Source organism: Emydura macquarii, unplaced genomic scaffold (genome assembly GCF_026122565.2).
Source record: "Emydura macquarii macquarii isolate MOO-44397 ecotype Brisbane River unplaced genomic scaffold, CSIRO-AGI_Emac_v2 contig_318, whole genome shotgun sequence".
Taxonomy (NCBI): domain Eukaryota; kingdom Metazoa; phylum Chordata; order Testudines; family Chelidae; genus Emydura; species Emydura macquarii.
The window spans coordinates 7609695-7720614 of NW_027130455.1; the positions used below are offsets into that span (position 1 = coordinate 7609695).

Consider the following 110920-nt stretch of genomic DNA (forward strand, 5'->3'; position numbering starts at 1 on the left):
TACTGCAAAATGTTCTAACAAAGTCAAACACAAAAGTGTTGTCTTTATCCTGGCATGCTTCAACTTGTAGACAAGTGCATAGTTGGAACTGCATTTAAACATTATTCCTTAACTCATTTTGAAGGAGAGTGTAAATAGGACCCTTAATGACAGTCATCTCCATATAAAAGTACCAATAAAACGGGAACTGCTTTAACACCATAGGAATAATATCTTGGTTAATGAACAGACAACTGCAGTGATTATTAGGCTTTTAACAAAGATCCACAACACAACAATATTTAGTGTTAAGTATTTTATTTTAATATTTTGAATGTCTCCTGTTTAAGTTAGTTACATTCAGTTGGTGTTTTCATGCACTTTTTAAAGAGTTAAAACAAGTGTCTCATAAACAAAATTTAAAACAAACACTGACTACCAATTTGTGCATAACCTGTTAGAATTTTTCACATAACAGTTAATGTTCCAGCTTTCTCCTTGACTTGATATTAATGTTTGGGACTTTAAAAACAGTAGGTTCTTGCTAATTTGCACTAATTAAGTGGAGACCCATTGCAAATTACTAAATTCACCAAAAGCTTTATCCTGCAGAATACTAAACACCTTAAGTCCCACTGAATAAAAGTGATAATATGTCAAAGTCTGATGGCCATTTATTTTGCAAAAATAATGAAATCTGAGTCGTGAGACCTCCCTCTACAATATCTCCCATTAAATCTTTCTTGAGAAGTGGCTAGAAACCACCAATTTTGGGTGCAAGTATAAAGTATGCCATGTTACAAAGAGGAAGTAAGTGAAATGCACATTCAAATGTTTAAATAATTAGAATTTTTAAGGATCTGGCACAGAATTTGTGCAATTTTCTACAATTTCAAAAAGGTAGTGATATATGTCAGTCCTTCTAGCAATATCAAATGCAGTTTCATCCAAGTTATTTTTTAGGTTAGGTTTCAGGTAACGATTCATCAGCAGAAGTTCAAGAGTTTCCTTACTCCCTCTGTTTCCTGCAGCAAGATGCAATGGTGTCAGCAATCCATTTGTTTGAGCGTTGATGTCTGCACCATGCTGAAGTAAAAATGAAGCCACCTTTGTATTGTTCCACTTACATGCACTATGTAGAGGTGTCCAACCATCCACTGTCAGTGCCTGGACATCTGCACCTTGGGCAATCAATTCACGCACAACATCTAAATGTCCACTGTAGGCAGCTCGATGGAGGGGAGTATACTGATCTTCGTCTCGGATGTTAACGGGAGCAAGTTTTTGAGAAAGGAGCCTCTGCACTGTGCTAAGCTACGTAAGAAAGACAGACAGTTTAATATAACCCACACCCAATGAGATGCACTGCTTTTATTCCTACAATCTAGAGACAGCTTGATATGCAGTCAAAGGAAGTTTATAATATTGGTCTCAGGAAGAAGCTTATATACAAACAATTTTAAAGGATACCAATTATTTTACTGTTGCCATTTCTTTTGGAGACCAGACATGAACACACTGGTACATAAATACACACACAGACACTGTACTTTCACAATTAGCAGCTTATGTAATTAAATAAGGTAAATAAGTGTAATTAAATAAGGTCAATTTATAGTCTGATAGTTGATTTTAGTGCATATAGGATAAACTACCACTTAACAGGAATATTTTTGTGAAGAATAATTATCTTCCCCTTCAGTCACAACACAATTAATCTTCCATATAGCATAGTTTTGATGAAAATGGACCATGTTTGAGATAAGAATTTTTTTGTTTCTTTTTAATCTTAAGGATAAACAGGAATTGCCCCCACTGAATCAGACCAGTAGTCTACTTAGCACAGCATCCTGTTTCTGGCCCCAGTTCAAGCAAGCATGTGCTTAAAGGTATTTGCTTCAGTCCCACTGACTTCAAGCAACCCTGTTTCCAATTATGGAACAACTTGCCCCAAATTATTCCCAACTCCCTTCATTTAGTGCTTAGTTTATGCCTTAAAGCATAAGAGGTTATATTCCTTTTTTTAAAAAGTTATCCTCTACAATAGAATTGTTGATGGTCTTATTCATATAACTGGATCCAAACCAATCTTTCATTGAATCTCACTAAACTCTTGACCACAATCAAAATCTGTAGAACTCTGCCACAAGATAACTTTGTATAAATAGTTATGTCTGGCAATATTTAACCAACTTTACAGCTGGTAGAATACTGTTTGTTAATGCACACATAGCACAAATAACAAAATCCTTCAAAAAATTATTCTCCATGTAGCAGTATTCTTGGAAGTAGTTAACCAGCTTTAGTTGACACAGTGCCAACAGATCATTGGCAAGAGATGACCTCATTTCACCATTCAAAATTGTTTTAATATGACAGGCATTAAAGCAATACAATATAATAGGATTAAGAATGTATCTGTTGGGCTCATAATTTGCATTAAAATACCTAGAATGCTCTTTCCAGTTCACAGTAATTTCAGAACAGTGTTAGTATTTGAGCTCTTGGTACAAATCAAGGCCTTGATCCTACAAGCTGAGCTGCATGGAGAGACACCTGAACTTACATGGAGCCCTGGTGCCTTGAAAGTGGGCCACCTCTGGATTACCTTGCAGGATAATCCTGGGCCCAAATGTTCTCGGTCCAGGTGATTGGGCTCCTAATATGCTTTGCAAAAAGATAATTACAGCTAGATTTTTGTTTTTAAGCAGAATCTGTGTAGATACCAATTTAAGGCAAAACAGTCAAAAATATGTATATAAAGTGGATAAACTCCTCCTTACCCGATTCTTTTCAGCTGCCCAAAGCAGCAGTTTTTCTGGATTGTTCTCCATTTTCTTTTCTTGCATTTGGTACCACTCCTCATTTTTTTCCTCCTCCTCCTCCTCCTCTGATTCTCCTGACCAAAGACTCTGAGTTCCAATAGGAATGAGATGTTTGTGTGTTTCCAACAATTCAAGTTGATTAAAGTTCTCAGTAAATTCCAATAACTCTTCTCTGTCATCTTCTCTATTGTCAGTATTTTTCTCATCTGATTTTCCGCTTTCATTCATTTTTAGTTAGCATCTGTAAGTGCCAAATGTACAAAATTAATTTTTTTCCATCTGTGGTCTTGCTTCTTTTCTGAGTCATTCATTACTAGCTCCTGCCAAAAACACAAACATACGCCATCAACAAAAGCTAAACCAAAGGCTGAACCAGCAGCAGCAATACAGTGAAACAATTTTCAAGAACCAATTTTAATAATGCCAGTTGTAAGTACATTTTACCAAACTGGCTATGTGAACATGAACTGTATTAACTGCAAGATAACACCTTTGCTATTAAAAACCACCAGAAAAGAGTGCTTGTACTGAGTAATTATATCTGCAAAAGTATACGGAGCAGCACAGAATGTGCATTTTGCATAATGTGCTTGGAATGCTATGCAGCAGCCAAATGGCTAACATTTTAAAAGGCACAACAATACCATTTCTTTGGGGGAACACAGTGTTTAGACATTAGTTATAATGTCTATTTCCAGCATTAGTTTTTGCTTCTGTTTTACCTTTGAGTTGTAACAATAATGACTTATCTATATGCTTCACCCAGAAGAATTCTGTGCCTGGGGTGGCTACAGGGTGCAGATGAGGTGAGAAAGAGGGAGAACACAGGGCATTTCCTCTGTAAAGCACTATAGCTAGGAGAGAAACCCATGACTGGGGCAGAAAGGAAGCTTCAGACCACCTCTGCAGAGAGGCAGCCTTGTGTTGAACAGGACAGGATTTTCTCTGTGAAACTGCAGGAGATGTCAGACACACAATCCTCAGAAGCATGCATTCAGTTTAATCCTTCAGCCCTCCTTCTCCCATTTAAGAATGAGTTTACTGTAGCTCACAGGGTTAGCCTGCTTGCTGGCTTATATGTCTTTTCTTATGTGATTGATTTGTTGTGTTATTATAATAGGTTTATAGATTTGTATTACAGTATTTTTGGCCATAACACAAGGAACCTACAGGCCAGTTGAGCTAAGGCAAGTTAGCATACATGTGTTTCTAGAGGGCATGAACTCAGGTAGCCCCCTACCTTTACCAACTTGCTTTAATGCATCCTCACTTATCTAGGCAAAAGGTCACAAACACAAGTATACTAACTTGTCTGAGCTCAACATTACCCTTCTTTAAAATTCAAAGAAAAGGGATGGAAGCCAAGGTCTGCCTCCTGCCCACCACTGCTGCCAGCGGCCTTTTGTTCCTGTCCTCTGCTGATTCCCTGAGCCACCTGTTCCTTCTGGCTCCTGCTCCCAAGATGCAGCTAGTGCACAGCAGAAGATGGGCTAGTGAGCACTGTACTCAGCAGGATAGCTGGCTTGATTCCACTTCCCCCAAACAACTCACTCCCATTCCTTGTTTTGATAATGCAAAGCATGTCTCAGGTGACTGCTGAGCTGAGCTGGACTCCAGCCAGGTCACTGTGGTAATCCCACAGCTGGCATTCACAGCGCCTTAAGTTTTGTAATGAGCAAGAGTGGCCAGGAGGGCAGGTTCACATCCCACCCCACAGCCAGCACTTCCCGAGGGCCCTTAACACTCCCCCGGGGCAGCAGGGTCCATACTGATTCCAGGAAACAAGGGTCACTTACTAAACCATCTGTGCCGCTTCTGGCAGCGCCAGGGGCTCCTGCCAAGACAAGGCAAGGCACCCATCCGGGCACCAACCCACCCGGACCCTGCTTAGCTTCCGCGCTGTGACTGGGTCCCGCCTTGAGCTGCTACGGGGACAAAAACATACCTGCCCAGGCTCATGCCCACCGCGTTCTCCAGGGGCGGGGCCGCTCGGCGACAGACAGAGGCACGCACCTCAGCGGCGCCTCCCCGCCACGTGAAAACCCAGCCAGCCAGCTCAGAGACGGGGGGAGGGAGGGGAGGAGTCAGCACACCACTTCCGGTCCGCCGCTCCTCCCGGAAGTGGCCGCGGCACTGCCTGGGATTGGTTCCAGTCTGACCAACTGCGTCCCGGCCTAGAGAAGGGACGGGTCAGGCCAGGCGGGATTTGGCGGGCAGTTATCGCGAGAGGGGGGCACGTCCTCTAGCCCCGCCCCTTCAGCGCTATGGAAACCGAAAGCGCAGCAAGTCCTGGTCACGGCGGGCGGCTGTTGCGCTAGGCCTGCAACGGCCGGGTGAGGAGCGCGCGCTCTGCTCTGCTCTGCTCTGCTCTGCTCGTCCCTGCCCGGGTCAGCCGGGGCCGAGGGGGCAGGGCGGCGGCGGCGGCGGCATCAGCATCAGTTTCCCGCTGGTGCAGGGGCTGAGGGGAGACGGGCCGGGCCCCCCGCAGTGCCCTGGGCCGCCCTGCACAGCGGGGGGCTGCTTGGCATTGCTGCCCCCCCTGCGCCATGCTCCGGTGCCCGGCGCGGTCTTTAGATGGCACGTGTGGTGCCACGTTGTTTGGGTGCAAGCTTTGGCCGAGCGGGCACGGTGTGGCGGCCCACGGCAGCCGGGATCGGCCGGGGAAAAGGCCGAGCGAAAAGCGGGAGGCGGTGTAGCGGCTAAAGAGCCGCGGCTATGTAGCTGGGGCTGCCTGGTCTCCTTCTCCGGTCTCCTTTGAGCACATATCTGCCAGTGCCACCGAGATCAGGCAGGAGACAGCATGGGCTGTGCTTCTGTCTGCGCCGTGCGTGGTTGTCGCAGGCAGCTTGCCCGCCTGGCCGCCTAGTCCGGGAAAGGTTGGATGCCTGCTGGTTTAGGGAGTCCTATCTCATCGCTGGTCAGGTGCAGCATCGTTACTTAAATTGGGAAGGGTAGCTCGTCCAAACCCTATTTCTGGGACAGCTTCTGTGCTATATACCAGTGTTTCTCAACCTTTTGATAGGGACCAGTTTCCTGTACTGTGTCAGGGAGATCTCAGGGACCAGACACTGAGAAACCCGCTAGATACCTTTGGAATGCCAATATTCCAAAGTGGTGTGCATGGGGCAGAAATAGAGGTTCATTTTGCCCTTTATACTTGATTACATTAAGCAGTAATGAAATCGATAAACAAAAAAAAGTCATTTTCTTAAATATAACTGGCTTTTTGTATTTCTTTAAAAAGGAGCAGTACAACTGTCACAGTGCAGAATGGGGTAGGTGGCATGAACTCAGTTTATTATACGTTTAATTGTAATCCGTTTGTATTCTTGTCTTTTAGACACTGTTCTGTATATTTGAAGCTAGACCAGAATTTCCTGCTCTGCATGACCTGTCAAGCTCTGTCCAGAACTGCTCAGTGAGGAGTCCTAGCCACCTGGAGCCATTCTGAGCGCAGAGATGAGTCCCATCAATTCCCAGTAAGCTCCTGCTTTTTTTTCAGGCCCCTAAACTCCCTATGCAAGCATTGCACATGTTTCTGTTGCATTTGAAAGGAAATAGTCAACCAGAAAGCTATTTGTTTAAAAAAAAATGAATTAAATATAGTTTCAGGTACTTGATCCGCCTGTTTTTCTCAGCCAATATTTTGTGGTTTTATGATCACATTTCATGTTTCTTAGAATGTTTTTCTCTCCAATGTTACTGTGTGGAAGGACCCACATAAACATAAGGGGTAATGTTCAAAGCAAACAAAAGAAAAAAATAGTCTTTTCTTTAGAGTTGGATCCTTCAAAGGGATCGACGGGTGCAGCCCTGCACCTGCTTGGATCCATTTGCAGGATCTAGCCCATAACCTCTTTCATTTACAGAAGTTTTAGGTGTTTGAAACAAAAGTAGGTTAAACATTCTGCGACAGACTTGATTTTTAAGTTGATGGTGTCCTGTTAACTCTACAAAATACAATGTTTTCTGTGGCATTTGATGATTTTTGGCAAAACAGTTTATTGTATTAAAGACTGTTGAAATAGCTAAATTCATAGTACAGTTTTAATATTTTAATTTTTTTAATTCAATTTAGGGATGAAGAAGATACCTTCAAAATCCTGGTTGCTACTGACATTCATCTTGGGTACTTGGAGAAGGATCCTGTGCGTGGGAATGATACGTTTGTAACTTTTGATGAAATTTTGAGACATGCTCAAGAAAAAGAGGTAAGCAACCTTGCATCTTTTGGCAAATGAGGCACTGCCACTGGACTTTGGATGCTTTCCAGAAAATATTAGGAAGTTGGCTCCAAGCATGTACCTGTATCTTATGGAGCCCCTTGAAGACTGCAAGATTGGGCCCCTTGTTCTGAGTAATCAGAAGGTTGTTCAATCTAAAGAAGGATTTTAGCAAGAACAGAAATGTTGCTGATGTTCAGTTCTTAGCAGCTAATATGATACCTTAAATGTAGTAATGGAAATACTGGACAGTTTTCTTTTCAGGGATTCTGATGGGAATAAACCATTTATTTTTGAAAACCGAGTTCCTGATGCTGCAATGAGCTCCATGAAGGCAGACCCACATTGGTTTCAGTGGAGATTGTTTGTTTGCAAGGGAGCTCATTGAAGTATTAAAAGTCAATGGAATTTAAACTCCTAAGTGAATTCAGGCACCTCTGAAAATGGGAGTTAGGTTTCCAAATCACTTAGGCCCTTTTCAAAACGTTACCCTCTATTCTTACGAGTGTAATATTTCCCAGACAGATCCAAATGTATATTTGTAATCCTGATGGAGCTGTTTTGTTGAATGCCCATTCCTTTACATGTAGTCAGAAATTCAGTTTGGTTGGGTATCCTTATCAAATTAATGCAAAGTCAATTAATAATGATTTCCTAGGGCTAGAGACAATACATTTCTGGCCTATCCCTTGTGAAATACTTAAATTTACTGTAGTAAATTCAGTTTTAAAAAATTGGGTCTGGAACACCTGTAAATATTGTTGGCATCTTCTTTGTCATTGATCTTAAGAATTTTTGTGGTGCTGCTTTGCAAAGTGTTGTATGTTTTGTGTTGTGTTTTTTGTTTTTGTTTTTTGTAAATTGAATTCACGCCTTTTAGTTTTTTGAAATAATTGTTAGATTGCAAAATATTAAGATTAGATTAATCTAACCACAAATATTTTAGGTTTTACTTGTTTTACAATCTACAAATATGATATTAACATGGACCTGGAAAAAATTCCATACACTTCAACATAAAATTAATGTTTTACAAGAGCATGTAGGGAATTGTTTTGAAGGTAATACAGAATACCATTTGATTATAACAAAGCTTTTTTATTTGTACAGGTGGATTTTATTTTATTAGGTGGGGATCTTTTTCATGAAAATAAACCCTCCAGAAAAACATTACACACCTGCATTGAATTATTAAGAAAATACTGCATGGGTGATCGTCCTGTACAATTTGAAATTTTGAGTGATCAGTCAGTCAATTTTGGTTTTAGCAAGTAAGTATATTTACTATGATGAAATAACTATGTTGTCCAATTTGCTGGTTAGGTACAGTAAGTTGCTACTGCAGTAGAGTTAAGACTCTGATTCTGTAAATTGCTTATGTACAGACCCTTGCAAGTCAGTGGATTTTTGTGCGCTCTCAGTAGTCCACTATATGGAGCAGCTTGCAGGATCAACTCCTCAGTCTATTTTCTGAGAAAATTTCAAACTCGTTTAACTTTGACACCATCTTTGGATGACTTTTCTAGGTGTATTGCATATCATATACATTCTGATATATGTAGGCCCAGTACTGGAAACATGATGTGAGTCTGTTTACTTATTTGAATACAAGAGCACTGCTTTTATGAGTAAAATCACTCCTCTCTAAATATTTGTAGTATTGGGCCTACATAAAATCCTGGCTGGGCTTTTGAGCTTTTAGTCCTGAAAGGTTCTGATATCATACATTAAACTGGTGCCTTCAGGTTTCTCAAACTTTTGAAAACAAGTCACCTTTGGACTGAGACCAGTCTGAATGTTGAAAAGGAGATTTATTTTTTTTAATGGAGAGTGTATGAAACAATTTTTTAACCTTAAGTATAATAATGCGTACCAAGTGAACACAGTGATTGCAAACTCCCATCTGTATCCAGACTTGTTTATTGAAATTTATGTAATGCCTTTCCTCTCCCACATGCCTGCTCATTGTCTGTCTGTCTTAGCGACATCTACGGCCTCCACCTGCAGAATCTGAGCAGTTAATATATTTATCCTCACAACACTTGTGATGTAAAGCAGTGCTATTATCCCCATTTCACGGGTGTGAAACTGGCACAGAGGCCCAGATCCTCAAAGACATTTAGGCTCCATGATTTCAATGGAAGTTAGGGGCCTAAATACCTTTTAAGGATCTGGGCTTAAGTGACTTGCTCAGGTCATTCAGGAAGTCTGTGATGGGGAGTTGAACTAAGGTCTCCCAAGTCCTAAACTGGTGCCTTAACGACTGCCCTTCCTCTCTTAGTCACATTTAATTTTGATAAAGTGAAACCTCATTTAATAATCACCTGCTTCAGAGTTTTGTTGAATGCTTCTTTATTAATGTTCATAAAAGGCTTTACTATACAATGAAAGTTTCTGTATAAGTTAAAATTGTTGTTTTCATAAGAAAAATTGTATGATGAATTTTGCATATGCAACTAGCTTGTAAACAAATTTAAACTTTTTTCCTATTCAGATTTCCATGGGTGAACTACCAGGATGGGAATCTCAACATTTCTATTCCAGTTTTTAGTATTCATGGCAATCATGATGATCCCACAGGGGTAATTATAGCGATGACAAAAATTATAGCATTGCACATACAGTTCTTTTTTCCTTTGGGAACAGGTTACTAATATCAGTCAGCCCATTTCACTTTTAAGTTTTCTTTTTAACTAACTGGTTGCATTTTCCAGAGTCCTTTGTTTAGATCATGTCAGACTCAAACTGACATGTTTTAGGCTCTGAATTCAATTATTAGGAGGGGTGAGAAAGAGGATACAGGACTGTATGATCTGCCTTTTTAACTAATACCTTATTTTAGGGATTTGTAGAGCTAGAGTTCGGATAAAGGCATTTTTCGGGGCAATAAGTAACAGACATTGAAAAGGTTTTCAAAACATTAGGTGGAGAAAAGTTCAACATTCTTTTATGTAAGAAAATGGCTTTAATATCTTCAGTTTTAATTTCAGTCCTTTTCCATGCTCTGATTATTTGCTAGCTGTATCTTTTAAATGGATTTACAGCTTTATATAATTCTTCTAATCTGTATGAAGGAAGCTGTCATAATGTTGGTCAAAAAATTTTTGTTGCTTAAAATTTAAAAAAACAGTTTAAAAGTTAAAGTTTAAAAAGTGCCTAAGGCAAATGTTCTCAAACTACTGTTGATAAAGGTTTTCATTATGCATTTGACATGGTGGATCTGTAATATAGAATTTTTACTATTATTCACAACCTACTACAAAAATGAATTATTTAATAACGGCAAAAATATAACTTGGTAGTTCATACTGAACAATCAATTTAGCCAAGACAGGTCTCATTCAGATTTCCTTTTATAACACTTAATAAACTATTACTGTTTGTGTCTTGCATTGTTGAACAAATTAAAAGTTGAGTTTAAGTACAAACTCATTATATTTCTGTTCCTTAATATTTTCAATAGACAGATGCATTGTGTGCATTGGATATTTTAAACAGTGCAGGACTGCTGAATCATTTTGGACGCTCATCATCTGTAGAGAAGATAGACATTAGTCCCATTTTACTCCACAAGGGAAGCACAAAAATTGCTCTATATGGATTAGGTAAGCTTCCTTTCTGTTCAGCTAGATATTTCCAAGTCACCCTCTTTATATCACAGGGCTCTACTTCCTTTCTTATTGAGGTTTATATTCTTACTTAATATAGCGATAGTTAGCCAAGTAAAGAATCTTAGAATCAGTATTTTTGGGGAACGATGTTAGACATAGCTTAAAAGCATGTGTGCGCATGCTTCATCTTTTATCCTCTGATAAGCTTGCAAAAGCATTATGTGATCTCCTGACCATGAGGTTCCATTTTTTTGAAATTTCCTTTTATCAGGGTTTATCAATGGCCTGCAGCTTGTTCACAGTACAGCATGTTTACTCACTGAGTGGAGCAGCCATGATCACTTGATCTCACCCTACATTCTTTTCACAGACTGCTTGTAAAGAGGCAAATTTGATTTTTAGTTGATCTTGGTTTATAAAACCCTTAATGATGTATAGTCCGTCTATATTTTTATGACCTCTGAGTCCTATTCAGATCAGTATCTGTGCTCTTGGCAGCAGCCATCTTCTAGGGATTCCACTATTGTGTCCCGGGTCAACAAGTTTGATATGATGGCACGTAGGATATACTTGTTTATTACAATGGAATTTCATGCTGTTGTATGAAACCCATTCCTCCACATTTTTACCCTGACAGAAATGTCATACCCTGACAACACAACATTGTTTGGGTTTTTTTTTATTAGAACTTGTTTGTTTGTCTAAAGTAGTGTAAACCCTTTTGGCACGAGGCCTGTCTTGTCTTGTCCACCTAAGGTGCTGCATAAATAACATCTGTCTCAGTCAATTCCTCACAACTTTTGAGAAACACCTGAAAGATTTTCTCTTTCAGCAGTGTTTTATGATAAATTTCAGCCTCAATATTTTGTGTCCTTTCCTTTTTTCCTTTCTCTTGTGTAGCGTTCTCCCTTTATTTTCTGGGTTTTTTGATTTTTGTTTAGATGGTAGTTTTTCTTCACATGTAAAAAAAAAAAATTATTACACTATGAGCCATTATGTAGCACCCATAACACATTGGTATAAGGCTCTTTATGTGCCTCTTGTTTAATATTATAAGAGTTAATTTTTTCAAGTTACGATAGTGGAAAATGGAAATTTGATTATAAAAGTTGCTGGCAAAATAAAGTTCTAATTGTAAGCAGATTTCACGGCAGAATCAGATGCTGTTTAAAATTTAGTGAAATTTAATGTTTAATATCTCACACAACTATAAAGGTGAACAAAAAAATTGTAACTTTTAGGTAGATATATTTGCCAACAGTGTTGTTGTACAGCAATAATCTTTTTCTTATGTGCAAGTTAAAAAAACAACAACCTTTTTTCCTTGATGAAGAAGTACTTGTGTTTCTCAAATAAATTATTATTACTTTTAAGGATTTTATTGCAGTGCCTTTCTTGGTTTTTGTCAAGGAAGTTTAGATGCAAAAATTTTAATTATTTTGTGCTTTTTCCCCCCGAAAAGTGCATGCATGTCTCTTACAAATTTTTTGAAAATGTGCTATGCCAAGCAGCCCTCAGGTACTCTCTGTGGAGTTATTGTTTCAGTGATGTAAGGCATGATCTTTAAAATACACACATCAAATAAAAAATAGAAAAGCTTTACCAAAATAAATTATTTTAGGACTTGATTCTGCAAGGTACTGAGTGCCTCCAACAGTTATTCAAGTCAATCGGAGTTGAGGTTACTTACCACTGGTTACAGTTGGCATTGAGACGACTACACTTTTCAGAATCAAACCCATGAAGAAAATGGGTTGGTTTCACAGATAGCCATTGTTTGTAAACAGAGCAATACTTTGAGTCTATTTCACTGCTTCCCCCATGTAATCAATTTTTGTTTATGCCTTTCACACACAACCAAAAGGGGGAGAGAAGCACTTAAAATATATATTTAAGGACTAGATTTCAGGTTGATGTGTCTTTCAGTTTTAGAGAGATAGTATATTAAATAATAAAATCATCTTGAACAAATCCATGCTAGTGCCTCAAGGTTCTTTAACAATCAAAAGATAAGTTGCCACACAACTTCATTTTCCAGGCTTTTGCTGATAAAACGTAATTTATCATACAGTAACATTAATTAACATTTTGCCATGCGCATTCCAGGATCTATACCAGATGAGAGGTTATATCGAATGTTTGTCAATAAACAGGTAACCATGCTGAGACCAAAGGAACATGAGGATAATTGGTTTAATTTGTTCGTAATTCATCAGAACAGGTAACAATACTGATTGAATTGTGAATTTTTTTTTTCTAAGTAGATGTACAGTTTTGTGCAACAAAAATATTCAAAGTGCTATACAGGAAAAACAGGTTCATGACCTGACGCCTGCTACCTAAGGTTGTTGGATATTAGATGCATTGAGAAAGTGGCATGTGTCAATTTTTGGTGTGACAACCCTGTCCAGCTGATCTGATTACAGAAAAGACATACAGGAAGAAGGGTGGAGTAAAGGAGCTCATACTTAGCCGAGAGGGTGACCTCTGAAGAAGGAGGTTGAAAACAGCGTAGCCACAGCAATTGTTTGTCACAGAACAACTGTGAATTGTCTACTCTGTACTACTTCAGTGTGTGTGAGGAGAAATACAAGTCTATAAATTTGTGTGTTCTATCTGGAATAACAACTCAGTCCCTGATTGATTATAGTCCAGAAAAGCACAGGAACTATAGTAAAGTTGGGTTTGGAAGTCCCACATTTTCCTTTGAACTTTTCTACATTTTAAAAATCTACCTTGGCAAGAGTATTATACATACCTGTATGGTTCCTGTATCCAGTATTTTCTCAGAAATGTTAGCAGCAAAAGACTGAAAATCACACCGTTTTCATCAGTTTCACGAAAAGATGCAGAGCTAAAGGGTATGTGCAGGTGTCACGGATACTGGGAAAAAGAATGGGAGGCAAAAGTCTGGGAATATTGTAGAGATAGCAATATCCGATACTGATCCCATTCAGCTGGCTGAAGGAGCAGCAAGAACTGGATAGAAGGGTTCAGTTGTGGGCCTTCTATTAGAGAAAAAAGTAAAGGGGAGAGGGAATTAGGATCAATCCAAAAAAAAAAGAGAAGTGAAGGAATTTTTTCTTTAAAGAGAGGCTGTAACAAAAAGGTTTGAGAGATGGGAAACAGGTTCATGTGGAGGAAGAGTGAAGAGCACGCAATCCAAGTGAAAGGAAAGAGGAAACGGGGAAGTGAGCCCAAATCAAAGCCAGGGGTAGAGTGAGGGAGAAAACAGAAGTAAATAAGGTTAATGTTACAACAGAAATGATATTTGAATTTTTCAGCTACCTTCTTACTTTTGAGGAAAAATAACCTCCATTAAAAACCAAGAGAAATAGTATTTATCTTAACTCAGCATTTGAATAATAATTTTTACCTGTGCAAGGAATAAAAAGGATAAATATTTATTTTCCATGTGAATGTGAAATATAGGCATTGCCAAATATTGTAAAAGTGCAAACCAAATGTAACTAATATCTTTTATTATTTAAATTAGTGTTTTACAACTGTTTCACCTCTCCCAGCCTCCTTCCCCAACTGCTCCAACTGTACTTATTCTAATTCTCTTCCTTTTCTTTGAAACAGGAGTAAACATGGAGCCACCAATTACATTCCAGAGCAGTTTTTAGATGACTTTATTGACCTTGTTATTTGGGGTCACGAACATGAATGTAAAATAGCTCCAACCCGAAATGAACAGCAACTTTTCTATGTATCTCAGCCTGGAAGTTCAGTGATTACTTCTCTGTCACCAGGGGAAGCTATAAAAAAGTGTGTGTTCTTGAGTTTTGTTCTAATATTTTTTTTGCATGCTGTGTTGAGCAGGACATCTCCTACACAGAAGAAGAATTTATTGAAATATGAGGGAATGGATTGGGGTGTAGTGTAGCTCTGTCTAGCTACTTTACTACAATATAATCAGCCAAAGGGTTAAAATCAGTATTTTATGGTAACTTAGCATTGCCGTCTTTAGACTAAATTCAACCCTGTAAGCAGGTACAACTCAGTTCACTTAGGTGGAGATAGCTTGGGAAAATGAAGGGGCTCCTTGCACCTTGTCTACTTCCATACGTGCACGTGCTCTCATGTAAGGATCAAGCACAATCTGACCCTTACAGTTGTGACATCACAAGGACGGGACCTGAGGTAGAGCTCTAAGCACATTGTTACTGCTTTAAGGATTTTCGGTGAGACTGATGATTCTCAAAGAATGAAGGAGACATTTAACAGAAGTTTTTATCTGAATTCTGTGATGATCCCCCCCCCCGGGGTCCTAATTTGCAAAATTATTTATCTTATTCCAGGCACATTGGTTTGCTGCACATTAAAGGCAAAAAAATGAATATGGAGAAGATTCCTCTTGAAACAGTACGATGTTTCTACATAGAGGACATTGTTCTTGCTGATCATCCAGACATTTTTAATCCAGACAATCCAAAAGTAACACAAGCAGTACAAGCATTCTGTATGGAAAAGGTAAACTCCCTGGTTCTTGAACTGTAAGAAGGAAATGTGGTCTTATGGCTAGTATAGGACTGGAAGTTGGAACACCTTTGTTTTCTCCCCATGTATGCCACTGACGTGCTGAGTGCCTGGGGAAAGTTTCTTCATTACTCTTTCTCTCAATTAAGGGCTTTACTAGCCATTCCCTGTCTTCCTTAGAATTGCCAGTCAAGTGAAGGATCACAATTGTATCTAATACTGAAGTATTCACATAGTATAGAACTTTAGATAGTTCAGTGTCATATCAAATGTTATAATGAAAACTGAGAAGGCTTGTTAGCTACTAGCGGGAAACTTAATTCTAATACCAGTCTTTTCTGTTGAGATTGAGTTTTTGTGCTTCACACATTTTGCCCTCTCTTATGCATGTGTGTACATAAGAGGACAGACTTTAGCTCTTTATTACTTAAATAGGCACTTCTCTCCCCCTAACCTATTTTGTTTTAAACAGTGGCTGGGAAGGTCCAAGTAGCTACAAACAGAGAATGTAAGAGGTGCTGAAGAGTAACTTTTATATCTACCCCATTACTGTTTGTGCTTCTCAGGTTGAAACAGTGCTGGACAATGCAGAAAGAGCGCGTCTGGGAAATCCACGCCAGCCAGAAAAACCTCTCGTAAGACTAAGAGTAAGACTTAGTTGCTTTATTCTAAAACTCTTGTTGACTTGATTGGTTTATTTATATGTTCTTTACAAGTTTATATTTAATAATTTATCTGCTCCTGCACAATTTAAATGTTGTTGTTTTGTTTTAAATCCCACCCTCACTCTATATATACCTTAAGCCTTTGTGGCATGGCCAATACTTTCTAGCACAGGATTGGATGCATTCCCTTCTGTGCATGTCACTGTTCCTCCTTTATTGATTGGTGGGATCAAAAGTATTATTAGTTATTAAGGAATGTGATGTTTTTCTTTCCAGAGGTGTATATGCCACCTCTGCAGCACTCCCAGACCTAGGAGTAAGAGACTGGATTGATAATCAAGTATATGGTATTAACATTTGCACTTGACTGGCTCATTGTTCAAACTTTTATTTAAAAAAAAAAAAAGAGAGAGACTGATATATCTTAAACTATTTGAATTGCTTGGTTTCCCTGCCTCCATTCCAAATTTCATATTTTAACATTCTCATTTTAGGTTGATTACAGTGGAGGCTTTGAACCATTCAGTATTCATCGTTTCAGTCAGAAGTTCATGGACAGGACAGCTAACCCAAAGGACATTATACACTTTTTCAGGCATCGTGAACAAAAAGAGAAAAATGGTAAACAAAATTTGTCAGTTAAAAGTAACGTGGGAATTTTATTTGGTTTTAAAGTTAACAATATTTATAAGGGTTCACTATCTGTGTGAAATGCTTAATTAACAGAGACTGTATTATTATTTGCTTTACTATAGCACAGTGGTTCCCAACCTTTTTGAAGGGCCATCAGACTATCAACTCATAAATTGATGTATTGATGTATACAATGTATATACACCATTAAGGACTACAGATCACTATATATCGAAAGTAAACATTTATTTAGTGCAGAGCAAATTTAAAAAAAAATTAAACTGTTAAAAACAGTTAAAAAGTTATAACGTATATCCATTTCACACAACTCTAATCCAGTGCAACTTCTGTGACTCAAGACTAGAAGTTAACTTGTCAATGTCTGGCTTCAGGTTAGTGGTCACCAGTAACATCAGACCACTGAAATTTTTGTCTGTAAGGCAGGCATGATTTTGGTTTATAATCAGTTTCATTGCAGAAAATGCTTGCTTGCACAGGTATGTACTCCCAAAGCAGCAAACATAATGCTGAGCAAAAGAACGCAGATGTCCAAATTCAGTCACTGGAAGCATTCGCCAAAATGAAATTATATCTGCTGCAGTGGAAAGGGCTGGAAGTGCAGTAAGTCGGCCCTTCAGGGCAGTGTTGCACTTCAGATTTATAATTTCCAGGTGCAGCTTCTCTTGTAGTGAACCAAGCTTGTCATTGGGAAATGTAAATGGATTTGTAAAGATAGCCACATTGTTCTTCTCTGCTTCAGACTGACTGAATCAGGACTGAAAGATGTCCAACAGTGCTTCAGCTTTACTCTTATACTTGTCAGTGTCAATTCCATTGTCCACTGATCTCTCTCTCAGATGCGCAGAATTGTAAAGCTTTCTGTAAGCTTAGCTGACCAATAAACAACTGCAGCCCCATTTTAAAGGAAGCAACATCATTACATATATTTGTGAAGTGTTTGTTGCTTCCCTGAAGCTTCAGATTCAAAGTATTGAGGTGAGCAGTAATATCGACTAAGAATGCCAAGTCATTCAGCCAGTCACTGTCTGCAAGACATGCACGTTTCATATAAATTGATGAGTTGCCTATCGGAAACTGAAGCATGCTGTTCTTCAGTTGCCAAAGGCGAGAAAGAACTTTACCTTTTGACAACCATCGGACCTCAGTGCAGCAGCAGTTCACCATACTCTTCTTTCATGTCAAGAAGAAACTGTCTGAATTGTTGCCAATTTAAAGCCCTGGCGTGAATTTTGTTCACACATTTCAGCACTACATCCATCACAGGCTTGAGATTCAATTTTTTCCCTCACAATGCCTCTTGATTGATGCAATGATATTTTAACAGTGGTCATTCAAGAAACTGCTCCAACAGAGACTCCCACCATGTCTGCCTGTCAGCACAGGTGAACCAAATGTGTAGGTGCTATCCACGTTATTTATTTCCACATGTCTTTAGGGCAGCAAAGAAATCTGTTCCTTTTATGGTGCCATGCATTGACTGAAGCCCAGGCACCTCTTCAATGAACTCAAAAGTTTCACTGACAGCTCAAATAAAAATTATAACCTGTGCTGTGTCAGAGATATCATTAGATTCATCCATAGCCAGTGAAAAGAACTTGCACTTTGAGGCATGAAAATCCACTTGATCCTTAACATTCTCAGAAAGCTGTTCCACACGTCTTGTCATAGTGTTATTTGACTGAGGTATGTCTTTAAATTTGGTCTCAGCGTGCTTGTCACCCAACATTCTGGCTGCTATTTTTAGGGCAGTCTTCACAATTTCCTCTCCATCTGTAAAAAACTGCTTTTTTTGGGCCAACAATAGAGCTACCTCATAGGAAACAACAATTGCACTTCTGCTTTGCTCATATTTTATTCACAAATAATGACTGTTGACTGCTTAGTGCACTTTCTTTCCTGGCAACATACTCCCGCTGTACATCAGAACTGATTGGATATTTCGCATCAAGGTCTGTGTGATTAGTGTTATAGTGCCATTCAAGTTGTATTTTTTTCAACACAGAAACACAAAATCAACAAACCAAACAGACTGGTTTTCTGCCACCTCCCATCGTAAACATGTATTTTTCTTTCCACTCACCGTAAACATGTATTTTTCTCTCCACTCACTATTAAACTCACGGCAAGATACTTTTCCAACTGCACTGTCCTCTGACTTTTCCTTTTTTTGATTCTTTTGATGCTACTGTGCTCATTTTTACATTGACTATTTTATATCTACATTATGCACAATATGTCACACACAGAAAGCACCAAAGTAGATGAGTGACTGTCACTGCAGAAGTACAGGGCCTTGCAGCTAAGTCACAGTGGGTGGTCTGCTAAGTGCAGGCCAAACCGGAAGGCACTTATTTCTAGAGTCCGCCCCTCTTTCAGGCATGGTGGGACCTGGCTGCTCCATCAGCAGCCGCCACATCCCAGTTAGAAGGAAGGAGTTCAGCAAGGAGGGAGCCTTCTCGCTGATCTCCCGCCCACTGGCTCCAGCAAGGAGCTTGCACCATCTTTTAGCCCTGCAGCAACACACACCCTGGGTCCTTGGGCAACGGCTCCCTTCTGCAGCCGGGGAGATAGTTCAGTGCTTCCCTCCCTCTGGCTCCAGCAGGGACCCCATTACCAAGTGGAGCGCCAGAGCCGTCCTTAGGGTACAGCAAATCAGGGCGACTGCCCCAGCCCTGCGCTTTTGGGGGCCTCCTGTTTCGTGCCAGGACCAGCCAGGAGGCAGGCAGCTGCAGCCTGCCTCTGGATTATGTGCTGGAACCTGGTGGGAGGTGGGCAGCTGCCTCCAGGGTCCTGGTATCATGCTGGGACTGGCTGGGAGGCAGGCGGCTCAGTCTGTCTCCTGGCAATGCGCCGGCACCAGGCAGGAGGTGGGCGGCTGCAGCCCACCTCCCCGCCAGTGGGAGAGGAGCGCAGGCCATTTTGAAAGCCCTCGCGTGCCATTATTGGCCTGCGGGCAAGTGGTTGGGAACCACTGCTATAGCACCTAGGTACCCTAGTCAAGGACCAAGACTCCAACAATAGAAATCTGCTAGGACCCTTCCAAATCCATAACATATTTGCAGGAGAACATGTGTTTTTTGTTGGTTTTTTTTAAATCTTGATGTTCAGAGGAGTACCCTCCAGCTGCAGTGTATGGAGTGTGACATTATGGTCTCGGAGAACCTTTCTGAGCTGTGTATTTTATGCTGTGCATGAAACTGCAGCAAAGTTGGGTTCTCAAAAAGCAAACAAATTTAGAGGTAGAGTAGCAGTTCTGATGCTATGATTTAAAAGCATCCATAGGGACTGTGAAAACTTTGAAGAATTGGGTTTTTCAGAGTGATTTCTTTCCTTGACACATGTCCACACGTTTACCCATTTGACAAGGGTTTGTTCTGACTTAAGAATATCTGAGCACCACTAGGGGTAGGAAATATCCTTCTTATCACCTACAAACTTCCCTGCCTTTTATATGCCAGTGCCACCTGGATGATATCAGAGGTTTTTCTCTTCCCTTCCTGGTAGCATCCATTTGCTTAGTATATTCACGGTTAGGACATGTTCATCTAAAAGTTGTAGGAAAAATTTGCTAAGGTATATTTGACTTCTCTGAAAAACCAATAGCTAAATCTTTGCCTAAAATCCCAATCTGAAATGGGTGCCATGCTTTGGTTTTGGTTTTTTGGATTTTCTAAGAATTAGAGTCGTAGATGTGGAATAGTGTGTTCTATTTGCCTTGATCCATTACCAGAATATCCTATTCTAGGTGTCTTATATCAGAGTGCTTCTGAAGTTAAAATAACAGCCATTTGTCACAGTGAAAATCCTACTATGCCTAGAATTTTTAATAACTGGTTTTATCGTTGTTGACAATTTTGTCCTAATAATGAATCCTTAATGGTCACTAATGTAGATGTGGTTTGCATAAGAACATACTGTGCTGATCTAAGGAGCTATTAATGTAGTACCTTAGTAAAGTAGTACATTAAAGCTTTATAAGTAATTTAATTCCATTGACAGGTTTGTTTACAGTGGCACTTGAATGAAGTTGAAAACATTATGCTTCATGATTAGTAAACACACTTAAAAAGCTCTTAACTAATTTTGAATTAGATTGCTGTTCTTCTGGATGGGGTTGTTTGATTTAACTGAGCACATTATTTATTTAGAAATCTTTACCTTATTAGTCCTTTGAAACTACAAAATAACTACTGTAATCGTGATCATTTTTGGTCATAGAATTTTCACTAGTCTGCTTAATATGCAGCTCTACTTTGAAAAGTGAATGCAAAAATGGCGTTGTAGGATTCTGTGTTTGTGTCTCAGTAGCTTCTTTGCTTAATGCCTTTTAATACAAGGTTGATAACTAGTAGAACTAATAGAGTCCGTGACTCAGTACAGAATGAGGCTCTTGACTTTCTATGTATAACAGAGATCTGATTGGAAGTCACTGAAGGTTCACTGTTGCCTCCAGCTGGATATATGGTTCAGCAGGAGGTGAAGGGATACAGATGTAGTTTCCCCAAATGTAATTTCCCATTACCTTGGATGAGTGTATTCACATTGTGTGTGAGTGCCAGAATGGGGATAGGATTGGACTAGTGTTACTGTAGTGTTTTCTAATTGAAAAAACCTGTTTGGGCTGATCAGTTTACTCAGCTGTTGTGGTGCGGGAGTAGTTAGGTTGATTAGTGCTTGGCGTCTGTAGATATTGATTCTTTTAAATCAGCTCAGATTTTTAGAGTTGCTAGAAAAACCTGTGAGGCTGGCCCATTGTTTTTTTTTTAAAATTTTTTTATGAGGTTAGATTATAACCTCTGTGGGATGTGGGTGTAGCTGACTATATTTTTGCACAGAGCCTGGCACAATGAGGATCTCAACAGCAGAGGGGTTGTAATTTAATTTTTGGGTGTTACTGCAGTAATAAGATCTTAGTTGGTTCCACCAGTAAAACTGAGCACACTCTTGTGTTTGGCTTGGGGAATTGGAAGTTGGAAAGGTGGATATTACAGCTTTGTTGTTGAGTGACTGTTGTCCTTTTGGTTTGAAGTCCTATCCCTCAGGGACCTGTTTTGAAGGTCCTCCCCAAGTCTGATGGAACCAGTGAGCTTCCAGGCAGCTTTGACAGAGAATATTGTTTAGCCAACTGGTTGATTAGTCAGTCAGTGCTTTGGTGGGACTTCATAATGTTTGTTGTTCCACTATTGATGCTGTGACCCCAAATGCCCTCTTTAAGGAGGAAGGCAACACAGGTCACCATGGTTTACAGGTAATGTCTTCTGTAAAATTTTCATATTATTTTGTGGATGAAATTGCTAGCTGGTGAAGGCCAGCAGAGAGATGCTGGCTCTGCTGTTTGTGGAATTTGCCAATATTTCTCTATGGAGGAGTGTACCCTCTGCTCAAGAAACCAAGTCTTGAGTTAGGGCTTGCATGGTTGCCACTTGATCTGGTTGCCACTTGATCTGGATAAGATGGAGATAATATAGAAGGCTTGTGGGAAGTAGTCCTTTGCAAACTCTTTGAAGAGTTTGACACCTTTCACTTAAGGAGTGTGACACCCATTTGTAATACAGGTGCACATCTAAATAGATTACTAGATCCTGGACTTCTGGATGCTCAGAGAGTGATTGTGGTCAAGATGACTTTTTCCTTTTATGACTGGTGGGAAGTGTGTGATCTTTTCTCTTTTATATGGATCTTGCCAATTATCCTAACTTCTATATTTTCATTGGATTACTGTAATGTGTCATAGCCCTCAGAAACTCAAGCTAATGAAGAATGTGGTGACCCATTTATTATGCAGAGCTTCACATTGGGAGCATGTTACACCAGCGCTCTGTTGTCTGACTGGCTGTCAGTAAGTTCCTAAGTGGAGTACAAGGCATAATTTTTAACCTGTAGGGTGTTACATGAAAGCTTAGGACCTGCGTATTTGACACCCCATCTGTCTCTCTCCATGTCCTCCTGCTGCATTTGAAATCTGCAAAGGCATTTGAGCTGGGGCTCCTTTAATATAAAAGAGAGGGAGCTGCGGACATGGTGTTCTCCACGAGGGGCCTTTGATTTTGGAATTTGCTCTCTTTCATCTGCCAGAGCCCAGTTTTTGTTGCTGAGTCCCTCTCTTCTTCCAGGCATTTAGGAGTTTGGAGGGATTTTATTATTATGCCTACTAGGGATGAAAATCTATTTAGGCATATTTGTATATTTATTATTGGAGTGGAATAAGCAATCAGGATTTTTGATTGTGAAAATTTAAATTATAGAAGAACTCCTAGACTGGTGGCCAGTGCTGATGTAGGAGACTTATTTTCAACAGTGTTTCCATTTTTATAATCTTTTGTATTATAGAATCATAGAAGGAACCTTGAAAGGTTATCTAGTCCAGTCCCCTGCACTCATGGTAGGACTAAATATTATCTAGAGCATCCCTGACAGGTGTTTTGGAGATTTTTTTAAGAGCAGGTTAGACAATGATGGAGATTACACAACCTTCCTAGCAATTTATTTCAGTGCTTAACCACCCTGACAGTTAAGACATTTTTCCTAATGTCCAAACTAAACCATCTTGTGTCGTTCTCCTGGTGTAATCTGGCCTGGTGAATTGCTGTTTCACCCCAGTCCCCCACTCTTGGAGCCTGTCTCACTCTGCTCTGCTGTGAGAACCCCCACTCCTGGGCTGGTCACGCACTACCTCCAGCATGTAGGCAGCTCACAACTAAGTGCATCTAGCTAGCCACTCTTCGGATTATACCACAGAATGACACTATGAAATACAACCCTAGGAACCTGTCTTACAATGTTCAGTTATACCCACTGAACAATGTAAGCTCATATAAGTTCATCAATTTAACAATTGAGGTTAATATATAAAATATATATGTCCTTCCTGAGCAAGCTGTACCCTTCTATACCAATAGTCCAGTCACGTGTATTATCCCACCTCTGTGATGCCAACTGTCACAGTTGTATTTATTAACTAGTATTTCAAGTTCAGCTTGCTAATTCCCCATTCTTCTCATATTAGTATACAGACATCTAAGATTCTGATTTAGTATCATTAGTGCCCATGTAGATGAGTAGCATGGGTAGTAGTCAGAGGACCAGATAATCCTCGACAGTTCCTCCATAACATCTCATATACGGGCCCCTGGCAGGCAGCATGCCTCCTGGGATACCATTTCAGGCCAACAGATGGATGCCTCCATCCCCCCCAGAAGAGAGTCACCAGCCACCACTACCCTACATTTCCTCCTGGGAATGGTGGCGCTGATCCTCCCAGCCTTGGGGGTACATGGCGGCTTCTCCTCCGCCTTTGGGAGTGATTCCTTTTTGCTTGTTGTAAGAGCAGCATAATGGGTCTTCATAACTGTGGTGGGTGGTAGGGAGCAGGGCTGCAGCACTACTTGTTGCCAGAAGTAACCAGCAGCCAGTGTCCTCCCTGTGACAGAGCTGTATCCTCCTCCCCCGGTGGCATAACAGCCATCCTCTCTAGCTGGATAGCTTCCTCAGCCTTGGATGTCTCCATATGAATACTCTTAATGAATTCTTTGTGGGTACAGATGCTCCTCAGCCTAGCCATCTCCTGTAGCTCTCCCACCTGCTCCCTGAGAGATTCCAACAGCAGACACCTTTCACTCTGGACGGTCCCCCCAGCCTGGCTTTCTGAGAGTGGGAAATGCAGGCCACAGTCTCTGCAAATTCACACTAGGATCTGTGTAGAGTCATCCATGGTCAGGTTCTCTGTCTGGGTGCAGGTAGAAGAGACAAGGAGCAGTGCCATACGACCCTTCCTAACCATAGCAATTGTATTATGACTCCCTCTCAAACTCCCCTGTTCCTGTGGGGAGTGATGTTAGTAGCTTTTAACATCTAAACTCATGTGTGAAGACAAAAATGGATTCTTATTTTAATATATATCTCTTTTCCAGAAGACGAGATTAATTTTGAAAAGCTCGTTCGCAGACCTGCTTCGGAGGGGACGACCCTGAGAGTGGAAGACCTTGTGAAGCAGTATTTTCAGACAGCAGAGAAGGTAACTTAATTGTTGTGTTTTAAAGTCATAGATGCTGCCGGGGGGCTGCTATGCCCTGGCATGGGTGTCAGGTCACATATGCGGGGGAAGAGGGGAAAAGGCTGTGGGTTTATGCTTCTTCTTTCTGATCCTCTTCCAGGCTGACAGCACAGCAGTTCAAGTTAGCAGGGTGGCCCTGTAATCAGGGTCACGTGGCCTAATAGCTGGAGTCAGTAATGTGACTTCCTCGTCAGGCAGCATGACCTAATGGGCAGAGTCAGTGGCACAGTCTCCCTGCATCAGGGTGGTGCGGCCTAATGGCCAGAGTCAGTGGCCTGGCCTCCCCATGTCAAGGCGGCATGGCCTAACGGCCAGAGTCAACAGAGGGGCCCCCTGTGTCGGAGCTGCATGGCCTAATGGCCCATTGGGGTAGTGGGGCGCTGCCTGTGGGGATGTGGCGCCCAAGGTAGCCCAGGGCCCTGTAGATGGCAGGGGTGTTGGTCACCACATCAGCGGGGCTCCACCTGAAACATGCTGACGGTGACTCTGTTGCTCCCCCTCTTACAGCCCTTGGGCCCCCTACAGCTCTTTTACTTCCTACCCTGGCGACAGCAGCATTCCTCGGTCCTCCAGGGTCTGTGGGGTCCCCCATCCATGTGGCCCCCGACAGCTTGGTCCCTTTTTGGGACCTGCCTGGCAGCCTGGACTCCGGTTGGGGCCTGGTGGTGTCTGGCTCTGTTCCTGGTGTCGGCAGTGGTCTCCTAGAGAGAGCCGGCAGAGTGCTTCCTTCTTGGTCAGCTATCTGCTGCCCCAACTAAGTCGGGTGACTGGCTTTTATACCCCCTACCTAGCTGAGCATGCCCAGCAAAGGCAAAGGGGGCATGGCTTATTTAGCCTACAATGAATCTTTAATTCTTGCTGTCTCAATGCGTGACTGATACGCCCCGTCACAGATGCATTTATGAAATCTCATGTTTAATTGCTATGCTGATAAGGCTTTTTTTGCCTATGGAGGTTCCACGTGGCTCTGTCCTTGGTCCCCATTTTTGTCTCCATCTACATCTTATCTCTGGGTAATCTCCTCTACAGACACAAATTCAGTTACTCTCTCTGTGCTGGCAACTCACTTGTTTCCTTCTGTCCAAACTGAAATCTCTGCTGTCTCTCTGACATCTCGTCCTCATAAATGTCTGGCCATCAGCTCAAGGTCACTATAGCTTAAACAGAGCTCCTAAACTCTCCTCCTTCCCCCACCTCCCCAAGCCACCCCTGCTGCTTTCTTTCTTGATCACTGTGGACAGTGCCAGCATCCTGCCTGGGTGATCTGTTCGACTCAGATCTCGCTCTCTACGATCAAACATAGCCTGTATGTGAGCATCTTGCACATTCTTTCTGCATAGCATCTCTAAGATATAAGCTTTTGAATCCATCCACACAGTTAGAATTCTTGTCCAGGCTCCATCATCAGTATCTTTCTCTTTGGTATTGACAAATGCAGTCTTGTCCTGCTCATAAGCATTCAGAATGATGCTACTGAGACATTTTCCCATCCTGTTGCTTTGACCATGTCTCTCCTCTTTTTGCATCTCTCCACTGGTTTTCCCCCAGGTTGCATCAAGTATAAGCTGCTTGTCGTCTTTTTCAAGGCCTTTTATAGTTTGTCCCCATCCTACCTATTATTTCTTATTGGCTATTGAGATGTTGACTCTTGCGCTTCTGATCAGCCCACGGTTCCAGCCTCCATCTCCCACCTCATGCATTCTCTCGTGCTGCCTCTCATGCTTGGGAGGAGCTCCACATAAACATCCATAAAACTAATGACTTACCCTCCTTCAAAACACTCCTCAAAATTCTCCATCATGATGCCTACAAAAAACTTGACAACAGTTCGACCCTGTGCTGAGCTTATTACACTGACCAATATTGGTTCATTGTTTCCTTGTACTCTGCTGTGTGTCTATATCTGTTTCTAGTCTTATACTTAGATTGTAAGCTCTTTGGGGCAGGGTCTCTCTTTGTTTGTTTGTTTGATTGATAGTAGCACATTCTCTCTCTCTCTCTCTCTCAGCCTAAACCATTTGAAATTAATATAAATAGTAATATCCACTTTGTAGTGAACATTTATAGAACTAACTAAATATTGATCATGTACTCTAAATGAAGCATAGTCAAGCTAATCACTTTACCAGATTTTGAAGAAAAATAACTTGGTTAATAAAGCAGCTTTTATTCCCCTCATTCAAGTCCAAACTATAAGTTGCACTAGGTCAGAGACTCTTACTAAGATGCTAAGGCTTTACACTTTCTATTTCCAGATGACATTCATGTGTCTAAAAGTTTTATGAAAATAGTTCCACTGAAGTGAATGAGGAAAGGTGTGCAGGATTAGGCCCATAAATCCTAATTCTACAAAATGCTGAGCAGTTCGCAGGACGTAGGTCTTTGGAGACTGCCAGTGGTGTTAATGCAAGTAGCCACAGGGTACTCTCACAGAACTTTGAGATGAAAGGGAGAGAAAAAGGATTCAATATTCTGCATTTATCAGTGTTGGAAGTTTTTAATGTCCTGTTATAACAGCTTGTTATTGAATTAGTTTTCTTTAATTACAGTAATAGCTTTTCCATTTTGTGACAGAATTCTTGTTAACACATTTATATAAGAATTTACTGAATGTCAAAAATAATACTTCCTTAAAAACAAAAAAAAACCAGTTTTAATTGTAATTCTGATGCATTTGCTTCATGAGGAAAAAAGCTAACAATTTATTTTAATAGCTAAATAGTTTTGGGGAGGGAGGGTTCTGTTTTTGTTTTTGTTTAGTGCATTTAACTGTTTCTCAGTAAAAAAGGCTCCACTGCTTCTGACCTAACTGTTTAAAAAAAGAAAACCTCATTAAGGGACAGATGGAAGATTTGAAAATAAATTAAGTGTACATAATGTTCCTGAATAAGAGCTTTAGTGTTGCATCATCACGGACTAAAGTGAGCACACTACTCAAATGTCAGGATAGGTGTCTTGCTTGAAAGCTGGCTACTCTGAAAAAAGAATATTGCAAAACAACATCAGTAATTTCTACATTTTGGGTTAATCAACAGCTATAGCAATATCCTGGCATGACATATCTAATAGAAATTATTATTGTTTACAAAAATTACGAACTTCCACTGTTAGGCACTACTGATCAAAATATTACCTGTCCTGTAATCTTACTGCTTTCTAGATATTAAAGTTATTTCATAATTCTAAATACAATAGAGTCTGCTTTATAGCAATCCTGAGAATAACAACTTCCGGTTAATGGAAACCTATTGCCAGGAGCCAATTCATCCCACTAACATCCATGTTAATGGGATTCAGATATTAGCAACAGGTATGCCGTCTAGTAGTCTCTCTTCAAAAAAAAAAAAAAGAGGTCCATCCTATAATAAATTTCCAGTCTCTGAGCGTGTGCAACTGAATGCTTCTGCTGTGTGCTATGGCTTCCAAAGGCATGGACCTATCTCTCCCCAATAAAATTTGAGTCCTGGAGGCCCTGCATGATCACTGTGCTAAGCAAGTAAGAGCGTCTGAAAGGTTTGATATCTCCGAAGTCTGTTGTTTCATGCATTCAGAACAGCCATAACATTTTACAGGAGCACAGGGACAGCATATACTGAGGCTGCAAGATGGAACGGAGACAGATGTTGGTGAAGGCCCTGTGATTCTGGTTTTAGCATAAGAGTGGACAAGATGCTTGACTCTGCGGGTTGTTGATGAAACAGAAAGTGAGTCAATTGGCGGCAGAGAAGAGTTCAAGCCTTTAGACGGGTCAGTTGGTGGAAAGCCCAGCATGACGTGGTTCAGTGTAAGGAGCATGGCAAGAAACAATATGCTTATTTTCTAGCAGCTACTGAATTGAGGACTGATATCTTACCCACCATTCTCGAGCAGTTCCAGCTGTATGACATCTTCAGTGCTGATGGGTCTGCTTTCTTTTACCAGAGTATTCCTGACAAAGGCCTTGGCATTCTGAAAGAAGGGTTTGCAGAGAGAAAATAAGCTATGGACAACCTCATATTTCTGCATTGTGCAAACATGAATGGGACAGAGAAAAGACATCTTATGGTGGTCAAAAGGAGTAAGTGTCCCCCATGGTTTCCCTAAAGACCACTCAAAGTTGCCTGTGAACTACAGAAACTCAGTCAGTGCATGGATGGATGACAAGTTCACTCTTTGAAGAGTGGCTTAAGAACTGGAACGGAGCTATGGCTACAAGACCAACACCTGAGGCTCTTGATTGACAATTGCCCGACTCATTCAGCTCATATAGAGCTATCGCACTTCATGTTAAAATTCTTCCTCTGAATACAGCTTCAGTCATGCAGCCAATGGACACAGGTGTCATTAAAAACTTCAAAGGTCACTACTGCGCTCATCTTAGTGTGTGCATCATTGCATCTCTGATATTGACTCACACCTATGAGGGTAGATGATGATGTCAAAAAAAAACCCTACTCTGATTAATGTACTTCATCTTGCTAAGGAGTCATGGGTTGCTGTTCTCCCACAGACTGTTCTAAAGTGCTCCAGAAAGGGAGAGTTTGCATCAACAACAGAAAATGATGGCCTGTGTACATCGATATGCTGGCCATGGTTTCTGTTCCTGAAAATCTAACCATAGAGGAGTTTGAGGCCATTGTTGACTTTAACTGCTGTTTGGAGATGGAAGGTGAGCTTTCTGATGCTGAACTTCTGGAAGCTATAGAGGTTGTAAAGCACCAACAGACTGATAAGGCACAAGAGAATAGGGCATCATATGGGGAAACTGAAGAGCCTTCCCTCACAGAGCAACAAGATGCAGTGGATTTTTTTTTCTTTTCTTTTTACAGGATCTGCCAAAGTTGTGGAGTTAAGGCTGAGTGCAAAATTGAGAAAAATTTACAGATGGAGATGGCAACTTTAGAAAGCAGATAATATTGGCCATCTTTTGTTCTTAAAACCTTTTTATTTATTTTTTTGGTAAAAATCTTGTGCTGCTTTAATTTGTGATACATTAAAGAGTACTCACTGTAAGAGCAGTCCTGTTCAGCATACAGAGACATTTTAGTAAGTGTTGTATAAATTTTCTTTGTTTTTTTTTTAAATTCTTTTTCTTTATAATTACGATTTCCTAAGTTTTCTGTATTTGTTATTGGTACACTTTACAGTGTATCCATTACTGTGTATCAGTGTTTGGTTTTCTTTTTTTGGTACTAAAAGTTAATAAACAATTTCACAACTGCTATTCCGGACAATTTATCATTGTTCTGTGCTCATTTTTCTGTGTATTCCCCTTGAAAACAGTGTCTTCCACATATTGGCAACTTCTGGATAATAGGAACTTTTTGCTGGGAACCAAGAGGTGCTGTGAAGTGAAATCTACTGTACCTATAATATACAAAATAAATCAGTTTCTTTCTGATTTTCCAGCATCATAGTCTAATGTTTCAGTGGTTACATTTTTTCTTTTCAAATTATATAGACACAAGAATGCAACTAAAATATTTTGGTAATAGACACAACCTACTTCACATTTGCGGTACAAGAACAAATGTAAATTTAGTTCACTTCATTTTGGTCCTGACAGAAATGCAGTAAGACTAGCATTATTACTTCCTCCATTTTAACTGATTCACTTGTGAGATGCATTTTACTCTCTTCTTCCATCGCTAATCATGGTTTTTAGCTTCATTGTTCCTTAATTTGTTTTACACAACACATTCATCCTTTAATGCTAGAGGTTTTTGAGTAAAAAGCATCACCTCTTAGTTTTTCCTGTTATCCAATTCTTTAACTAATATCTTAATGTTTTTGTATATTTCTGTTTTCTAAAGAATAATATCACTGTAATACTCTGATTTGGTGTAAATATTGCTGTTTGAGGGAAGTTTTTTGTTTTTTTTTTTACCTACACAATCTCTCCTCCCCTTTGCCCCTTCTACCTCTTAAAGAAGGTGCAGCTTTCACTTTTGACTGAAAGAGGAATGGGAGAAGCAGTGCAGGAGTTCGTGGACAAAGAAGAGAAAGATGCTATAGAAGAGTTGGTGAAGTTTCAATTAGAAAAAACACAGAGGTTTCTTAAGGAACGTCGCACTGATGCAGAAGAGGCAAAAATAGATGAGGAGGTTAGTACTGAATTACTCTGTCCTTCTGCTTAGGAGCAGCCTAGCTTGTAGCTCAAGACTGAGGTACATTGACAGCTTTCTTGGTGTTTGAAGTTTGCACAACACCTGTCTCTAGCCAGTCCCCTCAATCCTTCACGTTCATGAACACACACAAAAAAGTTTAAGAAGCTGTATATCTGTTTTTAAAATTGTATTTTGTAGTTTGATATATTGCTTTCTACTCCAGTCTTAGTGAAATATTTCACTAATTTGTTCATAATAGGATCTTATACATGCACATAAATCTGTCAGTTTTTAAGTGCATGTGGCCAGCACCTTAAACTCTGTACAAACTCTGATGAGATAACATACAGACTGGCAAGTATTGGTAGATATAAATGTTTAGTTTGCCTTTAAGACTTGGGGCCAAATTGGTGTTTATCAATGGTAAGTCTTTGGAGTGGCATCTGCCTATGCCATTAGTGAATTTGGTTAAAACAGCAGCATCTTGATGCCTCGTTTGAATTTAAGCTGTTTACGGTAACCAGAATGGTTGATCTAGATGCATATTCTTCATATGCAGATGCATAGTCTGTGATGCCAGTTTTCTCTTTCCATTTTTCCTTTCTCTCTTTCATCTCCTACTTACTTTCACTTTTATTTTTTCCTCTTTATTCTTCACCTGTACTCATGCTTTCTCTGGGGTCTACTGAACTTCTTCCTATCCCATTACCTCTCATTGCTCAATTACCCATTCTCTGTCACTTTTATATCTTACACCTGTTGTGACAGTTCGGCTTACAGATTTACCTGCATTGTGAACTCCACTGTAAGAAGTATGTAAAAGTTCATAATATATTACCATAACCTATAATAACAAATGTTGATAGGAAAGGAGGAAAGAAAGACAGAATAACTGAATTAGTCTAAACAAAAAGGTTAAATTGATATAATTAAAGACTCTGTTAAAATTATGCTTGTTAATAACAGATGTGGAATCAGAAGTTAATGAGCCAAAACTGTATGTCAGATATTAGCCTAAATTAGTAGATAAAATAATGAGGGGATTCTACCCATCACTCCCTTTGGATCCTTAAACAAAAGATTTTTGTGGGGAGTGGAATAAAAAGAACAGGTGGGAAAAACAAACAGAAGCTACTGCCATGAGCTTCACCTGCCACCCTTCTGTTTCCTGGGACCCCAGGTCTTCATTCTGATGATCCTGAGAGTTTTTCTGACCAAAACAGGACAAAGAAAGAGGGATGCAGATGATGATATCACCTGTACCAGTTCCAGCTGAATCCCAAACACCATGTGGGATGACATTTATTGCATCTTTAATGCCATTTAAAAGACTGTCAAACAATGGGGCTTTTCCTTCTAAAAATTGTTTACAGCTAAAGGGAAAAAGAACAAGAGATGTTGTTAAAATGAAAGCCTTATTTAATACTTTACATTTCAGAAGCTTTAACTGTTTTTCTTTTTCTCTGTCCTTAATAAAAAATGTAAAGGATTTTTAATAGTATGTTTGCCATGGTGCTAAACAAGTTGAGGTCTGTATACTAAACTCCACACCTTGTTTAACACTGTCTTTTTAGATGGTGACTATGTTATGCTAATGCCTTTTGCCCCTATATTCTATCTACATTAATACAACACATCTCCTTTCCTTTCTATTCCATATCAAGCATGTTTTCAGCCAATGTTGAGCTTTACTGCAGCTGCTCATATCCCATGAAATGTGATACTCATGGACAGCAGTATAGGCCTCCCTTCCTTCTATGGCCTTTGAACAAATTGTGAGATATCCTTTATTCTCATGCTAGTTTAGATGTGGGGCATGTCCACACTGGGTGGCTCCCTCAACACAGCAGCCATTGATGCAGCATCATCAATTGAGTGGGTCTGGTGAAGACACACTCAATCGATTGCTGAGCATGTCTCCCGTCAACATAGTGTAGTGAAGACAGTGCAGCTACTCAGTGCATGGTACGTTGACATCAGTTACGTTACTTATGTTACATAACTTGTGTACCTTGCATCCATGGAGCAGCACAGTGTAGACCAGGCCACACTGTGAGAATATTGCCAGTCCCAGGATTTTTTCTGAAGATGGACATTGCTGGTATGCTGTAATGGTGCCAGTAAGCAGCAGTGGTGCTGCAGACCTTCTTTAAGCCCTGAATCTCTGGAGATGATGTCTTTTTATCCAGGGCAGACTAGATCAAACTATTCTACATTACTTGATGAATTTTTACTTTGCTTCTAAAAAAGAAGCTCTCTCTATAACTGTTGTGTATTCTGGACTCATCCTTATTACAAAGATATCTCAGATGTATTGCTTTGTACTTGGTAATGAAATCGCTGCTCTTTACAGTCAGCAAAGCCTTCCTGGTAAAGTGTTGAACAGTGATAATGCCATTCTATTCCAGTTCAAAATAAATCCAGTAAAAGAACAGACATTCAGTCTATATCTCTCAAAATCTGAGTTCACCTCCAAGCTATTAAAACAGGAACAATTTTCTTGCAATTTTTGTGTCTTCAGATATTGTACAGACCGAACTATTAATTTGATCTTATGTTTTATATTACTGTGATCTAGGTGCGAAAATTTAGGGAGACCAGAAAAGAGAATGTTGAAGAGGAGGATGAGGAAGTTCGTGAGGTAATTCCCCAAAACACAAATGTAGGATATAGAATATGTATCTGTGTTGATGTTGCATATGAGTGGAGTACTGTCATCTTCTATTGGTGCATAAGCATGGTCCGTGACATTCTGGATCACCCAGGCCTAATTGTTCAACAAGGAGGAGAGAATTTTATGATGACAAGTTTTAGTGATTTCTGTGGGAGAAAGAAAGAGATCCCACAAGGTCTTGTATTGTATGCAGAATTGCAAATCACCTGTAAATACCCTTGTGTATGATATGCCCTCAAAGTCACAGCATGCTTCTGGTTTAAAAATCAAACAAAAACTTATTCTGAATCTCGATGTCTGGTTTACAGTTCTCTTGAGATAACAAATTTTGTTGTTTTTCTCTACATTTTAAATAAACTGTGATGGCTTTATAAAAGTGAAAAAGGTCAAAATCCCAGGTTACATCACTATTCATCTGGGTCAAAACAAACAATTCTCTTATGACACAAATGTGTCAGTAAACTGCATAGTAACTAATTAACCATCAATAGTTATACAAATCATAAAGACATTCAAACAGAAATATCCATTTTGCTATGTATAATTTGCTTACGTAGACTCTCTTCCTGGTACATAATTGTGGGACATAATCCCATGTATAAAACCTATATTAACATTCCTAGTTAGTGAAATCCCAGAATCTATTAAATTGACCATTATGTACATGGTTTTGCAATTACTGAGGGTTTTTTTTTGTTTGACAAAAGGATACCCGGTTTCTGTTCTGTCTTTTGGCTGCAGCCTAATACTGTATATCAAAGCACAGAATTTATCCAAAAGTCCCAGAGTGAAGTATATATTAGTCCATTTGTGCAGGGCCTGTTTATAAGACACACAGAGCAGGAAAGAAATGACCTAACTGGAGCCACTGCCCAGTCATCCATATGATTAGTATCATTTGGGAGACAGCTCCACAAAAAAACAACAACCCCAGATCTTTAAGATTTAGTCAAGCAATTGCGAATCTCCAACCCAAAGTTAGCAGTGTCAGAGCAGTCCCTGAAGTAGTGAATTAATTTCCCTATTGATGAACTACATTTCAGGCAGGCTTCAGAATCTAATATTCACGATGTTGTAGCCAACATCATATGCCAGATCTCAGCATATGAATAATTTTTAGAAACGAACAGAACGTAGATTTCCTGATTTATTTATTTATTTATTTATTTTCAGTGTGTGGGAGCGTGAGGGGTTTGGATTGTGGGGTTTTTTGAGGTGGTCCATTCTGAAGTATGTGAGGTAAAGGAGATAGTTCCTCCATTTTTCTGCAGTCCTGCAGAGCTGTTCAGAATCTAATGTCCATTTATCTATAAGAAGGAAAATAACCTCTTCTTGAGTGCATAGAATTAGATGTGATTGGCAACCTCTGGGCTTCTCAAAATGAATACTTAGTTTCCAGCAAGCTGGGTGTAAATCTACTCCACAGTAGGCTGTCGCGTGCTAAAAGTCTTTGAATGGGAGTAAAAGACTTCTCTGAATGGGAGTGAAATATTTTACAAACCATCTTGACTTAGTGTACAAATTGGGACTGCATCTTTTTAAGAAAGGAAAAAGAAAGAAATGTTAACAATCCACTCATTCATAGACCCCATTCATCTTATTCCAGATTGCAGTTGCCTTCTTTGTGTCTTTACCTCACTTCTCCTCCAAACTTTTTTCTCATTCCTGTTTCTTAAATCACAATCAAAATGACCAGAAAAGAGACATATATTGACCACAAAAGAGACATATATTTTCTGACGGATGTATATCGCCATTGAATTTGAATTTTATTAAAAAATTTAATGTTCTGTATCACTTCTTTCAGGCTATGACTAGGGCTAGAGCACAAAGATCTCAGGAGGCTGCTCTTGTCTCTGGCTCTAGTGATGATGATCTTATGGATATGGGAATATCAGAACGAAAAACCAATGATGATTCAGATGATGGCACCTCTGCAACATCCAGCAGAGGAAAAGGTCGAGGAAGGGGTCGGGCAAGAGGTGGAAGAGGGCAAAACTCAACATCAAGAGGGGCTTCTCGGAGAGGAATAGGTTAGTAGTTTTACATTCCTTGTATTGCAATTATTAGCAGTTTTCCCTTGTTTAATAAAAAAGACCCTTTCTGTAATGCTCCCATGAAATGCTCTATTGGCTTCTTGTTTAATCAGATTCCCAATGTAATAAATTTTTTACTACCAGCATTTTTGGCACCAATCGCTGCAGTATCTTGTCACCTTACAAAGATTAAGTTGAAATACTGAGGTTTTGAAAAGATGAAAAAATACCGTATTCCTATGCTTGCAGTAGTTTTCGCAATCTCTTGGGGAAGCCCTGTGCAGAGAGGTGTACGTCTATTCTTTTGCATTCATAACATTAGGCAATGCCTCGGTTGGTTGATGTCTGTATTATGATAGCTTTCATCATGTGCTAATCTCTTCCCCCAAGGGCTTGTGAAACCAGTAGTCCATTCTAGGGCTTAGAAAACTAGTCTTAATCTGGGAAGTGGGGAGGGCTTTTGGTTGATTAATTAATAAATAAATACGTAAAATCAAGCCACCTCCTGGATTGGTTGTAACTGATTGTGCACTTTAATGAGTTACATTCCTTGTTTTTTTTTTTTTAAAGAAGGTCCTAACAACAAGTCTCCAATTCTGCAGATGGATCAGCTAGCCAAGACTCCCATACACCTCAGTGGGCACAGCATGTTTGTAGGGGGACAAGCAGATCTGACAGAATCAGGGCCTATGAATTGAAATTAAGACTGGGCACTTCAAAAATAAATTATATCTGGAAACCACTAATGGGAAAATGTGCCCAATGCTCTGTCATGAAAGGGGATAAGAATTTTTGGCTTTGGGGTAGACACTATGTCAAAAGCTAAACCATGCTCCCATTTGTATCCCCTTTCTAGTCTGAAGAGTATATTTTGCGATAAAGATGAGTTTGTTTGTTTGTTTTTTAAAATTTCTTCCTTAACCCTCAAATGTTCTTGTTGATTATTGGTATCAATCTGTGGAATGTGTTATAAATTATACATGTTCTGTAGCCTCTTTCTTGTAAACCATTAAAGGAGAAACTAAAATGGGCTGTAAATATTACTGAATTGTTACATCACTGAAAAAAGCAATGTAGCTGTGGGGGTAGCATTGGAGTGGCTCAGGCTAGCTGCCAGAGTATGTACACAGGGTGTCCAGGGGGTTTGTGCTCAGGCACCTAAACTGAGCCGCCACCAGTGCTACCCCTGCAGTACAAACCTGCATAACGTACATACTCAGGTGGCTAGCCTGAGCCGTCACCTGTGCTACCCCCAGCTACACTGCTATTTTCTGCTCCTTTAGTTCATGCAGAGCTAAAGCGTGTCTGTCTACCTGAGCTGGGAAGCATATTTCCAGCTACGGTGTAGATGTCCCCTTAGTTGTAGACCTTTTGGAGCTTATTTCTTTAGAATTTCATAATTAACAGAAAAAAATGCAGAGGGCTAAATATTGATTGATTTGTGTATTATCCCTACAGGAAACACTAGACAACAACAGTCTAATAGCAGTAGAACTTACAAGCCTGTGTCTGCACCTATGAAGAACATGTCTATCGTAGATGGTATGTTGAGAATCTATATTATTTTCACATGCCCTCTAAAATTGCTATCCCTTTGCAGAATGCCATAATGAAATTACCAAGTTTTATGATGCAACCTTCATTTCCAATAGACAAAATTCAGCCATCACATGGAACTTCATTTGGCTGTTAAGTAGGGAGATGAACTGTTAGCGAGGTTTAGTTCAGCTGACTTCTTTTCCTACACCCATCTCTTACTTATTGTTTTAAGAATATTAATTCATCATGTTAAGGGTCTGTCTCTCTCTATTTTACCAGCTGATGAGTTCAGGTTGTATCTGAAGGGGAAGCTTTTGAAACAAAATGCATCCAGAAGAGGCTTGGTAGAAGTCTCACAAGCTGTGACTTAAACAGATTGGCTAGTTCTGGATTTGTGATGAAGTCTTCTCTTAGAGAAGGGGAAGAGGCTGGCATGGAGTGGGAGGTGTCTATTCGGGTCATGGTGAGTGAAACAAAAGACTGAGAGAACGTGACCATGGCGCAAGTAATTTTGGAATCCAAGCGATGCAATTGCCAGTAGTACCAGTGAGTGCAAATAAATAGCACAGTTAAGCACTAAAAGTGAGCAGCAACTTCACATAACTTTTTGTAGAGATCATGACAGATAAAATGCTATGTTTAAAGACCTGGGGCCAGATTCTGCTCTCTTACCTCAGTATAAATCTGGAGTGACTTGATACAGAAAATAGTATAGTGTCGTTCAGACAATAATTGGCACACTCAGAAATGAAGTGCTCTAAAACACATTTTGCAGTTTTTAAAATTGTGTGTCTCAGGGGATCTCTGAAATAAGTACACTGGTTTGTAAGCTTCAAAATTTCTCCATTAAAAGGTCTTTTCAGAGGTACCAATCTGTTTAAAATTACTGACGGGCTGGCTTCTTTAGATGTTAGTTTTTAAAGTCATCTTTTAAAATACATTAGCGCCTGTTCTTCAACTTGTTGCATGGCCTCTGCGTTTTGGAAGTATATTGGATTTGTTTTTATTAATATATGTAAAAAATACAGTACATCATTTTCAGTTTTCTCTTATTCCTTCCCCTCCTGTGCTCACTTTATTGTAAGTGTTCAATTGGAATGTATATGTGGAACAGAAAAATTAATACAAGACATTCTGAACTATATTACTACCTTCATGTGCATGAATGCAAATGAGCCACTTCAGTCTCCAAAATTATCACTCTCCTAGTCTCATTTCACTCAAGAATGTTTAACTTGATGATGTCTGAAGATTAGCTGTGAAAAGAAGTGGCTGATAATTCATCAAAATATCAGAGTAACCTTTGTCTCTTCTGCATCACTGCCCAAATAAAGGCTAGTTTCATTGTTTGAGACTCACTCAGAAATTAACTGGATTTTATAGGATCATTTTAGCACAAAGTGAATCTATTCATTTTATGTGAAATTACTACTGATTTCTGTTTTTAATTTAAAACAGGACCACAGCACAAGTGTTCTTTCATCATAAATTATGAAGTCCTTTAGAATAGGCACAATCTTCAATATTGTATTACATTATGTTTAAAACCAACTGTGCCCCCAACCCTGCAAACTGAACCATAGGGCTGGCCCTATGGAACCCTAACAAAGTCAATGGGGCTCCCCATTATCATGGGCTCACACAGGTGCATCACACTGTAGGATCCAGGCCTGTATTTCTTCTAAATGGCTGTCACAGCTTGTGCGTGTTTGAGTAAGTGAGTCTAAAATTAATATTTTTTTTCAAGAAGTGGTTTTTTAAAACTCTTGCTTTGAAGACACACTAGACTATTTTCCATTGGCCAAGCAGTGTGTGCTGAAAATCTTTTTTAATAAACATTTAAATTCTTGTGAAAGTTATACATACTTTAGGAAAAAAAACATGTTGATTTATGTCAAAAATGGAAAATTTTAATTCTTCCCAGATTTGAACTGATCTGTGCAATCCTACAAAATCCTTTTAATATTTATAAAACTATTTTAAAGGCTGTTTTTCTATTGTGATTTTAATGCAGACTTTAAATTAGTGAATTAATGCTTATTGGCTCCTCATCAGAATCAGTGCTGAAAATGTAATCTCTCTTGAACAAACTGTACAACAGTGATAGAATACTCCTACTTTTTAGTAACAAGACATTTTTATGTCTGTCTGTTTTTTATTTTAGGTATTTGGAACACAGGTCTGGCTCTGAGGAGGTCAAATTAAATTGTTAAATTAGAAATACAGTAGGAAAACCAGCTGACAATAAAATGTCCTCTGAAAAGAAGGCTTGCATGCATTGCTTAAATACAGGCCATTTTAATTCTGGTGTATGTCACTGTGGCAAATGGTTTTCAGGAAGCCACTGGAATATCAGTTCTTACTGGAGATTCAGTTTATCAACATAGAAATTAGTAGGACTGTTTGACATTGCACAGAAATTAAGAAATTTGCTTTGCCACAGAGCCAGAGTGCTGTCCAAAAACACAAATGACTTTTCTTGATAGAGCCAATGTATGCAAATCCTGATTTGGGGCAACTTTTAAGAATTTAAAACTGATGTAAGTGGATGCACTTAAAGCCAGTTGTTTCTTGATTTGAAAATGAATCCACCTTTAAGTTGGGAATCCAAGCATGCACTTAGGCTAGTGTTTCAGAACAAAGTGTTGTTAATGTAGCTGTGCCGAATCCCTTCAAAACCTGACTACTGTACCAATGAGGCGCAACTCCATGACATCTGTAAAAGAACACAGCTGTGTTGTCTGTTTGCAGTTTAAACAAGGCCAGGTTTATCATATCCCATGTAAAAAGCAGCAAGGCAAATTCATCACAGTTCTGTGAAAGTGACTAAAAAGAAGTAATTTGTTGTTTCATGGGGTGGTTTTTGCATTTGTTTGATAAATAGAATGATTCTCTTCTTTACTGAAAAGAAACCACATACTATAGTTGCCATTAAGAAATCAACATTTTCTCGCAATAAACATCACAGGATCAAAGATATTGCGGGTCCTGCCTACTCTAAGTACTATATAGGAAGACACTGCAGCATCTATTTATCAAGGTTCTTTCTACACGAGCACTTCGTTGTCTCAGATACCACATTGGGCAGGGCAAAGGGAAACATGATTATTTCAGTTTTGTTGATTTATGCTACAACATTGGAATAAAACTCTCATTACTGAAAACATGTGACTTAAAATAAAGCAAAACAATTTTATTCAGAAAAACTGGACTTCTTAAACAGGAGATTGTGAATGCTAATATTAGCTATATAAACTAAATGTTCATTTAGTTTGTATTCGTGAGTGTTTTCTCTAACCAGCTAGAAAACCAGCTGCTTTCCTCAGCTAGAAAGGAAGCTTCTGATAATGTCAGTGAATTAGTTGCTATGGCTTTTGCCTCCACTCACCATCTTGGGAAAAGCATAACCCTATTTTGTCTGGAATGTTGTGGGAGAAATCATAAAAAGTAAACTAAAGTAAGTCTGTTTACCACGTCTTTTCATTTATACTTTGTAGTAAAATACATTTCAGTCAAAATGTGAAGGGGAAATGCTTGTGTGATATGATATGTTCTCATCTGTTTTATTTTAGCTTTTAAATCTTCAAGACAACAGCCCTCTTGGAATTCATCTGCTAAGAATTACTCAGAGGTGAGAAGCTATTTTACATATGTGTAGAGTTGTAACGCTACTGTATTGTGTATAACACTCCGAGGCCATGTCTACATTACAAACTTACATTGATTCCAGTTATATCAGCATAGCTGCTGCAGTTAGTACATCCCTTGTGCACATGCATACTTGGCTCCTTCTGTCGGTGGTGCATGTACTCACTAGGAGGGTTCGTATCAATGTAGAATGTGGTGCACCATGGGTAGGTATCCCACTGTGCAGCTTGCCACCATCCAGCACTGTCTTCTAGGAAAATTTGGCAATGCATGATGGGGCTAAAACAAGTCACGCAGGAATGACTGGGAGCATGGGGTCAACTTCCCAGATTGCAACTACACGCTTACCTGACTTTCCTTCCCCTGTATCAGGCCTGTCCATGCGTGACTGGCTGGACTCTGGTGGAGTCAAAAACAGGTCCTGGCTGGCTGCACAGCTGGATCCCCTGGTCGCCTCTCCCCCATACTCCTCCTTCTCTTTGCTGTTTTCAGCAGGGACTTCTGACTTAGGCTTCTTTGAGATATCCATGGTGCAGTAGGGGGTGGTAGTTAAGTCTACGCCAAGTATGGCATGCAGCTTTTTGTAAAGCAGCAGGTTTCTGGCTTGGCACTGAATCAATTGTTGGCTTCCCTGGCCATCTGGTATGCCTGCCGGAGCTCCTTGAATTTCATGCAGCACTGCTGCTGGTACCTGTCATACCCCTTCTGCATGCCCCAAGCAATCTGCTTGTAGATATCTACATTTCTACGGCATAGCCTCTTCTCCCCACAGGCCCAGGAGATCCAATATTTCCTGTCTTCTTCAGGCAGGAGTCTGTCTGGAGCACGTAGCCAGCATGGTCAGCTGGGCAGCTGCACTCAACAATGGAGAGCTGCTAGGTGTGCTCACCAAGCTGGGCAATCAGGAAGAGGAATTTCAAAAATTCATGGAGCTTGAAAGAGGAGGCAGGGCTTCTAGCTTCCATGACCTCTGAGCAGTGGAGTTCAGAATGGTGATCAGAGCAGTCAGTGTGGGGCATTGTGGGACAGCTGTTGGTGCACAGTTGGTCAATATAAGTAATGCAGTGTCTACACTCTCACTGTGTTGACCTAAGTACCTCGACCATGACTCTATGCCACTTGGAAACGTAGTGTTATTAAGTTGGCATAATGGGGCACTTACATCATGGGAGCCAAATTTAAGTGTAGACAAGTGCACAACTACGTCAACCTAACTGTAGTGTAGACCAGGCTTGTTTAACTTCCCTTTTCAAAACAAAAAAAGGTAAAATATATTAGTTAAGGCTAAAATTTCTTTCTTTGCATCATGTACAGCCAATGTGTGAGATTTGCAGAAGATCAGCAGGACAAATATTGTGGTTGAACTCATTTGAGAACTTGAAAAGAAAATGGTCAATTTACAAGTCAATAATTTGGACAACTTGGTAACAAACGTTATAAGCCTAGAGAGTCTCAGTCCTAGTTTGCCAGTCATCTTACAGAATATACAACCCCAGCCAGTAAAGCACGTGAGCACATGGTTAAGATTAAGGAAGTGAGTAGTCTCTCTTAGAGTTTTCTTTCATTTTATCTAGATTAAATTGTTCGAAGTGTAGTCACTCCAGAAAACGCTAAACAAAGAGTGAAATAACTTGTGCACTGTAGTTGTCGCTACACGTTTTATCCCAAAAGAGTATGTAATGTACTATCTTCTGTAAAATGTTGTTTTTTCCAGGACATTATAGATGATGACTCTGATGTGGAAGAAATTTCTTTTACTGCTGCTTCCAAAACAAATCAAAGGTTGGTACAGTTATTTCAAAATGGCCAAAGTGCCATTTGAGGATCTGTGAGCCCCTCTGAAGTGGTATACATGAGTTGTATACAAGTGGTATACATGAGTTGGCCATAGCATGATTTTCTTCTGATTGTCAAGAAAGAGTTACATTTGCTGACACTCACTTTTAAAAATTTGTAATTTAATTAAAATTTGCTAAACTTTTTAAAATAGAGAAATGAATTTTATGAAAGAGCATTTCATGGTGGTTGTTAGAATTCCCTTTTTGGGAGGAGGGGGAACATTCAGTAACTAGTATTAGAAAATGCAGTTGTAAGACTTGAAAGAGCACATTGCCATGATGAGAACAGACCATGTGTATATTTTACCAACTTTTACAGTATATTAATTACTAGCCAGATTGTCAGAAGTATTCTGAGCCCCCGCCTGCTCACAAAGGTCTTGGTACACAGTAGCATGTGTTGTTTTCATTGGGAGGTGCTGGATGCTGAGTATTTTTGAAAATCTGGCCACTTTGTTAAGGAGTCAACCTAGGAGCGGATCTCTTCTGGAAATGTAGCCCCCCATTACTGACAACTGACAGACAACTGATTGCCATGTAAAGAACATGGCACTAGAGAACACTTCTGAATTCCTTCACTAAAACCTCACTTGTTACATGTTTTTAAAACTAATGCATACACTTATTAGCAACCTGAGAACTCCATGACCTGAATTAACATGATAGCAGGATCTACAAACAATATTTTTATTTAGGTTTGGTCCAGCCATACAGAGAAAACTTAGAATGTCTGGTTCTGATGCTGTGTTCAGTGATGATAATTAAGTGTTTCCTGTTGTAACACTTAAGGTTGTCAAGCACGTCCACATCCAGCAGAAAGAGCTCACAAAGCCAGATACCTAGAGGGGTTGACTTTGAATCAGATGAGGTACAGTATGGTCTTCTCTTGTCATAATTCTCATGATTTCATATTATTACTTTGCAAAATAACATTGGACCGTTGGGTGTCAAATACAGTAACAATTGGCTGCACCCTTCAGTTTTTACACTCCCCCCCCGCCTTCCTTCCCCATCCCTCTTTAGAGACCCCTCTCACGAACAGCTCCTCATCCAGGAGGTGCAATCCCTCCTACTAATAGGGGTTGTGGAGGAGATTCCTCAAGACTTGAGGGAAGGGATTTTACTTCCGATATTTCCTAATCCCAAAGGAGGCTTACAGCCTATTCTGGACCTGTATCACCTCAACAGATATTTCAAGAAACTGAGGTTCCACATGGTTTCCCTGGCCTCCATCATTCCCTCCCTGGATCCAGAGGACCGAGATGCCGCCCTCGACTTAAAGGACGCTTACTTTTACATTTCTATCTTCCATCACCACAGAATATTTCTCATGAACCAATCCCACTACCAATTCACCGGTCTTCTCTTTGGCCTGTCTGCAGCCCTGTGGATTTTCGCAAAGTGTATGATGGTAGTAGCAGCCTTCCTCAGCAGTGAGGTGTCCAGGTCTCCCTTTGATCAAGGGCAGTCACGGCTCAAGTAAAAAACAGCATCAGCACAGTCCACGTCACCTTCCAAGCACTGGGCTTGCTGATAAATGAACAAAAGTCAACTCTTGTCCCAGTTCAGAGAATAGAATGTATTGTGGTAGAGCTCAACTTGACCCAAGCCAGGGCCTTCCTGCTGGAGGCCCAATTCCAGACCATGTCGGACCTGATATCCAAAGTCATGGTCCACCAAATTATGAAAGCTCGAGTTTGTCCCAAGCTACTAGGGCACATGGCTTCATGCACTTACATGGTTCAGCATGCAAGATTGTGCCTCAGGCCCCTCCAAATGTGGCTAGTATCAGTGTACTCCCCAAGCAAATACCATTTGGATTCAGTGCTCATGGTTCTTCCCCTGGTCCTTGCCTTCCTTTACTGGTGGAAAGACCCAAGATCAATAATGATGGGGGTGCCCTTTGTTACTCCACAACCATCAGTATCTTTAGTCTCAGATGCATCAGACCTAGAATGTGGAGCCCACCTCAACAACCTCAAGACTCGGGGCCTTTGGTCCCAGGAAGCCCTTTCCCTGCACATAAATGTCAGGGAGCTCAAGGTGGTACGCTTAGCCTTCCAAGTGTTCCTTCCCCTGATCTCAGGCGAGGTGGTGCAAGTCATGATAGATAATACCACAGCCATGTTTTATATCAACAAGCAGGGAGGGACTTAATCCTTGGCCTTTTGTCAGGAAGCCATCCATCTATGGGACTTCTATGCAAAGCACTCCATTCACCTTGAGCTTTCACATCTCCCAGAAGTCTGGAATGTACTGGTGGATCACCTCAGCAGATCCTTTACCTCTCACCACAAGTGGTCCCTTCATCTGGAGGTCACCAGGTTCATCTTCCAAAGGTGAGGGGGCAGTTTGGCCAGGTAGATGACCAAGCAGAACAGGAAGTGCCATCAGTTTTGTTTGTTGTGTGGGCGCAGCCCTGCCTTCCTCTCCGATGATTTCCTTCTCCCATGGACAGATCTCCTATTCCATGCTTTCCCCCGATCCCTCTGTTTCACAAGATCCTCCTAAAAGTCAAGCAGGACAAGGTGAGAGTTATTCTTATAGCCCAGCATGGCCAAGTCAACATCGGTTCAGCACGCTTCTGGATCTATCAGTGGCAACCCTGCTCTTGCTCCCAGTCCATCCAGACCTAATCTCACAAGACCATAGCAAGCTGTTTCACCTGAATCTCGCCTCCCTGCACCTAACTGCATGGATGCTACATGGCTGAACCCAGAAGAACAGGCCTGTTCAGAACAGGTTCAGCAGGCCTTGCTAGGTAGTAAGAAGCTGTCCACTAGGGCTACCTACCTACCTGGCCAAGTGGAAGCACTTCTCAATATGGGTGTTTCAACGAGCTCTCTCTCCAATTCAATCTTCCCTTCAGTCTATCTTGAACTACTTATTCCATTTAAAGCAGCAAGGCCTGGCTCTTGCGTCTATCAAGGTGCACTTAGCAATCACAGCCTTTCACCCACCAGTGAGTGGCAGATCAGTGTTCTCCCACAAGATTATTGTCTGTGGAGGCTCTATTCTCAGGTCTGCTAGCTAATCCTTCCATGGGATTTAAACCTGGTTTTGTCAAGACTCCCGGGTCCTCCCTTGGAACTTAGCATCGTGCCCCCTGCTGCTGGAAAGTTACATTCTTGATAATGATCACCTCGGTTAGAAGGGTCTCTGAAATCAAGGTCCTTATGTCAGAACTGCCCTACATAGTGTTCTTCAAGAACAAGATACAATTGCGCCCCCACCTGACCTTCCTGCCAAAGGTGGTGATACAATTCCATATCAACCAGGCCATTTTCCTGCCAATCTTCTTCCTGAAGCCTCACAAGAACTCTGAGGAATGGTAACTTCACTTATTAGACGTTGGGCGTGCCCTCGTCTTCTATCTTGAGAGGACTAAACCCTTCCTCAAATCCACACAGCTCTTTATAGCAATAGCAGAAAGGATGAGAGGGCTACCTGTGTCAACACAGAGGATCTTGTCCTAGATAATTGCCTGTATTCAGGCTTGCTACAAACAGGCAAATGTCTCACCTCTGGCCATCTTAACTGCTCACTCTACAACAGCCCAGGCTTCATCCAAAATGTTCCTCATGAGGTCCCAATCCAGGACATCTGCAGGGCCACAACCTGGTCATCAGTGCATACCTTTGCTTCTCACTATGCCATCACTCAACAGGCCCGAGACAAGGCCAGAATCGGGAGGGCAGCGTTGCAGTCAGTATGTCCATGAACAATGAGCCCACCTCCTAGAGTGCTGTTTGTGAGTCACCTCAAGTGCAATGGTCAGGAGCAAGCACTCGAAGAAGAAAAAACGGTTATTAACTGTTCTTCGAGATGTGTTGCTCATGTCCATTCCACGACCCACCCTCCTATCCCTCTGTCGGAGTTAACCTGCAAGAGGAACTGAGAGGGTGCATGGCGGGTGGCACCCCTTATATCAGTACTTAAACATGGCGCACCAGAGGGTGCTAGAGCCGGCCCAACAGATACCACTGAGGAAAAAATCTCTGTCAACAGCGCGCACAGTGTGCACACACCTAACCTGGAATGGACATGAGCAACACATCTCAAAGAACAATAGTGATGAAAGGTTAGTAACCGTTTCCCCCTGCTCCCCACAATAATGGCCTCCTCTCCCAGGATCTGTATTAGGACCTGCACTGTTCAAGTATTCAGAAATGATCTGGAAAGCGGAGCAGAGAGGTGGCAAAATTTGCAGACAATACAAAATTACTCAACATAGTTAAGTCCAGTGCTGACAGCGAAGAGTTATTACATGAACTCGCTAAACTGAGTGACTGAGCAACGAAATGGTAGATGAAATTTAATGTTAAGGGCAGAGAACTGCACATACAAAATGATGGGATCAAAATGAGCTGTTCAGAAAGACACCTTGCAGTTATTGTGGATAGTTCTCCGAAAACACTGGCTCAATGTATGGCAACAGTCAAAAAAACTGACGGAACGTTAGGAACCATTAGGAAAGGGATAGTAATATGACTGAAAATATCATAAAGCCACTATATAAATCCATGGTACGTCCGCACCTTGAATACTGTGTGCAGTGCTAGTCACCCCATCTCAGAAAAAGAAAACAGAAAAAGTACAGAGAAGGGCAACAGAAATGATTACAGTTTCACAACTTCCATTTGAAGAGAGATTGAAAAGACTGGGACTCTTCAGCTTAGAAGAGAGAGAGCTAAGCGGGGATATGATAGAAGTTTATAAAATCATGAATGGTATGGAGAAAATAAATAAGGAAGTGTTATTTACTCCTTCATATAACACAAGAACCAGGGGACACCCGATCAAATTAATATGCAGCAGGTTTAAAACAAACAAAAGGAAGTATTTCTTCACACAACCTGTTCTTTTTGCCATGGGACATTGTGAAGGCCTAAAGTATAATTGGGTTCAAAAAAGAATTAGATAAGTTTATGGAAGATAAGTCCATCAATGGCTATTAGCCAATATGGTCAGGGACACAACCCCATACTCCAGGTGTCCCTAAACCTCCAGCTGCCAGAAGCTGGGACTGGACAACAGGATAACTCACTCAAAAATGCACTTTTCATTGCCTCTGAAGCATGGTCATTGTCAGAAGACAGGATACTGGGCTGATGAATCATTGGTCTGACCCGGTATGGCTGCTCTGTTCTAACTAATATTTATAAGAATTTTTTCACACTTTGTTTCTATGTTTTATTGTATATTAAAATCAATAAAACTAATGGTTTTCTTGTCCTTAACTTAGTTGCATTTCACTCAGTATCACTTTTGCTCTTCTTGTCCTTATGCAGGAGAAAAAATGTTTTTGGGGTTCCTAGTCCTGCAGGATAATGTTTGAACTACAACAAATAACCCTGTTTCCATGTCCAATGTTATAATTACAGGGCGGTTCCTTCATATGTTGTGGTACTACAAGATGGATTAACTCTATGGTGTTGTAGTATATCTGATGGATTTGTACTGCTACCCATCACTGTAGTACATGAACGCCTGATTCTGTTGTATTTTCTAGAGCTCCCTGACTGTAAGATGCTTAGTACAAAAGAAATATAAATAAGCAAATACAGTGTAATGAGGTTTAGCTAACAAAATGTAAATATAATAAAAACGAATTCCAGATACCATACTACTTGCTTTTCAAATTCTTAATATTCTATGGATCTAAAATATTGTAATCTTTTGGTAACATTCTTATATATCTTTGTCTGCATTTCAAAATAAGGCCCCAGAAATTGTCCCTATTCAGGACAACATGTAAGCATGTGTTTTCCTGAATCAAAACCGGAGTAACCACAGCATGAATGAAATGTTTCCAACATACCCAAGCAATAAAAACTTTACTTTCGCATTTAAAAGCTAAAAAAATGATCGTCTGCAGTTTGGAAATGAGTGGGACAGAGCTCCTTATCCCCACTGCTGCTACAAATTATGAAAAATATATAAAGAAGGGTAAAAATTCAACATATATAAAAATGAAAAATTGAAAGCTGAACTTCATGTTGCTAAGGAGGCAGTGTTCTTGCAGAGCAGGTCCTTAACTGCTAAGACCAGTCTTGTTATCAATAATAATATGTAGATCTTACACAGCACTTTTCATTAGCAGATGTCAAAGCACTTCACACTTAATTCTCAAAGTCATGTTATGTTTTATACGTATTAAATTACTATTATGGACATCTGAATTACAGAGGTACATAGGATTCGACAAACTACATTAGATTGTTCATTGAATCTGGTATCCTCACTGGTAGTGGTCAATTTCTGACAGCCAGCGGAAAAGATAACCTCCCCTTTCTTTCTCTTCTGTTCCCACCCTCCACATACAACTGTGCAGTGTTATATGAGGACAGAATTCTTTCCTGACCCCTGCAGACATATTGTATCTATATTCTCTTTTACAGATACCATGATTTGGTTAAGGGGTGCCACGTGTGTGTGAGGAGAGAGAGGTACACGTCTCTCCTGTTTTACTAGGGCATACTTGGAAATGACTGATTCTAATCTCAGAATATCTATTCCGATCAAATTAAAAACCAGCCTGATTACTGCTCTATGATCTCATTGTATTTACAATTTAGATCAATAAATAATAATCTCCCTTCATATTGAAAATAATGAACAAGAACAAAAACTAACAGAATCAGGCCTGTGGAAAATATGGAATAAGATCATGTGCCTTCTGGTTTACCCAACTCATATATTAATTCTGCCTTTTTAATTCAAAATGCATGGATAGCTTTTAAAAATGAACTTTTATATTGCAGGATGAATTTGACCCCTTCAAGAGCACTGCTACTTCAAAAAGAAAGCAGAGATGATTCTGGATTCATTATATAAAATCACATTGCAGAAATACCTAGGTCTTGTGATGGAATCAGAAAACAATATGCAAAGTTTTAGATAGTGTTTTGCTCTATTCTTTTTGCCTTAATGTTTCAATTCCTTTGTAAAAGATTAACTCTCAATGGTACTGTGTATGCAATATAACTTTAGGTATATGTTGGGTTACTAGATGTAAATACCAGTGCCTAATAGTAAAAATTTTGAGAAATATTCCCTAGGATAATTTCAAAATTCTTCCTTTAGTAAAAGTTCTAAAAGGTTGTTTTCATCTCTGGGATGTATATAAGAAATTCTTCCTTCTCACTGGGTTTTGACTTATATAGAGGAATACATTAAAACAATATGCATGGATGGATACAGTTAACATGTTTTTTAGGCCTAATGAACACTGCATTTATCTGCAGTTTGGTACAGTTAGCAGAAAAATTCAAGGATCCAAAGATGCAACTTCCACTATTAAAACTGTTTAATGCCAGAGAAGGGTCTGCTATTACTGCCTTATAAAACATCAAATGTACAGAAGTGACTTCTGCTCTGCAATTCTAGAAAATGTCAAAGGCTTTACGTCAAGTTGGGCTGCATATTTCTATCACTTACGTGAGACTTTGAGGATAGAGCCCTACAGCTGTGCAAGTAAAAGTCTAAGAAGTCGGCATGGATCTTGCCTGAATAAAAAATATATGGGATTGGGCCAGTAATGGATGAGACTCTGCCTCTGTATCTTTGTGCAAATGACATTTCATATTTTTTTTAATTTTCAGTATTCTGGCTGAAACTACTAATTCAGTAATGCATTCACTAATGCTTGAATGAGTTGTTTCCAAAGTGAGAAGAGAAAAACGTGATCAAAATGGGAATGACAGTGCTTTCTATTTTAAAAAGTCAAGTTTTCCCTACACTTGCTGCCTGGTGTTAACTGACAAAGCACAACTCTACCCTTCAGTGGTTCCATCTTGAGAGCCAGGAGCTTAACTGCACGACTTCTCTGTGAGCTGTGTGGCCCCTTTGGTCTCCCTGACTCACTCCCCCTGGGATATTGGAGCAGCATTACACTACATGTGGGAGTTGGGGGTGGGGAATGGGGGGGAGTGCAGAAGCATGAACTATTCCTGGAGTGGGATGGAATTTGGCAGTTCTGCAGCTGTGAACCCAAATGAGCCACAGAGGTCCTGAGAACTCCATGGAAGTTGTCAGATCCAGGACTTGTCCCTCGAGGTGTTAAAGAAATGGTAGTAGTTTGAAAGCAATCCTTATTGTATCAGAACATGCTTTGTTGGCCTGACTCTTCTCCTACCCTTTCACCAATGGCTGTTACTGCTGTGCATAGACTAGCTGCTGTAAACCTGTCTGTTAAAGGGGGACTATTTGTTTTGTGCTAAAAACCAAAAATATGTAAAGCTGCAATCAATCTCACTAGTAAGAAAAGTTCCCTTATGTAGTTAAAATTTTCCTGGCATAAAAACTCCATGTAATATTATGTGAACAAGGGATGTCAGTTGTATGGCACTGTGTATTTTTGCATTGAATCTGAACTATTTAAATTTAAAATCATAGCTTTTGTTTTTATATGTTGCTAGCTAAATAAAGTTTTATACCGAAAAATAGGCTTCTAATTATTTAAAAAAAAAAAACAACTTCATCATGTAGTGTGTGTTTCAAGGGAGCTTACCATTTTAATATCCCAGTCACACAGGTTATCAAGCAGCCACTCCTGCATTTTCCTTTTTAGATAGTTTGTTCATTTTTTTGTGTGGAATTAAATGTTTCTCATGTCTTTTCCTTTTACATGGTCTCCTACTTTGCTCTCAGATTTATAGTACAGTTGTGTGCACTATTTCCAGATTAATTGCAACGGTTCTCAAATGTCATTATAAAACTAAAAGGTATTACATTTGCTACACCACAGAGAGGTAAAATAGCATCTTTATATATATACATAACTAGCTTTATATTTAAACATTGCTTCTAGAACTATTAATGTTGAAGATGGTACAGTGTGCTTTGGTCTGGTAATAATCGTGAGGCACTATCAGAAATTCAGGTGGCATGAGGCTATTCCCCAATGATGTGTTCAAACTACTTAGAACACCCTCAGTCCTTATTAATATAGTTAACCTGTCCTAGCTGCCAAATGTCCTTCCTTAACAAAAACTTTTGTTAATAAAAGTCCAAATGGATTTTTAGTAATAACAGTTAACACCAGCTGAAGAAACTAAGTTTGATAAGCCTTAAACGGAGAGGGGGAATGAATATTACATGGAGAGGGGAAAAAGAGTAATTGGCACATAATAAAGTTTTTCTTTTGTTATACCGTATATTTAAAATTATTTTCAAGTGGCTTCTTCTTTTTCATATGTAACCTATTTCACATGGCCCCATTTTCTAAAAAATGTCTAAGTGTTAGGTGAGAGAAGGGAATTGAGTGCTGCTTTGATACGATGGCTTTTAAGTTACCTGAATTAATGAACTGTATGACTTTACAATGTTTGGTTATGCTTTTTAAAATGGATCATTTTGTGCATTAAATTTTGCAAAATCACCCTACTCTCCTTTTCCTTTAAGTATTCACAAATACTCAAACCTGAATCCAGTTTCGCAGTCTCTATGCAGATGTAACTTAGGGCTATCTGTGGGAGTTTTGCTAGTGTAAGGCCTGCAGAAAGAGGGACTTGTATGCACTGGTAACTGAATTGAATTCTCATAGTTCCAATAGCTTATTCTCTATTAAAAATTGCAGATTTAGTGTGTGTTTTACTCCCAAGCCCACTTGATGCTTTTCAGTGCTACATTGTCCATATACCCTATATAAGTACAAATACGCCAAACAATGTAATCTCTGTTGCTTCTGCTTTGGACATTTCCTAGCATGCATTTTGCTGCTGATTTCACACACCTAGCGGAGCCCTATTTGAGCCTGAAGCCAGTTTGTAGGGTGGGGCACCTTTATTCATGTTTGCAGCTTTTTAAGTAGTACAGTTCTTTAGAAAAAAAATTCAAAATTAAATTGACCTATTTAATCTTACTCTTCTGTCCCTTAGCCAGTTTATAACCAGTCACAGTATTTTAGTTTTCTTAATAGCCTTGTGTGAGGGATTTTAGTATTTTCTTAGAAGATCTGACTTGCCGTACACATTTCAGTTCATTCAGTCATTGCACTATGGAGGAATTCTCTTTAACACGTCTCCTGTGGTAGCCACAAAATCCCAGAAACAATTACGGTTACTTCAGATTGTTTTTGTGTGGCCAAGATCAGACCATTGGTTCCTGTGAATCTAGTGAGATGATGGATTCAGAGACAATATGTCTAACACATCTGACTGATGAAATAGTTCAAGTCCTTCAAAAATTGGGCATCATGCGCTGAGAGGATCTTTCCAAATACAATCAAGTCATCAAGATAAATGAGCACTTCAGTGAAGGTGATGGCTTTTACAGCTTGCTTTATTAAGACTGTAGTTATGGTTTGAGGGACACTGTAGGATATATTTTCAGATGGATAGAAACTGTAAAGCTCTTATCTTTCACCACAGAGTGCTGGAATTAGCAAGAACATAGATCCAACTCTGAAAAGCTCTTGCATCAGAAACTGCAGAAACTTCCCTAGTTAGAGCTAAGTTCAGAAGGAATGACAAGTATTGGGGAAAACAGCTACCCTCAGGTCATTCAGAAAGTTCTATTTGGGTTCAGATCTAGAAATGGTTGAAGGCTTCGGAGAAAGGAGGGTGTTTTCTTATCCCAAATCTTTAACAATTTCTAGATCTGAACCAAAATGGAGCTGATTGATGAAAGAAATAATGTGAGTTTCTGGAAGGACAGATGATATATATAATGTAAATAATCTTATCAGCTTCTTGGAGAAATTCCATCGTTATTGGTTCCACTGCAGGAGGGGAGAGTAAAGGAAAATCATATATAGTAGTGAATGGTTGGGCTCCATTAAAATTCAGGCAATTTGCATGAACTTTAGTTTATTGGACAAGTCTCCAACTACTAAAACTAAAAGGAGGTGAAAAGCTTACTGCATCTATGGCTAAAAGAAATATCAACAAAACCGGAAGGACTGTGCAGATGAGAGGAAACGGGGATTATATGTGGAGAATGGGGTGGAGTACAAGAGATGCCAACATGCATGTGCAGAGGAATGTGGCGAGGGGAAGCATGGAGGGCTGGGGGATGTGCAGAGGAATGTGTAGGCAGGAAAGAAACGACTACTTTCCCCTAAAATTGACCATTTAACAACACTTATGGCAGTTGTTAGAACACAGAACACTTCTGTAAGCCTGCAACATCAGTCCTTTGAAGAGATACTAAAATAAAAGTGTGTACCTATTGTAGGAGGCAGCTCTTCCTCCCTTTCCTGAGCTGCTGGAGGATCTCAGAATTTCCAAACATCCTGCAACCACAGCAAATTGTCACACATGTCCAAGTGTGACTCCTCCCCCTATGGTGTGCTTGGATCACAGAACTGATGCCACTATCCTCCCTGCCTACCACAGTAAAGGAAGCCATCATACTGTCCAGTAACACATTAAGATCCATGGAAGAGCATGTGCCAAGTATTCTGTTCAGTTCCTCAGAAAATGAACAGGCTTCTTTCTGCTCCAGTCTCACTATTATTCTCCTGGGCCTCTCTATATTGGACCATAAAACTCGTGTTGTTTCCCTGACACTGCTAGATCACAGGGCATCTGGCTTGTTTAGGGTTAAATTGGGAAACTGAGTCACAACTCTACCCAATTTAGGCTTAATCAATTTTTGCCTTGATTGCACAATGTCAGACAGAATTATTGTCACATATAGTATCTGCACATGCATTTATGCCAGATAATAATAACAGACAAGATGGAATTGGTAGGGGCCCAAGTTATCACGTTCTAGGGCATTGGGAAGTCCTTCCATGAAGTTCAGTGTCTCCTGATATCCTGGTCTGGTCCTTCACTCCCATCCTTCAGTTTCTCTCTGGTGTTTCTCCAATTTGGGCCATGTTCACCTAGCTCTTTTATACATTGCTACACAACAGATTACATAATTGTGCTTCAATTGCCTTTTAGCACATCAACCCTTTTCATTTTATGTAACACATACATTATGCATGTGCAATCTTCAATTTACCCAGCTTTTTTTTTTTGGACTGTTTATGCACATTTTATGTCATGCCGTTCTGTGTCACACTGCCCCTGGGTTTTCCCAGTCAAAGGCTTCTTGTTACAGAGTTGTGTGTTTTTAACCTTAAAACTTCCAGCACAACATATTACATTTGTTCTGTCTGCAATAGTATCATTTTAAGCAGATCAGCAATACAATGTAAAAAAAGAATTGGCAATGCCACACTTACACTAGCAAGGCTTTGGCTTAAATTATCTCATTTATACTCATTCATAGCCATAATTACACATTATTAAAGTATAACTAACAAAGCTCTTCATCTTAGCATTTAGCAAGCCTTCATTTTTATATTTATCATATTCAGTATGTGTTGTCCTCCCCCTTAATCCATGGAGGGAGGGAGGAGTGTTATGGAAAACACAATGTTCTTCCAGTGCTTGCTCATGTCCCTTCCACTGTGGGTGAGTGCACGCCTCCATGCACAGTTCCCAGAAATTTTTCCCCGTAACAAGTCCCGTAGGGTCAGCTCTGGCACCCCCTGGAGCCCCGCGCACATGCTGCGGTATATGAGGCTCCGCCAGCCCTACGCCCCCTCCGTTCCTTCTTTCCTCCCGTGATGGTTGCTGGAACTAGCCTTGCTCTCAGCAAGTACTATTCCCCTTCTTTGAACTTCTTGTTATTTATAGTAGTTTAGTTAGTTAAGTAATTGTTAAGTGTTGTTAAAAGGAGTAGTTAGAGACAAGGCAAGTCCCTGAGGGGACTTAGAGAGGCCGGGTTATGCCCCGGTCACCGGGATTCAAGCCGTGTGCCTCCTGCGGGAAGGCCTTCCCACTCAGCGACCCCCATGACTGCTGCCTTAAGTGCTTGGGGGAAGCGCACAGAAAGGACAAGCGCAAGATCTGTAGGGCTTTTAAACTGAGGACTCAGAAGGGCCAAGAGATCCGGTTGAAAGCCCTGTTAATGGAGGCAGCGCTCCACCTGGTGTCCGAGCCGGCCCACTCCACCTTGGCACCAAGCATGACCTCGGTGCAGAGTGCACCACTGGCTCCAGGCTCGACTTGGCACCTTGCGACATCACCGGTGCCGAAGAGCAGTATGGGCAGGGTTGAGTGTGGAGATGCACCAGACCCGGCCCGTCAAGTCGTCTCCGGTGCCTGCGTCTCCAGTCAGGGAGCCTCCCCTGACTCTTGGGAGTGGGAGAGTGCCCCTGCTGACACCGTCAACACCAGAGGCTTTTCAGGCAGCGAGAACCTTGTTGGCCTTGCCTATGCCACTTCCGCACTCCCCTCTGCCGAGGGAGAAGGGACCGGTGTCATGGGGGAAACCCATGTTGGATCCCCCTGAATGGCGGTGGAGATTCCCGGTACGGGGAGGAAGATCTCCCGCCAGACGGCCACCAGGGGTAGAGCAGAGACGCTCCCCCAGCAGTCGCTCCAGGTCGGCATTGTTGAATTGGCCTGCTTCAACACAGGACACGGAGTCCCCCTCTTGGCACTGACATCGATCCCCGGCACCAGAGACAGCGCAGGCCAGCAGGTGGCACCGGTCGAGGTCTGCCAGGCGGTGCTTGGACAACTTCCGTTCCAGATCCCCAGCACCAAGGAGTTCGCCTGCACCGAGGCGGCGCAAAACCCGGTGGCCATAGGAGGACCCGGCACTGCGCAGTCCACGACGCAGAACCCGGTCACCGGACTCCGGCTCAGCACCGCGGAGTTCGGAGCAGCGCCGATCTCGGTCACTGAAGGAGTCTGTGGTGGCCACAGGACAAGTGGCACTGGGAGTCATCGGTACAGAAAAGACACTCCAGTAGCCCTAGCTCTTTGGAGTGCACCTCCGTCCGTTGGCACCGCTCGCGGCGACGGAGGCGGTCCTCATCGTCTTCCAGGTCGGAGGCATCGAGAGGGCGATCCCTGGCATGGAAGGGCGCCCGGGACCGAGGACGTGCACGGCACCACCGGTCCAGTAGCTTGGGGTCTCCCAGGGGGGACAGTCATCGGGAGAGCCGACGCCCACACAAAGAGTCACATCCTGTGGTGCAGTCAGCCCCGGGTTGGCCCCAGGGTCAATGGCCCCAACAATGGCCTTATTGGGCCCCATGGGGTATCCAGATGGGGCCAGGGCCCCAATCCATCCTGTCATCGGGGGTACAGTCCATGCCTCTGGCACAGGAGAAGGCCCATAGACACCACTCCTCGGACGAGGAGTCGGATACCATAGAGGGACCCTCAAAGAGTGCAACCCTTCGTCAGGAGGGGGAGCACCCGTAGGACACGCCTTGGCAGTCCTCTTCCTCCTCACCGGACGAGGCAGTCTCCCGGGACCACTTGGCGCCACCGGAGGATTTCAGGGCACACCAGGAGCTGCTCAGGAGGGTGGCCTCCAACTTGGAGCTGGAGGTGAAGGAGTTAGAAGAGGCCGACGATAGCCTCTTTAATGTGCTGGTGGCAGCTGTCCCAGCGAGAGTGGCCCTCCCAGTCCACGAAATGGTCCTTAAAATTGTAAAGGCCCTGTGGCAAACCCCATCCTCGGTCACCCTACGTCAAAGGTGGCTGAGAAAAAGTATTATGTTCTGGCCAAAGGGTTTGAGTATCTGTTCACTCACCCCACCCTGGGAACCCTGGTGGTAGACGCAGCCAACCAGCGGGACAGGCAGGGTCAGCCAGGGTCCACTCCCAAGAACAAAGACAATAAAAAGCTGAATTTGTTTGGGAGAAAAGTTTATTCCACGGCAAGCCTGCAGTTCAGGATTGCCAACCATCAGGCCTTCCTGGGTAGATATAATTTCAACTTGTGGGACTCCCTCAGGCAGTTTGCTGAGGCCCTGCCCCAGGACCAGGCCCCAGAATTTACCACCATCATGGAGGACGGAACCACAGTGGCTAGGGCAGCGCTCCAGATGTCCTGTGATACTGCTGACTCGGCGGATAGGGCCATAGTCTCTGCCACCTGTATGAGAAGGTGCTCGTGGCTGCAATCCTCAGGCCTGTCCCAGGAGATGCAACAATCGATTCAGGACCTCCCCTTTGATGGGTCAGCCCTATTCTCCAACCAGACCGATGCAAAGCTGCACGGTCTGAAAGACTCCAGGGCCACGCTTTGCTCCCTGGGCCTGTACATGCCCCAGTTTTCCAGACGTCAGTCATGGCCCCAGGCGTAGCAGCAGCCAAAGCCTCAGCCTAGGCCTTTTCAACCCTATAGAAATAGGGACAGGAATAGGGGGTTTAGAGGGAGAAATCAGCCCCCCAGCTCGTCCTCAGCCCCCCATCAGGGGCCCCTCAGGGGGTTGGGCAACTGGAGGAGACAGTTTTGATGGTGCGCCCGAGGGTGGCGCCCCTACTGCTCTCCTGGTTCCGCCCTGTCCCTTCCTAAACAGGTTAAGGCCCTTCTATCCCGAATGGGCAAAGATCACTTCAGACCGCTGGGTGCTTGGGATAGTCTCTTGGAGCTATACCCTACAGTTTACATCTACCCCCCCTCCCAACAACCGTCCCCCTACGTCCCTCTTTAGGGACCCCTCTCACGAGCAACTCCTCTTACAGAATGTGGACACCCTCCTCAACCTGGGAGTGGTGGAAATGGTCCCTCAGGGCAGAAGGGGAAAGGGGTTCTATTTAAGGTACTTCCTCATCCCCAAGGCGAAGGGGGGTCTGAGACCCATATTAGACCCTTGTCGTCTAAACAAATATGTCAAACAACTTAGCCTCCATAATCCCTTCCCTGGATCCAGGAGACTGGTATGCTGCCCTCAGTCTCAAGGACGCATACTTTCATGTGTCTATCCTCCCCACCCACAGGCGTTTTCTGCATTTCATGGTGGCTAGCTCCCACTACCAATTTACAGCCCTACCCTTTGGCCTATCTTCGGCTCCAAGGGTGTTCACCAAGTGCATGGCGGTAGTGGCTGCCCACCTGAGATGAAAGAGCATGCAAATTTTTCCGTACCTGGATGATTGGCTAATCAGGGGCAGGTCCAGGTCCCAAGTGCAGGAGAGTGTGACCCTCACTTGCTCCACGTGCAGCAGGCTGGGACTGCTCATAAATGAGCAGAAGTCCACACTAACCCCAGTGCAACGCATAGAATTAATTGGGGCCACCCTGGACGCTTCCCAGGTCAGAGTCTTCCTGCCTCAGCCACGTTTCGAGGCAATGGTCTCTATCATCTCCCAGCTGCACCAGTGCCCCACAACAACAGCCAGGCACTGCCTACAGCTGTTAGGCCACATGGCAGCCTGCACGTACGTAGTGAGAATAGCTCTCCTGAGGCTCAGACTGCTTCAGGCATGGTTGGCCTCGGTATATGTGCCGAGCAGACACCCATTAGACCGGGTGGTCACAGTTCCCCTGCCTGTCCTAGCCTCCCTAAACTGGTGGCGGACTCCCAGGGCAGTGATGAAGGACATTCCGTTCAGGGAACTGGTCCCGTCGGTCACCCTAATTTCCGACGCTTCGGACGTAGGATGGGGAGCCCACATCATTGCCAACCTAGGCACTCAGGGGCTCTGGTTGGGGAAGGAGAGGCGCCTACACATCAGTGCAAGGGAGCTGAGAGCCATTCATCTAATGTGCAAGGTGTTCCTCCATTCCTGACAGGCAGAGTAGTGCAGGTGCTGACAGACAATACCACAGCCATGTTTTACATAAACAGGCAGGGGGGAGCATTCTCCTTGGCCCTCTGCGAGGAAGCTATCCATTTGTGGGACTTTGCCGTGAGGCACGATTTCCACTTGACTTCCTCTCACCTCCCAGGAGTGAGAAATGACGAGGCGGATCGCCTCAGCAGGTCATTTCTACCCCACCACGACTGGTCATTGCACCCAGAGGTGATGGCTACGATCTTCCAGATGTGGGGTGTTCCCCAACTGGACCTATTCACATCGGCCTGGAACACAAAGTGCCCAAGTTTCTGCTCGCTCAGGGGTTGCGAGACGGGGTCAATTTCCAACGCATTCCTCATCGACTGGACGGGGACCCTCATGTATGTGTTCATACCCATTCTGCTCCGCCCAAGATCCTGCTGAAAATAAAGCGGGACAGGGCGAACATTATACTCATCGCTCCAGCCTGGCTGAGACAGCACTGGTTCAGCACGCTGCTGGACCTTTCGATCACCCTGCTCCTGGAGCTCCCAAAGTGGCATGACCTTCTCTCCCAGGACCATTGTCGCCTGTTGCACTTGGACCTGAAATCCCTGCACCTCATGGCTTGGAGGCTCTGTGGCTGACGGAGAGAGAGAGACAGCCTGCTCGGTGCAGGTCCAAGTCCTGCTTGGCTGCAGGAACCCTTCTACATAGGTCGTGTATTGGGCTAAGTGGAAACGGTTTACCTCCTGGGCGGAGTCCCGGGGCATTCTGCCCAGTTTCTCGCATGTACAGGCGATCCTGGAGTACCTGCTCCAGCTAAAGCTCCAGGGCCTGACACTGGCCTCATTGAAGGTTCACCTGGTGGCCATTTCAGCCTTCCATCAGCCGCTAGAGGGGAAATCACTGTTCTCCCATCCCATGTCGGTCAGGTTCCTCAAGGGGGTGGAGAGGCTTTATCCGTAGGTCTATGACCCAGTGCCTCCCTGGGATCTCAACCTGGTCCTCTCGAGACTCACGGGACTCCCCCTTGAACCCATGGCTTCATGTCCTCTGCTCATACTTTCATGGAAGGTAGCCTTCCTGGTGGCCATTACCTCAACTAGGAGGGTCTCCGAGATTAGGGCCTTGACCTCAGTGCCCCCTTATACAGTATTGTATAAGGATAAAGTGCAGTTGAGGCCGCATCCAGCCTTCTCACCCAAGGTGGTTTCCCAATTTCATTGTAACCAAGATATTTTTCTCCTCATGTTTTTTTCCCAAACCACACAGTTTGGAGGAGGAGAGGAGATGGCATTCGCTGGAAGTGAGACGAGCCCTGGCCTTCTGCATCAAGTGTACAAAGCCGTTCCGGAAATCGACGCAGCTCTTCATCACAGTGGCTGACTGGATGAAAGGCTCACCTGCCTCCACCCAGCACATCTCCTCGTGGATTACATCATGCATCAAGTTCTGCTACGAGCAGGCAAGGGTGCCGCTTCTGGGAACCATCACAGCACACTCAACCAGAGCTCAAGCCTCATCTACAGCCTTCCTGGAGAGAGTGCCTCTGTAGGACATCTGCAACGCTGCCACCTGGTCGTCGGTGCATACCTTCATGTCCCACTACGCCATTGGCCAGCAAGTGAGAGAGGACGTGGGATTCGGCAGAGTGGTGCTAAGGGCGGCTTACCGGTAATTCCTACCCACCTCCAAAGGTATTGCTTGTTAGTCACCTATAGTGGAATGGACATGAGCAAGCACTTGAAGAAGAAAACAAGGTTACTTACCAGTAACTGATGTTCTTCGAGATGTATTGCTCATGTACATTCCACAACCACCCCTCGTCCCTGCTGCCGGAGTTGGCAGAAAGAAGGGACTGAGGGGGCATAGGGCCGGCAGCACCTCATATACTGCGGCATGTGTGCGGGGCTCCAGGGGGCACCAGAGCCAGCCCTACAGGATTTGCTAAGGGGAAAAAAGTTTTGGGAACCGTTCACGGAGACGTGCACTCACCCATAGTGGAATGGACATGAGCAACACATCTCGAAGAATATCAGTTACTGGTAAGTAACCTAGTTATTCTTTAATGTCAAAATATCTTATCTTCTTTAGACATGGGTTTTCAAAGCCCTTTTTCATTCAAAGTCCAGTTTTGTTTGTGAATCATTTTGAAGGGTGTCTCAGTTATAGGGCCGTGATCTTTAGTTGCTTGATCATGGACCAGAGCATTCTGAATCAGCTACTGCTTGATTTTCTCTTTGCCCTAGATGGTTATTATGGACTGCACTTTGGCTAGTTGGCATCACATTTGTTAGAAAGCTTCCTCTGACACATGCTTGCTGCTAAAGGTGTTCATCACTTCTGTCATCTCTGGAAGAAGTTAACACTGGCAAAATAGCATGTAAATGAGCTCTTTAGAGACTGTAGTGTTATCTATACAGATAAGTGGCTTCTGGCACACTAATGATGTCTGACGCAGAGAGCAGAAAGTAGACCAGATAGTTCACCTGAGGCATGCTTAGTACACTGGGGGATGGTGGTGGGAGTACTATATGCACTAATAAGGCTCTTGACCTAAATTATCCCAAACAGTTTATGGGGCTTTTAATCAATATTTGTATAAGGCCTAGCATATTGAGACCCAATCCTGACTGGGGCCTGTAGGAACTACTGTATGATAAATAATATTATTTTACACCAGCATTTCTTGTTTGCACTGGATCTTCCTCAGCAGAGACTGGCACAATGGACACACACACAGACATTCACCTTTTAGTCAAGTGCAACGGACAAATAGGCAGCACATAGCCTGAGGGTGGGGAGTACCTCATTTAATAGCTATATATGTGTATATTATGCACAAACTCACATATACCCTCTGCCTCCATGATAGGACGGTGCACATCAGTTCTCCAAGCGGCTAGACATGCATGACATACTGTATATGTATAAAATACAAAATATACAGCATAAGAGCTAGCTTTTAAAAACCTATTTTCTTTTTATTCAATTGGCTATGAGGGACAAGTAGCTGCCGATAGGAACCTTAGCTTCAACATGCCTGTGAGAAAAACATCTTTAGAAAAACACTAACATAAAAGTGACCTTTAAGACATAGACTGCTGGGTATTTTTAATAAGAGGCTGAACAATAGCCAGTTATAGCCACATAACCTTTTAGCTAACAAAGGAAAACACCATTTGAGTTGAGTGAACTGGTCTCACTCGGTTATTCACTTTCTATTCTGTACCTCACTCCTTGCTAGCTATAGGAAATGTAGCAGTTCTGGAAGCCTAAAATGCATTTAAAATTGTACTTCTAAATTGGAATCTCTCCTAGACTGCAGCACAGCTACCAGACGAAGTGTTGGTTTATAATCAACCGAATTTACATGAACTCAGTAGCTGCTGCAAGTCGGGACAGGGGAAAAAGGTTGCTTAGGTGAAAACAGATAGTTTTTCTTATACAGTATTACTTATTAGAGATGTGATTATCTCATAGGAGAAGTGGGAGGCATGGAGTAAAGCCCAGTAGAAGTGTAATCTTGGACAAAGTGAGCACATCGGAGTATCAGTAAGCATCCAGTGGGTGGAGATTCGTGCTAGCCTGCCTGAGATGGGAGACATAGAAGTGCTGAAAGAGAGAAATCTGCACTGACTGAAGGGCAGATCTGCATAGCCACAGCACTTGTCTGGATCACTCGCTGTTGTTTTGGCTGATAACTTCTGCATTTTATTCACAGTCATGAAGATTGTTTGTGCTAATGAAGGCAAACTACAGCTTGTCAAGTCTCCCATTGACTGAACACACACTATTGTAACACAGATGAGCTATTTCTAAATCTGAAGCAAGAAGCAGAATTTCAGACATGGTTATTCATTATATATGGCTCTTTCTCCCATGCTTAGCTAATGCCTTTGAAAGATCAGCAAAGCTACCCATCAACAGTAGTTTTGAAGGCTCTTTTGAAATACCCAACATCTCCAGTTTTTTCCCCTGGAATAACTACACACTTGCTGACTGGCAGAGCTTTGTGGGCAGGAGAAGATACGGGGCAGAGTCTCAAAACCTTACAGTGAAAGCTCTGCTCATTGTGGCTTACTCCTTCATCATCGTCTTCTCGCTCTTTGGGAATGTCCTGGTCTGTCACGTCATCGTCAAAAACAAAAAAATGCACTCTGCAACCAGCCTGTTCATTGTGAACCTAGCTATAGCAGACATCATGATAACGCTGCTCAACACTCCCTTTACTTTGGTAAGACCCTGACCGAGCTCTGTTCTGTCTTGTTCTGCTTCTTTTCTGTAAAATGTGGGCATCTGGAATGGAAAATGTATCAGTTGCGTTTTCTGCAATTAACAGAAATAGCTTAGTGTGTGCAGTTTGCCACTGATCGTTCTTACTTGTACTCACAGGAATGACAAATAACATTGTAGTCAATGCAAGGCTGCATTCAGGCTTCCAATCGTGTTAAAATATGAGAGTTAATTTAATGACTTTTTTTCTTTGTCCTGCTATATAAAGTTATATTCTCCAGTTTATCATCTGATAATGCAAGATCTATGATGAACTTGCTAGTGAGCTTTCCAGACTAGTTTTAAATGTCTGTAGGTTGCTTCTTTGGAAGATTTAACAGGTCTTTTTCCTTTTCTAATTTCTATGATCCAATTAGAAATATAATAATAATAAAAAATTGCACCTGTGGTTTAGGGCCAAGGACATTGTTGGCCCTAAACTAGTAGGAATAATAGGGATGTAGTTTCACATTACAATATTTAGTTATTTTCCCTCCCCTCCCCTGAGGAGCTTCCAATATAATATCATGAATCTCCCTTATTTTAAAAAAATGGTTAGTGATCAGCATCATTTTACAAGATCTGGTGAAAAGAGATACTGGTATTGTACTCTGCTCAGGAATGAAGGAATATCCATGTATCCAGCCGGGATGGTTGGGTGAAGAGAATGGCTTTGTTGGCAGTTCTTTGGGTATGGAGGAAAATATTCTGAAAGAAGCAAAACAAATGCATTAGAAGTTGCTCCATCATCCTGGCTGGGTGCATATTGCTGGGTCAGTAAAGTAGCACTAGCATAGCTGTACTTCTTGATCACCTCCCAAAAAGTCTTGACTCTAGTAATGTCCTATTGCAGGCTTCAGTAATCAGCCAATAAATCAAAAGAGACAGAGATTGGATAAAAGAAAGGAGTGATGTTAGCCTATTTGGGACCTGCAGATTTTTAATAATCCTTTTGGGCTGGGAGTCGAAATAATGACCATAAGAGCAGCTAGTAGTGTGCCGACAATGGCACAATGGGTGGAGTGTCAGGCACGGGAAAACTACCCTAATTATGTGTGTAGAAAGCTAAATATATTCCGTGCTGGATTGTTCGTAGGCTCGATTTGTGAACAGCACATGGATGTTCGGGAAGCGGATGTGTCATATCAGTAGGTTTGCACAGTACTGCTCCCTCCATGTCTCTGCTTTGACTCTCACCGCAATCGCAGTGGACAGACACCAGGTGAGACTTCTCTGAAGCTAAATGGCCACGAATTGAAAATGCTGGAACAGTCCTGTATTTTAAAGTAAACAGTTAAAAACCATTTTCTGAACACCTCAGATCCTAAGGAGTTTAGTGCAGGGCACTCTGTGTAAGAAACTGCCAGGGTAATGGTGTATATTTTTTTCTAATCAGCTCTCTGGTATCACCCAAGGAGGAGGAATAAGTACAATTTAGGGGCTATAATCTGGACTCCTGGCTTCTGTTCCCAGGTCAGCCACTGGCTTTTGCACAAACCTCTCTGCACCTCCAAAATGCTGGTTGTAATACCTGCCTCAGAGAGGGAGTGTGAAGCTGAATGAACCACTTGTTCTCCTTCCTCCAAGGATCTCAAAGCTCTTCACACAATATTTGTTATTATTCTAAATACAGGTACATGCTGCATCTTTTCAGACCTTATCTTAATATGCTAAATCCTCAGAAAAAGCAGAGCTGAAAAATAAATGATTTACAAGGGACACTACTTTAAATAGTATATTTAAGCTCTGTCCAGGAACTCGAATTTCCACCCCAGGAAAAATTTCTCATTTCCAAAAACAACCATTCTGAACTAGAACACAAGGTGGAAAATATAAAATGTGCTGTGCCAGGGACGTCCTCCATAAATTCCATGGCAGAATCACTGAAATGGAATTTAAAAGAAATGTCCAGTCCAGGCTCCGCAGCCACCTGCCTAGCAGGCTGACAGGCCCCCAGAGCCTGGGTGATCAGGGAGCCCGGTCCCCAACTCTCCAGTAGCTGCTGAGAAATCAGGGAGGTGGCCAGCTTGGAAGCCCTGGATCCTGGGAGTTTTCATTTTGATTTTCCCAACAGAAAATTTTAGTGTTGCAGCAAATGGATTTTCCGTCAGAAAACCGTTTGGCTGCACTGATATTGGAAATCCACCTTTCTCTGTGTTGCTGGCCCTGTAGAATACAAAAACTGAAAGAATGAAAAATCCCTCCATTCCCCTCATTATGGATGCTGCTGAATTAGGCCCAACTTGCTAACTGATGTGCAAGGGCATCTCCACGTGGGTGCAGAAGTCCACCTTTGCAGATGCAATAGCAGGATCAGGGCCTTACTTTATCCATCTCTTGCAGCTTGGACCCTGACAGTTAAAATACTGCAGTTAAGCTTTTATTTAGAGTCAAGTTCCCTTTCTGGGTCTGTGAATTGAAGTCAGTGGGAGCCCTGCGCAGGCATCTCTCATGCAGCACTTGCCCATTAAGCTGCCATGATTACTGCCTGTTGTATTTAAGAATGGGAGGTAACGTGTGGAAAACTGTGTAATTATTAACATGTCATCAGGCCACATGTTTGCTTATTCCAAACAGGTTATAATGCACCCTCTGAAACCTCGCATATCCTTTGCAAAAGGCATTGTCTGCATCTCTATCATCTGGATCATGGCGACATGTTTCTCCCTCCCACATGCGATTTACCAAAAACTATTCACTTTTGAATACAGGTAAGTCTGATCCCTGCTTTTGATCTACAGATACGTATGGGGCCAGATCCTCAGTAAGGATAAGCAAGTGTAGCCTGATTGAAGACAAAGGAGCCAGGTCAGTTTACACTAGTTGAGGATCTGTTCCATGGTGTACATCTGATACCTTTCACAATGGCAGCTCTTCTAGTATTATTCATCAACAGCACAGCGTGTCAGATGCAGCAGGCCAGATACTCAGGTGTAAATTGGCAGTTTACACAAGCTAACGATCTAACCCATTGATTGAGGCCAGGACTGGGAACAAGGCCTAATTGGTTCTAATCTCACCCCAGCTCTAACACTGACTCCCTGGGCAAGTGACTCAAGTTCTCAGTCTTCGTTTCCTCTTCTGTAGAATAAGGCTAATAATATCGACCCGTCGCCCTCTGCTGTGAGGGTTAATTAGTGTTTGTGAAGTGTTTTGATGATGGACTGTGTCTTATTGATGATACATTTTTATTACCGTTTATATACGGAACTTCATTGAAAGGCAGAGCGAGTTTACTCCTAAGAACTTTATTTTGTGCAGCTGATAATGAGAGGTTGCAAGTAATTAGTTTCATAAGGAAATCATAATGTCATGCATGCGGTGAGAAATCATTCTCATCACCTTTCTTGTAAACTACACTATGGGACACCTCCTCAGCTGGCTAAATTAGCAGAGCTCTGCTGAAGTCAATGGAACGGCATCAGTTTGTACCAGTTGAGGATCTGGCCCTTTGGTTTTATGACAGGAGTCTTCTCTTTCTCTCCCTCCATTTCTCTCCCTTACTGCGATACCGAGGCATGTTTGTTCATTCATTGTGATCAGTGCTTTTATCTGCAGTGAGGAAGTCACCCGATGCCTGTGTCTCCCAGATTTCCCTGAACCTGCTGATCTCTTCTGGAAGTATCTAGACTTAACAACATTCATTTTGCTCTATGTTCTGCCCCTTTTAATCATCTCTGCTGCATACGTGACAGTGGCCAAGAGACTCTGGCTCCGCAATGCCATTGGGGACGTGACTACCGAGCAGTACTTCGCCCTTCGGAAGAAGAAAAAAAAGACCATTAAGATGCTGATGTTGGTGGTTGTCCTCTTTGCTGTTTGCTGGTTTCCTTTAAACTGCTACGTCGTCCTCCTTTCCAGCCAAACTATTCGTACCAACAACGCCCTGTATTTTGCTTTTCATTGGTTTGCAATGAGCAGCACCTGTTATAACCCCTTCATTTATTGCTGGCTCAATGACCCTTTCAGACTGGAACTGAAGTCTTTGCTCAACATGTGCAAAAAACCACCTAGCTCAAGAGAGCACAGACTTCCATCCGTAGTTCCATCCTACAGAGCAGCCTGGCCAGAAAACAGCAACTTCAAGAGGTCACAGGTCTCCCGTGTCCTTCCATCAGCCTCTAATATCCAGTCAGGGAAGATAGACATCACTTCAGTTGAACCTATCGTGGCTGTGAGTTGAACGATGCAACAAAATGGGAGCACATGGGGCATGTGCCAGGACTGGACGTGGATTTGGTGAAAGCTGGCAAGTGTGATGGAGAGGCACTACTTTACGGTTGTGCACACACAAATGCACGTGCTGTTTGTGCAGAGAACTCAGACCCACCGGAGTCAATGCATTCCTATCAGCAAGAGAGTTGTGTCTTTAATGCAGACTTGTAGTATAGCTATGCCATCTCCAAGGGGAAGACAGACAGCATAGCCCTTGAGAAGGGGGAAAAGCTTTTTTTTGGTCAAAATTGACTTTGAACTGGCGGCTAGCAAAGAATTCTATGTATCTATGTAACTGTTACCCATTTGTAACGTCACCCAGTCCAGTCCTTGTTCCTAGGAGGTTTGTGTGAGTATTGCCTATTGTTGAGCTAGAACCGAACACTTCAACCATCATTTAACTGCATCAAGACTCAGTATTAAAAACAGTGAACATGGTACTGGTGAGGAGACAATTTCACCTTAAGGGCACTGCTTGAATCCAGCTCAATTTAGCGGTGACAGAAAGTGTGTCACAGGCTGGCTGGCCCTTTAAGGCAAGCCGGGCTCAGCCTCGCCTATGACCTAGCAGCTAGCCCCAGCTCATGTGGTGATATGGCAACTTAATGCTAATGAATGACCCAAGCTGTGAAAGGGTTGAGAGAAGACTGTACAGCCAGAGTGGAGGGCTCAGGGAGGGAGAGACTGCAGAGAAGGGCTCTCCTGGACCTGCAGGCAGAAGAACCAAAGGCGACACAGGGGGTCAGTGGCATTCCATGGGTCTCCGGTGCCCAGGGGCCTATACTTGCATTTGTGCCTCCCCTGGTTGGTGGCAGCACCCTGTGGGGGGGGGCCCTGCGGGCCTATTTCCCATCCCGCCTCCCCCTGCCCCCTGCTGTGGGTGCGGCAGATGTCGCTGGGAGCTTGCCTACAAAATCAGACATAAAAAAAATACAAAAGTGTCCCAGCACACTATTACTGAAAAAATAGCTTACATTCTCATTTTTACCATATAATTATAAAATAAATCAATTGGAATATAAATATTGGACTTACATTTCAGTCTATAGCATATAGAGCAGTATAAACAAGTCATTGTCCATATGAAATTTTAGTTTGTACTGACTTCGCTAGTGCTTTTTACATAGTCTGTTGTAAAAATAAGCAAATCTCTAGATGAGTTGATTACTCCCTAGAAGACCTCTGAGTACATCCAGGAGTACGAATACCCCTGGCTGAGAACCACAGCCTTAGAGGGGCAGAAGAATTATTATTTGGATGTTTAGCTTGGACCTTTCATTACCCCTAAAGGGGACTGAACTTAGGAGGTGACGTGGCTGAAACAAGATATACTTTTAAAAATAAGTAAAGAAGAAAACAGAAGATGTCTTCAGACTCCTGGCTGTCAGTTTAGCAAACTTTGCCATCACAAATTCACATGGAATATTTCTGGAAGAAAATCTAGTTACAGTCGAATGAATGAATATTTAGGAACTTCCTATGATGAGAGAATTAAAATCTGAAAATCATCTCTGAGTGCATTGGAAGTACCATACAAGTTCATTTAGAATGTTTACAAATTAATGTAATGTTTACAAATTAAATTGCATTTGGTTTAGAATCTTCTTTACCCAAGTAGCTCTGTGTCATCATCATGTAATATCTAAAGAATCCTGCAACTTACCTTTAGAATTTAGCTTTGCTCTCTTGCTCTGTAAGGCAGATGATTATCTGTTTTCAGTTCAGAGACTGAGGGACTATATATATGTTTGCTTCTGAAATGCTGTATGTTACCTCTTTGAAATTGTGTACGCACAAACTATCTGCTTTAAAATAGCAGGACAAATGGTGTATGATACCAAGCAAGGAAACTCCAGAGCCTCCAGAAGTCATAACTTGGAAGGTGATGTTTACCTATGTGTATATGGAGTGGAAATCATCTGGCCATCAGTGTATTACTACCCAAAGTGCTCCGTTCCATATGAAACCCTCAGCAGATAACAGTGAAAGAAGAGAGAAGAATGTTGTCTTAAAATAACTTGAATGTAAAGAGAAACCAGTTTTAACTGATGCCCTGTAACTCACATTGGGAAACCAGTTTCCAGAGCCTTTGACTTGTGCAAGTTTTTCATGGTTGTATATTTACAGAAAATAAAATGTATGCTTTGTTTGTCAGCTAGCCGGCATTGTATACACCAGTGTGTTAAACAGAGGGAATGGCACACGCCCTCGTCTCTCAGGGCTTTCCTTCTCAAGGCAGTATCCAGCGCTCTCTCAGAATCAGGCCTTACTCTGTTACTCTCTTGTTAAGGTCCTAAGACCTTGTCTACACTACAGAGTTTTGTCAACAAAAGCCAGCTTTTGTCAACAAAACAGTGGCGGTGCACACACGGCAATGCTCCGTCTGCCAACAAAACAGTGGCGGTGCACACACTGCAATGCTCCGTCTGCCAACAAAACAGTGGCGGTGCGCACACTGCAATGCTCCGTCTGCCAACAAAGCTCTCCTGCTTTGCCGACAAAAATCGACAAAAGGCATAGAACATTTTACAGCAAAGTTAAATTGACAAAGTGTCAGTGTAGACACTACATTTGGTTATGTCCCCGTAAATTGCCACTAAGGGATGCCCCACTCTCTTTATAGCTATCTATACTATAGATAGTAACATAAACACACACACCACAGACACTCATCTGTATTATCCCAAGCGTACACATTCATTAACCCTTAGTTTATAATCACAGTCTAAATCATTTCTAGTCTAAAAATCACAGGGAAATATTTCAGTGAGGAAGACAGGTAATCTAGGAACAACCACAGGTCCCATCCTCCTTCACTGTCAGGAGGAAACAAACCTATGGAAAGACAGAGACGAGGGAAAAGTGGCTATAACTGTCTCCCATACACTTCAGGGGTCAGTTTAAACTTTTGCAACAAAGCTTGTTTGCATCACCTATATATTGTTCATGCCCATATGAGTAAAAATGTCCAGTGCCTTTGTCTGTGCCAGCCATAGAGCCAGATACTATACCATGTGCTCCTTCCCCACCCTATTCAATTCATATCCCATTTCCAAAGCATTCAGAAACGTAGCCATGCCATCCTCAGCCCTAAAGTGAGGAATTAATTTGGAGTTTCTGCCACCCAATGGGATAGGTACCTGAGATTTGGCTTCATCTGCCAGACTACAGGCCTACCGATGCAGTTTCTCCATCTTAAGTTGATGTTGTCAAACCTGGTCCTGCTGGTGCAATTTCTACATCTTGAGCTGATATTGACAACCCTTCTCTTTCTCTTCTTGCTTGTGCTGGCACTCCCTGTCTGCTATCTGCTGGATTTCCAGATGCAATCAATTGCTATCTTCTCTTGATGCACCAATGGACCTGTCCATGACCCCAGTGACAGAGATGCATTTGGTCTGAACAGAACATGGTTGCTGTCTCTGTCACCTTCTTCCCTGCTCTCCTCCAGGATACTGGTTCCAAGATTTTCCCTCTGCCTGCTGGACCCTCTGCCTGTGTGCTGGACATTCTCTGTGTACCTGGACCATCATTCCTCTTCTGGTCACTACAATACAGCAAGTCTACTAGCTCTGTCTGTCTACTTCTCAGTGTAGAGCTGTTTTACTTTGCATAGATCAACCACCCACTTTTTCTTCAGCTGTTCATAATTCATTTCCCTGGTCTCTCTTTTTGCTATGCCTTTCCAAAAGGACCATGAGACTTCTCTGTGCTTTTCCCTTCTACTGTACTTGTTTTCACTGCTGTTGGCACTCATGGCAATTAACAGTGCCATAAATCCCACAGGCTTGCAACCTTTCTGCCAGACAGAGTCAGCAGCAGCAAGGGCCGGGTTCTATAGCTAGGGGTTCCTATCAATAATACAACACCAAACCAACTCGAGCCCACCCAGTCACCTGGGAAATCCCACACTATCCCCTGGGCACCTCCAAAAGGCAATACTTCCCCTCTTGCAAGCACAGAGTCTGAGTGTAGAAAAGGAACCTTTTAATAAAAGGAAGGAAGTAACACAGCACTGGTCTGGGAAAACAGTGCAAACAGAATTCATGAACACAATGAGCAGAACCCACGTGGGGCATGTGCTTCACCTCTCCCTTCTCGCTTTCCGCTGCCCTACTGACCATCGTAGTTGCGCTGCCCACCTCTCAGTTGCGGGGCTTAACCACTCCCCCTGCTGGCTCCCTCCACCAACCAGACACAGGCTTGACCAGTCCCTCCTGCTGACTGTCAGCCTCTCAAGGTTTGCCACTTCCATTAGCAACTTCAGCTCTAGTGAGTTTCAGCTTTCAGGAAACCCTCTGCTACCACAGGATCTCCCTGCTTTTTTAACAAAACAAAAACCTCCAAGAGAAATAATTAATTCTACCTTTTAATAGCCAAAGGGGATAATCAATCTGTACCTGAGACCAGCCATTCATCAATACTAGCACAACCTCCACTGGAAGACTCCCCCACCACCCCTTGCTACTTCTCTTACAGTGCTCTAGCATCCCAACACCTCCTTTGCTGAGTTCTGTTTAGATGAGAGTGAACCTTTCATCGGAACAGGCTAAAGGCAGTTCTGCTGCCATGTGTTCACACAATAGGAGGACAACATTTCATTACCCCTGCAGTTAACACTAAAGTGATTAATATCCCAACCCCAGTCAAACTGATCATTTCCCATCATGCTCAGCACCTAGATGTGCTTATGAAGATACAGTGCACTTATGCTGCGCACCTCATTGTACTTATGCAAATATAGAGCCTATGCAAATAAAGTACACCCCTCCCCCCCTTCAGCTGGCTGAGCAGGGGAGGGCCACTCAGACCTTGCTTACAGGCTTCCAGGCAACTGCACCTGTATTTCCCCCTTGTGGTCCACCAAAGGCACCCAGTCTCAAGCTTCCAGTTCCCCACCCATCACATCTCTTGGGTGGAGACCCACATCTTTCTTCCTCCTGACCAGAGTTTTTTCAAGCTTCATCATTCTCTACCTATGCTGTGTTATACCCAGCAAGCGAGATGACCGAAACAGCCAGCATATGTGCTTTGCTTTCTCTTCAGAGACTATAAACAGTATAATTGCACACAGGTAAGTTACACTCTGCCCTTTCTAAGCAAGCACATTTATTTTTAAAGTGAAAGCACTACAGAGAAAACATTAAGAACAACAAAAGAACCTACATCAAGCTAATATGCTTACCGGAGATCACCCCCAACTTCAGCAAGGATCTGGTAGGTGATCCGTCCTGTAAACCCCCACAAAGGGAGTTTTCTGTGGGATAGAAGTTCATAACTCCTTTAGCTCAGCACAGGCACCCTCCATGAATAAGTCACTCTGTCCTTAATATACCTTGGATTTTTCATCATCAGATTCCAGGAACTGGTAATCAACAGATTATGGTTCTCTCTTCAGGATGTAGTTTCAAAGGGTTGGGGCCAGAGGTGGGAGTTTGCATTCATCTCCTCCTCACCCCCTGCCAAGTATTTCCTAGGAAACATATTTGACTTTGTCCCTGAGGTTCCTTCTTGTCTGGCACATTGTTTAGCACGGTTCTTTGAAGCTCACAATACTGCCCAGGATTTACACTGCTCACAATGATACATAAATTTTAAATTTTTAATACAATGAACTCAAAGCTACTTAACTTAAAAAAATAAGTTTTTTCAAAGATATTGCAGGAAATCGCCATATTTACCAGCTTGGTCCTGCAAGGTGCTGAGTAATCTGTCCCAAATCCGGCATAACTCTTAAATGTGTGCTTAATTTAAAGCAAACAGATAATTCCACTAATGGCAAAGATCTTTAAAGTTTTGCACATGCTTAAGTGGATCGAGACCAGATTTCTCAGTACCATGCAAGACTGAGATGATAAAGAGGAAGAAATGCATTTGACAGCATATTGCCAATAACAAATCTTTCAGTACTTTGTTAACCTGGTATTTTTTTTGAATTGGTTATGTAATAATTAACCTTCTCCAGCTCATCAAGAAGAAGACTGGCCACCAATATTAAATAATCTATCAAACAAGTCTGCGTTCATGCATGAAAAGAAACATCACTGAAATACCCTGTATTGACTTTCAACAAATATGCATTAGTGCTGAAGAAAAATGTCCTGCAGTGATTTTCAGAATCCGATGGTTTTTGCTGGAACTCCTTTTATTTGTTATCTAGATAAATAAAAATAGAAGCAAAAGGGAAAAACTGAGAAGGCATAATCATTAACATCCATCATGGAGTTAATCAATGAAATTAATTTCACAGAAAGTTTCCCAAGCTGTGCCCAAACGTTTGTTCAGCCTTGAATTGGAGTAATTTTGCTGAAACCTATACACGTGATAGTACATGAAGGTAATTACTTAATTAAATTCTAAGTGCTTAATTTCATTGTGACATTAGCATTAGTAGTCTAAAATTTTCACCCAACACCTCACAAATGGCAAAGATGACAGCTATAGTTCACTTTTCGGGAGGCAAAGGTAGGATGAGATGAACAAGGAGAAAAAAAGAATATGCTACATTAATACATCTAGGAAACATGGCCTTTCATTCTCTGAAACTGCTTTCCCATCAAAAGACAGAGTACAAAGCAGAAGGAAGATTGGAGGTTTTGTTTATTCTTTGACAGGAAAATAAGGCCAGCTGTCACTATACAAAGTGTGCTTTCTGAACAATTACTCTTTCTATGTTCCGCCACCAGGGTAACATATTTTTATTTAGCCAGTTTTATACAAGTGCAGAAATGAATGATTCATAATATATAATGTTATGTTAAATCCTTGGAAAGTACTTGTATTTAGAGAGAAATCAGCATGGAACACAGAGAGATGCAAACCCATGAAAAGTCTTTATTGAACTACACTAAAACCAGCCAGGACTGGCTGAGCTATCCCCTAATAGTTTAACTCTATTGCTATGGCAACAAGCTAAGCTCTGTTGCTACAGCAACCTAGGCAATAAGGCAAGACACAAAATACACAACATATTCCTCCCCCCTTAATGAAAACGTCCATTTAACAGAACAATCACTAAACTAGGGAATGAGGGTAGACTGCCTCAGTTCCCGGTTAAACCCCGGGGATTTTTCTGCCCCCGTAACGTGGGTTTGCCTTAGCTAAAGATCCAGCCATTGAGGAGGCCTTCTCTCTCTAGGTGGATCATGGTGGACTTCTGGTGTTCTTGCACCGGAAGGTGTTATTGGTGCGGGTCTAACAATGGGCTCAGGACTCGTACCTCGAATAGGTGAGGATTTTGTATCTGCTCAATCAGGGGAGGTGGCTGTATCTGCTGCAGAGATGGATGGAGAAGGGGAGTCAGGAATGGGTGACTCTTGACTTGATGACATCTCACCTGTAATGGTGAGGTCAGGCAGTTCAACTGGAGATGTGTCCTTGGGACATGTATGACCTGGCAACAACTGATCTACATGCTGCCACCAGGTGAGATCATCTGCAGTCTGGACAGTGTAGGAAACAGGTCCTGTCAGGGCGATGACTGTAGCAGGGACCCTTTTAGCTCCAGAAGCATAGTTCCGAGCTAGGACAGGCTGTCCAGGACTAAAGGTTCGGTCTCTTGCTCTGGATGCACGTCTGATTACTTGGTTTTGCTGTTGACGTTGCACAGCTTGTCATGCTTTGGCGGGTTTCAGCAGATCAAAGCAAGTGAGCAGCTGTCGTCCCATCATTAGAAAGACTGGGGACGCTTTGGTCGTAGCATGAGGTGTGTTTCTGTAGGATAATAAGAAGATGTCCAGACACTTTTGAATGGATGAATGTCCCCTTGCAGATCTTAAAGCTTGTTTCCTGGTCTGCAGAAATCTTTCAGCTAATCCATCGGTGGATGGATGATACAGTGCTGAAGTGATGTGATGTATCCCATTTGCTTTCATAAAATTTTCAAACTTCTGAGAGACTAACTGCGGTCCATTGTCGCTCACAAGTTCTGGCAGATCAAAATGACTAAAGATTTCACAAAGTTTCTGGATAGTATTTTCAGCAGTAGTGGATGGCATTACAGAGATTTCTGGCCATTTAGAGTGGGTATCTATAACAATCAGGAACATACTTCCTTCAAATGGGCCAGAAAAATCAACATGAATATGCTGCTGTAGAAGAGTAAAGAGTTAAAAGCTGGATAAGTGGTCAGGCCTAAGCTACAGGGAATGGGGTCAAGGCACGGGCAAACCTTGTTTCTGTTAATTGGTGTGAATTCTAGTTAGAGTTTGTTATCTCTTTTCTTTTCCTCCCTTCCTGGCCATGTGCGCAGGGAATGAGGATAATAAAATCACTATCACCACTCATGAGTAAGGCCTTGGTGGGAAGAAAGTATTATCTTCCTTCTTCCCCAGAATACGTTTACTTCAAAGAATGTTAGTGTAAAATTTATAAGTTTTAAGATGATGTGCCTGCCCTCTGTATGGTAATCCTGTAAACAACAAACAGGGGCGGGTATAATTATATTCATTATGTAGTTGTTAATATTCATTTTATAGGTGTCAATGTAATCAAATAAGGATCTATGGGGAGTTGTTGGAAATGTATACATTTACATACTGTTATGGATAAAAGAATTGTAAAGTAACCCCCTCGTTGCTCACTCGCGGTGTTGAGGTGGAATGAGCAGGCAATAAAGGGTTCTGTCTCCCCAATCCGCCCCTGGGACAACCTGTTTGGTTATTTCTAACAGCTGCCATGGGTTTTCAGGCCAGTCCCATGGGTGTAGTGGCGCCAACTGAGGCGCCTTCCTCACACTCTGACATGAAGTACAATCTCTTGCCTTCTCTTCAATGGCACTGTCCAGGCCAGGCCACCAAAAGTAGCTTCATACAATTTCTTTCATGTGCACTGTTCCACTGTGGCCTGAAGGTAGCTGTTCTAACATCTGTGATCTCAGTAATGGTGGAATAATGACGCGCATCCCCCACAACAAGCAACCAGAATGGATTGATAACTCGATATTCCTGGACATGTTGGGAAGAAGGTCGGGTGAGACCTGAGAGTCCCATAGAGATATTCCATGCATCACTAGGTCCATAACTTGGGACAGTACTGGGTCAATGCGAGTTGCCTTCTTTACTTGAGTAGCAGTGACGGGTGTGTTCTCTACCTGTTCAAAGTAGAAGATTTCTTTCTCGCCAATATCTTGATGTTTAACTGATAAAGGCAGCCTTGAGAGACCATCTGCGTTACAGTACAGAGTGGATTTCTGATATTTGATCTCATATATGTGTGCGGAAAGCAACAATGCCATCATTGCATACGACTAGCAGTCAATGGTGGAATGCCTGTGCGTGATCCAAAAATTGATGTTAGAGGTCAATGGTTGGTGAGAAATGATTCCCAGTGCTTCACATTCAATTTGGGCATAGTTAGTTTCTGCTTTGTTTAAGGTGTATGAGGCAAAAGCAACGGGTCTCTCCTCTCCCGGAGGCATAATGTGTGACACGACCACTCCCACTCCATAAGGGGTGGCATTGCAGGCCAACTGTAGAGCTTAGGATGGATCAAAATGCACCAGAACCTCTGAATTTAGCAATGCACATTTAGCCTTATTAAATGCAACATCACAGGCTTCAGTCCCACCTCCAGACCTTGTTCTAGCCCAGGAGTTCATGTAGTGGTTTTAGTAGCGATGCTAGCTGTGGAATAAACTTTCCATAGTAGTTCAATAGCCCTACAAAAGAGTGAAGTTGGCTTACATTTTGAGGTGGTGGAGCTTCCACAATAGCCTTGACTTTTGCAGGAGCCTTATGAAGGCCAGTAGCATCTATGATATGTCCCAAATATTCAACAGAGGGCTGGAGGAATTCACATTTGTCTTTGCGGACTCGTAGGCCATACTCTTCCAGTCTTTGTAGGGCAGCCTCCAAGTTCTTAAGGTGATCCTCCTCATTCTTGCCAGTGACCAGGATGTTGTCAAGATATAGCACTGGACTCCTGGCAAGCCACTCAAGATCTGGTCCATAGCTTTCTGGAACAAAGCTGGAGCAGATGTTATTCCAAAGAGCAAGTGACAGTATCAGAACAGCCCTTTATGCATCATGATAGTCAACAGCTCTTGAGATTTCTCATTGACGTGCATCTGGAAATACGCCTGATTCAGATCAATCTTTCTGAACTTTTGGCCACCAGCCAAGCTAGCGAAGACATCATCAATGTGGGAAAGAGGGTATTGAGCTGCACACAACAGTTAACAGTGACCTTAAAATCCCCACAAATCTGAATGAAGCCATCTTTCTTCAATACTGGAATGATTGGGGTTGCCCATTGGCTGTGGGTAACTGGTACTAGGACTCCATTTTTAACCAGGCGCTCCAGGTCCGCTTCAACTTTTGGCCTGATAGCATATGGCACAGTTCTGCCTTTCAGACATTTTGGTTGGCTGTCAGGCTTAAGGTTCAATTTCACAGTGATTCCCTTCATACATCCCAGGTCCTCTCCAAAAACAGCAGCATGTTTCTTTAATACAGCTGTCAGACCTGTTCCTTCTTTAGCCATCCTTTGCACTTCTGCTCAGATCAGCTGGATCTTCCTAAGCCATGATCTTCCCATTAAGGCTGGGTAATTGCCTTCCACCACAGACAGTGGCAATTTAGCAGTCTGTCCATTGAGCTCCATCTTAACATCAATAGTGCCCAACATGGGTACAGCTCCTCCAGTGTACATCTTCAGAACAATTTTTGTCAGCTTAAGCGGGAGATGCTTTAGCTTTTTCTTATACACAGTGTCTGAGACCAGCGAAACTGCTGCGCCTGTGTCCAGTTCCATGCATACAGGTTTACCTTCCAACAGTGGGGTTACCCAGTATTCATGTGAGCCTGGACAAGACATGGAGTGGCACTTCTTCTTCTGACCGGCTGACATTTGATCATCCTGAGTCTGCTCTACTGCGTGCAGATTTTCCATTTTGGTCCGCCAGACAGCAGGCTTCTTTTTTTCCAGTTTGTCTGTTCTGTTTGACTCCTTTCTTTTGTTTGCAGGCACAGTCAATGTGTCCCTTTTTGCCACAGTGTTGACACTAGATCTTTACACCAGCATTCCGATGCATGGTGACCCGGCTTTCCACAGTGGTAACATTCCTGGCTCCCCATTGTCTTGTGGGTTGGTTCTTGTGAAACCTTATGCACTCTGGTTGATGCACTGACCTGTTGGTCTTCCTTTGTGGCCAGCTCCATAGAGATTGCAATTTCAATGGCCTTCTGCCAGGTGAGCTGGGCCTCTGTCAATAGGCGCATCTGTATTGCTTCATTGTGCAGACCACACACTAACCTATCACATAGGGTATCATTTAACACATCATTAAATTCACAGTGCTCAGCAAGCTTCTTCAGAGGTGCTACAGATTGCACAATTGTTTCACCTTCTTCTAGATTCCTTTTGTGGAACCTAAATCACTCTGCAATTACCAGTGGTTTTGGAGAAAAATGTGCCTCCAGGATTTTCACAATGTAAGATTTTGTCTCTCGCTTATCAGGGTGCATTATGCTGTGCAATAAAGTATAGGTTTTAGCTCCTACAACACTTAACAAAATGGGCACCTTCTTTGCATCTGTAATTTCATTTGCAATAACAAAAAGCTGAAAATGCTCAGTATATGAGTTCCACTCCTCTAGAGTCTCATCAAAAGGTCCCAGTGGTCCCATAAGTGGAGCCATTGCTGCCCCTCTTTTTTTTTCTTTTCTTCTTTTATTTCTCTTGTCTTTTAGTGTCTTTTATTCATGTGTGTTGGGTCATTCACACACAATTGTTGGTGATTTCCATTCACTAGCACTGCTTTTGTTTCTTCCCCATTCCCAGTCTGTCTGCTTCACTTCAGTCAAAACAAAGCAGAGCCTGTTTTAGTTTCAGTTTGAACTGTTAGTGTAAACAGCTCAACCCCCAAAACAGCAAAAAGGTTTTTCTTACATTGACTTTTACTTTTTTGCCAGTGCAGCACAGGTTGATCCCATCCTCCATCGCCACTTTTGTTATGTTCAATCCTTGGAAAGTACTTGTATTCAGAGAGAAATCAGCACGGAACACAGAGAGATGCAAACCCATGAAAAGTCTCTATTGAACTACACTAAAACCAGGCAGGACTGGCTGAACTATCCCCTAATTGTCTAACTCTATTGCTATGGGAACAAGCTAAGCTTTGTTGCTATGGCAACCTAGGCACTAAGGCAAGACACAAAATACACAACATATAGCACTGGATACACAGGACCCCTCTTGCTTTCAGTGCCCATGTATGATCTGCTCTGGGATGAATTGGGGCTGTGCAGTGCGGGAGGCTTGTCTGTAGGACCTCTGCCTCCTTTGTTGTAGAAGTTGGGAGATGTGTAGGAATGAGGCAGCGGATTGCCAGAACTGAACTGATGGTCTCACGGTAAATGCGACTGAATGCTATCCTGGGGAACTGGATTCTATTCCCGTTTGCACCACAGAGTTCCTAGGTGACGATAGGCAACTTTTAAAAGATGGTCATTAACTGTATGTTCCTCGTTTTCTGGGTATCTGACTTGAGACCACAGGGTATGATTTGCAGAAATGCTGAGCACCCACAGCTGCCAGTAAACTGAACGGGAGCTGTGCTTTGAACATAGGACGTGCTATATAATGCAAAGTACTTCAGAAGATCAGATCCTGGGTGTCTCAAAGTGGGCACTCAACATTCGTGGATGCTTTTGACCTCAGTCTCTGAGCCTCGTTTCCCCATCTCTAAAATGTGGACAATATCATTGTGATGCTTCCTGGTGGTGCACAGGCTGTCAGGCACCTCGATACCACCTTCTCTTAGCATGGGGAGGCCTTCTCTATGCCTTCCATGGGTCAGCCTCCCAATTCCACCAGCCCTAGGCAACACGAGCCTGCTCTTCCAGGCCTCACAGCTGACGCTCTGTAGGTTAGCCTGAGCCCTCCGAGCATCTCCCCGGAGTATCCAGCTCCTGGCCCACTGGACACTTGCAACATTCATTGATCTGCTGCCTTCAAAGCAATAGGGCACATCAGATCACTGTGCTGCCTAACTCACAGCACGTGTACTTGATTTCACTATGATCAAACGGAAGTGTATTTAACAAAGCAGATTCAAGCAGAAGCACTAACAGTTACCTATACTGGTGAGCTCCAAGAGAAAATCTGTCCCTCTGAGGCAGAATGACTTTGGTGCCTCACATGAGGCAGTGCAGCTACATATTTTCCCAACAGGGCACAGTCTAGCTCTATGACATTTGTGTATAAACAGAAGCTCTCCCTCTTACTTCCCCTCATTCATTTGTGATGCCCTGCTCCAGTGCACTGTTGTGCCATTGGGGTTGCTACCATTGCTAAGGGATAATTGATAACAATGATCCTATTCTCAAATCCTTGGGTTCCATGTTGCCTGTTTAGTTTGTATGCTTGTCTCTCTGTAAAAGAGCTAGCACAATGGGGGGCATCATACCAAGGTAGAGCCTAATTCTCCATTGCTATGAACCTTGGGCAGTCACTTAAACCTTTATAAAGAGCTGGAAAATCAGAAGGCAGAGGTGTGATTATCCATGATGCTGTGCTGTGCAGAATCAGGTCTAATATTGATACTTATGTAACATTTTTCTCCAGAAGGTCTCAAAGCACTTTAACAAAGGTGAGTAAGCATTTACTCCATTTTACTGATGGTGAAACAGGGAGGTTAAACGATTTGCCTAAGGTCATCCAGAAAGTCAGTGGCAGAACTGGGAATAGCCCAGAGGTCTTCTGACTCCCTGTCCCATAGTCTAAATTGCCTGGACCACAGCCGAGTAGGTTAGAAAATAGAATTTGTTCTACGTGAATAGAAATATTCAAGTAATCCATAGTGATGGAGTACAAAACTGCATGCATTTTGCTCTAAGTTTTTCAGACAGTGCCAATGGTCCTTTAAACTGACCATGGCCAGGATGTTTAAAATGAGGGACAGATAACTGACTGATCCCAACCCACATGCTCTAGTGCCTAACTTGGTTTAAAAAGCAAAAGGACTGCTTCTGTAATGCAGAGGACGGAGTGTGGATGGCAAAGGAACAGAGTCTACAGAGGTTCCAGTGACCCCAAAGCACCCAGAGCCACGGAAACACTTGGAATTTGCTCTGTCTATTTATGCAGTAGATGTGAACATTTGGCCTTTGGGGTTGTAGAAGTATTGATGTGAAAAATCTATAGTCAGCACTGCGAGCAGGGGGTTGATAGGCAGCGATAGATTTTGACAGTTCCCGTGGTTAGAACTTAGGAAGACGGTGATTCATTTAACCCATCAGCCAGAGCGGCAGAATAAGGACAATTCTGAGTCTGTTGTGTGCAAAGCGGTGGGCACCCCCAGGGCTCTGCGAGCTCTTCACGGGAGTGAGGATGGCAAGAGGAGCGTTAGCAGAGCACAGATCCCCCCCGCCCTGCCAAAAAAGGGTGAGCTGCCCCCACAGCTCCTTCTCCTCCGGTTGGCATAGTGAGAGCTCCCTCTGCTATGTCAATCTGCTTTAACCATTGCTATTTACAGTGACTTTGGGCCCTTGCGGGCTCCAGTCCAAGTCCGGAAGCTGACACAGCAGTGAAACAGCCCCGCAGCCTGAATCCCACAAGTGCAAGTGGGCTGGCACAGACCAGCCGAGGGGTTTTCTTTGCTGTGTAGACATACCCATAGTCACACAGCAGGGCACCCCAGTCCCTTTGGACTCTGGTCAATTCTGGGCAGTGCCAGGCAGGCACACAGATGCCTTGCAGATAGGTTGGTCCCTGGGCCTGTTCCCCAGCCCTGAGTTTTGCCTGCAGGGTCCTGGCAGCGGCAGCATGTGCCCTGCCATGCAGTCTGAGCTGCACAGTCCTTTTCCAGATGGGAAGAGAGCTGGTAGCAGTAAGTTGGGGTGTGATTTCCTGCCAGCTCCCTAGGCAACCAGGGACCTGGGGCCCTATCACATTGTTGATATGTGGAAGGGCACCCCCCACATTATTCAAATATTGCAAGCATGTCACTACAATAGCGATGTTAAATATCTCTGCAATGCCAAAATTGCCAATCCAGACTATTTGCCAACATGCTTAAAATTTGGCACGCAGTCTTAATCCAGGCACTTTGCTAACTAACGCTAATTTGGGACTGTGTCTGCAAGGATGATAATCTTGCTTCAATCTCTTCTAAAAGCATTACTGGTTGAGGAAACAAGTTCCAGGGTTTTAACAAGCTGTAGGAAGCGATGAACTTGCAGACACTCATATGGCATGTTACCTGTCAGCTGCCAGACAATAACTAACAAAATTTTCCCTTCAGGTGTTGACCTGTATGATACTGAAGATCTTTGGCTGGGAGGTTAATTGTTATCTAAATGTTAAATAGATAACAATTAGATAACAAATGCCCCCATGTTTAAATAGATAACAATTCCACCAAATAAAAGTATCCACCATCTCTCCTGCAAATAGTAGAGATACGATAGCAAGGTAATTGGCTGGTGTGTGGCTGGCCAGGGTACAGAATAAAGAGCCTCCAACCCTATGTAGTGCATGTAAGGCAGGCCAGAGCCTCAGTGCATGAGTTCAAGAGCATAGGGATTGCTTGTGAGTCGTAGCTCTCCCCCCATCACCTCAGAGTGGCTATTGTGAGGCATTCAGCCTGAGGTCAGTCCAATGCTTCTGAGAATTCCCCCAACTGCTACAGCCCTGTGATGAGGAGTCTATCTCACACAAGACTGGAGGGGACTAAAGTGACCAGGTAGGCCTTTTAACTCCACAGGCTGCACTTGAAGGAAGAGCCAGGGAGCGGGGAACTAACTGATTGCAAACAGGCTCAGCTGTGCAGGAACAGTGAGGCCTATGAAGCTAGGCAGTGGGCCACAGGTGGGGGCAACTGGGAAAAATTGCAGGAAGCAGTTACTCCCTAGGAAGGAGGAGGGTATTGGAGCTGGTAGACCCAGAGACAGAAGGGGAATGAGGTGTGGTAGGAAGCAGTCCAGGGAAAGGAGCAGTGAGGGCTGAGTGAAAAAAGCCCGGAACTGCTGAGGTGAGGATCCTTGGAGTGGAAGGTAGAGGGGAGAGGCAGGTTCCCTTACCAGTCACTGAGGGAGTGGCCCTATGGGATAGTGAGATGGAGGACTGCTAGGGAGAAGGCGCTTTGCTGCCCCGGAAAGGAGAATGCTGAGTGACCTGGCTGGAGGGCTGCGTCACAAAGAGGAGGCTGTGGTTCCTGGCACGAGAGAGGGTCTGCAGACCAGAGACAGATTGTTGGAATCCAAACTGCGGAAAGGGATGTTGACCTCAAGAGCTACTCCCCAGAATGGCCAGGAGGGAGCGCCAGACCAGCAGTGAATGGGGCTCCCCGTGAGAAATCTGTTAAAGAGTGTGTAGGCACCCTGTAATTGAGGGGCCTCGGAACTTAATTGGAAGTTTTACAGTTGGGAAAATCCTGGAAGATCCCCATGGTGTTTTGGGGAAAAAGGAGAGAGATTTCTCCTCTTCCAGGGAGCTCAGGAAAAAGAGCACGTCTGGACTCCATTTTTGCTTTTGGGGTGGAGCATGGCCAAGGCTGGAAGCTGCTGCTGCCTGCTGCTGGGGTCCCGAAGCTGCTGCTGAGAGTCTGCTGGAGTTGTGATTGAGCAGGGAGCTTCGTAGGTTGGTGGCATTGCCTAAGCCAGGGCAGGGACTGAGCCCGGAGCTGACTGAGGTGGGCCTGCAGTGAAGGTGGTGTGAGTGCCCCCCCCTTTTTTGGGGGGGGGGCAAGGCTTGTAAAGGAAAGGGTACAGCAGAGAGACTTTGACTGGGCCTGAGAAGAGGCAGAGAGATAGGCTAAGGCCAGGACTGCAGACATTTGGTTGGGCCAACTCCAAATCTCCAGCTTGATACCTGGCCTGAACTGGTACACTGAACCCACAGAGTGCTGTCTGCTTCTTCAGATCTTCAAACGTGCCCACGCAAGCCAGGGATTAGGGCTCTGAACTCTAAGGGAGTGCACACTCTGGAGGTGGGGTAAAGAATGGCAGTGTAAATGCCAGTTAGACAAGTTTCATTTATTACTGTATGCTATATTTATTAATTGATTTATGCAACTGCCCCTGTGGATTTAAAATAATAGTGATGTTTAACTTCAGTCTGTTATGCCATATTTCCTTAATTTGTTAAGTAAAGGTGTGTTAACTCTAATTTAAGTATATTGGATGGTTAGTTTGCATAATTGCAATTGTTGAGTTAGACCAATATCACAGATTATTATAATTATTAGACTAGGTTTAGTCCTGGAAGCTCCCAAGGCCCGCTATTGAGCGTGTGCAGGGTCCAGCCGGGTGGAGGCACCGCCAATTTTAAACTCCTTTCGGAGTAAAGGGACTGCAGCAGAGGGGTGGATAGAGGATTCCCACCTATCCTACATCATCACTGGGGTACTCAGGATCTCCTTTGTTGTTAACAACCTTAGGCGCCCTTGCACACCGGTGAGTGTTGCCTGCTCCCAAGTAACCCAGAAAAAGAAGGGAGTTACAAGTACAATCTATTTCCCCTAGGTAGCTGGCCAATTCTACCAGCGACCCCAATTTTGGTGGTCCAGCTATTGCTCTGGCTACTCCCCATCCCACCACTCTGTCTTGTCAACAAATTTCTTCTCTTTGGCAAATCTCAACTAGAAAATCCATAGCAGAGCCTTCTGGAGCTGCCCTGTGTGGTGTGAGAAGTGTTTGCCCACGGTCTGCGCACATTCACTAGACTGCCTCTTTCCGACTGAGCCTGGTTCCCAGTATTTCATGGGAGTAGGTTTTGTCAATGGGACTATGCCTGGCAGTAAGCAGTGTAGCCAATAGTGTTTGTCAGATCAAGCATAAATTGACAACATGTGGAAGGAGGAAGGGGGACATGGGCACAAACTAAAAGCAGTGGGAGTGATCAGTGATGTTTTAGTTTTGAATGTTCCATATTTTTATTTGCTTTACCACTTTGCTGTTGTCTACCACAGGCAAAGTTAGAATAACCATCTCCTTGGCTCATCCGTACCTATGACTGCTGCATGTCATAGACCATGCTAGCCTTTTTTCCCTTTGACACCGGAAAGTAAACTAAATGGATGGAGCAGTTATCCCTGAATAATAGCAAACCTCATAGTCCTTCCTTTAGAACATGGTCTGCTCTAGAGCTGGTTGCAAAACAATTGTAACAAATTATTTTGACACTTTCAATTTAAAAAAAGTCCATTTTGTTTTGCATTTCTGAAATAAGAACTATTTTAAAAACGTTCTAGTCACTTGTATGGGTTTTTAAAAAATATATTTAAAATCATTTTTGTAACTCACCTTAAACCGAAAACCATAAAATGTAATTTTGTTAAGAGTTACGTTGATAGTTTCTGTGAAAAATCTCATGAGAAATTGCGTGTGTGTGCGTGCGAGTGCGGGGAGGGGGAGTGACTAAAATAACTAAATCACAAAATTTCATCTAGCTAGAATCTGTCGAAATCATCATGCTTTCGTTTCTCTATTCTGACACCACCATGCGAACAAATTTTCCTTTATCTCTCTCGTACAAGTGTTTCTCAGATAACCACAGAATATAAACGTTGTACAATATTCTAGTTCTGTTAAACACACACCTGTTACAAGAACATTAAGATTTGCAGAGTGAAGCACTCCAAAGTTAGGAAATGTCAGAATTAAAGGAGCTCACAATCTAAGTCAGGGGCATGCACAAAGGGGGACAAGAAGGAGCATGGGTCCCCTCAGTAATCATCTCTGCCACCACCCCAGCTTCCTCTCCTAAGCCCATCCTTCCCCCTTTCTGCCAGGGTGGGAGTTGCCCTGAGCGCAGCTGAAGGGACGTCTGTGGGAAAGGCACGGTAGCTAGTGCTCCTGCTGAGCTGCCTAGATGGCACTGGCAGCAGGGAAGCCCAGCTGGCAGCACAGCTCTGCCAGTGAGGGTGCAGGGAAGCTGGCTGAGTCCCATCCCTCCCTTGCCCGCAGCTTCCCATAAGTGTTTTGGAGCCTGCCTGGGGTATGCAGAAGGGAGCTTGGGACAATGCGGGGCAGCAGTGGGGGCATAGGGACACTGGGGGGGTGGGAAGGGATGGGCTGCCTGGGGAGGCAGTGGCGGGCCAAAGGGTGTTTAAAGTCCCTTCCAAAAGTAATCACATTTAAATCCCTGTGCACCTCCATGATCTAAGGAAAGCAGAGAGTGAGGAAGGGCTGCACTATTAGACAGATCAGACCCTGCAACCCCAGTGTAGGGAGAGGGAAACACAAGAGTAAAGCCATCTCTGCCACTCCATTCAGTCTCTGTGCAACATGCCACTCTGGCACAGGGATGAATGACACACAGCGCCTAATCCTGCCCTGACAGAATGTATCCCCATGTCCACACCCCACACACAATTGTAGGAATCTTTGTACACGGTATGCCTCGTGAGGTATCCTTTGAAAACTCATGATTAGCTGCTCATTATTGTCCTGATTAAAACATGTGTAGCAACATTCTAAGTTAAGATTCCACTGGATTGTGTTATTAACATGTGTTCCAAACTGAGGTTGGCCGACAAGTCTGTCTCAAGCAAAGAAATGTTTAATCTGCTTAATCTGCACTGAAACAGTTAGCAGCTTTCAAGCAGGAGGGAAGCAAAGGACGCTCAAACTGCTAGAAAAAAAAGCATCAGGGAACATCCTTCCATGTAGAATGTCTCCTGAATTTCAGCTGGAAATCTTTTTTTAAGAGGGGTGGAGTGTCCTTATAAAAAGGAAAGACAAACACCCCAAGGCGCCCCTTCTGTCCCTCCTTGCCATGGCATTTATGACACCAGAAGTGCCAAAGGAAGCATTTGTTGAACTCTGGGGGAAGGCGTTTGGGAACTAAGAAGTTTGGTCAGTAAGACTACTGAGAGCACATGGTGAGAGAACTTTGCTTTGAATTTAACATCGTTTAAATTAGGCACCAGTTGCGTTTTATCTTTTTCTTTTAACCATTTCTGACTTATGCCTCTACTTGTACTCCAATCTCTTTATCTTTAATAAACTTGGTTCATTGTTTTGTCTAATACAGTGTGTTTAAGTTGAAGTATTTGGGAAACTCCACTTGGTGTGGCAAGTTGTGTGAATATTGTTTCTATTACTGAAATATCAGGCTTTATATAAACTTATTGTCCGGGGCAGGTGCGGGAGTACAGGACGCTTCCTGGGGGAAAATCTAGGACTAGGAGCGTGTTGGAGTCACCCTGTATATAACTAAGGTTGATCAGAGTCAAGGTGTGGCTGGCTGCCTGGAGCACACAGACAGACATAGCTAGGAGTGACTTGCATGCTGGAGGCAATTTGTGAGCAGTCCAGGCTGGAGGCTACAGCCTCAAAGCATTGTGAAGGCCATGCCAGGTTAGAAGGCAGGGGTGACACAGCTACTCGGTAGTCTGAATTGAACCCTGGTATGTCTCACTTGCTCACAATGAAGTCAATGGACGTAATTTTCCATTTACTTCAATAAATATAACTCCCATTCAAATCCATGGATCAACATGAGTCCCCAAAACGATTCACAACAAAAATAGATGGGATCTATGTAAAGAGACTTTCCTGCAAGTATATCTGGTGTACAAGTTTCCAGCAAGATTAAACTATATGGAAAGCTGCATGGGTAAAGTGACAAATCATTTGTGAGATAAAGGGAGACAAAGGCCACGATGTCAAGCTAGTCTAATGTTTATAGACTTGTAACAAAACAGTTTAAAGAAAATTAAACTTAGCAGGAACATTCTATAAAAGCCTAAATAAATTCTATCAAACCAAACCCCTGGATCTGAACCCCCAGACTTTGGGATGGCACTGGTGTTTCACAATTTGGATCCAAGTTTTGTCACTTGGATCAATCTTTATTTTTAATGCTCGTTATACAGACATAATTTGGATGCGTGCCTCAGCTTATGTAAAATGTAACTTCACTGAATCTGGCCCTACTACTGTTGTATTATTTGTAAAACTAAAACATTTTCAAAAGGTTTTAGACTTTAGAAAACAACAAGCAAAAACCTGAAAGAAAATCTTTCCAGATCAGTCCTTATCTGCAGGCTAAGCATATAATGGTTTCTTATCCAACAAAGACAAAGTTGGAACCTGATAGAAACTATGAACCCTGAGGATTACACCCCGGGTCTCACGTAGATTAAGGTGCAGGGAAATAACCTTATTCTGAAAAAACTTGTATAAAGTGCCCATAGCTTTTTTTAATTAGCTAAGTATTATCTTGTCTCAATTGACCATTTTTTGCAAAGAAAAAGACTCTTTTCATATAGAAATGGAATAACTCACTTATCCTACCTTAAGGTTCCTTCCTTTAATACTGAATTCTCCAAGGAATAATCATAATACATACCTGATATAATTTCTTTTTAAAAAGCCTACAGAAAATTCTCAGTGTCCCCCCCTCACTCGCCCCCACATTCAGTTTTTGATCTATCCTTTTTGTTGCTTATACTTTAAATTCTGTTATGTCTGCCAGAGCTTCCTCAGTGAGCACAGTGAGTCATGCTGCACTGCTGAGTACAATTAAATTCCCACCCATCAATCTGAAAGACAGACAAACAGTCTGTCTATTAATATTCCCCACCTTGAGTCACTGGAGAATGCACAAAGGAATTAGATAGGCACTCTTGTTTTCCCATTGTGTCTCCTGCCCTCATACAACTCCCTATAAAAGTCTTTGAATGCCGACTGGCACATCTGCTGGGATGTTGCAATAGATTTTCTTTCGCTGAAGTGGCGCTAGATCCATTTCAGGGGGGTTACTTTTACTGAGGAACAGTAACCGGTGAGGATTGCTACATTACTGTGCTGCTGATGGTAAAGACTTACTCTACCTGTTTTCCTCTGGGGAGTGATGTTCATGTGGGGGAGAAACCTTTAAGGTGATAGCAGTCTGAGAAAAATTAAAAGAATGGCTTTAAAATCCAGTTTCATTTAAAGAACCTTGTCACAATTCAGGGCAATTGCACCTGTATTTCTCCTCCGTGGCCAAGCAAGGGCACCCACTCTTAGGCTTCCAGTTCCCCAGCTGTTGCTTCTCTTGGATGGAGAGCTGTCTCTCTCCCTCCAGACTGGGGTGTTTCCAGGCTGCACAGCTCCTTGCCTAGCCTGTGACCTCCCCAGCAAAGCCAGGATGCCTAAACCAGGCTGCTTTACTTTTATCTTCAGAGACGGCACATGGGGTAGTTGCCCTAGCTACGCTACCACCCAGATCTTTCTAAGCACATTTATTCTTAACATAAAAGCTCTGCCGAGAAAACACATTAAAAAAACAATAAAAGAACCTACATGCATGTTAATAAGCTTACCACAGATAACCCCCAACTCCAACAGGGGCTCTGGCTGGTGAACAGTTCTTCAAATCCCACCCAAGAGTTTTCCTGTTGCCATAAGTCGGCTACAGCTTCAGCTCAGAACAAGCACCCTCAGTCTTACTGGGCCTCAGTAGGCCAAAGTCCTTCCAACCCTTCCCTAAGGATCGGGGGCCCCCTTTGGACCTGAGGTGCTGGCTGTTTGCTGGGATCAAAAAGAAGGCCCTGAGTCCGTTTTTGTTCAGGCTAATTATCTAGAAAAGCTTTTATTTGTCTGTTGGCCCCTAGAGAATCCAGTTTGGACCTGTATACGTGAGCTTCTCTCTAGCTGTTGGAGAATCTGGAGGTGAATTTGCCTAACCACCCTCCTCTGTTCTTATTTCTTGGAGTGCTGTGGTTCCCCTCCCTCATGGAATTACACACAAGCCCTCACTCGTACATAAACATTTGCACTGTTATACATTTAACTAAAGTACTTACACTTATGACAATGAACAAACCTTATGGAATTATTTGTCACAAGCATGAGATCAAATCAATGCACAACAGTGTCTAGACTCATCTATCCTTTCTATTGCCTGATATTGACACAATCTTTCTAGAGACAATCAGCAGATATTGGAACTGGTTACATGCAGTTATGACCAAACCCAACCTTTCTTATCCCCAGGACACTCTCAATTCTTCTCTGAGGAACCCACACCAATAGGAAAAAAAAAAGATTTTAAAAGCACAAGAGGAACTTCAGGAAAAGACCTTAGGGTCCTGATCCAAAGCCCGTTGAAATCAGTGTAAAAATACCCATCAACTTCCAGGAGTTCTGATCATGCCCTCCCCCCCTCCGAAAAGTTAAAGAAACTTGGCAAATTTAATTCATTGTAAAAAACCAGGCCTCTAATACAAGCACTCTAGAAGCCCTGACAATTAACCTTACAACATAATATATTCAGCAGCATTAAAACAATAAATTAATTCAACTTAGCCAGTGACCCACAAAGAACAGCTCCATTTCTCATCATTCCAGGAGCATGCCATTTGCCCTTTCCAAACGAACTGTCAAATAGAGCTAAGGGTGTCAGACATTCTACGCTGCATTAGAAATACGATTTCCCTTCCCACATTTGTTCACGCTGCTTTGCACAATGTAACCCTGCTGACATGCTGATGCACGGAAAGTTACCCTGAAAAGACACTCAACACATCCCCTCCCCCCTCTCCCTCCAAAGCATCACGGCTAAATTGTCAAAGCTATTTGTCTGTATTTGTATGAAAAACTGTGCACAAAATACCTTTTATTTTCAGTCACTGTCTGCTATGGTAATATCTTCCATTACCATTTTTACAGACAAATTTAAAAACATCCTTAAAACCTGAAGAAGTATTTTCCCCATGGGGATCCACATGCAGAGAGAGCCTTCCATGTGTGGGTCTCCTCTGCCCCCGGTGAAAGGGGGCTAGGGTACCTCTGTGGCACTACAACTTTTCTTGGGAACTCTTCAGAAGTCAGGAACTGTGGAGTAGGAGGGAGAGGCGATAGGGAAGTGGGTGGGAATAAATTATCTCATGGGGATTAGCAGGAAAAATATCATACCATTTAAAGCTATAGTATATTTTTCAAAGCCCCCCCTCCCACGCCATGCTGAGGCAGCCACTGAGAAACCAAGGTAACGAGTACCACTGTAGCTACTCTCCCAGGGAGTGGAGGGAGGCATAGGATCTTCATGAAGAAAGGCCTTGAGTCTCATGGATCCACTGTATTTGTATGTGGAACCACAGCTCACTTCAAGGAGACACAGCCCCAGACTACACAGAATTATTTGGGGATTGATCATTCTGCTAAGGGTTCCTGTTGGAGTTATCTTTCCCAGGGTTACTTCTGTGGCTGTTACCACACGAAGGGCAATTCTGAACCAGTGGCAGAGTGTTCTTTCAGGGAATAGTCTCCCTTTGGTTCTCTAGGTCCAGAACTCATTAGCAATATAAGAATATCCCCCATAACATGGTACAAATGGCCTGTCGTGTTCTTTCAGCTAAACGTCTGTCTCTGAGCTGCTGTCTTCACTAGAAATGCTGAGACACTGCTGTAATACTTCAGTGTAGACACTCACTAAAGCAACAGGAAGGGTCTTCCTGCCACTGTAGTTAATCCACCCTCCCAAGAAGCAGTAGCTACATTGACAGACAAATTCTTCCATCGACCTAGCACTGTCTATATGGGGACTAAGGTCATCTTAACTACATTGCAGCTTGGTGCTTGCAGAAACAGGGGGTGGGGGAATGGCATGTGACACCCCCACATGCCTCGCCTCTGTTTGGGGGGGCAATGCCCCCTGCACTTCCCAAACTACGCCCATGGCAAATCAATACCTTGATTAAGTTTACACACCACAGAACTGTGTTGTTATTTTGAACTGAATACTGAATCTGTGAGTACACAATAGTCTCTGGGAAGCTAGGAAAGCTTTCTTTGGCCATGTTACAGTACAGGAGTCTTTTATAAAGACTGTGTACATTTACAGCACTATAATCAGTTCCCAAATGATGATGAAAACCTGGAAGAGTTTAAGTGACTTGAAAAAGATACAGGCCCTCTCTTGAGACTCATTTATCTCTGTAGATATCAATAAGGTCAGATACATGTAACCTTCCTGCCAGGTGGAGGCACCAGCAACAAGGGCCAGGTTCAATATGCAGGGGTCGCTCTTAACAATACAACACAGAACTGGATCAAGCCCCCACCTACTAGGATCAACGGCTCCATGTCTAGTTGGCAGCTGATAACAAGCGGAGTGCACCAGGGGTCGGTGCTGAGGCGGGTTTTGTTCAACATCTTCATTAATGATCTGGAGGATGGGGTGTATTGCACCCTCAGCAAGTTTGCAGGTAACACTAAGCTGGCGGGGGGAGAGGTAGGATACAGAGTGACCTAGACAAATTAGAGGATTGGGCAAAAATAAATATGATGTGATTCAACAAAGAACAAGTGCAGAGTCCTGCACTTAGGATGGAAGAATCCCATGCACTGCTACAGACTGGAGACCAATTAGCTAGGCAGCAGTTCAGCGGAAAAGGACCTGGGGGTTACAGTGGATAAGAAGCTGGATATGAGTCAGCAGTGTGCCCTGGTTGCCAAAAAGGCTAATATCATATTGGGCTGCATTAGTAGGAGCATTGCTAGCAAATTGAGGGAAATGATCATTCCCCTCTATTCGGCACTGGTGAGGCCTCATTTGGAGTACTGTGTCCACTTTTGGGCCCCCACTACAGAAAGGATGTGGAGAAGTTGGAGAGAGTCCAGCGGAGAGCAACAAAAATGATTAGGGGGCTGGAGCACAAGACTTATGAGGAGAGGCTGAGGGAACTAGCTTTGTTTAGTCTGCAAAAGAGAAGAAGGAGGGGGGATTTGATAGCAGCCTTTAACTACCTGAAAAGGGGGCTCTATGGAGGATGGAGCTAGGCTGTTCTCAATGGTAGTAGATGACAGAACAAGGAGCAATGATCTCAAGTTGCAGTTGGGGAGGTCTAAGTTGGATATTAGGAAAAACTTTTTCACTAGGAGGATGGTGAAGCACTGGAATGGGTTACCTAGGGAGGTGATGGAATCTCCATCCTTAGAGGTTTTTAAGGTGCGCCTTGACAAAGCCCTGGCTGGGATGATTTAGTTGGGGTTTGCCCTGCACTGAGCAGGGGGCTGGACTAGATGACCTGCTGAGGTCCCTTCCAACTCTAATCTTCTATGATTCCATGACATCAGTGTTGGCGTGTCAGGAAGGTGCATCTTGCTCACATCTTTAAGAACACAGGACTGTTCAGGAAGCTACAAGCAGGGACATTTTTTCCCAACCAGCAAATTACCATTGGTGATACTGAAATGCCAGTAGTGATTCTGGGGGACCCCTTGCCCCTCAGGCTCATGAAACCATGCACTGGCCACCTCAACAGCACAGAGGACAGATTCAACTATCAACTCAGCAGGTGCAGAATGACACTTGAATGTGCTTTTGTTAGAATGAAGGGACGCTGGTGACATTTACTCATAAGATTGGTTCTCAGTGAGAAAAATATCCCCACGGTTATAGCTGCCTGTTGTGTCGCACATAATATCATATAAGGGGAAAAGTTTGCTGCTAGGATCGAGGGCAGAGGTGGAGCAGCTGTCTGCTAACTTCGAACAGCCAGACACAAGGACTGTCACAAGAGCTCAACATGGAGTTATGTGGTTGAGGGAGGCTTTGAAAGAGCACTTTAACAGTCAGCCACATTAATGTGCTGTGCTGGCCCTAAAGGTTTGGGAGCTGCTATGAATTGTGTAGCACTTGGTGTACATTTATAATAATTATACTGTGTTTTACTGAACCTGTGAGTTCTGCGGTGCTGGTGGTACATTTACACATACAGCTGGGTGTGTTCTTGAACCTATGAGTTCCATGGCGCTGGATGGAATTGGAAAGTACTGGTTGTTTTGAGTACCACTATGCGTGCTGCAGTATGTGTGGTGAACTAGTAAAGATAATGTATCGCCGGCTTTACAGTCACCATGGAAAGGGAAAGATGAGTTGCCAAATTCCCTTCCCTTATTTCCATAAATTTTTAAATAAGACATGCTTATTGACACTTCAGCTTTGGATAGCCTCCGCACAGTACTGCCCTTGAGTGCCAGCGATGGTGAGTATGGCCCCCCACCAGGGGCGGGGAGGATGGGGGGCAGGCAGGAGGGCATTAAGATTTTTGGTTGCATGAAACAAAATGTTGGTCCTATTTCCATGGGTAAAGGGATATGGCAATGGCACTAGATATTGGCACTGTTTTCCATAAGCAATGGCATTTTAGCTGATCTCTCGCTCCTGAGGGTAGCAGACACAGAGAGCACAGCTGTTGCTGTGTTGTAAACGTGGCAGTCGATGGCTCAGCGGCAGATCCATTGGTGGCCTTGCTGGCCTCATGGTATGCCTGCCGCGGTTCCTCCGCTTTCCCGCGGCACTGCTGCTGATTCCTGTCTTCCGTCTGTGCAAACTTTTCAGAGACGTCCACGTTTCTGCAGCTGGTCCATAGCTGTGCTTGCGCAGCCTCTTCTCCCCACAGGCCCGCTCCTCTCTACTCCAGGCAGGAGCACTTCTAGACCATGGTGGGTTGCTCAGCTGCATACAGCAAGGGAGAGCTGTTAGGTACGCTTGCTGAGCGGGGCAGTCAGAGAAAGGCATTTAAAAATACACGGCGTGTTTTTAAGGGTGGGGTCGACTTCCAGTTTCTGTGACCCCTGGGCAGGGGACTTCACAATAATGGGACCAAAGCGGTCACTGTTGCAGGGAACGGGACTTTGTGGGACAGAGGCTGGTGGACTGTTAGTCAACAGGTCACACAGTATCTACATTCGCACTATGTCAACCTCAGTAGGACAACCATGGCTCCTCGCCATTCGGGGAGGTGGTGTTACTGCATCCTTGTAACAGGCTCCTCACACTGACTAGAGACACATTTGAGTGTAGACACACGCACAAATAGGTCAATGCCAGGTGACTTACACCAACATAACTTTGTAGTGTAAACCCGGCCAAAGTCACAAGAGTAGCCTATTGACTTAATTGGGACTACTCCTCTGAGTACATGCTCCCATTGTGAGTAAGGCATTTATAATCCACCATTCTAGCCCTTACTGAATATACAAAGAGTAAGAATCGATACCTTTCAAATGTCCCCTTTGCAAGGCTGGCCGGGGGATCAGATCATTAATCCAATAACCTGCATCTGGGAGTTACCTGTGCCTGATTCTTCATAGAAAGGTGAGAGACCCCCCATTCTTAATGCACTAAGACACATGTGCACAGCTGACTAAACACCAAAGGACGGATTTTCATAGGTATTTAGGAGCCTAAAGTTGCAGACAGATACCACAAGCATCTAGATGTTTATCTGCATCTTTAAAATCCTGGCCCAAAGCTCATTTGTAGTCTACTGACATGCACCTTATGTAATGTCATGTTGAAAGAGAATGATTAAAATGAACTAAACTAAAATTACACTTAGAAGGAACATGCAATTAAAACCCTATTCCAAGAACATAAGGCTAGCTATATAACTAAATTATGCACTCTGATCCTAATAGTGAAGTTCTTCTCTTTTAAAATGACCTGATTTGTTTTATATTCTTTGAAAACTGTATGATTATTTTCCCTGTGTATGAATTAAGATGAAGCCTGTCTTACAGGTTTTATTTTTTAAGCCTGGGGGGGAAATACAGCACTTTTTATTCATTATGCAGAGGATAAACCATGATTTCACTGTAATTTATATGTTATTTTCTCCAGTGTTCTTGTTTAATCAAGAGAAGCCAGAGGGGAGCAAAAAAATTATAGGAAAGTGCAAGTGTATGAATAATGAGCCACAAATATCCTGCTGCTATAATTAATTTTGTTTTGATACCCAGAGATCAGAGGCACTTCAATTTAACACTATTCATACGCATCCTCCTACTGTCATCCTTACAGTCTCCTGACTCTCTCCCCTTGTCATGCAATCTTTCCCAGACCTCAAGACATCTCACACTAGGTGGTTTTTCCAATCCCAATAACCCCAATCCCACAGATTTTCAGGGAACTCTCCTCAAACTTCTGGAAATACCACTCTGTGACCTGGTTTCACCTCTCCTCCTGTTACCATCCTAGCCTTGCCACTTCATTGGGACATGAGGATTCTCAGCACCACCCAACACCTTGCAGAAGCAGGCCCATAGGGAGTGGCATTTGAAAAAAAGGAGACATGGAGTGAAATGCTGGCTCCAGGGAAGCCAGTGGCGAAACTCCTATTAACTTCAATGGTGCCAGGATTTCACTCATGACATCACGAGTAGGTTATGCACTTTGGTGCCCCAAATTTCACAAAATACTGTAAGTAAACAGTACTGGGACTATACATTGTAAAATTGCTACCCCATCTCTTTTCATTTAGTACCAAAGCTGCACTGCATAATCCAGAAAAAAGGTGTCCAGAGGTGTCGAGCACCCAAATTTTGAATGAGACAACTGGAAGGAAGGGAGGTGAGACTACAGTGGAGTAGGGAAGAGATTAAAAGAACATGGGGAAGATTGGCATGAATGCAACTCAAAGAAAGAAAGAAAGTGGGCAGGAAGGTGAGGAATACAGCAAAACAACCAAATTTTATCAAGTAGTAGCCTATTGTACATAAAATTTTAATAATCCCAGATTTAAACATGGGGGTTGGGAGGCGTTTCAGGAAATTAACTATGAAAACGAGACTCTAAGGCCCAGGTCCACAATGGTATTTAGGCTCCTTACTTCTATTGATTTCCATGGAAGTTAGGAGCTTAAATACTTTTGTGGGTCTGGGCCTAAGTGTCTAAAGTTGGGCACCCAAAAAAAAGGAACCCCAAAATTAGAGGCCACTTTTAAAAAAGTGAGCCCTACTATCTATTTTTTTAAAACATGCATTTCCCATCCAGTGTTTCCCATCCAGTGATCTTAAAATGTTTACGAACATTCATTTGAGGCTGTGACATAGGAAAGTAAGGCACAATGAAGTTAATGCCTAAAGTTTTGAAAGCATCCATTAATTTTGGGTGCCCAACTTGACACCTAAATGTCTAAAATTTGACATCTAAAATCTCAGATATAAAAATGTAGCAGCCCCTCTGGAAAAATATAGCCCTAAGTAATTTGCCAAGAGTCTCAAAGGAAATCCGTGGTAGAACTAGAAATCAGAACCTAAGTCTACTGACTCCAAGTTATTTACCTTAACCAAAAGGGCTCTCTTTCCTTCCCCAAGAATATCCTTATCCATTTTAAATCTGCATAGGCAGAAAAACTCAGAGTCACGGTGCACAATCTGTCAGCCTAGATTTTCAGCCTCAGTTTCAAATGACCTGATCTTTAATCCCTTTAGTGAAGGACAACTAAGTGGTGGTGTTTTAGCTGATCTGGCTTATTTTAGATATACATTTTTTATAAGTTCTTAGGGTTCAACCTTTTCAAAGCCTTCCTAATAGCTTATGGAATATTTTGTCAACAATGCCTTTAAAAAGATAGAGGATTTACTTGATACTCTGCAATAGCTTCTACATGGAGAAAATATAATGAAAACAGCATGCACATGAACATTTTCATTTTTGAAAGGGCGTTAAAAATCGCTGTCCAGATGAGACCTCAGATGTCAGACATGTACTCTTGAGATAACAACAGGCTCTTTAGCGCTCTCATTATCCGGCAAATTATATGGCCTGTGCTATACAGGAGCTCAGACTAGCTGATTACAGTAGTCCCTTCTGACTCTGAGATCTTTTCTGTAGGTGTTTTTTTTTTTTTAACACATCCTAAATAATTTTCTGTCAAATTCTGTAGGATGGCGGAAAAAAACCTTTGCAAAGGGTATCTATCATTCTGTATTAAATTCTGTAGGACTCTTCCATAAGGGTAAAATCTTATTTAACCTTTGAGGCGACAGGAGTGAGTGTTTGTTTGCTTTATAATCAAATCTGATTTATATAATTAAGTCTATGTAGTCTACTCCTTTGCACTGTTCATTGAAAATGTGGATGCCATATAATACGTAATAATTTCTACTTTCTCTTTTGGAAATCTGTGCTCTTTGAGACTGACTTGCTATTTCCCATTGTCTGGTGTTGCAACTGAGGAGAGAGGCTGCATGCCTCAACCCTGAAAAAAACCTTCCCAATTTCCTCTCTCTTCTGGGAAGCACTCATCTTTCAAATATGAGGTGATGGACAGTTAAGATCTCATGACTGCAGTCTGTGAATGTATCAATTTGCCTTGGAATCATTGCCCCAAATTTCCTCCCTTCTATTCTTGTACAGCATGGGTTAATATTCCTGGTTACAGTCCTGTCACTCCAGAGGCAACTGCTAGATGCTGGTGGGGGCATAGAAATGGGGTCATAGATATGACAAGAAGGAAATCAGTGGGGGAATCGGTTCAACCTCTTAGATGTCTACACTATGGGGAATAAACAGGGAAAACTAGGAGTATTTGTAGATAAGCTAAATTGTGACTTAGTTGGCAGTGCAGAGTCTTGGTGGGATAAATCTTATGACTGAAATATTGCTATAGAGGGATACAGCGTGTTCAGGAAGGACAAGCAGGGTGCAAAGGAAGGTGGTGTTGCATTATATTTCGAGAATACAGTGTATATACTTGTTTTGAGGTCCAGAGGGGGGTTAGAGGCAAACCAGTTGAAAGTCTGTGGGTAAAGATAAAATATGGGGTGATGTCATGGTAGGGATCTTCTGTAGACCACTAAATCAGGAAGAGGAGGTAGACGAGGCATTTCTAGAACAAATAACAGAAATACCCAATACATGAGTCTTGGAAGTAATGGGGGACTTTAACCACCCAGATATCTGTTGGAAAAGTAATACAGCAAAACACCAAACTTCCAATAAGTTCTTGGAATGTATGGGGACAACATTTTGTTTCAGAAAGTGGAAAGTAACTAGTGGGCCAGCCATTTTAAACTTCATTATTTCCAACATGGAGGAATTAGTAGTGAATCTGAAGGTGAAAGGGACTTTGGGCGAAGTGATCATGAGTTGATAGATTTCATGATTCAAAGGAAAGAAAGGAGTGAGAACAACAGAATAAGGGCAGTGGACTTCAAAAAAGCAAACTTTAACAAATTCCAAGAACTTGTAAGGAATAAAATGGGGGGAAAAGTTTAAGGGAACCAGGAGTTCAGGAGAGCTGGAGGTTTCTCAAGGAGACAGTATTAAAGACACAACTGCAAACTATCCTGATGCAAAGGAAAGATAGGAAGAATAGTAAAAGGCCAATATGGCTCCATCAGGAGCCCTTTAATAATCTGAAAATGAAAAGGAAGCTTACAAAAAGTGGAAATGTGGAAAAATGGCTAAGGAAGAGTGCAATGAGTACAAGGAAGAGTACAAGTATGTAGGGACAAAATTGGAAAAGCTCAGGCACAAAATGAGTTACACCCTATCAAGAGACATAAAAAGCAATAAGAGGAGGTATTTTAAATACATTTGGAGCAAGAGAAATACGAAGGAAAGTGTAGGTCCTCTGTGTAGTGGGGAAGGATTGCTAATAACTGATGACAACAAGAAGGCTGAGGTGTGTGCTGTCTGTTTTGCATCTATTTTCACTAAAAAGTTAATGGTGACCAGATACTCAACACAATTAATATTAACAACAAGGGAGAAGGAACGCAAGCCAAAATAGGGAAAAAACAGGTTAAAGAAAATATTTAGATAAGTTAGGTGTATTCAAGTTGTCAGGGCCTGATGAAATTCATCCTAGGGTATGTAAGGAACTGTTGAGTGTTACGTGCAATCGCCATTTTGTTTATGCATAGTTGTTGTTTGGCATCCATATTGAATTACCTTCTTTATGAAACTTTGGCACTCTTTTCTGCCAGAGGCGGGAAAGTGCTGGGTCATGTGGCCTCTATTCTGCCCAGAAACCAAAAAGACTATATAAGGACTGTGGGGAGCAACACCCAGTACTGTCCATCCTAGTGACAGTCATGCCCACATTGAAGAAAGAAATTGGACCAAGACAAAAAGAGTGATACATACCTATTCTATCATTCCTGATTTGCCTTACCTGTTTCATCCGGTCCTGTTCCACCTGTTTCTATTTGAGCTCCTGACTGTATTCTTTTATTATCTGTAATTGAGTTTAGGACTTGCACCTGGTGGTTAGATACAGGAGGGGTAAAGAATCTGAGGGTGAAGGAGGTCCCTAATATAAAGACTTACCTTGTAATTCCTATGTTGGGATGTTCATGGCCATTTTAACCGTAAAGTCATCCAACAGAACAAGCAGAAGCAATCTCGCAACCTGATAATAGTCTTCAAATATGTTAAAGACTGTTACAAAGACTGTCATTGAATTATAGATATATAGGACTGGCAGGGACCTCAAGAAGTCATCAGGTCCAGCCTCCTGCACTCAGGCAGGACCAAGTACATCTAAACCATCCCTGACAGTTGTCTGTCCAACCTGTTCTTAAAAACCTCCAGTTATGAGGATTCCACAACCTCCCTTGGAAGCCTCTTCCCAGAGCTTAACTACTCTTATCGTTAGAAAGATTTTCCTAATATCTGATTTTCATCTTCCTAGCTGCAGCCCATTACTTCTTGTCCTACCTTCAGTGGACTTGGAAAACCATTGATTTCAGTCCTTTTTATGAGAGCCTTTCACATATTTGAAGATTGTTATCAAGTCCCCCTTTTTTTCTCAAAACTAAAAAAGCCCCATCTTTTTTTTAACGTTTTCAGGTTTTCTAAACCTTTTATCATTTTTGTTGCTCTCCTCTGGACTCCAGTTTGTCCACATCTTTCCTAAAGCGTGGTGCCCAGAACTGGATGCAGCACTCCAACTGAGGCCTCACCAATGACAAGTAGAGCGATACTACACTCCTGTTAGTACACCACAGAGTATTGGCCTTTTTCACAACTACATCACACTATTAACTCGTATTCAATTTGTGAGCCACTATAATCCCCAGATCCTTTGCAGCAGTACTACCGTCTAGTCCGTTATTCCCCATTTTGTAGTTGTGCGTTTGATTTTTGTAGGAGAGTACAGAGTTAAAAGCTGGACAAGTGGTCAGGGCTAAATTACAGGGAACGGGGTCAAGGCAAGGGCAAATCTTGTTTCTGTTAATTGGTCTGGATTTTAGTTAGAGTCTGTTATCTTTTTTTTTCTTTTCCTCCCTTCCTGGCCATCTGTGCTGGGAATAAGGCTAATAAAATCACTATCACCACTTTTAAGTAAGGCCTTGGTGGGAAAAAAGCATTATCTTCCTTCTCCCCCTGGCATGCCTTTACTTCAAAGAATGTTAGTGTAAAATGTATAGGTTTTAAGGTGATGTGCCTGACCTCTGTATGTTAATCCTGTAAACAACAAACAGGGGCGGGTATAATTGTATTCATCATGTAGTTGTTAATATTCATTTTATAGGTGTCAATGTAACCAAATAAGGGTCTATGGGGAGTTGCTGGAAATGTATACACTTACATACTGTTATGGATAAAAGAATTGTAAAGTAACCCCCTCGTTACTCACTCGCAGCGTCGAGGTGGAACGAGCAGGCAATAAAGGGTTCTGTCTCCCCAATCCGCCCCCGGGACAACCTGTTTGATTATTTCTAACAATTTTAATTTTCTAAGTGAAGTACTTTGCACTTGTCTTTACTGAATTTCAAATCTTCCACAGCTTTATTTTCAGTTACCTATAACTTTGGATACAAGTCCTATTATTCCTAAAATATCATTATTGGCTGGAAAGTCTGTGACCAGTCTTACTATGTTTAGATCAGGGTCAATCCCACTGATACTTTTTCTTTCTATTTATTTGTATTGTAGTAGCTCCAGGAGCCCCAATCAAAATCAACCCTCTTTGTTCTAGGTGCCTTAAACATGTTCCTGGCCTAAAGAGTTTATAATATAAAAGAACACAGTACAATCAAGGGAGGGAATGCATGATATAACATCTATGAAAGTAGGCAGGGTGATGAAGAACATGTATCTTCTTAATGCAGTCATTTTTTCCCCTTCCCAAGACAGGAATCATTTGGTATCATATATATACACAATTTTTCAGTTATATATATATATATATTCGAAAAAGTGTGTATATATATGATATATATGAAAAAGTGTGTATATATGTGTGTGTTCTGATACTTTTTTTGTAAATAAATTGACATCAACTATACTCAAGCAGCCCCCCCACCTAACACTTGTTAGTTGCACTTTATTTTTATTATTCAGGATGAGCCCAAGTTGTTGCAGGTCTCAAACGAGCGTGTCCCTTGTGATATTTGCTAATCTTACATTGTTGAAATCAGGTTCAATACCATTATATCTGTTATTTTAAAAATCCATTATATACATTTTTGGCAGCTCCTGAAAACCCAAGTCAGGGTCAGGACGCCTCTGTGCTATAGGGACTTTAAAGAGTGTACAATCTAACATGACAAAGTACAGGCACAGGAAGGGGAGCAGGAAATGGCATAGGAGCAAAGAGATTATGATGGTGATTTGCGCATATGATATATCCTGCTTTTATTAACCTCCTTGTCTCCAAGTCAAGCAATATGTGGCATGTGGGGTGGAGGGATACAATCAAAACGTATCTTTAATGCATTATTTACAGGCAGTTTAAAAAGCAGGGTTAAGTGGCCACAAGGGCTCTGCATGCAAGGATGAGTAGGGAGTGTTTGGGTACTTTTGAAAATGGCAAGCGAGTGCCATGCCTTTAATCTGCCTTTATCCTGTACTCTCTTCTTCTCCTCTCACTCAGGCCTGCAGAGCCTGCCACCTTCTGAAACTGCCTTAGCCAGAGGGTTCAAAACCCTTGGTTTAGCCACCCAAACTTATTTCTGGCAGTGTAGACGTTTGAAAATGTTGGCCTCAACCACCCTTTGCTTCATTGTACCCATCTGTGTACTGGCTGTTATCATACTAATGGTTGCAGTAGCTACCTCGCAGGCCTATTGTGAGACTCAATCAATGCTCCGAAGGCAATTTGAGAGCACTGGAGGAAAGGTGTGACGGTGCAGAAGTACAAATTATTATGGAGATTTGAGAAGCAACGGTAGCATTAGTCATCTGGAGTCAATGGTAAATTTTCTCTGGAATGTGGTAGGACAAAATGATTCTAATTTGCTTTAAAAGATATAGAGGTTCAATCATAAAGGACCTGCCTCTTCTTCCCAGGAGAATCAATGAGAATTTTGTCATTGTCTGACTTAAGCAGGAGCAGGATCTGGCCCAGGACTGCAACCTCCTTTTTATCACTCATGCCACTGCTGATGAGCGAGACTCCCTTTCTGAAAGACAAATTGCCTAGCAACCATCAGCTAAACAGCCCCCAACACAATCACTATAAATATCTTCTTTGATAAGAGGCCAAATAAGACACTCAGGGCATTTCTGCATTGCCATTAAACCTCTGCTGACACGGGCCAGCCGTGGGTGTTTAATGGCAGGGTAGACATACTCTTGAGGCCTGATTCAGTCTCCCTTTCTCATCCAGAGGGGTTTACTCCATAGACTTCAGTGGGGACTGCTCACGGAGCACGGAGCTACTCAGCTTGAGTAACAGTGGCAGAATCAGGCCCTGACTGAGCATCCATTTAAGAAGTGTACAGGAGTAAAATTATCCTATTACACTTTTTGTCAAAACCAATCTTGGCTGACCTGGGAAAACGCTGTTGGCTTGGCATTGCAGCGCAGTGTCTGAGCCATGGTGTAAAGGATAAGTTGGGTGGGTTACAGCCCATTGTCAGAGACGGTGAGGCCTCTCACCACCCCAAGGAGAGCACAAGGAAGCTTCTATCTTCGAGTGATTGCTCATGTCCAGTCCAATATAGGTGTGTGCACGCCACAGTGCATGGTTCCCGGAACTTTTTTCCCCTTAGCAGACCTCGTAGGGCCGGCTCTGGTGCCCTCTGGAGTGCCGCTCCCATGCCGCAGCACATGAGGCACTGCCGGCCCTACGCCCCCTCAGTCTCTTCTTTACGCCCGTGAGAGTCGGATGGAACTAGCACTTGCTCTCTGCAAGTGCCATTCCCCTTCTTTGATCTCTTTGTTAATCAAAGTACCTAGTTAGTTAAGTAGTTGTTAAGTGTTGTAGATTAGGAAGAAGTCCCTGAGGGACTTAAGGTGGCCGGGCTATGTCCCGGCCGCCTGGGTTTAACCCGCTCCTTGTCCCCCCCCCACCTTAAGTGTTTGGGGGGAGAGCAGACGAGCAAGATATGCAAGGCTTTAAACAGTGAGCAGTCAGGTTTAAAGCCACGCTCCTATCGCAGTGCTCTGCTCTGTGTCCAGGTCGTCCTGCTCCCCCGCGGTGCGGAGCGCACCGTCGGCACCGTCAGTACCAGGTTCCACTCGGCACGGAGCAGCATCCCCGGTGCCGACACAAGGACAGCACATGGAACGCGGACACTCCCCTGAGCCATGGGTACGGGCAGGGTCGAGGACAGAGATGCACCAGCCACGACCCGTTGAGTCCCCTCCGGGTCTGCATCTCTGAGCAGGGGTCCACCCCTGACTCTTCGGAGTGGGAGAGTGCCCCCGCCAACACGGAGGCTGGCGGCATGAGCCTTGTTGGCCGGCCCATGCCACCTCCGCCCCCCCCCCCCCGCTGAGGGAGAAGGGGCTGGGGTCCCGGGGCAAGCCCGCTTGGGTTCCCCCAAAAGGCGGTGGAGATCCCCGGTACAGGGGGGACGATCTCCTGCCAGACAGCCACCAGGGGTAGAGCGAGGACGCTCCCCCAGCAGGTCGGCACCGGAGCTCCAGGCGGCAGCGGGGCTCTCCGGGCACTGGAGTCCCAGACGGTGACGGGGCTCCCGCTGGCTTCGCACCCCCAAGTGGGGCCGGAGCCCTCGGTGGCAGCTAGGCTCCTGCCAGCTCCGAAACCTCCAGAGAAAAAAAAAAAAAAAGCGGCAGTGGGGCTCCTGCCGGCTCGCACCCCCCGCCGGCTCCGCAGCTCTAAACAGGGCCAGAGCCCCCGGCAGCAGTGGGACTCCAGCCGGCTCTGCACCACTTAGCGGTGCCGGAGCTCCCAGTGGCAGCGGGGCTCTCGCCGGCTCTGCACACCCCGCCGGCTCCACTCCAAGCAGGGCTGGTGCTCCAGACAGCAGCGGGGCTCCCGCAGTACCACAGCCACCAAAGAAAAAAAAAAGAGCCGGGGCTGGAGCTCCTGAAGGCAGCGGGGCTCCCGCCAGCAGTGGGGCTCTACCAACACCGCAGCCCCAAGAGGGACCGGAGCTCGCAGCCACCCCACAGCTCCATGTGGCACCCGGGTCCACACAGCACCAGGACTCCATGCCGTGCTGTAGCTCTCCACAAGGCTGAGGGCTCTTTGGAGCTCCCCTCAGCGGTAGGCAGTGGAAGCACGGACCCCAGAGTGGTCAAGGCACCCAGGACCTAGTACAACCGCCCCTGTGGCGGCTCGGGTTCCACAGGGGGGGCAGTCATCGGAACAGCCGACGCCCCCTCAAGGTGTCCAAGCAGGCAGCAAAAGTGCTAGTAGGGGTACAGTCTGTGCCCTGGCACAGTTTGAGGCCCATAAACACCGCTCCTCGGTTGAGGAGTCAGACCCCGTGGAGATGCCCCCCTACAGGTGCACCCCTTCGGCAAGGGGAGCACCCGCAAGACTTGCCTCGGTAGTCCTATTACCCCTTCCTGGACGAGGCAGTCTCCGGGAGCCAAATGGTGCCACTGAAAGATTTCAGGGCGCACCAGGAGTTGCCCAATAGCGGGGCCCCTACCTTGAGATTGGCTTCCGCCATCCTGCATGGAGGAATCACGCTGGCTAAGGCAGCGCTCCAAACGTCAAATGATGCTGCTGCCGTGGCAGGTAGGACCATAGCCCCCGCAAGTTCCATGAGGACATGTTCATGGCTGCTACCATCAGGCCTGTCCAGGAGGTGCAGCAATCTATCCAGAATGCCTGGATCCAGGAGACTAGTATGCCGCCCTCGCCCTACAAGGATGCATACTTTCATGGGTCCATCCTCCGGAGCCAAAAGGGGCTGGTTCCTACTACCAATTTACAGCCTGCCCCTTGGCCTATCTTCGGCTCCAAGGGTGTTCACAACTTGCGTGGCAGTAATGGCGGCCCACCTCAGGCGATAGGGTATGCAAATCTTTCCCTACCTGGACGATTGGTTGATAGGGGGTAGGTCCAGGTTCCCAGTGCAGGTCAGCGTGACTTACGCTGCTCCACATGCAGCAGGCTGGGTCTGCTCATCAACGAACAGACGTCCACTGACCGCAGTGAAACGCATAGAGTTCCTTGGGGCCACCCTGGATGCTCCCCAGGCCAGAACCTTCCTGCGTCAGCCATGTTTTCAGGTGCTGGTCTCTATCATCTCCCAGCTGCACCAATACTCCACGACAACAGCCAGGCACTGCCTACTGCTGTTAGTCCACATGGCGGCCTGCACATACATAGTGAGGCTAGCTCGCTTGAGGCACAGGCGCTTCAGGCATGGTTGGCCTCGGTATATGTGCCGAGCAAACACCCACTGAACTGGGTGGTCCAGTTCTCTGCCCGCCCTAGCCTCCCTGGACTGGTGGAGATTCCCCAGGGCAGTAGGGAAGGGTGTTCCCTTCATGGAACTGATCCCGTCGGTCACCTTAAGTTCCGATGGCTCGTATGTGGTCGGTGAAGGAAAAGTGCTTGCAGGTCACCGTGGGGGAGCTGAGAGCCATTCGCCTAGCGTGCAGGCTGTCCCTCCGATCCCTGACAGGCAGAGTGGTGCATGCACTGCTGGACAACACTGCAGCCATTTTACATGAAGAGGCAGGGAGGGGCGTCTTCCCTGCCTCTCTGCGAGGAAACTACCCGTCCGTGGGGCTTTGCCATGAGGCACGACTCCGCTGGACTGCATCTCATCTCATGGGGGTGAGGAGCGACGAGGCGGATCGCCTCAACAGGTCGTTTCTACCCCACCATGACTAGTCGCTGCACTCAGGGGTAGTGACTGCGATCCTCCAGAAGTGGGGTGTCCCCCAACCGGATCTGTTCGTGTCGGTTGGGAATGCGCAGTGCCAAGGCTCAGCTTGCGCCGGGGTCTTGAGACTGGGTTGCTTTCAGATACGTTCCTCAGTAATGGGATGGGGACCCTCAGATATGCGTTCCCGCCCACTCCACTCCTGCCAAAGGTCTTACTGAAAATAAACAGGGGCAGGGCAGATGTCATATTCACTACTCAGGCCTGACTGAGCCAGCGCTGGCTCAGCATGCTGCTGGACCTTTCGTTCACCCTGCCCATGGGGCTCCCGAGGTGGCATGACCATCTGTCCCAGGACCACGTTGGTCAGGGTGCTCAAAGGGGTGGAGAGGCGGTATCCCCAGGTCCGCAACCCGGTGCCTCCCTGGGATATCAACCTGGTCCTCTCGAGACTCATAGGGGCTTCCCCTTTGGACATGGCTTCATGCCCTCTGCAGCGCTTCATGGACGGTAGCCTTTCGGGCGGCCATTACCTCAGCTTGGGGGGGTCTCCAAACTTAAGGCCTTGACCTCGGAGCCCCCTTATACACTATTCTATACGGATAAGCTGTAGTGGAGGCCATGTCCGGCCTCCTAGCCTGGGTTGGTTTCCGAACCTCGTTGTAACCACGATTGATCTCTCCCTGTGTTTTCCCAAACCGCGCAGTCTGGGTTTGGAGATGGCATTCTCTAGACACCAGACGAGCCCTGGCCTGTTACATCGAAGACACGGCCGTTCCAGAAATTGGCGCAGCTCCTTGCCGCGGGCGGGGGACTGGATGAAAGGATCACCGGTCTCCACTCAGCACATCTCCACATGGATCACATCCTGCATCAAGTACTGCTAGGAGCAGGCGAATGTGCCGCTGCCGGGTGTCTTCACAGCGCATTCACCCAGAGCTAAGGCCTCGTCTGCGGCTTTTCTGGAGAGAGTGCCCCTGCAGGATGTCTGCAAAGCAGCCGCCTAGTTGTCGGTCCACACCTTCACGTCCCACTACGCCATCGTTCAGCAGGCGAGAGAGGACGTAGGATTCGGCAGAGCCGTGCTGAGGGCAGCTCACCGGTAACTCCTACCCACCTCCGAGGTATGGCTATTTAATCACCTATATTGGAATGGATATGAGCAATCACTCGAAGTAGAAAACAGGGTTACTTACCAGTAACTGTTGTTCTTCGAGATGTGTTGCTCATATCCATTCCAAACCCACCCCCCGTCCCCGCTGTCGGAGTCGGCAGAAAGAAGGGACTGAGGGGGCGTAGGGCCGGCAGCACCTCATATACTGCGGCATGTGCGTGGGGCTCCAGGGGGCACCAGAGCCGGCCCTACGGGGTCTGCTAAGGGGAAAAAAGTTCCGGGAACTGTGCACTGTGGCGTGCACACACCTATATCGGAATGGACATGAGCAACACATCTCGAAGAACACCAGTCACTGGTAAGTCACCTTGTTTCTCTGTTGGTGCTCCCCGACTGTGCTGGGGAGGGAAGGCTAGGCCAGACGAGTGGTTCCACCTACTCCTTGCCTGATTTTCAGCAATTTGTTCCCAAGGTAGAGAAACTTGGTAGCAGCATCAGGTGCCAGGGCTGTGATTCAGGGTGGCCCTTTCCATGCTACGCAAGGTGAGGAGGGAGTCCTTAACTACCTAAAGAAAATAGGATCATAAGAATTAGAGAGCGGGATTGGCAGTAGCTGTTCTCCTGTCTCCTTCCTGAAGCTGGGATTTTCCTGATGCTATAGATGAGGTTGACATGACATTTCTCTTCCACAGCTTCATTTTCAATTAACTATCACTTTGGATACAGATTCCTCCTGGACTCACCTTTGACAATCATAGCCTAGTCTGGGAATGGCATAATTCCACCAAAATGGGAAATGAGTGGGTCAGCCATCTTTAAAGTATAGGAAATGAGACGTGTGATCTAATGGTCTGAGCAAATGGTCTGAGCCGAGTTCTAATTCTGGCTCTGACACAGTCTCCCCCTGCAGCCTTGGGCAAGTCACATAGGCCAATGTTTTCAAAACTGGCCACTGGTTTTGGGCGCTGTAATTTGTGGGTGCCCTCGATAATAATACTCCCCACCTACCGACTTTAGAGCCACTCAGTCCTTTGAAACGCTTTATCCATTTAGAGGGTACTATCACCGGGTATCTAAATTCTGTACAAAACCCACCACTGAATCCATTACTTAGCTTGTAAAGTGCTTTGAAGATGGAAAATGCTATCTGAGTGCAGCTAAGTGCTATTAAAATACGTTTTGAGGCGGTTATGATATTTTAATGTGCTTCTGTAACTCAAACTCAGCTTTTACTGATAAAACAAAACTGTCAAGTGATTAAACCTTAATGAGAGCAAGTTGTTTTTCCTAGTTTGAAAATGCTCATGACAATAAGATGCTATTATTTCAAATGGTGCGCTTGGATGCTGCCGTCTGACATTTTCAGTCTAGTTTTTAGTTGGTCTCAAAGATATTCAAAATGGCATCTGTCCACAGAAAGTCACTTGTTGTTGTCTTTTTTGCTAATTCTTGCCAACAGCAGGAAAAGCATGATTTGCTTTTTAACTGGAATCTCATTATTATTTGCATGTCAGTAGCAGCTTGAGGCTCCAGCTGAGAATGGAGCCCCCAGTGTGTTTGTACAGCACATCGTAAGAGGTAGTCACAAAGAGCTAAATAAAGAAGGCAAACAAAGGCTAGAGGAAAGGAAGCATTATTTCCTCCCTTTCACACATGAGGCAATCAAGGCACACTGTCCCTGCTCCATGAAGGGACTTAGGCACTGCAACGCTGATCATTGCAACACCGAACTGTCAGGCACCTAGAAAATCACAGGAACAACACTGAGCTCCGCAAAGTTTGCATTAGGCACCTAGGGTCCCTATACAATGAAGAGAGCAAGCCAGGGACCTTAGAACGCGATCCACAAAGCCAGCACACTAGATGGAGCCACCTGACTTAGCCAATGGGAGATGCCGATGACAGAAGTTTATCCTAAGCGCCACCTCCCTTATGGCACTTAAGTCTGGGCTGCAGGGAGGTGCCTGCATTTGTTTGTAATCCAAAACCAAGAACCCGCTGCCTGCAGTCCACAGAACTCCTGCTGAACCCTATAGGTGCCTAAGTGGTTTCTTGCGGGAATGAGTTAGGCACTGCCTTGCTCCACACAAAACAACAACTTTTAGCCCAATGATAGGTACACTCACCTTGGATGTGGGAGGCCTAAATTCAGTTTCCCCCTCTGCTTGGGAGGGAGACAGGATTTGAACAGAGAAGGACTCTGTAGTCCAGTGGCTCGGCCAACCATTGAGGAGGATCCAGTCTTTCTGCTCCATTCTCTTTTTCATTATTTGTCCACAGGGGAACAACTTCAACAGGAGAGATGGAGGGCGCCCCCATACCAGAATATCCCATAGCTCAGTGGTTAGAGCATGCTCCTGAGAGGCAGGAGTTCCCCGCACAAATCCTTTAGAGAGTGTGGAATTGAACCTGGGTCTCCCATATCCCGGCTGAGTGCACTAACCACTGAGCTAGAAATTACAAGGTAGGCAGCACCCTTTCCTCTGGCTGGAGTTTGAGTGGGACCTGTACCAGAAAGTGGCCTATGACCACACCATCCAGATCAGGGCCCTCCATGTGACATAGGCAAGCAAATTCCTCTCTTCTCCCAGTGCATGGATCACATGGGGGCTTAGGCACCTAGGGAATGTTTACTCTGAAAACATAGGTCCAAAGTGAGTTTAGGCACCTGCAGGGGTTAGCGGGAGTTTTGTAGATTGCAGTAGATTGCTTCACCAGGCCTTGGAAGATCAGCAGATCATTGGCTGGATGAAATACCTGCGTG

The 110920-nt window shown here is 43.2% G+C and overlaps 3 protein-coding genes across 8 annotated transcripts; 2 read left to right on the top strand and 1 right to left on the bottom strand.

Moving 5' to 3' along the window:
- Positions 1–262: 262 nt before the first annotated feature.
- ANKRD49 (ankyrin repeat domain 49) lies at positions 263–4896 on the bottom strand. 2 transcript variants are annotated; one of them, XM_067568145.1, is made up of 3 exons: positions 4750–4896; positions 2763–3045; positions 263–1293 (listed from the first exon to the last, which is right to left on the bottom strand). In XM_067568145.1, exons 2-3 carry the CDS (start codon positions 3030–3032, stop codon positions 832–834), a joined length of 732 nt encoding a protein of 243 aa, XP_067424246.1. In that variant the 5' UTR covers positions 3033–3045; positions 4750–4896; the 3' UTR covers positions 263–831. The 2 variants fall into 2 exon arrangements, with proteins under 2 accessions (XP_067424246.1, XP_067424255.1); XM_067568154.1 differs by having other exon boundaries at positions 2763–3124.
- Positions 4897–5032: 136 nt separating this feature from the next.
- Positions 5033–50086, top strand: MRE11 (MRE11 homolog, double strand break repair nuclease). Of its 4 annotated transcripts, none has more exons than XM_067568105.1 (20): positions 5033–5137; positions 6145–6283; positions 6883–7015; positions 8138–8298; positions 9522–9609; positions 10491–10632; positions 12745–12859; positions 14224–14409; positions 14943–15114; positions 15687–15767; positions 16280–16406; positions 24350–24453; positions 30402–30575; positions 33157–33219; positions 35060–35285; positions 36747–36830; positions 40400–40458; positions 42190–42257; positions 43103–43181; positions 49078–50086. In XM_067568105.1, exons 2-20 carry the CDS (start codon positions 6264–6266, stop codon positions 49129–49131), a joined length of 2136 nt encoding a protein of 711 aa, XP_067424206.1. In that variant the 5' UTR covers positions 5033–5137; positions 6145–6263; the 3' UTR covers positions 49132–50086. The 4 variants fall into 4 exon arrangements, with proteins under 4 accessions (XP_067424206.1, XP_067424213.1, XP_067424221.1 ...); XM_067568112.1 differs by having other exon boundaries at positions 24353–24453; XM_067568120.1 differs by having other exon boundaries at positions 15687–15755.
- A 12603-nt stretch (positions 50087–62689) lies between these two features.
- On the top strand, positions 62690–67297 carry GPR83 (G protein-coupled receptor 83). 2 transcript variants are annotated; one of them, XM_067567313.1, is made up of 4 exons: positions 62690–63076; positions 64211–64336; positions 65692–65825; positions 66673–67297. In XM_067567313.1, exons 1-4 carry the CDS (start codon positions 62690–62692, stop codon positions 67295–67297), a joined length of 1272 nt encoding a protein of 423 aa, XP_067423414.1. The 2 variants fall into 2 exon arrangements, with proteins under 2 accessions (XP_067423414.1, XP_067423424.1); XM_067567323.1 differs by lacking the exon at positions 64211–64336.
- Positions 67298–110920: the final 43623 nt, after the last annotated feature.

Bases quoted from the DNA above. Each gene is read 5' to 3' on its own strand.
- GPR83 (XM_067567313.1), top strand. From the start codon at position 62,690: ATGGTTATTCATTATATATGGCTCTTTCTCCCATGCTTAGCTAATGCC. The intron at 63,077-64,210 runs GTAAGACCCTGA...GATTGTTCGTAG, and splicing joins TCAACACTCCCTTTACTTTG to GCTCGATTTGTGAACAGCAC. The intron at 65,826-66,672 runs GTAAGTCTGATC...TTTTATCTGCAG, and splicing joins CTATTCACTTTTGAATACAG to TGAGGAAGTCACCCGATGCC.
- MRE11 (XM_067568105.1), top strand. From the start codon at position 6,264: ATGAGTCCCATCAATTCCCA. The intron at 24,454-30,401 runs GTAACTTAATTG...TACCTCTTAAAG, and splicing joins ATTTTCAGACAGCAGAGAAG to AAGGTGCAGCTTTCACTTTT. The intron at 35,286-36,746 runs GTTAGTAGTTTT...TTATCCCTACAG, and splicing joins GGCTTCTCGGAGAGGAATAG to GAAACACTAGACAACAACAG.
- ANKRD49 (XM_067568145.1), bottom strand. From the start codon at position 3,032: ATGAATGAAAGCGGAAAATCAGATGAGAAAAATACTGACAATAGAGAA. The intron at 1,294-2,762 runs GTAAGGAGGAGT...TTTCTTACGTAG, and splicing joins GGGCAGCTGAAAAGAATCGG to CTTAGCACAGTGCAGAGGCT.